This window comes from Amborella trichopoda, chromosome 2 (assembly GCF_054954075.1).
Source record: "Amborella trichopoda isolate Santa Cruz 75 chromosome 2, AtrichopodaSantaCruz75HAP2 v2.0, whole genome shotgun sequence".
In the NCBI taxonomy this organism is placed as follows: Eukaryota; Viridiplantae; Streptophyta; class Magnoliopsida; order Amborellales; family Amborellaceae; genus Amborella; species Amborella trichopoda.
Genome location: NC_142337.1, coordinates 18,853,261 through 18,997,439, shown reverse-complemented (window position 1 = coordinate 18,997,439; position 144,179 = coordinate 18,853,261). Strand labels below are relative to the sequence as shown.

The window sequence follows — 144,179 nt, the reverse complement described above, 5'->3', positions numbered from 1 at the left end:
CCTGAAGCCAATTCAAATGATGAGGGCCGATCCCCACAATATGGCCAGCCGACAAGCTTATTAGCAACATTAGGCAGATGCTACGAGTTAACGTTGTCACAGGCTGGAGGCGGAGATCAACCCAAAGATATTTGCATGTTGAGCACTATGCGTAGAGAGGCAAGATGAGGTTGTCTTACCACGAACCGATTCGTCTCGCTGCTCAGAACCACGAGAGGTGAGCCTTTCATTGTATGGACGTCATTTCCACCGAAGATGCATGAACCAACAATTAGATCTCATTGTGATTCTAGCTTGTTTGAATGATCATGTCTTGCTCATAAGCTGGCAGTTATGACTCATTGCAACCCAACTCACTCGGTTCACCATTTTCTTCAGATAAGCTAGTAGTTAGGGCTCATTGCTACCCTAACTCGCTTAGTTCATCACTCGTTGCTTGTAAGCCGGTGGTTAGGACTCTTTGTGATCCTAACTTGCTCGGTTCGTCATTTTCTTCCCATAAGCCAGCGGTTATGACTCATTGCATCCCTAACACGCTTGGTTCACCATTTTCTGCCCATAAGCCGGTGGTTAGGACTCATTGCGATCTAACTCGCTTGGTTCATCACCAGTTGCTCGTAAGACGACAATTAGAATTCATTACGACCCTAACTCACTCATCTTGGCACCTTTTGCTCATAAGTATGCAGTTAGACCTCATTGCAAGTCTAACTTGTTCAGACCTTCACTTTATGTCAATAAGCAAGTAGTTAGGGCTCATTGCGACCCTAACTCGCTCAATTCGCCATATTTTTCCTATAAGCCAATGATTAGGGTTCATTGTAACCCTAATCTCCTCGGTGTTTGCCCAATAGATACTTATAAAAAACCATATCCCTCGTACTTTGACAAGATACCCTTTCCCTTGTGATATCAATGACCAAAGTTTCCCAAATTTGACGGGCATGGTTCTTCCCATCAGCACTTGGCTCATTTTGTATCAATCTGCGTGGACACCACCAATAGTGAATGCCTCCTGATGTGGCAGGTCATCCAATCATTGTCAGGACCGACATTTACATGGTACTCACAATTATCTCCAGGGTCAATGCTCACCTTGAGACAAATGCAAGAATCATTCGTAGCACGCTTTCACAACACTAAAAGGGATGTCTACTTATTCGAGCTTCTAAATATCAAGTAAAAGGACCACAAACCGGTGCAGCAATACATTGCCTGTTGGCAGAATTTTAGCTTGGGACAAGCCACTCCACTGCTTGAGTTACAAGAGGTGCATATATGCATCAAGAATATGAGGAATGAAATTGCAATGCATCTCCAAGCCTCCAATCCTATAACTTTTAGTCACTTGGTTTTCAGTATCGTAACTATTAGAAGAGATCCTGATAAAGGAAAATTCAAAGCTGGTCAAACTAAGACCTCCATGAGTACCTCAATAGTTTCCCAAGGTGGGAGAGGAAGGAATTAACCTCCTCCCAAGGATTATGACACCTCGCAAACATCAGTACGAGGACAATGAGGGAAAGTGGGAGACAACAAACTTTTTGTGAGCCTCTCGAAAGGAAGTACTCATTTGATAGAGAAGATGTGCCTGAAATACTAGAAACTTTACTTGCAGCTGGGACAATCACGCTCCCTCTGCCGAAGTACCTCGATCAAGTAGGGTAAACTAATCAACTCGACAATTGCGTATATTATCAGATGTTGGGACATGTGGTCAAAGATTGTTCCCCTTGAAAGATATCATTGAGAGTCTCTTCAAGGAGAGAGAGAGAGAGAGAGCCATGTATATTAAAACAAAAGTCTGCACTGTAACAATGCACAAATCGGATGATCTTTACAACAAATTTCTAATTAGTGCACTAATCGACTGATTTGTGCCAATAAGTACAACAAATCAGTCGATTAGTGCATTGAAGAAAAATTTAGAATACATGACCATCGGAATCGGGACAAGTCAAGATCAGCCAGTCACTGATCTCGATTTAGTTGGTCGATTTTTTTAAAATCGGCCGATCTTTTAAACAATGATCAACACCTAGTACCTTAAAACTCTCTCTGCTCTATAATCTTCATAAAAAATCTTCTCTTATAAAAAACAACTATCACCATTATGAAGCATAATATTATCTTCTCAACAATTATCACACTTCTCAAAACCACAATTAAAAAAATAAAATAACTTATTGTTTCATTTAATTAAAACAAAACAAAAGGCAAACTATGAAAGAAAAAGAAAGAGAGAAACTATTATAGGAAAATATTGAAAAAGTTGCTAACCCCAATAATTAATCTATGGCCTAAAATATATAACTCAATTATAAATGCATGGACATTTCCCCAAGTCTATCTTTTCATAAGTTTAATCTCTACATGGGTATTCTTCTCTCTCTACACTTAAGTATTCCTTTAGAATAGATTACCATAAAGGAAGATGTCATTTTTATCTAAAATTAGAAGGAATTTATATGTTTAAGCAAGATAAATATTCAGCTATCTCTCTATTTAATTTCTCTCCATCTCATTCTCTCATATACTCATCACTCTCTTTCTCACATAAATATGGATATCTATTTCTTCTTTCTCTTCATCTTTCTCTCACATACTTATCACTCTCTTTCTCCCCTAAATATGGATACCTATTTCTTCTTTCTCTCATAATTATCTCTCCACATACTCTCTTTCTCTCGCGTCTCTTTCCTTCTCTCTCATGTCTCGTTTTGTCCCCGTACATATGCTCTAGAGATAAGGTCCCTCTTTATTCATGTGGGCGTAATAATGTAGTATAAATAGTATGTTAATATAAATAAATATCTATCTAGAAGAATAACATGCCAAAATATTTCGAGCTAAAAACCCAATCTAGAAGTTTTTTAAGACCCTAAACATTGGGGATGTAAAGTCATTAACCCAAGGGGTGACCTCAATAAAATAAATTTCCATATGAAATTCTTTATATCCTACAAAAAAAAATAATGTATCTAGATTGAATAGAGACCATTTATTTTTTCGAGGGTGAGATCTAAGGTTCATCTAGTGATACTTAGATCAAAATTCCGATAAAAAAATCCTCCAAAGTCTTTTTTGCATAAAAGATAATGTAAGAAAAAAATCCACCGAAGTCTTTCGCATGAAAGAGTAAATGTATGGAATGCTCCTGCGGGAGCATATCATGAACCTTCAAAAAAATTAACATAATATAGTCTAACTTGAATGGCAATTCGATCATGTTATGGAAACCATATATATTTATTTGTGATCCCACATGGCCATGTACATTGATAAAAGCAACAATTATGGGTCCCTTGGAGGTTAGGGAATCCTCTTAGCTCTTCCGTGTGAACCTGGTGAAACATGAATCAAAGTTCAACATTAATAGGGATTTGTATACGTCTATTAATTCAACTAATCCCTTAACCTTAATCATTCCTCACTCTCAAACCCTAAATATTTTATTTCAATTCCTCCTGTATTCCTTATTTATTCCCCCAACCCTCCTTGTTTTGTGAGGCGATCTGATTCCTCGTGTTTTCCTTATTTATTCCCACAACCCTTCGGGCGATCTGCCAAAAATTCCCTTCGCATTCCATCCCCAACTGGTACTCTCTCTCTCTCTCTAGAATTTCTAACGATTTCTCTCTCTTCTCTAGAATTTGTAACGATTTTTTAAGAGTCGATCTGAATGATGTTTATGTTTTCTTATGGTGGGGTGCGCGAATGGCAGATCAACTGAGAGACGTCCCATGGCGAAGAGCTCGTTCAAGCTGGAGCATCCTCTCGGTGGGCGTGAAGTCTCTAACTCTTTTCTCACATTCTGTTCTTTTTTATTTTTCAAATTGGTTTTTTCTTTTTTTGGTTGAGATGGGCTCTGGTTTTATGGTTTGATATTCAATGTTTGTGGAGTTTTTGATGCGTTTGAGTGTTTCCTTTGATTGAGGGCTTTTTTAGGAATTCTTAAATTGGGTCCCTTTTCTCTTTCTTGATTTTCCTGTTCGCTAGATCGTTGCTTTGTGTTCCTGATTTTCATGAATTAATTCTGTGTGTGTGTGTGGGCTCGCGCTTGTGCGTGTGCATGTGTGTGTTTGTGCACGCGGGTGTTGCATGCGTGCGTGCGTGTGTTCCTGGTCAGAATTGTTTATCTACTTGGTACCATTATCGTGGTTAGGTTTTGCTAATAGATAGTCTATGGGGGTGGATTTCAGGGAGATCTTGAGGAGTTTTGATTTAGCGTATTTGAAAATTAAGTAATATTGTAATTGAGTGTATCGTATACTCATTATCAAAGACACATATTCTCCCCACTTCTGATCCTTTTTCTATTTTATTGGGCTGGCCTCTTTGCTCCTCCTTATATGGCTGGCTTTCCAGTTTACTATTTAGAGGCGATATAATTGTGAAAATTGTTGCATTGTTGTTATTTAGTGAGATATTTCCATTAAGACAAGAGTTGAAGACTACTGAGAAAGGTGTTCACAGTTTCATTGGGGAGCCTTATCATACTTTACCTTGTCCATGGTTTTAATACCTGTATTTTTGGACTGGTCTATTTTCAGTCCTAGAAGGTACCTAAGAGGTTGGAACACTAGGCCCAGTTTGGGTGGGCCTAGTAAGTGTCTCTTTGATCACTTTTACTCATGAACTAAAGGAAAACAGGTTTCGTCTAGTGTCTTTAGTTTTGCATTGTTGTTTTGTGGCTTTTCAAATAGACAGGGTTTGGAAATGGAGTGGATCAAACTTCTCGGTGAAATGTTCAGTGACTAGTCATTAGTGTGCAATTTAAAACTGCAGTCATAGAGATGCAATGTATGTAATTCACTTCCTCCACCTTGTGTCATTTGAGAGGGTCATTGATTGCTCTTTACTCTTTAGGTTTCTCATCGATACCTAAATGAGACTAACCAACATTTTGAAAAGCAGCCCACCTCGGCAGCTCTTTCAGGCAGGTTGATGCCCTACATGCCTGGCCTAGGCTGGGTAGGGTGCATAGGGCGTTGCCTAGGCGGGGGTGCCTAGTGTCTTGTTCAAGATTGGCTGCCTTGACCTCAGCATGTGTTGCTGCTGGTGGTGGTGCCTATGCATGCATCTGTGTGAGGGACAGAAAGCGAGAAAGAGGCCAGGGCATTAGGGACAGACATAGTGAGATGCTAAGATGCTGTACTTTTAAATCCTCAACCCTAAAATGGATAAAAGCCATGGAATTGGAGTCTAAACATTTCATCTAGCATTGGAGGTTTTTTGGTCTTTTGTCTCATTAGAACTTGGATGTATCTCTCGCATACACATGCAAATTCATGCCTTATCTCTCTCTTTCTCTCTTGATATGTGTGCCTGGGCACGGATGTGTGTGCGTGCAATCTCTCTCTCTCTTTGTGCATGCGTGCGTGTGATGCTTTCATCTAAATCACTCGGACGTGCAGTTTTACTAACCTTTCTCTTTGATTAAAAAGGTCAGGGTTTCTTAACTAAATTTCTGATAGTGAAAAGAGAAGCTCCTTTTTAATCATTTAAAAAAATTCATTTGTTAGAAACAAAATCACTTATCCAAGAAAACAGACGAATCTTTGCAGCAAAATATCTATTGTTTTGAGGAACTGTTTTATTCTTTCTTATTTATCCAAAATGAATAGATGACTTTTGAATGATAAATTTTTTCTTGAGTAATTTAATTTGGCACAATCAGTTTGCTTCAGTTTCTGAGACTAATCTATTCCACTTTTATATATGGGTGTGGTTTGTATAGAGCCGAGGCTCTAAACAATCAAAGTAAAGCGCACCTTCAAATAGTGTCGAGAAATATGATTTGAATACTGGAAATATTTGTGATAGCCTTAAAATATATTTCCATCTTTAATTATAAAATTTAAAACTTCAGAAATAGTGTAGATTGAGCAGATCTATGAAAACTTGAAAATCTTGAAAATTGACTGTCCAAAAATACGTTACAAGATGCACTATTTCCAAAACTTGAAATAGATTTTTTTCTCATGTCCATGCATCTTGATATCGAGATGATCAATTTAAGGATATTTGGGCATCAAAACAACCTCTTCCAGTGAAATTTATGAGGTGGGCTCTAATTTGATTATTTAGAGCCTTTGCTCTATATATAAACTTGTAAATTGTCAAATTGGTTTTACATTTCTTGAGTTCAAATTTAAGGGGCTTTACATTGTTCAATAGTTCTAAATTTGGAAGTTCAACTTTTTATGTGGCCAGAGAAAAGACATGCAGAAGCAGCCCGTATCAGGGAGAAGTACCCTGATAGAATTCCAGTTAGTATTTCTTCCGATATTTTTGAAGCTTTACTTTTCTGTTCTTATCATTAGCAAATCCTTTCATATACTTATACTCATCTGTTTATTTGCACCCTTAGGTGATTGTGGAGAAGGCTGAAAGAAGTGATATACCAGATATTGATAAGAAGAAGTTCGTTCCTTTCCATAATTACTTTTTATGAACTTGGTTATTTCTCTATCAGATATTATTATGTTATTTTGATGTTTATATGTAATAACGTATATATGGGGAACCTATTGCATTTTGTATTTGTTTTATTTATATAACATTGTAAACAAGAGGCGGAGATCCTTTGAAGACCTCTCGTGATATAATCCGTAGCTGAGTTTTAGGGCATCCAGTGTCTTAACTGTTGTGCAGTTGTAGGCAAGTTGCAATGTTAGGATTCCACTCTCTAAGGTCTATAGTAGGAAACAATCAATTGTAAGTTGAAAGTTGAAGGTTGTTCCCAAGGTAATCTGGAAATGGCAAGCATAGGTTGAGTCACAAGGGATGACATGGGAGCAATTTTGATATCATAAGTAGGATGTACAGGGGTGTCACCCTACCATAGCTGAGACAAAAGCAACACTTCTTGAGGGAGCTAAAATTAGTGATAAATCATTCATGGGTGTCTTTGGTAGTCAAAGACGATTGTTGGATTGCAATTTGATGGGCATGCGGAGTGACACGCCTGCCTGTTTCTTCACTCTACCACAGCTGAGACAAAAGCAACACTTCTTGAGGGAGCTAAAAGTAGTGATAAATCATTCGTAGGTATCTTTGATAGTCAAAGGTGATTGTTGGATTGCAATTTGATGGGCACGCGGAGGGACACACATGGCTGGAGATTAAGCTATTTCTTCCAGAGGTTATGATTTGTGTGCTAGTTGAACTAGTGTCCATGTCCCTTGCAGTGCCTATGAGGTGATCACTGCATTGGCTGGGAGGTGGTGGGACATCCCTCTTTCTCTATTTATCTTTTTGTTGTTTGGTTATCAAATGCCATTGTAGCATATCTCGCAACAGATGTATTTGTTATTTTCTCGAAGTAATAAAATAATTGTTACCTTCACTAACCACAAAAGAAAAAAGAAGAGAATAGATTGTTGAACATATTCAAAATCTCAGTATTAAGTATGTGTATTATAGTCTATGAGAAGTAGGTTTTTCTTCACTTTGCTGTCATTTTTTTTTTTGTTTAAATGAAATCTTTGTCAGCCAGGCTAGTCTTTTCCCATGTTTTTCAATATATAAGGATATGTCGATTCGAGCTAGGGTTTCGGGCATATCTTTCTGCAGGTTTTGTTTTAGAAAATATGATCGAAATCATGTTATAAAGACAAAAAGTGGGATGGTTGGAAAGTTCTGAATCTTTAATTGAGACCTGCTTTTCCAATGTGGCCTGATTAACTGATAATGAAATGTATGCAGCCCAGAGTGAGTGCACTTTCTTAATTAACATGCAATGTACTTTCACAGTAGTCTGATCCCATTGTCATCTTCGTGTCACTCACAAATTTGACAATATTCAATTTGTAATATTTGAACTTGGGCATGGTATTCTTGGAATCTATAATTTGCACTGGTGTTGAACTGCTTAAAGATATTTGTTTTGTATTGTTCATGTTGCAATAAATCAAGGGAGCATCTTCTATTTGTTCTTCATCTGATGTGGGTACTTATTTTATGGATAGCACAGAAATTATTTGGGGATGTTCTTGTGATATGATTTTAGATGTGGTATATGAGATACTTTGGCCCTTAAATAACAACGGGGATTCTATGTATGCCAATATGCATGCCAATACAATTGGATAAGTTAGGAATGTGGACTGTGATCTACAAAAAAGTCCATACTTGAAATGGTCATCTCCTTATTTGTTAAATCAAATGGACTTATGTTCTGTAATTTTCCCAAATAAATAAATAGCAGTCAAGATATGAAGGATTCCTCCATTTGCTTTTATTGTCTTAGTGAACTCATGTCAACCATGTGTTGGTTTTTTGCTTTTTGGAGCAATTCCATATATGCTAGGTTCATTTCAATGTTTTGATTCATCTTACCTCTCAAAAAGGATTTTATTTTTCTCCCTGATAAATGCCCATAAAAGATTTAGACTTTATCTACGAGGAAATCCTGTGTCTACAAATCCCATCACCTTTTCTGAAATCCAGACATAAAGTCTAGTATATCGAAATCTTTGGCAAAGTTAGGCACCCTAAAATTGACGTCATCTTAGCCATAGGACTTTCTCTAATCTTTGGCAGTCAAGTTAGGTGCCCTTTGGTGAAAATCAGTTTTGTCTCTCTGCTTGAGAGAAATAAAAAACTTGAGAAAATCACCAGTGTAACCTTTTTCTTGGTGTTTAGTGGAATTGGCCATCTTCTACATGAACGTAGCTTGACATAGCTTCTTTCTTGGAAGTAGCGAACCATGTTAATCTGGTCGTTCTTTTTGATGTAGGAGAAAGAGAATGAAAACAGAACTCCAAAGACATAGGTAAATAGAGATTACTCCCTCTCTCTAGGTCTGGTATGGAATCCACCCCAAAGTTTGAGAGTAATCTTTTATCTTTGGGGGTGGACTCCCTCTCTTTAGGCCTGCAATGGAGACCACCCTAAAAATGATCTTTTCGCGCTGCCCCAAAAAATCTCAATTCAACTTCCATATTTTTAGAAAACACAATATATTATACACTTACAAGAAAAATCTCTAACAGCTAACTTGAATCTTAGTCACTATTCAATCCTAGCCCTTCATCTTGCACAACATTAGCTATGAAAAAGATACCCCTATAATTTCGACAAAAAATAGTAAAGACATTAAATTTGGACTTCAAGAAACCAGAAAGTAAAACCCTAACTACATCATTCTCCTGGTGTTAGGGGAAGCCTGACCTCGTTATTGTTGAGTACAATGCACCCTTCAGTGGCTTGTCAGTAGTTAGTGATGGAGATCTGTTGTTTTTCATGGCAGTTTCTCCTCTTCAATCAATGAATTGACAAAACAGTTAATATCGAACTTGCAGTGGAACTCTGGGGTTTCAAGCATAATCTAATTTCTCTTTCTTGCTGAACCACGTTTTCTCCATACTATACAATTGGATCAGGTATTGGAATATTTTGTGGTTTTTCATTCATGCTTGGATTAGATGTTGGATGTTCCTCATCTTCATGGCATTCTTCTTGAATGTACTTCTTGAATATGTTGAGTATTTATGTGGTGCAATCATTGGTTATACTTCCAGCTTCCAAAGCAAAGTATATGTGGCCACAACGGTGTTGAACAAGTTATATGCTTTAAGAGGGTCTTGTGAGTGAACTTGGGAGGACTTGGGATAATGTGCCATATGTTTAGACTAAGTTTACAATACAAGACTCAGCATATAGTTGTCAATTGGCATTTCATTCATGATAATTTGTTGAAAAAGGTATTGTTGGTTGTGAAGATTGATGCCAAAAAGAATATTGCGGACTTGCTGACCAAGTCTCTCAGTGGAGAAGTTCAAACCACACTTCACATACTAATATCTTATGGGTTCTTTATACCTTTTCTCAACTCACCACCAAAATATATATATTAAAAATTATTGAATTTGCTAGGCTTTAAATATATTGGTTTAAAAATCAGATTTATGGTGTTGTCAACTACCTGTATCTTGTTCGTGTTCCGAATATCGTCTAGGCAATATTGTTGTTTTCTACTAAGCATTCTTGTTTGAATGAATTGAAAAAAACTGTCCGTATGGCAACCTCTGACCACAATTGGCACAAGTGGCTTGCTTTGAAGGGAGTTTTGAAATTAATTCGATATCAAAAGGCAAAGTTTAAATTATACATTTCTCAGGGGCTGTCTGTTTGATAGCCTTAATTGGTGATTGGTGCAATTGTTCTTTAACAAATCTGATTTGTCTTTCTGTGGTTTGATACTTTCTACTGATTTTATATTGTGTTTCCTCTTATATTTTCTCAAATAGTAGGGTCTGTTTGTCTCATAAGTTTGTTTAAGCCATAAGGTATTTGTATTTGTCAATTATGAAATGAAAGAAATTTATTATTTGGGTCAAAGTTTTGGTTTCAAATGTGGTCTCTCCATGGTGATATGCTTAATCCTCTTGCCTATAGCTTAATCCCCCAACCTCTCTCTCTTTTGGACGGTCATGATGGTGCACAGGTCGCCAATAGTGCGACTCTATGTGCAGCGCCCAATTAAACAGGGTTTTTGGTGTGGGGCCGATAAGCAACATTGTATCAGCTTTTACCTGTATGGTGAACACTCTTTTTAGGTATAAGAACAAAGCTATATAAAATTGCTATTTGATGTGATAGTGTTAGTACATAATCTCTGGGAATGTTGCGAAACTTGTTAATAGTGTTTTGCACCCAATATATCTGACCACGTTCATAAGATTAGAAATAACCTGCTGAGATGGTAATGTGACATATTGACTGCCTGTAACGCTATTGTTGGGTCTCCCATAATCTATATTTAGTTTGCATTGAGCTTTCTGAATTCTATTCAAGTTTCTCTCTTTTTTATTTCCTTAGTAGGGTGGCTGTGCGCTGTAGGCTTGAATCCATTCCTTTCAATATGCAATATTCTTTTTCCACTTGGTTAAACTTTCTTTTAATCATGCACATTGGTCCTGGTTTCAAATACCATTCATGTCAGGTCAAGTGATTACTGAGGTGGTAGTTAAAACTGTCTTTCTTTCTGCCTTTTTGGTAATGTTTGTGTTTCCCTTAGAATTGTGTTTTGGAATCTATAATAAACGGGGAGCAAATTATTTTTTGAACAAATGCAGGTATCTGGTTCCTGCAGATCTAACAGTGGGGCAGTTTGTGTATGTTGTGAGGAAACGTATAAAATTAAGTGCTGAGAAAGCCATATTCATCTTTGTGAAGAATGTATTGCCTCCCACAGGTGAATCATGAGCTGCAATGGAATATTCACTTGTGTAACCTATGTGTGCGTTTTTTGGATTTACGTTTTTCTTTCGATGTTTGCAGCTGCTATGATGTCAGCCATTTACGAGGAGCACAAGGATGAAGATGGTTTCCTGTACATGACATACAGTGGCGAGAACACGTTTGGAGCCCTCTAGATGGAGAATCCTCTCTCTTTCTCTTGCATGTGCACTCTCTCTCTCTCTCTCTGGCACTGTAGATAAAAAATGTATATCCTCTAAGGACGATCCATCGTTCTTCATGGTTTCATACTTTAAACTTGCACTTTATCTGCTGATGAATTACTCTTAAACATGGAAATACTTGGATTGTTGGATGATGAACAAGTGATTTAACATCTCATTTGTGATGCATGGTGGCTTATTTGTTGCATCAGTGGTTCTATGCTTTCTATTACTGCTGTGATTTGTAGATGTAGATTGCAGAAACCCTTTTTCTACAGCCCTCATCTACTACATGGTTGCATTTATTACCTGTCATGGTTGCATTCCTTTACATGGCATTCAACTGATTGCCTAAATAAATAGACATGCATGCTCTCGGTGTGTATTCATCGTACAAATATGGATGTCACATGTAATCTCTATGATCTTAGCATGGATTTGTTGCATAAATTGTGCTTTTCTATATTTTTCCATATTGTTATGCAAATCATTATTCAATCGAGCATATCTTTTGAGACTTGTGAGATGCTACTTCCTTTAACAAGGGCTCCCAATCTCTACACAGATAATTTGAACAGAGTGAATTTTAAGAACAATGAAAACATAGAAGAAGCTACAGTTCCACAATCACAGAAAACCAAAAATAAGGTGGATGTTGACTTTTGTGTTTACTTTGAAGTCATTTTCATGTGATACTGTGTTCTCACCCACTAGGCTGAGAGTCCATCCCTTCACCTTCGGAGTTGTCTTCGTTTCTTGCTCCATGCTTCTAGATGCAGCAGCCTTTGGTTTGGCCCCCATCTACTTCTTACACTGCTTTTCCTCCTTTCCTGTCGGTAACTTTTTCTTGTCTCTGTTTCCTGTGGCATTTGACCAGCTGTTGTCTCTGTTTCCTGTGGCATTGGATCAGTTTGTTTTGTTTGATGCTGCCATTCCTGTGTGTCAATGAAATGTCACCGTATTGTACTAGATATAGCGAACTTTAGCCAGGTTCTTTTTGCCTGTGGCATTTGACCAGCTGTTGTCTCTGTTTCCTGTGGCATTGGATCAGTTTGTTTTGTTTGATGCTGCCGTTCCTGTGTGTCAATGAAATGTCTCCAGAAATCAGATGCCAAAAAGAACCTGGCTAAAGTTCGCTATATCTAGTAGAATACGGTGAATCTGGGTATGTGACTTGCATGCAGTGGATGCTATCCAAACCCAAGACGACCTAAGACAAGATTATTTTAAAATCTTAATTCATTTCTTCAAGCAACCATACCTTACAGGAAAGTACGGTTAGAAGGAAGAAAAAGTGAAAAAAAAGGCAGATTTTAGTCTCTTTTGTTTGGAAATTCCCAAACGACAGGCTGACTTAACCAAAAAAAACCGTCTGATTTTATCTCCCAAACAACTTCATCCTCCAAATTTCTAGGGATGAATACCTATTTTAACATATCCATCAAAGCAAGGTAACTTGAGTAAATGTTATCATTAATTCTATTATAGAGGAACTAAATATTCAACACGCTATCATTCCCCGAAATTCAACAACTTCATAAATCTTTGCATTAGGGTGCAACATTTTTTCAAAAACCTCAGGAAAAACCACTCCTATCAGTGCCGAAAGGAGACCTGGTAGCCATCACCAATAGACCACCGAATATTTATATGAAGTAGCGGTTTACAAAGAAAGATAGCCCTCCAAAAAACAGAATGATTGACAACCTCTACCACCGCGAATCCACCAGCCATGTCTATTATTTCTTTATTTCTGGTAAAACACTTGACACCACAATTGATATTTAAAGTTAAAGACTTCGCCACAGCTACTTACATAGCAAAGCTTGGTTGGCCAGCCCTACCTTTCTAATACCCAAACTACCTTTATTCTTAAGGGTACAAACTCTATACCAACAGAGGAGATGGTATTTCCTAGCCTCACCATACGATCCTCATAAAAAATCTCTCATCATTTTTCTATTTTGTTGATAATAGAAGATGGCATTTTTATTACTGACATTTGACAGATGGGTGGATTGGCCAAGCAAGAACTTAAAAGAGTGATTTTGCCCCAAGAAAAAGGTATTTTGGTTTCCAAACGTCTAACTTCCGTTGAACCCGTTGCAGCACTTTGTCCCAAAGCGAAATGGGTTTCCTCTCGATAGAAATCAGAAGCCCCAAATAGGCAAAAGGAAAGGATCCTACTGAACAGCTTATAGCCTTAGCTAAATCCTTTACCAATAGCTCACTGCAATTTATACCAAAGAGAGAAGTCTTGTCAAAGTTAACTTTTAGCCCCACAACTACCTCACAACAACTCAAGAAATGAGCAATATTAGAGACTTGAACAATATTTGCCTGGCAAAAAATAATGTTATCATCATATTGGAGATGAAACACACTAAGATTGTTATCCCGTACAGGAAAGCCAACAAAATTGTCTGCACTCTCCACATTCTTAATCAACAGACTAAAGCATTCAACATAGATAGTAAAGAGAAAAGGCGACAAAGTATCACCTTGACGTAATCCCCTTGAAGCCTTAAAAAAACCCTTGGGGCTACTATTGATATGAATTGAAAAATGAGCACACTCGAAGATCCAGCTCCTCCATCTTTCACCAAAGCCGATTTTTCAATATTTCCAACAAAATACCTCATTCTACTCTATCATAAGACTTCTCTACATCCAGTTTAATTACTACCCCTGGTAGTTGACTTATCAATCTCGAATGAATATACTCTTGTGCCACCAACACACTATCTGTAATAATTCGATATTGGACAAAAGTTGATTGAGGACCAGAAATAATCAAAGGGAGAACCCTTTTAAGCCTCTCAGCCAAAATTTTGGCAACAATTTTATACAAACCCGTGAGAAGGCTTATGGGTTTAATATCAGACATAACCAAAATCGAGGACTTCTTTGGAATAAGAGCAATGAAAGTTGAGTTTACACCTTTGAAAAGTTCTCCCTCAGCATAAATCCACGGATCATTTCCAAGAGTTCCACTTTCATGAAAAAAGAATAGAAGGAAGCCATATGGCCCAGGAGCTTTATTACTCGTGAGTGAGAAAACTGTATTTTTAAATTCTTCCATGGATACCACAGCTTCCACATGGGTAGTATCACTCGATGGAAGAACTTTAAAGGGACTCTATCAAGTTTAGGGGTAAATTTCACTGCTGAAGAAATTCCTTTTTAAAATGAGCAATGATCTCATTATGCCTACCATCACAATCATCTTCATTTATACCGTGTAAGGATAGGTCAGAAATATCATTTTGATGTCTCCTAACACTAGTAATGGCATGGAAATAATTCATATTGAAGTCACCCTCCTTAAGCCATTTGGTCCTACACCTCTTCCTCCAATAGATTTCCTCCATTCTAAGAAGGTCATTAAGGTCTTTGATTTTAACATCTCTATCATTCATCATATCCTCTGTAAATATTTCATTTATTTGAGAATAAACATCAATCGATTCTATACCTTAGAGTACCTCTTCAATTTTGGCCCTAACATTAAATCTATTTTTTTTCTTCCATAGAATCAATTTCTGTTTAATATTTAATCAGTTTCTTATGCAATTGGAAGTCTATAGAACCATAGGTGATAGTGTTCACCCAAGTAGCCTTAAGAATCCAAAGAGGAGGACGACCCACTGCTCACATCGATCAGTGAGTCTTCAGCAGAATTAGTTGGTCTGACTTGAGCTCCTCCAATTGAAACTACCTCACGCAACAATTCTAGCTGAAGACCATATAGGTTTCAAAGAAACTTTAACTTTCATCTTCCCGACATTGTTAACGGGGTCTTATGTGACCCAGAGTCACTAACTGGAGCCTTTGCCTTAGACTCCTCGGCCAAATTCCAGGCTTTTTTGGCACTTCAAAATATATCCCCATGTCATTTAACATTTTCGCTACCTTACTTTCCTCCTCTTCTTCTTCCATCCCATTTCGATTTGCGTCATCCCCAAGAGACAAGAGCAAAAGAAGATCCACCTCCAGCTGAATGTTGAGAGGGACTTAGTCATCAACCTTCACAAGTGCACCCTGAGCATCAAATTAGTCTTCCTGCTCCATCTCATCCGTCAGTAAAAGATTTGTGGCCAAATCCTCAAGGGGCATCACATAAGAATCAACTTGGTCCTCTAATTGCTCCATGTTAGCATCAAAGACGGGGATGATAGCAAAGGATGAACCTCCAGGGGATCAAACATCGGCTTGGGAGTGGCTGGAGGCCCCGTTCTCATTGCCCGTCTAAACGGCAGAAGTTTAATCCTCTCCCTAAGAAGAAGAAGAAACAACAACCAGAGAACTTTTAGGTATTCTTTGTGGCTTAGGAGATCCAACTTAGTAAGAAGTAAAACTTCTCCCAACAAGCAACCTTTAAGCAAAGAGGGGTCTTCAATCTCCCGATCCTCTTTCCTTGATGAGAGAAGCACAACTTTCAAGGAGAGCTCCACCTGGTTGATAGGGAAGGCAACTTCCAAACACAGTGGTGCACTTTCCAAAAAAATATCCTTTCTTTCTCAAGATTTCACATGAGTGCCATCTGTGTTATCTACACCGCCACGCCCAATACACAAAGAGTTTTGAGGCAAGATCTCGAAGAGGTAGACCATAGGAGAACACTCAGGAAGCCTTAGATCACTCCCATCCATCCCAACTCTGCAATCTGAGGTTGAAGGACCATTCATCCTCCTATTCAAAATAACCGCCGATCCCCCATTAGTAGGCACAATCTTCTCACAAATCGAAACAGCTCCCCCCGTAGAAGAAGAGGGAATATCAGTCAACCCAGATTTTCAAACTGAAGCTTCCATATTTAAAGGACAAAAATCAGCAGTAAAATCTGGCAACCTCCTCACTAGAGCCGAATGTTTTTTCAAATTTGAAATAGGAAATTTTAAAAATTGACCATTTTTTCTTTTCTGATGATGACGCTGATTCCGGCAATGGCCACTGGAATTCCCAGTTTCTATCGAATTGAGCGCAACTCCAAGTTGCCTTTTTTAGGCTCTTTTCGATTCGCTCGCCCACATTCCATCACATGCTCATTGCCATAGCATCTCCCATTGGGATGACTGTCCCATCATCCTCTGAAACCAGTGGTTTAAGAAACAAATTGATGCCCCGGATCGAGCATCCCAAAAACCCATCTTGATCGGGGAATCAGCGATCCAGATCGTGAATCGGCCGAATCAGTTTAATTAAACCTTAAAAAAATCCAAAAAAATTATTAAAATTCATTATAAATATTATTTTTTAGGAATCCAATAAAAAATGAAAGTACTCCATTAAAAACTTTCATTTTTTTACATCAATATGCTAATATTGAGATTTTTTTCCCTGTATGAACTACTGTTAATTATTATATTATAGCAAACATGATTAAAAAAGTATCAAAAAATATTTCCTTATCATATGATTAAAAATAAAAATAAACCCCCAATAAATTCTATTGTTATGATATTAAAATATTTAAAAAATCTTTATCCAAAAAAATGAAAATAGAGATCAAAATTCAAAAAAAAAAAAAAGAAAAAAAGAAAAAAACAACCTATCGACAACATGCACAATAGTTACAAAAATAAAAAATAAAAAAATCACATATGGAAATAAAATATATCAAAAAAACCATTTTAATAATAAATAGCAAAAACTTTTACATGAAAGTTTTTTAATTTGGCACTCTAAGTAAGTCATTTAATTAGAGAAATATGTTGATGAGGCTCATTGAGTATGACAAGCTAATTTGAAAACGTGATATGTTAATATTTATAAATTAATTGACACATTCATTAATATTATTAAACTAATTAACATGCTCATTAATTCATTTTTTAATTCATTTTTTAAAACATGATTAAAAAAACTAAAACCGTTTATAAATTTTAATATTATGACCCTGAAAATTAGAAAATAAAGATATTAAAATTCAAAAAATAAAAAATGCCATGTTCATTTCCCTATACTCAATTTATTGTTTTAAAAAAAAAAGAAAAAAAAAAGTGGCATGGAGTAGAAAAACAAACTAAAAAGAGGAAACTATTTTGTAGAAATGTAGTTATAGAACATCGAAATAAGCAGCATACTAAATTTTTGAATAGTTTTGAGATCCAAGAATTGTCCCACATCTAAAAATGGGAGGGCAAAATGACCATATAAAACCCATGATTTTCCTCGCGTGATTGGTGAGTTATAGAAAGCACAGGGAGGCTCCTGCTGTTCTTAGCGTTAGTGGTTAGTGGAGTAAGGCGTGTCGTGTATGGTTGTAGGTAAAACGATGTAAGTAATTGAGGCGTGTCGTGTATGGTTGTAGGTAAAACGATGTAAGCAATGATGTACGAATGATGGGAGTGCGACTTCCAATTCGGGCGAGTGCAACTCAACTTGGCGGCCGACTTTTGTGTTGGTGCGTACAATTGTGTCCACTCGTGAATCGTTGAAAACCGATGCATAAAATTGTGTCCGCTCGTGTATCGTTGAGAACCGGCACTCGTCCGATTCATTTTAACGAATCGTTGAAAACCGGTAATTTTTCTTTTGACATGCTCAATTTTTGATATTTCATAAGAACCGGCACTCGTCCGATTCATTTTAAGGCATCTCGTCCGATTTATTTTAACGAATCTTTGAAAACCGGTAATTTTTCTTTTGACATGCTCAATTTTTGATATTTCATAAGAACCGGCACTCGTCCGATTCATTTTAAGGCACTCGTCCGATTTATTTTAACGAATCTTTGAAAACCGGTAATTTTTCTTTTGACATGCTCAATTTTTGATATTTCATAAGAATCGGCACGGGGTGGCCGATTCGTGAATCGTTGAAAACCGGTGCATAAAATTGTGTCCACTCGTGTATCGTTGAGAACCGGCACTCGTCCGATTCATTTTAACGAATCGTTGAAAACCGGTAATTTTTCTTTTGACATGCTCAATTTTTGATATTTCATAAGAATCGGCACGGGGTGGCCGATTCTTGTGTCAATCCAAGCGATTATGGGTCGACTCGCTGTTTTTTAAACCCTTGACTGAATCTATGATAATAAAGTCATTCTTGGCCACTCGGACATGAACTTTTGTAGGAGAACCACACCTTTCGTAATCCAAATCTTAACTTTGATTGAACATCGGTTAGAGCCAATGAACGACATCCAATCCAGATCGTAGTACTCACCATAGCTATTAGCAATGCATTTGATAACTGATAAATTTCAAGCATGAAAAGAAAAGCCCCACAACCTGACCCAAGAACAAATTTTTTAAGAAAAGGGCAAATGGTCAAATGGCTTCCACAAATCCAAAGAAAGTATCTTACCTCGGACCCTGGGAAATCTGGATTGCAAAGCATGACGAACCTCCAAGTCAGTACTAATAACAAAAACCTCTTTATTCACCTCGATAACCTTGACATCAGGTACATACTTCAGATTCCACCCTCTCCTAGGCCAATCTCCTATAACAAAAGTATCATTCGAAGATGGTGAAAAAAAGCCAACAACACAAGTTTTAATCTGTCGTAAAGCTTTCTCCACCAGTTTATCGTCTATCAAGATCAAAGGCAATGCGGGTGCAGCCTGCATCTCGACCATAACATCACCAACGATCTACCCCTACCACCTCAACCCACAAGCAGAAGATTTGCTTATGAATCCTAAACCTAGAAGGTGACGCTAGATATTATTTACCTCTCTCTCCCTAATTAGCAAAAGGAATCCTAATTCCATAACTCTGGTATCTGTATCTCAAAATTTTACTCCTAATTGGATTCCTAATGCCCTATATTGATACTCTCTATGTGCCCTTTTTAGCAAAAGGAGTCTTAATACCATGCCTCAACTAACTTTCTCCTCAGCATCAGACTTCTAAATACTCTCTCTCTATAGCGTTCCAAGAGATCCTATAAACATTAATTCAGGGTATCTCTGTCTTTCTCTCTCTTTCTCTTTTTGAGAGGCGTCTGTCTTTCTCTCTAACAACAATGTTTAGGGTCCTAGAACTAACCATACAGTCATGTTTGTTCTCTCTCTCTCTCTGTCACATTCCTTTTAATAGTCTGGAGGGACACCTAATTGTCCATGTACTCTGAACAGAACCTAATTCTCTGTATACTCTTTGACAACTAAAATTCTCAAGATGCTTTCATTTTTAGGAGTTAGTACTCTCTCTCTCTCTCTTTGTCTCGGATGTGCGCACTTTCTAACTGGATTTGGGTCCTTTCGATGTAGAAAGATGACCATGGTGCGATGAAAGGGAATGAAGACGAACTGGATAGTATGTATGCAAGTGGGAACATCGATGGAAGGGTGTCGGAAGAGCATCAGGAGGGCGAGCAGTTGCAGCAGAACCCCAAGAGAAAACATTATCACAGGCACAATGCAAGGCACATTCAAGAGATGGAAGTGCATGTCTAATAATAAGTATTTTTCTATTGCTTCCTCAAGTGAAGAGGAGAGCTAGGTGGTTCTGTCAATTAACTTTCACTTGTTAAAATGTCTTGGTTACATATGTCCCAAGGAATTAGGCATGTAATTTACAAGTGTTTAATGACCTTATGACACGTGTCTCCATTTGGAACCAATTACCAAATGGTGTGGTTTGTATAAGTCCGAGGATCTAAATAATCAAAGTATGCCGTACTGTCAAATAGTGTCCAAATATATTGTTTCAATTTCAAAAAATTTTATGATGGCCTGAAAAATTTATTTTCATATTTAATTATAAATTTTTAAATTAAAAAATAATGTAGATCAAACATACCTATAAACACTTAAAAATCTTGAAAATTGATGCACTATGTAATACATTACAAGATGCACTATTTTCAATACTTGAAATTTTTTTTTGCTCATGTCCATACTTCTTGAGATAGAGATTATGGAATTAATGGTTTTTTAGCATGAAAACAATCTTTTCTAATGAATTTTTGAGGTAAACTTTAATTTGATTGTTTAAGGCATCAACTTTATATAAACTTTATTCATTACCAAAATGTCATTTCAATTTCAACAAATTTCATAACAAGGAAAGTAAACCAATTTGTCAAAATACCCATTGCAATCTAAGATTATTTCAAAGGAAAGTGACATAGAGAAGAGAGAGGATGATGATGTCATCTTATGGGACCTTCTAATGGCTGGGGAGTGGGCGCCTAAGTACGCCCAACTGTGCGCCCCATGGGCCCATGTGAGTCCCAATGGATGTTTGTGCCTTGTATGTTGTGTCATTTTCAATCAGCACTCAAATTGTTTATTTTCTCTCATTTTCCTTGGAATGAAATTTTATAAAAGTCCCAAAAAATTCGAAAATCATTTTCAAATATCTTGATCAAAAGAAAGTGGTTTGGGCTTATTTAAAAGAGGGAATTTAATAAAAAAAATTACAAAGAAGATCGTTTACTGTAGCAATTTTTTTGTCCCACAATGCCCCTCGGTCTGAGGATATCATCCCCGGACCGGTTTTAATTTTTTTATTTCTTATTTAGTTTTCTTCGACTGTCTGGGCTGTGTCATATGCTTCTGGATAATTGACAACTGGTTCGAGGTCCTCATCCTCAAACCACCCAGATTGTGGTGTTATATCACATTACAAGTAGTCTGAGTTCCCCATCCTCGGACTGCCCAAATTATCGTGTTAGATCATATTACAGGTGGTTCGAGGTCTCCATTCTTGTACAGATTAGCATGTGGTCGAACACCACAATACAGACAGTCCGAGGATGGGGACCTCAAATCACTAACTGGATTGCGCTTAAGCGAGAGGTCTGAGATTTCCATCCTTGGCTTGTTAATAATGTGATGTCAAACCACAATCTGGGCACTCTTGAGGATGGGGGCTTTAGATCGATCACCAACTGTACTAAAACGTGGGATACAACCCAAACTATTGAAGATAACTAAAAATAAATAAAATAAAAAATCAGTTTGGGGATGGTATCTTCGACCAAGGGGCATTGTGGGAATTTTTTTAAAATCCTCCAATAAACGACATTCATTATAATTTTTGAGTAAATTCAATCCTTTTTGTATTTTTCCTGCTTTTTTTTGAGTCACTATATAATTCCCTCTATTTAAAAATAAATAATGGGGAATAGGTGCCTAGAGATAGAAAATCAATCCAAGGAATTCTACGCAAACTAAACTATCAACTCCTAACAAAACATATATCCTACAATTGTACATGTAGAGTTCATGTTTGGTTGATCAAAGCAAGCCAATAGGTTGCGTGATTGCAAGGATACCATTGTCGATTATAGGTGCTCCCCTTGAGGACAAGATGAAGTCATGTTTGGGCTTGTGCACATGGAGGGGACTTCTCTTCAGCACATCCTCTTTGAATCCTCCGTGATAAGGTGGCTTCTAATGCTGCAGCCATCATATGCACATCTCGTAGGTGATAGTGTGGAAATTTTTTTATCGCTTACCTCACAAGTCACTGACCCCAATGTAAGAGTCTATCTTCCTCCCAACATCAAATGGGCATGTCTCTGACCCCAATTATGGATGACCCAAAACCATCATTGTAAAAGAGCCAATTATGGATGACCCAAAACCATCATTGTAAAAGAGCCTTCTCGACACTAATCCCATTGGTCATTCGCTTTTGTGACTCTAGACAACTTTTTGGGACCTAGACCGTAAAGGCCCAGTGTGTCACAACAGTTGAGTCTTACTCTTTAGGCTCTGATGGGCCTAAGACTCATCCTCAATCCCATTGAGATCATATACTTCCCCAGGAACAAAAAATCCACTATTCAAAATAGGTTTGAGTACAAATATGTCTAGGCCTTAGAAAGCCACACAAATCCAACAGAAGGTTTAAAACTAGGCTTTAACCTACAGCCCACAATATGATACATGGATTTGAATGTCAAAGAGTTAGGTTGGGATATTGAAATCAAGTGGGTTCTCCAAGGGCTTCATGACAAAGAAAAGAGGAAGAAATGAGTTCACTGAAATCAAGTAATGGAGGAGAGTCGGGAGCTCTCTTTATAGGTTGCACTTGAAGTTTCTGGAGGAGGTAAATTAGGACGAAGACATAGGCTCTTGCAACAAAGGATTGTGACGAAGAAACTTCGTTATCCATTGTTGGATAAAGCAATATGCAATGGAGATTGAGAGAAAGATGTGCATCAGCATGGAACAAAGATGTTGATATTCATGGGCCTACTCATGTACTCAAGGAAGATCTCTTCACGACATCCATGAGATGGGAAAAGATAGTTTCCATATTGGTCATTTCAAAGAAGATATCAATGGTGGTTTCTTTGAAATTCATCCACAAAGTGAGAGGATTCTCTATGGAGGTAGAGAAACGTATTTGCAACAAGCTATTCTAGGCTACGGCATGCGTACGAAATAGATAAGAATTCTCTATGGGCTAAAGATGATTCTCATAGGAAATTGAATGTGTAAAGACGATTGAAGAACCCCAACGAATAGGAGAAGATCAAGATTTTCAAAGGGATGATGGTGTATGAGAAGGAAAAGACGCTGGAAGACAGAGAAACCCTAGTGAACAATAGAAACCCTAAACCGAGATACAATTGGATCGTTCTTCTTCATGGTCGCAACTTAAGGTTTTGAAATGTTTGTGGTTCCTTGAAAGGAATATGATAAAGAAATTTTGTTGATGTCATAGTGTGTGTTGGGTTTATGTGGCCTTTAAAGGCCTTACAAGTGCTTGTAAAATGAAATGATATAGTAGAACACGAACTTAGTGGGAGTATGGTCCCTCGATGACCATACTAAGCAAATGATGGTTTGCTGATAGCGATCTGTACTTAACGATCTAGGCCAGTCGGTTGGGAAAAACCCATGTTACCTGGACATGAAAAACAAACAGATGAGAGTTTATGGGTTAGCCCTTGATGAGGTCGGAGAACATGCCTGGATGAGTGAGCCGAGGGACTGTGTGACCCTTGTGTGTGATGGTGGCCTATAGAGACAGGGGGCAAAACCTCATCCATATACCATCACATGGCATGCATATCGATAGATCGTTCGGGAAAGCTAGAAATCCACCTTTTAGGGTGAAGCGTATGCATGCGCGAGAAATACCCCTATGCGCCATAAAGATGTGGTCAAATTAGGTCTTGGTGACATTAACTTGTCTCTAGGGGAAGACCTGTAATCCACTGACTGTGATTGCAATACCTTAGCTCATCCGCCAGACTTTGGTGACCCGTTAATGAGCTCCTGCTTAGATTGTGGGTCATAAGAAACACTGGATCGGTCTAATAAAGCAGGTGTGGTATGTAGTCCACAATTGAAGGTGGAGTGCCCCAAGATTGTTGATTCCTAAACCATATGGATCATTTTCCCGTCAAATTAATTTAATTGTGTTTGTTTTATGACGAAAATTATTTTAAGATTATTATTTGAATTTTTACGAACCCCTGGATATTTTATTTTTTGGATTTATGAAATTAAAGATATTGATTTTACAATTGTTTAAATCAATGGTTTAAAAAGCGGATCGGGCATCTAAAAAACCGATCCGGATCGGCTAATTGGCGATCCGGATCGAGAATCGGCTGAATCGGTCGGATTAAAGCTTCAAAAAAATCCGAAAAAATTATTAAAATTCATTATAAATATTTTTTTTTAGGAATCCAATAAGAAATGAAGGTACTACATTATTAACTTTCATTTTTTTCATCAATTTGTGAATATTGAGATGCTCTTTCCCTGTATAAATTTATGTTAACCATTAAATTTGCATCACATAAAAGAAAAATCATAGATAAAATATATAATTATACATGGACCATTATAAAGAGTAGACAAATCAATGAAAGAATGGCCATTAAAATCTCGTTTTGGTGAAAAACCATAATCCGCTAAAAAAATCGAAATTATTACAGCCTAACTACTTATAATCCAAAATTATTAAAACCTAACTAATTATAATATTATATACTGAAATTATAATTATTAGTTTATATTTTATAATTATTAGTTTATATTTTATAATTATTTTATTAGACAAATAATAACAAATTAAAAATATTTTATAATATTATCTAATTTAAAATGTATTATTGACAACTGTAAGAAAAATAGTACATTACATGATTTATAATGTAAAAATTAATAAATAAAATAAAATATTTGGTTATCAATGTAAAAATTAATAAAATGCGTACGAATTTTGAAAATAACACTTCAATTTTTCAAAAAATTATTTTTTTAGGTTTCTATAATAAATTTAGTGAAAGAGATTGTTAGTAGAAAGATGGAGATTTCAAATAGAATAAATTTTTTTTGTTTTACTTTTTTATGCCTTTCATATTATTTAAAAAAATAATTATAACGCTCATGGGGGGACTCGACCTTGAGAGGTCACATGAAGAAGCAAAGGTCTTAACCACCACGCCACCTCACTATATGTGGCTATAACTTGATGATTAATAGAATATATTTAAATTCTCATTTCATTTAATGATGTTTGGGAATTATCTCACATCAAAAGATGAGTATTCCACTTTGGTATATAAATACCTATGTAATATAAATTAAAATGTTTGTGTAGAAATAGTGGGGTAACCCAATGGTTTAAAAAAAGGATCGGTGACCCAGATCGGGCTTCCAAAAAACCGATCCTGATCGGCGAATCGGCGATTCGGATCCGGAATCGGGTGAATCGGTCAGAATAAAGCTTAAAAAAAATCCGAAAAATTTATTAAATTTCGTTATAAATATTGTTTTTTAGGAATTCAATAAGAAATGAGGGTACTTCATTAAGAATTTTCATGTTTTTGAATGAATATGCGAATATTGATATGTTCTTTCCCTGCATGAACCGCCATTCAGCATTTAATTTACATCACACAAAAGGATAAACATATAATTATCATGGAATAAGTATATCAACATACATGGACTACAATAAAGTATAAAATTAGTAACATATGATCTAAAAATAAAATGATAAATGACGTTATTGTTCTTCTTGGTCACGCTGGTGCCATTGATTGAATTCGTTTAACAATTCATTGATTCGATCTAAAAACGAATCATCGATATTAGCAGGCGTCTGACTATTCCCAAATCCTTGAGTGTTAGTGTTTTGTTGTGTTCCTAATCTAAAATCCCCGAAGATTGTCCATCCTTCATGCTCACCTGCACTGTCTTGCTCATCCCTACACTTTTGCTGTTGGGACTCGATATGTGAATAATATGGCTAGGATAGGGTGGCCTTAGAATCATCATCTCTCTCATTTTCTCTTTGAATAATATGGATTAAAAAAAAAAAAAACAAATTTTCAAAAAAATCGATCATGGATTAAAAAAAAAAAATCACAAATTTTCAAAAAATTCGATCATAGATTAAAAAAAAAAAATCACAAATTTTCAAAAAATTCAATCATGGATTACAAAAAATTCGATCATGGATTACATAAAATTCGATCATGGATTACATAAAATTCAATCGTGGATTACAAAAAAAAACAAACAAACAAAAAACAAAAAATTCAATCGTGGATTACAAAAAAAGAAAAAAACAATTCGATCATGGATTATAAAAAATTCAATCATGGATTACAAAAAACTCTATCATGGGTTACAAAAAAAGCAAAAAACAAAAAATTCGATCATGGATTACAAAAAAAAAAACAAACATTTCGATCATGGATTACAAAAAAAAAACAAACATTTCGATCATGTATTACAAAACATTCGATCATGGATTACAAAAAATTCTATCATGGGTTACAAAAAAAAAACAAAAAATTCGATCATGGATTACAAGAAAAAAAACAAAAAATTCGATCATGGATTACAAGAAAAAAAAACAAAAATTTCATTCATGGATTACGAAAAATTCGATCATGGATTACAAAAAATTCTATCATGGGTTACAAAAAAAAAAAAAAACACAAAAAATTTGATCATGGATTACAAAAAAAAAAAAACAATTCAATCATGGATTACAAAAAAATCGATCAAGTATTACAAAAGAATCAATCATGGATTACAAAAAAATAAAAAATAAAAAAAAAATAAATAAATAAAAATAAATAAAAAAAATTTCGTACAGAACGCGCCGATTCACTGTACGGACTCGCCGATTCTGTACAGTAAAATCGGCGAGTCACTTTACAGAATCGTCCGGTTCTCTCTAGAACCGGACGATTCCCATTTTTTTCTCCGATTCGATCCGTCTATGACGATTTTCGAGTCGAACCGGGTGAGTCCGGTTCGAGTCGACGTTTTTTTAAACACTGTGGTAACCTCACACGTGTCGCACGCGTGCACGTGCGTGTCGTACGCGTGCAGGGAGGGAACTGGGCTGAACCGGGTAGAACCGGACAAAACCGGATTGGAACCGAAGGTTCTTCTCTAGAACCGGGCGGTTCCCGATTTTGTATCGAAACTAGCACGGGCTGTGCCGGTTCCCGAGTCAAACCGGGACTTGCCGATTTTTAAAAAACTTGTTTAAATATTCAAATAATATTCTAAAATTATTTTATTAATTTTAAATATATAATAAATATTATGGGGGCCCATTGTGCACATGGGCCTGCCATATTTTTAGAAGATGGGGCCCATGAGTGGCACTCCCCACCCTTATTCTCTTTCTTATTTTTTAGTGATATAGCATGTGGCTATATGGTTGGAAGATATTGACTAACTATTGACTTGATATATCTTTGAAAGACTTTGTGGAAAGATTGAGTAGACATGTGCTATTTTATAGTATGCACAATATTTTGATTAAATTTAATTTATTTAATTTTTATTGATGAGAAAATGGTTTAGGAAAGGGGGTAATGGTTCATGCACCTTCCATAATATTGATGACCCATCTATGGAATGGATGACTCAGATCTCTCACCCCACAAGTTACTCTTGACCGACAGTCTATGTTCATTCTCACAAGAAGAAGCAAGCCAAAGAAAACCATAAGAAACCATAATCCTATTCAAAGCATATAAAAAGAAATTGCCTGTACCAAAAAAATCTCTACACCTTATCTTTCTATCTCTCTCCTAAGAAAGTTTATCTCTCTCATGTTTGATCTCTATCTCCCACATTGTGAAAGAACTTAAGGGTTTAGGTTATAGAATTCTACTCTCTTCTATATCACAAATATGGATTTATGGCTAAGGGTTTTAGGGTTTACCAAATAGATAATCCATTTCTCTCAAACTAGGTTGCTAGGAGAATTCACCTAGGGCTTGAATTTGTGATCAAAGGGGTTCATGTTCCATTGATGTGGCTTGGCCAAAATTTGCTTTCCTAGTTTGAGATTGAAGTTAGACCGTTGATCCCGCGATATTGGATGGTGGTGACTCGGTGTGGGGCGCAATAAACTCGGTTGAGGTAATCTCCGACATTATTCTTTTTGTTTCTTGCAATCTTATCTTTTATTCTTAAGCATAGTGCATAGTTGTTTCAATGATGTAAAGTTGTTAAGATCTTGGTTTTATTGTGATATTAATTTTATTTTGAAATTTATCTTATTATAAGAAAGACCAAATGTAAGTGATCTTTTGCCAAAAGAAAGGGGTGAAAAAAAAAAAACAAAAAAAAACACATAGGTCTTTCTTTCAAGAAAAAGCTCACAAGGTAACCTTCTCAAAAAAACTACTTGTTAGTGGTTATCAGAGCTATTGATACTTGATATCATTCGTTGTCTTTTCTCTTCATTGAGATTGGATCAAGCTTGAGAATGAGATAAAAGAAAGCTACTGACCTTTGTGGTCAAGAAATACACCCACGGTTAAGAATTATTGAAAAATGCCAACACCGAAAAGGCACTCTACATAATGAGTATTCTGGGCTATTTTAGAGTAGTGATATGAAAAATATAATGAGGTATTTTTCTATTACATACTGCAGTAATATTTTGTTTCTTTAAGAGTAAGATTTACCTGCAAAATTTCAGTGGGAGATCCTATAGGAATTGAGAGTTATGGACTCAACAATAAAGGGTGTCAGTTCTGACCATGCAAAATTCAAGAACTGTCTATTAAGTTCCATGATTTTTCTCACCAATCATATGATTTTTTTTCTTGCTGAAATTGGACTGAGCCTCATAAAATTGAGTCTACTTTTAAACAAACAATGTTTCATGAAGAAAGTCCTTGTGGTTTGAAAGATATGATCAGTTTATTGAAGGATACGCAAGTATTGTTTTCTGCAACGAAAATTATTTTCATGACTGGGAAGTTAAGATTTAATTCCTATTATTAACAAAATGTTTCATAGTTCACACTAAGTTTTTAAACTTCCATTCTGAGTCTAATTTGTAATAAAATTTATTTGAGAGATAAATATCTATGGGAAGAGAGGAATAAAAATTTTGGATTGAAGAGAGGTCATCCTGAATTTTTTGTAATTTGGTATGTCCTTCATTGAAGACATGAATAGCTATATTTATCAAGCATACTTAATATAATGATATAAGGCTTGTGAAAATTTATGTGTTACTATTATGTGTCTAATTTCAAACAAAATTTGTTTGAAAGGAAAACTCCATGATGGTAGAGAGAAAAGACAATTTTTACTAGATAGTGTTTATCCTGTAATTCTGTCGTATAATTTATTTTGTGACGTAAATGTTACTTATTTATTTCTCTGAAGGAAGGTACTATTTGGGATTCAAACTAGGATGTTATGATTTGGTTTTTAGTCTAGTTTTCAACACAAAAGATTTCAAGAAGAAATTCTTTGAGGATTGAGAGAAACAAATGTTTTTATTAAGAGGTGCTCAACCTGATTTTCAAGTGAAAAACTTTCATTGTGACGTAAATGTCACTAAAATGAATATTAACTAAATGATATGATTTAGGGATGGAAGTGAGCAGTATTTTATATTTTTTTTTAGTCTATTTCAATACTCAACAGGATTCGAAGATTAACTCTTTATGAGTTGAAAGATATCATTTTTTTATCATGGGATATTCAAGTTCTATTCTGCAGTAAATTAAAAAGATGTGGCATGTTAAGACACATCTTTAGATTTCTAACTATGAAAGTCTTTTTGTTAGGACTCATTTAAAAAGGTTTTATAGTGTGCTATAAGTATGGTTTATTATAATTAAACTTCAGAGAGAGGTAATAAAAAGTTGACAAGATATGACACTCTATGTAAAGAGTATTCGATCTGAGAATAACAGAAAGAAGAAGAAACATAATACCTATAAAAACATCTTGGTTTCTTCGAAATGAAGGCATATATAGAGAGACTTGGTGATAGCATAGAAACGTTAAAGATCAGTAGGAGAATCGAAATTGTGATATTTGAAATAATGGGATGAAGAAGATATTTTCTTCACGGTATAAGATAGGAGAATCCAAGTGCCGAAGAGATTGACACTTCATAACATGTTAAACCAATAACCAATATATTCTCCAACAGTTGCGTGCACTTCCAAGATCACAAAAGCTTGTCAAACAATTAAAAGCGACAAATCAAGAAAACTCAGGTACCACACTACATGGTTTTGACGTATGAAATCTATCTCATATTATATGGTAAGGTCATATAGTGTAAGAGGATTCAATAACTTTGTTTAATGTGCTTTGGTTATATTTTGGTTAATTGTTTTACGAATATGTATGGAGCGTATGGACATTAAGTGATAAGTGCTAACAAATTTGAAAGTGCCGATTTTGAATACCTTGTATTTTTGTGCCTCCTTATGCTTGAGTATGAACTACTTAAGGTAGTGATGCACATGGAAATGTGATTTGATCAAGGGCTTTGAGCCTTAAGGATAAAACACAAGAGATGGGTGTGGCTCATTCAAATATGTAAACACAAAAGGAGTGTTCTGATGGAACTTTGTCTTGGTGACCATCCTCTCAATAATGTTTATAATATGATGTGTTGCATGTGATGACGATCTCTTGATAAACTCTCCATAATTGCAAAAAAAGAAGTATTTTGTCAAGGCTTTAATAGACACGTGCTTTATTTTGGATAAAATTATAAGATGGTATATATGATTTGTTCTTTGTGGCCATGAACTTGACTTGGTAGGAAATTAAAGGTGAATGCGGTAAAATGATTTATGACGGCTAAGCATGTATTTTATAATCAAATTGCATGATTTGAGAAAAACCTAAGTCTATGAATATGGTTTTGAGAAAACCACATAGTCTTGCAAGATCCATTAAGTCTTTATGAAAATCATTTTAAACTGTCATACTATTATGTAAGTATTGCTTGTGAATGCATATATATATACCAAGTCAATTTTTTTTTTATTAAAAAGAAAAACATTATGTCTTGAAGGTATTTATAAAAGTGGGAGAAAAACTATCATGCACTTCTTTTTTTTAATACCTATATGCCTTGACCCATGTTTCTAGTTATTTAGAATCCTCGATTACCTAAGACTTTGAACCATAGGGAATGTTGTAGGAATGCCATCATGTTGGGCTGCCCTAACACATGTTGTGTTGATTAGATAACTTGGTTTGTATGAATTTACTATCAATATGTCTAATATGGTTGAACATTTGTGGTTCATTAAGGTTTTTACATATTATAAAACCAATAGGTATTGAATTACATATTGCATGAGACTTGATATGCTACCTCATGATATATGCATAAGAATGTTGAGAATGTATATGTTGTATGTCCAATAATTGAGTGGGAGCTACTACAGTCCCACGTTTTTTTAGTTGCTTGGATATTCAGATATATAGGTACAAGCTATCTCACAGATCCAAATGATGCGAAGTCTACATCTGGATATGTGTTCATACTTGGAGGAAGTGCAGTTTCTTGGAAATCAAAAAAACAGGATGCGATAAAATAGTCCACCATGAAGGCAGAGTACATGGCGTGCTGTTTGGTAATCGAGGAGGTCGTATGGATTAAGAAATTTTTTAATCGACTTGACTTTCATCTCGTGCGTTGTGAGGCAGTAAGAATTTTGTGCAACAGCACAGTGACGATATGCGTGTCAAAGGAGCCACGATTCCATAAGAACTCCAAGCATATAAAACCATGTTTTTATCATTTGAGGAATGATGTGAGATTGAGAAAGATCGAGATCTAGATAAACTAAATATTCTAGTGGAAGCACCTGCTAGTATTTGACATGCCAAATGGAACAACAGACTATAATGTTGTTCACTCATGGAACCAAATGTTTGGTGTTGGTTGTATTGCTACAAAAGGGACCAGCTTATTTGAAAAACTCTTTTGAGCTCATGAACATATGACCCCATGCGATGAAGGTACGTAATGGTTTTTTGCGACAATAGGTTTATGATTCACGATGCGATGTAAAAGATGAGCTACGACCATTTTGGGGATGAGATTTGAGCAGTAAAGAACAATGTGTTGCCTCTATAAATCCTTTTTGTGAAATGATTGATAACGAAAGCTATAATTAACGCATTAAGAGAATAAGTAAAAATGCTTGAGAGAGATTGTAATTGGGAGAGATAGATGTGACTAAGAGAAAGTGAGAAAGAGAGAATGTAAGACATTAAAAAGCCAAGTGAGAGATGTTGGGTTTATGTGGCCTTATGAATGCTTGTAAAATGAAATGATATAGTAGAACATGAACTCAGTGGGAGTTTGGTCCCTCGTGGACCATATTAAGCAAACGATAGTTTGCTGATACCGATCTGCCCTTAACAATCTAGGCCAGTCGGTTGAAAAAAACCTATATTACCTGGGAATGAAAAACAAACTGGTGAGGTTTATGAGTTAGCCCTTGATGAGTTCGGAGAACATACCTGGATGAGTGAGCCGATGGACTTTATGACCCTTGTACGTGATGGTGGCTTACAAAGACAGGGGCCAAAACCTCATCCATGTACCATCACACGACATGCATATCGATAGATCATTCGGAAAAGCCATAAATCCACCTTTTAGGGTGAAGCGTATGCATGTGCGAGAGATACCCTTATGCGCCATAGAGTTGTGATCACATAAGGTCTTGGTGACCTTGACTTGTCTCTAGGGGAGGACCTGTAATCCACGGACTGAGATTGCGATACCTTGGCTCATCCGTCAGACTTTGGTGACCCGCTAATGAGCCCCTGCTTGGACTGTGGGTCATGAGAAACACTGGGTTGGTCTGATAAAGCAAGTGTGGTCTGTAGTCCATAATTGACGATGGAGTGCCCTATGATTGTTGATTCCTAAACCATATGGATCATTTTCCTATCAAATTAATTTAATTGTATTTGTTTTATGATGAAAATTATTTTAAGATTATTATTTGAATTTTTATGAACCCCTGGATAATTTATTTATAATTTTTGGATTTATAAAATTAAAGATATTGATTTTACAATTGTTTAAATATTCAAATAATATTCTAAAATCCTTTTATTAATTTTAAATATATACAAAATATTATGGGGGCCCATTGTGCACATGGGACTGCTATATTTTTAGAAGATGGGGCCCATGAGTGCCTCCCTTGGGTGGCACACCTCACTTTTATTCTCTTTCCTATTTTTTGGTGATATGGCATGTAGCTATATGGTTGGAAGATATTGATTAAATATTAAATTGATATATCTTTGAAAGATTTTGTGGAAATATTAAGTAGACTTGTGCTATTTTATAGTATGCACAATATTTTGATTAAATTTAATTTATTTAATTTCTATTGATGGGAAAATGGTTTAAGAAAGGGGGATAATGGTTCATGCACCTTCCATAATGTTGATGGCCTATTTATGGAATGGATAACTCAGATCTCTCACCCCACAAGTCACTCTTGACCGACAGTCTATGTTCATTCTCACAAAAAGAAGCAAGCTAAAGAAAACCATAAGAAACCATATTCCTATTCAAAGCGTATAAAAAGAGATTGTCTCTACCAAAAAAATCTCTACACCTTATCTTTCTATCTCTCTCTTAAGAAAGTTTATCTCTTTCATGTTTGATCTCTCTCTCCCACATTGTGAAAGAACCTAAGGGTTTAGGTTATAGAATTCTTCTCTCTTCTATATCTCAAATATGGATTTATGGCTAAGGGTTTTAGGGTTTACCAAAAAGATAATCCATTTCTCTCAAACTAGGTTGCTAGAAGAATTCACCTAGGGCTTGAATTTGTGATCAAATGGGTTCATGTTTCATTGGTGTGGCTCGGCCGAAATTTGCTTTCTTAGTTTGAGGTTGAAGTTAAACCGTTGATCCCACGATATTGGATGGTGGTGACTCAGTGTGGCGTGTAATAAGCCTGGTTGAGGTTCTCCGGCACTCTTCATTTTGTTTCTTGCAATCTTATCTTTTATTCTTAAGCATAGTGCATAGTTGTTTCAATGATATCAAGTTGTTAAGATCTTGGTTTTATTGTTATGTTGATTTTATTTTGAAATTTATCTTATTATAATAAAGATCACATGTAAGTGATCTTTTGCGAAAAAAAAAAGAGGTAAAAAAAAAAAAAAAATTTCTTTGGTAAAAGATCACATAAGTCTTTCTTTCAGTGTGCCATCAGTTATAGAAGATCCAGTGTAAGGTGTACAAAGTTCCAAAACGTAATCCCAGACAACTCTCATGACACGTGCCTTGGTATTTTCATTTTATTTTGTTCTTGATTTTGTGGATACGTCATATGAACACGGCATAACTAGGTCTCACGCATCATCTTTACTTTTTTCTTAAAGCGTATTGTATTGTAATGCTCTATGAGTGCATGGAGGGCTTGTATTGGCAAAACGAGTACAAGTGGTGGTCTATGTAACGTATAGCACACATGCATATTGCGTTTTACACGTGTCAACACACCAATGATACCATTTATTACAGTTTTGGAAAGCTTGTCACTTGTTCTTAGCGTTGTTTTTTAAATCCAATTATAAAAATATTAAGTATCACTGTATTAGAAGGTTAATTTTGACATTGATATTTCTAATACTCGTATCAAAAATCACTATACTTATCCACAAATATGTAACATAAATTGTGTAAGGGTTGATAGGTTTGAAATCATCGATTAAGAGCTTGTTGGACGTGCATACAATATACCTGATTGTTTGAGGTCTATTAGGGTCAATAAAGTATTTGTTTGGTTGCCTATAGAAAGGGGATCGTTGGTGAGTAGAGGATGCCTAGTTGACAAAGGTATGAAATAACAAATTACGAAAATTACAAACAACCCTTAGGATTATACTTTTTATGTAGTTTATCCTCAACTTAGCTTTTTTTCATTTTTTTCTCCAAAACAAATTTTCTATGCAAATACCCCTCAAAGTTATTTTTTTTTTAAAAAAATGACTATTTCGTACGTAAAAATCATTTTGGCCAGATTTGACCTTGACTTTTAGGCTCCAGTAGCACATTGTCGGAGCGCACAAGAGCCAGGCCACCCTAAGACAACTATCGGACCGAACTGAGTACTGTCGGACCACCTTTTACATAGTGCTAGAGCATTGGAATCTAATAACATCTACTGTCAGACCGCCATTTGAAACTGCCGAAGTGCTTGAGCCTTGGAATCTAATAACATCTACTGTCAGACCGCCCTTTGAAATGCCGAATAGCACTTTGTACAGTGACGGAGCCCTATTGCCAAAACGCACTTTACACAGTGCCGGAGCCCTACTACCATACCGCACTTTACATAGTGTTAGAGCCCTAGTGCCGGATTGCACTTTACATAGTGCCAGAGCCCCCACTGCCGGACTGCACTTTACACAGTGCTGGAGCCCTATTATCGGACCGCATTTACACAGTGTCGGAGCCCCTATTTTGGTAGGACAAATGAGAGAGAGGCATGGGTAAGATAAAAGTAAAAGAGGGTAGTTTAGGTATTTATTTATTTATTTTTTTTGATTGGGGGTATTTGCATAAAAAGTGTATTTTGGAAAAAAAAAAGTGAGAAAAAATTAGTTTGAAGGTAAATTGAATAGAAAGTATAATCTTGTAATTTTCCTTGGCAAATTTGAATGAGTACGGTTCTCTCAAGATTTGTTGGGCCTTGAGTACCTAGTAATAGGGTCTACTAAGGATCAAGGTTTGTCCAAAAAGGGTTCGATTTGCTGCACAAGGCAGGGTGGCGCATTGGACAACATTGTTATGGGTTTATGCATCAATAGGGACACCTTCTTCAGGCAAAGTTTAAGTGACAGAAGGTTGACTCCAAAATTGTTGACATTAAATGCCCATACAAATATAAAAAACAAATTTAACAATGGTTTACTTAAAAATTTTGATAATGATATTTTTATAGTTTTAATTTATTTGTAAAGTCTAATCATCATCCAAAAAGTCAAATTAATCTTTTAGACTTTGAAATTGGTTTTGAAGGGATTTTAAAAAGATCAAAATACTCTTTCTAAAATACATAAAATATTTATGGTAAAAAGATATTTTTTATCATATAAGGGTATTTTATGATAAACAATTTTGAAGTACTAAATTCTAGATTCACCGTTAGTATGGTGTATTGTAGAACAACCCTATATATCTATAGTTATTTATTTATTTATTGTTAACACCTCATAAAATCTTAAGCATTATATTTAAAAAAGGAAGTGAACTATTAAAATTACCATAGATCCCTTTTTAATTATTTAATATTTATAAAATGAACACGGCATTTCTATAATTAAAAAGGCCATGGTTGATATTTTCACTAAAACATAAAAGTAATTATAGGCTAAAGTTGTAGGAATTTTATTAGTATAATGCCATTGTCTTTTAGTGAATATTTACCTTTACTCATTTGTTTTTGGGTAATTCCTTTACTCACTGTATAGTAATAGAATAAGGTAGGGGGGCTAACTATAATAATTTTGGCAGTTCATACCCTTTTCTATATGTAATCTATAGGATTTTATCGGGTGCTAACTTTAGAAAAACCCTATATATGAAGTGCGAGTATGTATGTGTGCGCGCACATGTGTGTGTATGTGTGCATATGCATCATCATTATCTGAGCTCTATCCCAAGGTCCGTTATATGAATCATGTTGAATCATTAAGGACTCTTGAAAAGATGTGGCAAAGTTTTATACTGGTTGCCCTGCCTTACACAACCCTCCTCCTTTATATGAGCTTGGGATCGGCATGAGCGGCTTGGAACCCGCAATTGTGGAGTATATATATGTGGGAGTGATTCATGCAATAGTTGCATATTAATATAATGAAACAATTTCCAAAAGTCAAGTTAGGGCCTTGACGCAATGATTAAATATATTATATTTTAATTACAATGAACAATTTAAAAAAAAAACAGAAGCAAAAATTGAAAATACAATCTAGAAAGTGTTTTTTTTATCCCAATTAATATAACTTGTTTATTTTAGAGAGATATTTACATCTAGGTGTTAAAAATGATTTTTTTCTTTTTTCAAATTTCTTAGATAGCTTTACTATCATTAGATGAACAATGTAGAAAAAGAAAAAATGATTTTGAGTTTGTCAATTCATCAATGTCTAGATCTTGAAACTCACTAAATGAATGGTCTAGATTCATTATTAGAGGGGACTCATTTTGAACATATCTATGGTGTAAATTGAAATATATATTTTTTAGGGATTGATTATTGGGATAACGTTTTTTAGGTCATACAAATGCCACAAACAAAGCTTTTCTAGAAGAGGGGCTGTTTGTATAGAGTCGAGGCGCTAAACAATTAAAGTAAAACACACCTTTAAATAATCTCGAGAAATGTGGTTTCAATATTAGAAATCTTTGTGATAGTCTTAAAATATATTTTCATATTTAATTCTAAAATTTAAAGCGTCAAAAATAGCGTAGATAAAGCAGATCTATAAAAAATTGAAAATTGACGGTCCAAAATTACGTTCTATATAAGATGCACTATTTTCAAAACCCAAATCCATTTTTTTCTCGTGTCCATGCATCTTGATGTCGAGATGACCAATTTGATGATATTCATCAAAATAACCTCTTCTAGTAAAATTTTTGAAGAGGACTTTAATTTAAGTATTTAGAGCCTTAGCTATATATAAACTTTTTGTTTCTAGAAATGTGGTTTGATTATATTACAACAGTAATATAAAATCACTACCATATATATATATATATATATATATATATATATATATGGGTGCGGTTTTTATAATGTTGCAACCTTAAACAATCCAATTAAGGCACGCCTCCAAATTTTATCAATACATGTTATTTTATTGTAAAAGTTTTTTAGGATTATCTTAAAACTATTTTCATACCTAATTAGAAAATTGTAAACTAAAAAAATAGGTAAAATCAAGTAGATCTATAAACATAGGAAAATCTTGAAAATGGACGGTCCAAAATGCACTATTTTTTGGACTCAAAAACATTTTTTTATTTTAATATCCATACATCTCGATGTCGAGATGATCAATTATAAGGTTTTTCAACATTAAAACAACCATTCCGATATAATTTTTTTAGGTACATCTGTGATTCTACATTTCAACGTTGCAACCTCATATAACCTTTTCCCTATATATATATAATGATCCTATAGGACCTTCCCCCACCATGTGTGTAGAACCTCAAAGGATCACCATTAAAGTTGATACGGATCTCTAGAAACGTTATCACATAAGTGTAGGATTTGACTTTTGTATAGATCCGTACCAAATTGAATGGTGATCATTTGGGGTCATACACACATGGGTGGCGGAGGGTCCTATAGGATCATTTCTCTCTCTCTCTATATTTATTTATTTATTTATTTTGACCATATCTAGAGTGGAAATTGAATTTTATTTTTTTAGGATTGATTATTAGGATAAAAATAATGAGTACAAAATTTGAAGTCATATAAGTGCAACAAACATAGTTTTCTCGAAATATGGTTTCATTATATTAACATGAAATCATTTCTCTACTATTTGAAGGAAAACAAAATGATTTTTCACAACTATTTGAAGGAAAACACAATGTTTGGAAATAGTCTAGAATCCAACTTTACTAATAAAGGACTCGTCTTGCCCAATGGCACAAGACACAGATTGAAAGCCACAGTAGAATAATGTCAAGTGATGGTTCATATCTGACATGATGGTATGAGAAAATATTGATTCATCAAAAAAAAAAAAAATTTGATATGAGAAAATATTTGGTAATATGATTGGATTTGGTTAGATCTATATGATGTATAGGGGATCTATATGGTCATATGGGAAGGGTAAGTGAAAACTAAGTGCAATTCAAGCATTAAAAATGTGGTAAAGAGAAACTAATTGGTCATTCAGATCCCTGACTTGTTGGGTGGCCTCACCGCCTGGGGTTATATGGCCCAGGATGTGGCGATGACCCTAAGACGGTAGCATGAAACAGAGACATTCATTCAATCGATTTAATAAGCCATAAAATGGGCATCTAGGTATAAGGATTAGCATGAAAGATATGAAATTGTAGTTTCATATACTTAATGCACTCCATAAGTAATAAATTTAGAAATTTTATATTAAATAGAAAAATTAAGCAAACACAAATAAGAAATCCTTAGAGCTCTGGCTTTTTTAGAATGGATAAAAATTTACACATGAAATTTAAATTCATTTTGTGTATCTCATAAATCTTTTTTTGCCAACTTCAATGTTTTTGCTATGTCCAAATACGAAACCCTAGTAGAAAACACTAGAAATTGAAGGCCAATGAAAAAAGGCAACGTCCAAATAGATAGGAGGGCAAGAGACAGTGAATTGAGAGGAGATGCCGGGAGAGAGATAAGAAGATAGAGAGAGTAGAGAGAGAAAAAGAGTGAAGAGAGAGAGGGTGCAAGGAGAGATTGAGCGGATTCAAAATTCCCACTAAACGCTATTTTTGTACAATAAAAAAAAGTGTTCACTAAAAAAAGAAAAAAAAAAAGAAATACTCTATTGGTCTGATTTTTGAAACATCGAGCAACTTCGAAATATGAAATGAGACCGGAAGTAAATTTGGCAAAAAAAATTATGGGAGCCCTTCGTTTCGAGTAGTAACAACCTATTTTGAAGCCTTTCGTTATATAACGGTTTTAAAGTTCGATACAGACATAAATTTCCCCCCCAAAAAAAAAAAAAAAAAGTCCATTACCCATTATTTGATGGAAAATGTGGTTTTGTGTGTTTCAATATCCAAACGACTTGTTAAAAGGATTTAGAAATGCCAATATCCAGACGACCTATTAAAAGGATTTAGGGGACTAGTCCATTTGTGTCGATGCTGATGAGAGTCTAACTATGGCTAATTGAAGGCTCTTTGGAATTTGGAAATTCACGCTACAGTTGAAGGCTCAAGAATTAGGGACTCGAAGAGGCTAGAGGAAAATAGCAGACCATTTGCACTCTTCAAGAAGGGCACTTTTTAGTTTGTCGTCAGAATTTCAGGAGCAATCATGATTTCTTTATCAAAATCTGTCAAATCATGTACAAACCGACATGAAACATTTCTAGAAACTTCTCAAATACATTCAAGGAGATAGATAAAACAATTTGATACAAAGTTTGTGAGCGAGTACTTCCATTTATTCGGCAGACCAGCAGGCTAAAGTTTATATAGTGAGATTCTAAACAATCAAATTAAAACCCACCTCAAAAAATTTTTCTTTTGATGTACGAATATTTTCAAATTGATCATCTCCACATCAAGATGCATAGACATAGAAAAAAATGGATTTCAAGTTTTAGAAATAGTGCATCTTATATATAATGTAGTTTTAGACCGTCAATTTTCAAGATTTTTATAGATCTTATCGGTCTACACTATTTTTGAAGCTTTAAATTTTATAATTATAAATGAAAATATATTTTAAGGCTACCAAAAATATTTCCAATATGGATACCACATTTCTCGATATTATTTGAAGATACGCTTTGCAAACCACACCTTTTTTTTAATTGCATATTCCTTTCTTTTTTTTTCTAGGTTTCAGGGTTCCTATAGTGATTATTAGTTTTAGACCCTACGGTGTATGCTGTACTTTAAAATTGAAAAAAAAAACTTAATACATTGGTACTTTTGTAAATTTTTTAATGTGATGCCATATCTTACAAAATTATGAATATTATGAAGTCGAAATTTTCTATATTTTTTGGCTGTTCAAACTTTTATTGATATATTCATTTGATAAGGGAGTGATTTGCTTTGTGTCGGTTTAGGGCCAAAAGCCAAAGGCTTCAGCTGGTTTGGGGAAGTAGAAAAGAATCAGACAACATTGAAGATATTCACTTTGCTTCATTGAAGAGGATAGAGTCTTTGGCTTTTACACCCAAACTGAACCGAATCCAATATTGAAATATTTGCTTCGGGTTACTTGGGCTTCTTCTGATTCAGGTCACATTTACCTTCGGCTTCGTTTGACCAAATGTCACAAGTTGATCTTTTATAATTTATTCAGGGCAACTTCAATGAAAAATAAAAAGGGAAAGAATTGCCCCAACATAGCTAAAAAATTATTAAAATAAACCATTGTTTGTTAAAAGGCCAAAAAAAAAAAAATTGGAAAAAAAAATATTCGCTTTGAGAAATACCATTTAACCTCTGCTTCCCCCTAACCATTTGTGGAGATCATCCCTGCGGGGGTGGGACTCTCTCACTCCCTCTCATAGGCTCTCTCTCTCTCTCGAAGGAGTTCTTGGTTGGTTCTTAGAGGTTTTTCTCAAGGTGATTCATGAGCCAAAATCTGGTTTTTCATTGCAATCCTTCTACCTTACTGCGAATTGGGCTTTTCGACGTATGGCAAATTTTACGTTGTGCATTTTTTTAAAAGTTTTTTATATTTCTATACTTTTGTATATTTTTAATTATTAAAGTACAAATGATCTGTGAACTTCCTGTGAATTGGCTGAAGCACTTCCACAACTACACCAAATAGCTTCTAAAAAGATTCTAGTAACATTGATTTGGCACAGCAAACCATAATTATAACAAACAGTATGCTGAAAATTTATTGCCTTCTGGAGGCAGTGTGCCACTTCCCATTTACAACAGAGGTTATTTGATATGGTAAAACTCATTCGTAAGCCACTCCCTCACCACTAACTTTTCCTAGTATAAATCCAGTGAAATAGGAAGTAATTCACAAGTGAACACCAAGGAGTACATCTTTGAGACGGCAATTAATTCAAACAATCAGCATAGCAATCTGGGCACAAGGACAATGCTTGCATAAAGTTCTTGCAAATGAAGTAAAAATGAAAAAGGAACATCAGTTGTTCACATTCTTATTCGTCATTCTTAATAACCGTAGGACATTTTCATAGACAACAAATGTAATAGAAGCAGCAGGGATGTTCTTCAGTAGATTGGATGTTATGCCCCTGTAGAAACCATTAATCCCCTCAAACCTGCCAGAAGAATTTGGAAATAAGAACGAGAGAGAATAAAAGGTATCTTCAAGTAACAGAGTCATACCTCGCAGTCTCTTTCAAGACATGCCAAGCATCTCTGTATCTTGGCAATGTGTGTGTACTTGGTCTTTGCTGCAACACACCACCAATGCCATCAGAATTCTCGTGGAGAGAGAGAGAGAGAGAGAGAGAGAGAGAGAAACAATCAACACCTGAAGACGTGAACGAATGACCTGAAAACAATGAAATATGAAAGTCAACATTGTTTCATTAACATGGGCTCCATTTAAAAGTGAATGCAGGAACAACTACTGTGGCACAGAAAAAGAGGGGCTTACCTGAAAGGGATATGTCAGCAGAATAGCGACAATTTTGGAGGAGGCCCCCAGCACAGCATAATCAACAGAGTTCTACAAAAATGAGCATTTCCATGACTATTATGAAGACTGCATGTTGTTATATATCACCACAGGTACAAAAGTACTATTATCATTTCCTTGGGGGGATATAGTTCATGAAGTACTCTCATGATTAGAGAGAGATGGTTATGATGAAGGCCATGTCTCCAAGCATTATCAGAAGCCATAGTCCATCTTCCATGTTAGTGGGAGATACAACCTAAACTTTGTTTGATGAATCAACTTGAGGATTCATGCGCTTTCTTTCCCCAATCACCTTTCATGGAATCATTCATATGAATAATCAGATGTCGCAATAAGCCTCCAAAGTACTTTCTTAATGAAGATTTGGATAGTACAGATGGTGACAGAGAAATATCTCGTTAAATGGCTTTCAGAAACAATCTCCAAAATAAGCTAAATTTCTTCTAGCATTTATGGTGTGTGAAAAATTTTAGTTTCCAATACAATGAAAAGTTGCTTTCTGAACCAAGAAATTTCAATGACGAAAAATTCTAGCACCCAAGATCTTTAATAGGGAAGTGCTCATGAAGCTACATCATCAAATAACGGATACAACAAGACATTTGAAATGATGTTATCAACACACACTGAGAATGGCAATGCCCAGGATCGATATTCGAATTCCTAAAGATGGGCATCTGACACATGCTTGGGAAATTTGCTCAAACTAGGATTAACGGGTTTCCTTGAAGACCTAAAAAAAAAAAAGTCGGTTTCCTTGAATAGGACACCTATCCACTTCAAGATACCACATAGGAACATTCTGGTATCTGGACTTCAACCATCCATATGACACAATAGAATCGAGTGCCATATATCCCTTGGTAATTAGAACCATGGTCACATGCCATATGGTACTCAAGAGAAAATAACCCTTTGTTACACTATTTATGTATATATACATCAATTGTTTCATTTGATTTTCTTTATTTTTTGGATCTAATCATATCCTATCATGAAATTTTCTAGAGTAAATTAGCCACCATCATGGTTGCAATGAAGAGCTAGATCAACATGCTGATTCTTTAAATAGTAAACTTTGGCTTTATGATTGAAGTAAATTTATGAAATATGCAAAATAATGATAGTATACATTCAGTAACATACACGTTTCCGAGAGATTGCACGTGTATACAAATGCATGTTTATGTTTTGAGGGTACATTTGTTGTCATATTACACACGGTATTATAATCTAATGTTGATTTAAGAAATATGCGCATCTTAGGTATGTCTTTCTCAACTATTTTACAGTTCTTAAAGTGTATTTTGAGTTGCGACAAGTTGTAACCAAAAAAAGAAAAAATTATAATTTCCCCAAGTCAATTGTATTTAAGACCTAAGGACCTCAATTTTTGTCCATATTCGTATGGAGTTGCCAGGGCCTTGCATGACTAGAAATACTTGATTAGAGAATAAGCCAGGTGGCTCTGTAAAACTAATATCCAGCCAATTATGGAGAGAGGACATGAGTGTTCTTAATTACTTGCCTATGCAGGGAAAGGATCTGAGAGTCCTAAGCACCCTAGGTCACCTACGTGGGTGTCCTAGTACACATCCAAATAGGGACCCTCCTAGGGCCCATTCGATTCGTGTAGCTCCTTGGCCTGCCTAGGTAGCCAGGAGGATGAATTTTAATTACCTAGTGCAAATCCATTAAAAACACACCTTTTTCCCTAAATCAGTGAATGGATCTGAAAGACAGGCCACCTGTCCCTTGGTTGAGACATGGAAGGACACGTCTCTTGGTTGAGACATGGGAGTATACATCTCTCCTAATTGAGTTATGGGAGGAGACGGCACATCTCTCCTAGCTGAGACATGGGACAACACACGTCTCTTGGATGAGACCTAAAAGGCACATGCCTTTATACATGGAATCAGATGGGACAAGTGCCCCACGGATTCAAGGATGGATAGGGACTTCTTAGAAGTATGAATAGTGTTTTGGTGAACCTACACTTTTAGCCTTTGGAATCAAATCTAGGAGGGTTGTATCTTGGGGTCTACTCATAAAGACCGGGTTCACCATATTCGGTTATCACTGGGAAGCGAAGTATACCTTAAGTCACAATAGGTGTAGAAAACCCTTCCGAATTTATTTTTGAATTCTAAAATCTTGGAGCAAACCAAACCAGTACAACGTAGGACACACAGAACCATAGTCCAGCTTAAAATATTCTTTAGATATTCCAAATACCCTAAATATCCCATTTCAAGAAACTAAATAATCCTAAAATATCTTTAGAATTCAGACTTGAGAAACCAAATCACCCAAAATAGGCAAGCTCCAACATAGTTTAGTTAAAAAAGGGAAAGGTTTCTATACTTCCCCTACAGCATAGAAGATCTATGCTTCCCTACCATCCAGCCATCCAATTTTGATCAAGAGAGCCACTCACCGTTTGATCTTAGATCCGACGTCTCAAAGTATTTTATTTTTAGCTTTTTTTATACAAATTGTATGAATATGAAATTTTATCTTCTCATTGGGGTGCACCTATAAAAATATTAAAAATAAATTTTCGATACAATGTAATGACCAAAATACCCCTTGAAACTTTCAAGGGTATTTTGGTCATTTTATTTTATTGAAAATATTTTTTTATATTTTTCGCTAGTGCGAGTTTAATAGAGGATTGAACGTCCAAAATATGATGTCAAAATAGTTTATAAAAAAAATTAAAAATAAAATAGTGTAAAGACAAGACATTGTGATTGGGGCAATCTTAGCCCTCCATTCAGAATGGACGGTTGGATAAGGGGAAGTATATAAGTTTTATGCTGTAGGGGAAACATAGAAAGCTTGCCCATTAGAAAATACTTAAAGATCTGTCAAATCAAATATTTTTTATCATAAATGTCAAGAAACTATCTCCAGAATCGAAATCTCGAGAAAATCTGCGTAAGCTAGATCTATTTGGCTGTCAACGTCGAAGACTGCGGCAGATGAAAGAGTAATCCAGTACTGTGGTGCATGCTGCCATTTGTTGGCCTCCAATTTGTTCGGGAACGTCACGTTGTTTTATATGATTTTTCTCCATAATTGTAGCCTTTTCCAGCTGATTTTTGGGCTATTCATAGTATGAAACCCTACCTCCTAGATCCAAAGCCCAATTGTAATCCATAAAACCCTTAACCCTAGCTATAGTTCATTTAAACCCTAGTTCTAGGACCCTGCTCTAGCCAACTTCAGACATTAAAACTACCTATTTTCAATCAATTAAAGGCCCCAAATGTAAAATTCCTGGGCATCCTCTTTCCCTAGAGTTCAATTCATTCAATTGGATCTGTAATCTTGAAGATCAAGTAGTAAGGACTTCATCTTGGCCATTTGATCTGGGCCCAACTCTGTGTGCTGGGCCTAAGGGCCCGGCCTTCCAGGTTGTCTTTCTTTTCTATTTTATTTTCTTTATCATTTGCTTCTCTTTATTATTTGTCTTTATTTCCATTATTGTTCGTCTTGACTTCTTTAATAGATCTCCATCGCTTATTTCCTCTTTATTTTTGCTCCTCTTGTTTTCATTTGTTTTCATATTTCCTGCTATCTAAGCCAGCTCAGCCACAGATTTGCGAGGAATGAGTCTTTTCCAACTAATTTCTTTGTAGATCTGAATTTGACAGGACCCACCTCTTTCCACTCTTAATTATTAAGTTTGGATACTATCTCAAATGGATTGGACTTTGATTAGTTTGGTCAGTCTCATAATCGCGTGTAAACAATAGGCTATGCCTCAAACCTTCCTCTGTGTGGATCTGAATCCCTAGGAAGTAACTCAGGATTGTTAGGTGGCATTCAAGCCATTTTCTCTTCCTGAACTTGAAGTCGATTTTTACTGCTACAGGGAATTGCAGATTATGAAAAAAATGACAGTCCTTGAGCAATCTGTTTGGGGACTAAGGAACTTCAAATTTCAGCGATTGTTGGCTCCCTCGAAGACTTCTAAGTATAGTTTATGCTTAACCAAATTTCAGCGTAAAAACATGTAATTTGAAGGACATACCTGTTTCTGTGTTTGCTGCACATTCCAATCTGCAACTATTAAAAACATCTTCCGTTCACTCTTGAATAACCAAGTCTAGCATATTCAAGGATGAGAATTCCTTTCCAGTTTATTCAAAGCATGGATCTGGTATTAGAACCCTTTGAAGACAATTTTGTATTTGGTACACAATGGACTTCGAGGAATTTGAGTTTCCTTTCTCTGTTCGCTCTGTGAAAGATTAACTATTCGATATTTCTCTGCAATTTCACTGAACAAATTTCATATCTATTTGCTAATTCAACTAATATTCCACATGGGCTAATATAAAGGTAATAAATTCTTTTCCTTTTTTTATTTTAGTGAAGTTGCATATCAAACAATACTTCAGCTTGGAAAAAGGCGGATTTAAAGATAGGATTCACAGATACAGCTCTACACACGTTTGTATTTTGAAATATGTTTCTGAGGTATCCAAGACCAACACCATTTTGAATCATCAATATATCTAAGGATTTAGTATTTCAAAGTTTACTAAGAGAAAACATTACTTGGTGTGGAGATAGAGACCATTTCCCATGCATGAAAAGTAAAACATGCCAAACATAGTGGGAATAGGCTTTTACACTACTGTATGCATACACATCTGCAAAATCTTCAAGAAAAAAATATCATAACAAAGAAATTGTTTTTTCTCCTTTTTGGGGGAAATGATATTCTTTGTGTTTTAAAAATTGCCAATCTAGATCAAGGATTGCCAATCCCAATCAGAATCACCGGGTATCTGTGTAAATTCCCTTACGCATTGGGAATCAGCATGATCCACTCATTTCTAAATCATTTGCAGGCCAGAATCTTCATTTTTGAACCCTCTACAAGATTTGCAAGAGCATTTATTTGGTTAAAACCCCAATGATAGAGAAGATTATATCAACACTTGGCCCAACTATACAACTAGAAACAATATATGGTTCATTTCTTCCTCATTTTTTAACCACATTAAATCAAACAAATTCCTCCTCTTAGATAAATCTATAATAGCCCAAGATATTTGGCTGAAATAAACAGATCATTCATTTAAAATTTGATCTATTGCAGGAAACTAGGGTTCGGGGCTTTGATATATGATTTTTACTTGAATAACTTTGTTTTCATTCAAATTTCAAAAACAAATTTCGGATTGATTGGAATTGTTTTTGAATCAATCTGTTTTTTATTTGAATCAATCTGTTTTTTTTTTTAATCTCCCTCTCTCTCTCAATCTTAGGAGTGTACTCATTGGTACCCGTTTACACTCAGAATTATACTGAGAAGGGGGCGTTTAACACTTCGAAAAAAGAGAGAGTATCTTGTGCCTCCCCCCTGATTTTGGTCCCAGTTACATCATTTAAGATGGCAACAGAGGTTCCAATTTCTTAAAAAATTGAAAAGTGTGTAATGTAAAGACCAACGGTGTCTGCCCACTAGCCATGTATTTGTTGATTTTATGGTTGATCTGGTCACGCGCAGATTTTCTGCAGGCTTTGAAAGAAGCAAAGGCCTTACCCTTAAGTGGCTGATGAATATAGTTTGTTATTATCTCCGATGACAGTGTAGTAGGGGGTGGACTGAAGTGTCACAAGACATGTTTTCAAAATTTAAGCTTGTTTTGGGACCTATAGGGATGGTGGGGAAGACATTGTCCTATAAAAGGACTACCCCATCTCTGCCAAGGTAATTGGCAAGGGACATTCGAATTAAAATTCACATCCGGTGAGGTCCTTGTTTTTTAAATTTGTCTTATGCCCATGAAATTCGGAGATATTTTGTAAGTCTTGGATTTATGCCTCAGTAGGCATGTTTTGTATGAGATTTATGGTTACCCTTTGTTGTGGGTACCCTTTGTTGTGGGTCAACTGGATAGATAAACCAGTAACCCAGGTTAAGAGCATTGGGATGCGGTCTGTAAGGTCCTAAGATATTTGTAAGGAACTATAGACCATGACCTACATAATGATTTCTGGATTCTAATGAATTTATCACTTTCAGATGTATCCACTTGTGGTGGGGGTGTATTTTTGGGATTCCAAGAGGTAGACTTGTATCTCCAAATGATTGGAGAAAATTGCCTTGGAACCCATAATGAGGAGGGTAAGAGGCTAAGACTTGATGGTAGATGTACCACTTGCTCAAAGCCCATGCTTGCAGTCTCATTCAGTGTGACGGTGAAGGATATATATACCAAGCGAATGGTTAGGAATTTATTTCGACAAATCGAATTATACTTGCTTGAGGCACAGTCAGTTGAGACTTTTGCTTAAGGATGCAGTCACAGTAGTACTCCATATCAGTTCTGCCCAGGACTCGATAGAATATTAATAAAAGACCTTGCATGTCTGGAAGAAAGCCAGAGGAATGGGATTGAGCCCATATGTATTATGCCACAAGGCGATAGGAACCCTACCTAGGTTAAGGAGATCCCAAGTCCAAGGTTCAAAGGGAAAAACAAGTCGCTCGTCTGATGTCTGATGGATGTGGATACCACAAAATTCTATATTATGAAAATTTATAAAACTTTTGCCCCATCCCTGGCTATGTGGTACAATTTACTACAATGAATCGAGAGGTTGAGCTTTGCTCTTAATGGTTCCATTTGCCTTGATGATGTAAGGCCTAGGCTGCGCACTGTAGGACATCTTCCATGGATGGGACATTCCCTAGAGCTCTCATAAAAAAAGGATTGGCGTAGGGCCTTTAATGCGCAAGCCTCTTAGAAAACCATAGTTATTTTTAAAGAGAATGTATGGTATGTGGAAGGCTTATCAATACGGGACATAGTTCAAGGTGTGTCCACTCATTGTCTTTGTAAGCGTTCCCAATAACACTATGTGGAGGTTCAAGTCTATAAGATATTTTCACTTATGCAATCGTCTTTCCTGATATGTTTGGAGATAGAGGCCTTGTTATTTTGAAACATGTGGGGGATTGTTAGCTTTTTGCTAAAATATGTTTCAAAAATTCTTAGGTAGTCCATTTTTATAGGATGGACCCTTTGGACCAGCATCTTTTGACCTCCTCTCTTTTACACTTTAACTCCCACACCATTAATGAACATTTTATGTTGCTTACCTCATGCTTACATCACACACCTCTTCCCTCTCCTTGTTGTTGCCACGTACCCAGCAACATGGCATTTCACTCCCCACGTGCTTCTCTTGCTCTCGCTCATCTTGTCACTTCTCAAATGTGCTATTAAGATAATGTTTACCCCATTTAAAAGGGCTTTGGTTGAGAGAGAGAAGGGGGTGAGATGTACGAAAGAATGGATGAGGCTTTAAGCTTTTAATGAAACCAATGAGGTACAAAAAATAGAAAGCGTTTACTCTCTCTCTCTCAAGTAAGAGAGACACCAGTGAGGTCTCTACTCTGTACTCTGTCCCTTGTGAAAATTTCTTGTGTGCTTCGTATTAAACTAAATAACAGAAGTTTGAAGAGAGAAATAAAATGTTTTGAAGCTTTGTTCTCACACTTTTCAGGTAATAATTACTGTTATAGAAGTCTTTTATTTTACTGTGTGCGATATATCTATGCTTCTATTTTCCAATCAATGTTAAAGTGTCGTTATATTACCGATTGGAAGACTAGTTCTTTGGAGAGAGAGATGTTCCCAATCAATGTTTCATTGTAGTATACGGATTGGATGATAAATTTTGTAGTAAGAGAGTAGTACGAGAGAGAGAAGTATGTTTCCAATTAATGTTTGTAGTATCATACTGATTGGAAAGATAAATCAGTATTTTTGAGACTGTGGTTTTGTATGGGTCTCATGAGTGTGCAACTCAAGAACTTAGGAATTACATTCCGATCTGGCTGTATCCTGGGAGTGTACTTGTCGGGACCCGTTTAACACTGTGAAGAAAACGAGAGTATCTCGTGCCTCCAGATCCCCTAATTTTGGTCGCAATTATTTGGGAGTTTATGTCCACCGGATGTATCGACATCGGCGAGACCAGACATACACTGTCACTCTATATTCCCTCTGAAACCTGCTTCGATTCCTATAGGAGTCCAACTGGTACTAAGAAATTTTTTTATTCTTGGATATAACCTCTGAAACCTGCTCCGATTCCTATGGGAGTCCGACTTGTATTAAGAGTGTTCCGGTATTAGTCTTCTGACACTATCCCAAATAAGGGGAGGTGTTGTCGAACTTTCAGGAATAGGGTGATAGTGAAAACTGTATAAACACCAACAATTGAAATTTGTTCCCCATTCCTTTTTAGCCTTTTTAATTTTTTTTCTTCCTTCGTTTCGGATAAACCAGATTTAAATCATTAAACCGGCAGAAACATGTTTTAAATCATTTTAATAATATGACTTTCAATTGTATAAACCAAATTTAATGGATTCAAAATCATTTTAAACAGATTAAACCAGATTCAGATAATTTTTTCCTTCATTTTCCGTTTTTCATATTTTTCCTTTTACCATTTTTTATTTTCATTTGTATTGCCAATTTAGCCAATCCTGATTGGTCCAATGAAAGATCAATTCAGCAGTTTCCAATTTTTAAAACCCTGAGTTAAATGTTAATGTCAACAGTTTCATTCCATTATGCACAAGGGTTAGCCCAAGTTTGGAGCAAACAGATCCTTCCTTCGATGGGTGAAATCTAGATTATATGTCATCTACCCTGTATATCAAACGAAATAGAAACTTATCCAAGGCACACTTGTGTCATGAATTCAACAGCGAGAAAAGCTAATAGTTTCATCACACCTTAAATAATAAGTCCTCGAAACTCATGATTAAAAGGAAATGAAACATCTTAATAAAGAACCATTTGTGAACATCATAAAAAGAAGCATATTTTGGACCATTTATGACTGCTTGTTCCTTAAGTATGCCATAGTTGTAATGGATTTGGGATGTGATGATCAGTCAATAAAACAAAGATGACTTGTTTGCAACAAAGATAAAGACAATCTTATTTATAACTGATAGGTGACTGGGCTGTTTCAAATATATCAAGGACATTACAATTATTCCTCGAAATATTTGGGTGGTTCACGTCCTGAAATTGTCACATGTATGAAACAAGATGAAAGGAAGGGGCAGAAGTTATTTCTTTGTAATGGGGTCGATGGGAATGGTGGGAGAGGGGTCGAGTTCAGTGGTATGTTCTTCAAAGATAAAGCAAAAACTCATGCTTTTCTCTACTCATGCTTCTCTGTACTCATGCTTCTCTCTGACAATTCAGTAAATGAAGATTGGATAAAAGGACTTGTCATTTCTGGATCTAGAATAAGGCTGTTCTGGAGATGTAGATCTCATTCCTGTCACACACTTTTTACATTCTGCTGCACTGACACAAGTACACACAAGTACATTGACTGCAGAATTGTTCATGACTCGTAAAAACACATTTAGCAAGATGAAGTACCAATACAGTTACTTAAAAGTAAATACTTATGCTACTGTTTTTGTACCAAGCAGAAAACGAGTTTTCAGTTCAGATGAAGTGATGCCTAAACAAAAACATTCTTGGCTAAAATACGAGAACAATCCAGCACTTCAAATATCATTATAATACAAAAATGATAAAGTACAGTGAGAGAAACCATACCAATAACCTGTCATCATTGGAGTGATCATGCTTCTCCCTGGTACTTTTAATTTTGATCAAAATTTTGCAAGCTTCTTCATAAGCAGTAAACTGAATAGCTCCATGGGAGACCTGAAGCATAATATGCATATGTAAATGGACTACACTAATCAAGCAACCTGGATAATTGTCAGAAGTATCTACCAAGGAAGCGCCTGAAAAAGATTTGAAAAAATCATGTAGAAGATCATAAAACAAGAAAAAAAATCAAGTTAAAAAAACCTCACTAGCATTAGAGAGGAGAAACCACTCTTGTTTCATATGTGGTCCATGCATGAGCAGAACATGGTTAAGAGAGTGGCACATTCGTATTAAGGGCAAGTGTGTAGTGTGTCCCACCATGGCAGTTTGTCAGTATATCAGTTTTTAGTCATCATTAAACCATAAAATGTTATTTATTTGTGCAGCATGGTTTGAAGGTTAGGAACGTAAAATTGCTCCAGCCATTTTCCTAATTAGTTATGTGCCTGTTGCTGAGACCTTTAAGAAAAGTTAATTCTTGATAACATATCTTGAGGTTGCTACTCTCTCATCTTTTATTAAATAAGAACACTGGGAAGAGGGGGACGAAGGTTGGATCTCCATGGTTGAGAGTCCACCACAAAGTGATTTGGATCAAGTTTGTCCATCAACCATGCGCATCCATAAAAGAAATGCCATGACCAAGGGAGAGGATTAAGATTTCTATAATGATTTTTCTATTGAAAAAAGTCTCGGGTTCCATGTTGCTTACAGAGAAAGACCCAAGTAACATGGACACCATGCCCATATTCTTGAGGCAAGGGGGGTCACAGTCTATAGTCATGAATGCTGAGTCCCATAGCCTGCATGGCCATGTACCACGAGGCCAAAGGAGCCATGGCTTACAATGATGGATCCCATCAGTCTTTTTTCTTTTTGTTTTAATCATATGAAGCCATGGCTTAGAATGATGGATCCCATCTTTTCTTTAATCATACGGATCCCAACTCCTGCAAGGTTGTCCCAGGAGACAGTTTGACTAACCAACATGGGCTCGTGGTCATGGACATCTGTATAAAGACATGGAGGAGAAGGGCTGAAAGTAATGGGTGTCCAAGAACTAGATTGTGGAACTTAAAAACTGAGAAAATAGACTTATTTAGGGATACATAAGTTGAAGAAGGAAAATAGAACTCTGAACATGATGTTAATCTAATATGGAATGAGATGGCTGGATGTATCAAGAAAGTGGCACAAGAAGTTGTAGGAGAATCTAGAGGGAAAAGAAACTTTGATACAGAAACTTCATGGTGGAATGATGAGGTTCAGAAGGCCATTAGCGAAAAATGATTATGTTATAAACTTGGCAGTGTAAAAGAAACGCTCAAAACTTAGAAGAATATAAAAATGCTAAGAAAAATGCTAAATAAATAGTCAATAAAGCTAAACTTAAGGTATATGATAATCTATACAATAAATTGGGAACATGAGAAGATGAAAAGGATATCTTCAAATTAGCAAAAATAAGAGCGAAAAGTATAGGAATCTAAATTATATTACTGCATTAAGAGTGAAGATCAAAGGGTCTCGATGAAGGATGACGAGGTCAACGAAAGGTGGAGAGTCTATTTTAAAAAATTATTAAATGACAAACACAATGGGAACATAGTGGTAGAAGGAACAGTTGGTACATGCAACAGCGGAAGTCATAGATACATTCATAGGATTAGGATGTCGAAAGTGAAAGAAGCTATGAAAAAGATGAAGATAGGAAAGGTTTTAGGACCACATGGTATCGCGATAGAGGTTCGGAAGTGCATGGGGGAAATTGGCATCGACTGGCTGATGAAATTGTTCAACAAGGTGTTGAGAATTAAGAAAATGCAACGAATAGAAGAAAAGTATTGTAGTACCAATTTACAAAAACAAAAGTGACATAAAGAATTGTGAAAACTATTGCGGGATCAAGCTTATGAGCCATACTACGAAGCTCTGGGAGAGAGTCATTGAGCAACGACTAAGGCATGAAACGAGTGTATATGAAAACCAATTTGGTTTTATGTCAGGAAGGTCAACAACAGAGGCTATTTTCCTACTTAGGCAACTGATTGAGAAGGTTTTGAGTGAAGGGAAAAGACCTCCACATGGTCTTTATTGATCTAGAGAAAGCTTATTATAGAGTATTTCGAGATTTGATTTAGTGGATGTTGAAAAAGAAAGACGTCGCTAAACATTACACCGACTTGGTGAGAGATATGTATGATAGAACTAGTATACGAACAACTAGTGGAGAGACGAGTGAGTTTTCAGTGACAATAGATCTCCAGAAACCAAAGGTTTTAAAATTAGTCGGACTAAAACAAAGTCTATGGAGTGCAAGTTTAGCAATAATAGGAGTAAAGACGATGAAGTAGTCAAGATTAACGGCAGGAAATAGAAAAGGGAAGAGTTTATATAGAGCCGAGGCTCTAAACAATCAAATTTGAGCCTACCTCAAAACTTTCACTAGAAGATGTTGTTTTGATGCCCAAATATCCTCAAATTGATCATCTTGACATCAAGATGCATGGACATGAGAAAAAAATGGATTTCAAGTTTTCAAAATAGTGTATTTTGTAACGCATTTTTGGATCGTCAATTTTTTCAAGATTTTCAAGTTTTCATAGATCTGTCGATCTACACTATTTTTGAAGCTTTAAAATTTATACATAAAGATGAAAATATATTTTAAGGCTGTCACAAATACTTCCAGTATTGAAACTGCATTTCTCGACACTGTTTGAAGGTGGGCTCTAATTTGAATGTTCAGAACCTAGGCTCTATACAAGCCGCACCCAATAGAAAAAAAGACCACACTCTTGATATCTTGGGTTAAGTGGAGATAATCCAAGAAAAATGAGAGATCAAGGAAGATGTTGCACACATAATTAGAGCAAGGTGGGCGAAGTGGAAATGTGCAACTGGAATTTTATGTGATCGTCGCATACCAATGAGGCTGAAGGGTAAGTTCTATAGGACAACGGTGAGACCAGCTTTCCTCTATGGGGTGGAATGTTGAGAGGACAAAAACAATATACCCATAAAATGAGTGTAGCGGAGATGAGGATGCTGAGATGGATGAGTGGCAAGACAAGAAGGAAATAAATTCGAAATGAATCTATTAGAGAGAATTTAGGCGTGGCACCAATAGGTGATACAATGAGAGAGAGTAGACTTAGGTGGGTTGGCCATGTACAGCACCGACCAAGTACAACACCTGTTAGGAGGTGCGAGATAGTTTGAATGGAAAGGCTGAAAAGGGCTAGGGATAGGCCCAAAAGGACGTGGTTGGAAGTAGTCCGAAAAGATATGGGGACCTATGGCCTCACTAAGCATATGGCCTTTAACAGAGCAGAATGAAGAACCAAGATTCATGTAGCCGACCCAAATTAATTGGAAAAAGGCTAAAATAATGATGATGTAGCCAATATTAGGCATGATACACTTTATAGAGTTCGTATCCACCACAATTAGACACAAAATAGTGGAAACCAGATTGCAGGTTCCTCCACTAGGTTCAAAAAGTGCACCACGTTTTTCAGAGATTTCTACCCTTTATGGTCCTCTTGAACTTTCAGGGGACTCTTTCTCTAGGTTTAAAGAGTTTACCTAGAGATTTCTTAAAAAAAATCTTTGGTTAATGGTTAACCAAAGCTTTTAGGGGCTGTGACCCTCGCCTAGTAAATCAACCTAGCAGACCTACATGTTATCAAGTTATGTTGGTTTTCTTTCTTGAGCTCCTGCCTAGAGTTTTACTTTAGGGCAACTTCTGACCACTATCTAATGTGGTAGTCTGACAACACCTCTGTCTATCCATAGCTATTGGATCAGAACCGCTGCCTTGTTCATCATGATGAATAGATATTGGAGCCTCAAATGAGATGATCTCTCGTTGAACACTTACTTTGCATCAGGTAGACCGATTATGCGCTTTATGGACCTAGTCTATAATTAGGGATCGTCATTATTCTTTTTGGTTTTATTTTAGGCACCTACGCTATTAACTATTTAACATTTTACCCATATGTTCTGATTATATTTCAATATACTCGTCAAAATAAATGATTTTGAGTTGGGATGGTAGATAAAGGGTAAAATGTTTAATAATTGAAAATTATCTATTTGTGACAAATTTCTTTTATTTTATCGCATACGTTGTTAGTTTCACAGGAAGTGCACGGCAGTTACCAAGTAGGATTCCGACCACCCATGTTGTAGTGGTGTAGTGCACATTGTGTCATGGTGGAAGTTAGAGGAGTTATTTACGTACTTCTTGTAACTCCCTTAATAGGACTATAAAAGGCATAACCTAGAAGAGGCTTTTGTTAATTAAATTCTACTTAATTTTCAGTAGTTTTTGTAGGGGTTTGTGGCCTTTAAAGCCTGTGAGAGCATGTAAATACAATAAATGTACTGAATTGTACACTTCAGTAGGAGTGTATCATTGGTTGACTGAGGGTTATTAGGCAGTCTATGGCCTGAGTCACATCCAACCCTTTCCTTTGGGTATAGGCACTACCGTTGAGGGTTTCTAGAGGGTCATCCCTTGTTGAAGTCGGAGACATGTACAAGGATAATTTATAGGCCAAAAGAACTTCGTGGTCTCTCATGTGCAGTTGTAGGCTTATGAGAGCGAGGGTCATAAATCTTCAATAAACTTCCGTACAACATGTACATACGACAAAGCAACCCTGTAGAGGGACACATGTACATGTGCATATACAGGATCCCCTTTGCAATACAATGATATGTGCATCTGACTTGCTCTAGAGGGAGAACCTATAATCCAAATATTGGAATCATGGTTCCATTATTTATTGGCCAGCTTTGATGGGCCAAACATGAGCCCTAGCGCATGACTATGGGTAATGGGTCCCGTTGGGTTAGTTTGAAAAGATAATTAATGATCACAGTTTCTAGCTTGGGCAAAGTGCCTGGAAAGGTACTTTTCTTAACCCATTCTATCGATCCACTCCTAGATGTATTTTTGAGATTTTTTTAGAATTTGTGAAAAAAAAGCCTCAGGGATATTATTTTTTGTCAACTTTAGTTATGATTATATATTTTTTAAAGGAAATTTTTAGAATTGTTAAAAAAAATTAATGTAACTACTTAAAAAAAGAAAGGCAAAATTGATATTTTACAATTTAATAGGGGCCTAATTTTAAGTGGGATCCACAAGAACAAAGGGGTGGTAACAACTCCCACACATGGGTAGGGTACATAGGGATGGTACATGAGGCCCACAAGGGCCACACATTCCACACACAAAGTGAGATGCCCCATTTCAAAATTAAAATATTATTGAAATATTACTTGTTTTAAGGAGTCCTGTTTGTATTGGGATTCCTACTTGGACTAGGACTCCTACATTTGCTACTTGGACTAGGAGTCCTACATAGATTAGAATTCATATTAAAATGTTATTTTTTTAAAAGAATTCAAATTAAAATGGAAATCTGACCAATAGTGGATATGGGTTAAAGACTCAGGAGATGAGGTTCCTAAAATTCATCCCTAAACCATGATGGCTGATTTTTGGGATGGATGGGTCAAATTTATTTCCTTCTCTCCCCTCATAAATTACCAAGAATCCCATTGGTCAAATTGAAATCGAATTAAGACAGGTATGCCCTAAGCCTCTTGAAAATTATAAATAGGGGGGTCACCCCTTATTTCATTGATTCAATTTTCTTGCTTCTCTCTCACTCTCTTCTTCACGCCTCATCTCTATCTCTCTAAAAATCCTCCTTTTTAACCGCAAAACAACCCTAATGTGAAAAATTACCAAAAAGGACAAAAGAACCCTAAAAACCATGTACTTGTGAGGGGAAAAAAGGATTTTTTGTTTTTCTTTTTCTTTTCTTTTTTCTTTTTTGCACCATCATATATGATCGGTTCGGCACTGGATCATTCAGTCTAGGGGGTAGACTAGACAGGACAAGCCATCGATTCGCCGGTTTCCGTTTTAAACTGACCAGCCCGCTCCAGTCTTGACGACATTAGTTTTTTACACCATCAAATCTGGTCGGTTTGGCACTGAATCATTCGGTCTAGGGGGTAGACTAGACATGACAAGTCATCGATTTGCCTGTTTCCGTTTCAAATTGGCCAGCCCGCTTCATTCTTAATGACATTAGTTTTACTCATGATCCGCACCTCGTATTGGCCACTAATTTTACAGTACGTTAGTTCGCAAGGTGTGTTATAATTCCTACAATCATGCAATTTGTCAGTGCATTTATTTGTCTAGCATCCAGGATTTTTGCACACATACCAAACAGTCGGATCCCACCTTACATGCTCCGCTTTCTTATAGCAAACTTCTTGTGGTGACTGCACTTATTGCATGCTCATGAGAACATTGGTATGTTCTAACTCGTCTTCTCCATGCACCTCCCTTGTTTCTTCGCTCAGGAATGTATGTGATGAACCCAGACATAGTCACATGATCTAGTTGACGCACTAGGATGACTTATAGTAGTGATATATCAAAAACAACTCGTAGGACAAGTATTGTGCCATCCGTGACAACCATGATACATTTAAATGCCATACGAAGGGTTGGAAGATTCTAACTGCCCAACTTCCACCTCACTCCACTTGGTCCTTTTAGGTCTTGGGAGAGCTACCATCCTTCACAGGCGATGAGCAAGTCCTGTTTAACAAAGAATGCAACATTTTTGGACCCAAACATGTGAATCATTGGCAGATGCTTCCAGTTGACACAAACTCATATGATCTGCTTTGTGATACCTAGATGGTATGCTAAATGAAAGGGAGCAGACATGATTTGGAGCAAATGAAGAAAAATTTAATCCCACTACTGCATGAATGTCACTTCGTAGAAGAAAGATTTCCTTAATTTTGCTATTTCTTCCCCAGAGAGGAAGGATAAAGAAAGGACTAAGTTTGTGTGATCCATGACTGACGTCAACGAAATTCCGGGTCTTGAGTTTGAGGAGCCCCTAAGCTGGGTTAGTTCGGTTGATGACTTGAGTTGCATAGCGTGATACATGGAGGGAACACCAAGAGAATCTGAAACCTTCCGCACAAAAAAACCAACATAAACACCACATTAAATCCAATGCAACTTCCCTAATTTAAAAAAAGAAAAAAGAAAAAAAAGACATGTTTTAACATGACCTAATGCCCAAAACAGTCTCCCAAATATCATAACAAGCACAAAACCGACCCATAACCTCAGAGTTCCCTATTTTCTAAAAAAGGAAAAGCATAAAAATGACAACATTAAACTCACTATAATATCTAATGATTAAACTACAAAACGATTTCCCCAAAATAACAACATAATAACCTTTTTTTGTAACCCTTTAGACTACCTTTTTTTATTTCTTTAAAGAATTTAAATTACAAGAATGAAAAAACAAAACTAATGAGCTTACTAGCTTGTTGGGATAGCTTGAGAAGCTTGCGTGATTGAGGGCCAACTTCTTGGAAAATCCATGCAAAGGAGGGAACTTAGGTGTTGGTCGAGAGAGAGGAGGTAGAAAAACCCCTCTCTTATATTAAGGTTTTAAGTTCAAGGGCCTATAGAAATATGATTAATGATCCAAAGGCATAGTTGCTTGGATCTCCCAACCCAGGTGGCGATCCCGTTCCAGAATCTCGCTCCCGCATTTTTGGAAAGGGAGCTTCAAAGGATCTTGATTTTTAAAATTTGGGATCCCCACCCCCCTGTTAGGGAACCTGATTCCCACCTTAAAGACGAAGATAATGACCAAAACGATGATTTTCAAGCGTGCTAGCATTGCAACTATAATTTAAAAATATTTGTATCACTTGTTGGCTATAAACAAAGAGATCCCTATTTTAAGGAGTCCATATAATTCTAACTATATATTCTTTAAGGTTAGGAGCAAAATCCCCAAAAGGTTGGGATCGAGATCTCAAAAAGATGGGATCAAGAAACCAAACATTAAGGGATCTCGATCCTAACATATGCATTGTACGGAACAAAGTGCGACGACTTAACAATGATCCACATAGTCACAACCCAAGTCACTTTCTGGGCCACAAATCACAAAGCCTCAAAGGCATCTCGGCTTCAACCTTCCTCCAAAATTGGAAAGAAATCCTCCACAACCATTCACCTCGGATCACGAGAGCTAACAACTATTCTACTCCATCAGAAGGCCTCATAAAACTCAACTTCAATGGGTGTTCCCTTGGAAACCCTGGACCTGCAAGAGTAGGTGGGATCTTCAGAGACCATCACGACAGTATTCTGGCGTCGTTCTCCCAGCACATTGGCCACGCCGACTCCCAGGTAGCTGAGTCTACAACACTTTTCTCTGGACTTAAAAGGTTTGACCCCGCATGGGAACAACCTCTGATTGTGGAAGGAGATGCCCAAAATATTATTACTTGGGCTGCTGGACATGGCCCCCCTCTCCTTGGTACCTTACTTCGGTTTATGACGAGATTATGCATGTTTGCAAGGATACAACCGTCTTATGGAAGCATATTTGAATCAAACACCCTAGCGGACCAACTGGCTAAAGATGGAATGGCTGCAAGCATCTTGAATTCACAAGATTATTGCTCTTTCTCAATCCTGAGTCTCTTATTTTTTGTACGCTTTTGTAATGGGCGACTATTATAAACCCCACCTCCTGAGTTTCCATTTTTTGTACACTTTTGTAATGGGCAACTGTTATAAGCCCCACCCATTTTTTGTATAAGGATAGCCTATTTTTGGCCGAGAGGCCCGGTCTGTGGGCACTCTCAACGATACACTATAATCCTTTACTTTTTTAATACAACAGTTAAGAGCATAAAATATATATATATATATATATATAGATATATGCATTGTAACCATAGGGATCTTTTAACCTTTCAGGTCCCCCGCTCCTGATCCCGATCCCAACAACTATGTCCAAAAGACCCAAACAATAACTAAAAACCAACCTTCCAGCCATGTTAGTTGGAAGAATAATACCAGAAAAAACAAAAAAAGAAACAAAAAATCAATATCAAGAATAGTTGGATCAACCTGGACTGGTCGAACTAGCTAGTCCAATGGATCAATCTCTAGTTTGATTAGGTTACACTAATCCTAGTCCAGCAGGTCAGACCGGTTGGTCCAGTTTGGCTTTGATACGACTAGCAAGCCTTAGAGCCTCAGATCCATAATCTGAACCTCTTTTTTGCCAAAAGCCTATTTCTAAAAACCCCTAAGCTAGCAAAGCAGCAATACGGCATTCCTAGCCTCAACTGTTTGGACATTAAATACAATGAATACAGAAAATTACAATACCAATATCACCTGGGGATCGCAAACAGCTTTCCAAGCCTCAAACCATCTAGCTATTCTGCTAGATGCCAACCTAATTGATGGAGGGCCAAGACCTTTCCTTTTTAAATTCATATGGTTGGGAAACAAAAGCCTCCCAAGCCTCATCAGAGATAGATGGATTTCTTTCAAGGTGTATGATTTGAGTCTGCAAAATGTCCAATGTTAAAGACAACCCACAAGTTTTGGAATAAAGGGTGTTTTGGGCAAAATGGAACCAAAAAACAAAAAACTTGGCAGAAATGAATATATCATGATCGAGGAACGAAGAAAGTGCGGAAGCAAGGGCAGCCACTCAAGCATGCCTGCGCTGGAAGAAATTATATGGCATTGGACATCAAGAATCAAATAGCTTAAAGAGAAGGCCATCATAAGTATGGGGTTCTTGCACAAGGAAGTAATAGGAGGAACAATAGTTCCTAAGTAATCAAATCTAAATAAAGATTCACATGTGCCAAAAACATACAGAGGCAATAACCAAATATTTCTACAGGTTGTTCATCACATGGGCATCCCTAGATGAAGTTCCCTATACAAGATTATCCTTGGAGTGTGAGAGATAGGTGGAGAGACTGTTCGCGATGGTGAAGCAAGTGGTCCTCAACCTAGCAAAGAAGCGCAACCCAGGCACTGATGGGTACCCATTAGCCTCTCTGCGTTTGCTAGGAGTTCTGGAGACATGTTGAAGATGATCTTTTGCAAATATTTCAGGAGTTTCATGAAAGAGGAACAATCCACGTGTATGAATGCAACTTTCACAGGTTTGATCCCCAAAAACGAAGCTAAAGTTATTAGAGATTCCCAGCCCATAAGTCTGATTAGCAGTGTCCATAAGATGATGCCAAAGTAATGGCATCTAGACTAAAAGAGGTATTAAACCAAGGAAATTATTTAATAATAACCCTACTAGAAACCAAGATGTTTCAAAAGTGTGAAGGAAATTAGTTTATCTAGAATAGAGGATCGTTGAATACCATGCATGAAACAGGTTCTCACTTGCATCAATTATTTGCATATGATTGTATGCACATCATTCACCACTTGCTACTTAAATTCTGTTCATTATGCAGCTTTTTATACACTTACGACTTCAGTATCCTCTTGATTTTCCTCGTCAAATAATTTACATCTAGATCTAAATGAAACTTTGGCATGAAGAGTATAGTTTGAATATAAAAAGGAGCAAGAATATGTAACTTACAAGTAAAAGACCTGGACCAATCCCTTTATAAAGTGTACGCCAACCTTCCTCCTTAAGAATTGTTCTTATAGCATCTAGCTCAGCGAAGAAAAATAAGACAAACTAATTTACGAAGTTATAGACAAAATGAAACTGCTAAATGTGAATTACGAAAAAAAAAAAATGAAAGACAGAAGAATGAATGATGAGATACTATTGTTTCTCTTTTTTAATGGACATGCTTATGAATCAAATGTCCAAAACATCATAACATCATATAGCAAATACATTTAATCACTAATCACTTCTTAACCAATATAGAGTTAACAATTATGTGGAAAAATTGGAGTCCTTCCAAAAACGTAGAACAAAAATGCAAAATTTTGACCAAACCAGCCTCCACTAATGCCTGATTCTACCCCCATAGCTTAGTCGTTCAAACCTTGAAGTTCTTGCAGTCTAACACTGGCATCATAAGTTTCACTTTAAATCTGTACTTATCGATAAAAATTTGACCTTAAGCAGGCTCTTCATTGCAGTCCACGATAAAAAAGAAGTATTACATCTGGCCAAATTCCTAGAATTAGAAGTAATAGTTCTTATTGGATCCTCATAAGTTGAGAGAAGAACACCTTCATATCAGATCATGGTAACCACATGAACTCATTTACAATTCTCGAAACCCTCCAATTATCAGACAGACCTACCAAAATATGCACTCATATGGGCAATCTAAGTAAAGCCACATCCAAAAAGGAATGGCAGCTCCGGTCTGCACTTGATGTGCATGTAACTACAAGAAATAAATGTAGCCCAACCAAGGTAGGTTTCCCTTTCCACAGCACTCAGTGATATGGACCACAATGTGAAAGCTTTTCCCACAGGTAGAACCCATTGGTCTTTCCTCATATGCTGTCCCTCAGCCTATGGAGGTTCTGCCATGAACAGTTAATCACTTTGGCGATGTTAGTGGAGACGTGACTATTCATGATTTTTTGGGGAGAAATATTCAAACCAGTGTCTGCCTACTCAGGCAAGTCAACTCAGACTCATGCTAACCACTCAAGCTCAGTAGGTTGTGGAGCCCAGAACATCCCACAACTTGGGTAGTAAATTGAATTGCTTTATAATTGATTTATTCGTCGATCAAATCAATTATAATTGATCTATAATTAGTTTTGTATATACTTCTTATGATTTTATGATCAATATTTTCTGAATTTTATATTTCTATTTTTTGAGAAAATGATCATTAACAAGATTTCTAATTTTCTTTTTTACCTTTTTACTCATCTTTTATATACTTTTTGTGTTTGTTTAACAATTTTCCCCAGATTTTTACCAACTTGGGGCAACTTTGGGCAACTTGGCATGGACTCGGGTGAGTCAACTCGAACTCGCCTAAGTTACTCAGACCACCTAAGTCCTGAGTTCCACACCAAGCCATGCTTTCGAACACTGACAGAAACTATTTCCAATGGATTACTATCAATCGAAGAGGGCGGATTACTATCAATCGAAGAGGGCCTCTCAAGATTACCAAACAAACCAAAATGTGACAGTTCAATACAAATTTATTTTCTCTTTGGTGAAGCTCACTAGTAAAAGTATGTACAGTAATATTCAAACATAACGACTAACTAGAAACAGCTATGCCAGGATTCACTTCAGTTAATAAAGGTTCAAAGGTGAACCCCATGAAAGGACAAGTTTCATTCATCAGGTTCAAAGGTGAACCCCATGAAAGGACAAGTTTCATTCATCAGGTCCAAAGTTCAAGTGACTTTGTTACAGTATCATTAAATTACAACATGAATGAAAACGATACCATCATATATTCTCTTCAGATGCTTATGTAAGTGGGATCAACTTGATGGATGCATCTTCACATTAATCAAATACATTAGGTATCAAAATACCAGCTAATGCGTCACATTTCTAGAATATGGAAGAAAAAACGTTCAACGAAGTGGGAATAAATTTGTCTCAGAAAACTCCCTTTAAGCAAAGCTCTAGATCTATGTGTCATTTATGAATGTTTTGTTAAAGAAGGCAGTGAGCTATGAAGAGCAAGAACATAATGCAGCATGCTCTCCTTGGTCAATTATTCCTCTAGAATAGAGTATAGTCATTACAAAATTCTTGGTATGAGCACAGAAGACTAGAGTAGATATCAAAGATATCACACAGTTGTTGTCACTAAATAATTCAAAAGAAAGCGAAAATTTCTTGAAAAGAAAAGGCACAGCGAATAGTGATAGTCAAGCCCAAACAGAAAAAATAACTAGGGGGTGACCTTCTACCAGTTCTGGAGGTGCCCTTATAACCTGCCTCAACACTAGAATAAGAATAGGTCAATCCAAGAAATGGACCTAGAATCTAGTAGTTCACTGGCAATCATGCGTGAATCAACCCATTCAGCAACAGTGTAAACATAAACTGAAAAAGTAGTGGTAAAACGAAAGATTCTGCCTCCCTCCCTCCCTCACAGAATTTGAGCTTTCTTAAAGATAAGGAAGATGCACATTGATGAAAGAGAGAGAGAGCTACTGCCTCTTTCTGCAGAGGAATCCTCCCCATTGTTGTTTGGAGACGTCAATAAAATGGAATTCAGGTATTTGGAGTTCACTAAATAGAGAGAGAGAGAGAGAAAACGACACACACACACACAAGCACGCACGTGCACACACACACACACACACACACACCGTAACAATAGTGAACTTAGAATTTCATACTCCAAACTTTTTGACAATAAAATGCCCTCACAAATATAGATAAATTATTAACAATAGCTTGTTTAAAAATTTCGAGAAGGGCATATTTATGATTTAATTTAAAGATCCACTCGTCATTCAACAGTCAATGGAATCTTTTTAAGTTTGAAATCGAGTTTTGGAGGGATTTTAAAAAGTCAAAAATACCCTTCCTAAACTACATGAACTATTTATAGTCAAAGCCATTTTCGAATACGTAAGGGCAACTTATGGTCAAAAGTTTTCAAGCAGTTACCATTAGTGTGGTATATTCTAAAATATTCTAAAATAAACCTATGTATGTATGAATGTATGCACATATGTATGCATGCATGCATGCATTCATGTGTGCATATATATGTATATATACTTATGTATGTATATATGTGTTAGTCCAGATGCAAACCAGAGCATTTTCTAGTGCATGTCCATGGATGTGCCATGGAACTTAGATGTTTCAGTGATCCAAAACAGAACACAAACAACATGAAATTCTTATATATTCCATAAATGTAAAGAATTCCTACATAAACTTTGTCTTGCAGATAAAATGCAGAGATGTGCATATCATTGGTTCAATTTTACAAAGTGCATAAAATCATGAGTTTACATTTGTTAAGCTTAAGAATATAGACAACACAGTGAATATTAGTTATGAAACAGACCAGAAAATCCAGAATATGGTGGAGATTGACTCAATGGTGTCTGAAGCTGCAACCTTGTTTTGACTAGCCAAACAGGATTTGTGAAAAGACATGCCTAAGAATGCCAAAATCAAATGGTCATTTCACTTGAATCCCAATATGCAGAACCTGGAAAACAACATTGTCAAAAGAACACATAGCAACTACAAAGACACAAACATGGTATAAAATTAAAATATCTTGACTAGTAGTTATCTTAAAGATAGAAGGCAACCGGAAATATAACCTCTGGATGAATATATAAATGTTGTCAAAGATTAACAACTGTTTTCCATCAAAAGAATGAACATGAAAATAACATGATAAAAAGACCAAAATGAAAACAAAATAAGAAAGCATTTGAAAGTTAAAAGAGTTCACCATCAATGATTGCACCTATTTTTTTCAAACAAAGGCTACAATCACAAGTGACGCAGCTTACCGGCATACACAGGGTGCCGTGAGCAAGTTGTACTCTTAGAACCACGAGTCTAGGCAACTTTATGTAGCGGTAGGATAGTTGAGGATTCCTTCTGCACCGTCCCACGGGCATGCTGGGTACCTTCAAAGAGTTCTATAGCACAAGGATCGCGTCTTTGTAGAATTACCTAATCCAGATCCAGATTTCAGGTCAAATCTGGCTTTGCATGTTAAAGTTAGCAAGTTTCATCAGAATGTTTAAGTAATTCTAAGGATTCAGATCTGAATCTTGTTTTCAAAGGCTCAACTATTTTTTGATTGATTCACAAATCAGCACAAGCCAATATGTTTTTATTTCTTTATCAAATTTTCATTTTGAATGTTTTCGTTAAATCAGCACAAACCAATATGTTTCGAATTCTTTATCAACTTTTCATTTTGAATTTTTTCATTCAAATATTAACTTCAATTTTTTTTTAAAGAAATCTTTTCATTTACTGGGTTTAAAGAATGGTTGTACAAGTACGAGGAGTCATAAAGTTGAGTCTTTACAAAAATGACTCTGTTTGTCATAAATGAACTACGAAAAAGGATGGGTTTTGAACACCTGCCCTTACTAAGAACAATCTCATTGATCTCCACAAGTGTGTGAAACAGAATCAGAAATTGTGAGTCCCCTCAAAAATTTCATTGAGTGTATTGTGAAAACACCATTAATGTTCTATATCCCTTGTAGCTGATGCTATGATATTGGCTGTGTCTGCTTCAAAAATAATCGAAGTCCATGTTAGGGCTAGAATTCTTAAACCAGATAGCAACGTCCTGGTCTCTGCTTCATTAGCATCGTGAGCTAACAAGGGACCAGAGAATAGTTTAAGGTTTCCCTTCCGTGGTAGTTCCTTACGACATTCCCTACCCTTGCTACACCGGATCCCATACAAACATCCATCAAATGTTAGCGAATCCACTGGTGGTGGCTCCCATTTTGGCACACTTATGTGCTCAGTATTTACCTTTAAGAAACTCTAGCCATTGACTCTCAAAGTCAGCTTTGAAGAAACACAATTCCTTTTTATCCTCACACAAACAATAACTATGGCACCAATACTGTCTTTGCAGTGCGGCAGTACCAAAAGAGAACTCCACAGCACCACTAATGCTTCTATCATACTCAGTTCCTCCAATTCTAGACCCAACAGACCCGACAGAAAGGCACAAATCTTACCTGCTGTTTTGCAGTGCCAAAAGAGAAGTAACACTGATACCGTGTCCTGTTAACCGATTAAGCATATATCCGTCAAGGCTACCCTCTTCAACCCACTTCATCAGAAGAAGAAATTCTGTAATTCTGGAAGCCACTCTAACAAAGCTACTATCTTGTCATCCTTGAGCGTTCCTCAGAGATTGGGGCTCCATACTGCCTGAGTACCTGAGCCCTCTACTGCATCCCCAACTGTTGCCTGCTGGTTAGTAGCCAATTTGTAGAGTGCTTTTTCTTTATTATTACCCAAAGAAGTTATCATGAGTCATGTGATCTATAATATCAGCAACACAATTAATCACAAAATCTTCCTGACATTTGTACTCCCAATGAATTACAAGTTCTAATAGTGTAGCATCTCAAGTAAGCATACAACTGATCAGAACACAACATTTGCCTAATATAGTCAATCCTTGTTTGATTTATTGGCTTCTAAATGTTTTAAGATTCAGAAAAAAACATGCATCAGAGAATTTGTAAGTTAATTTGGGGTTTGTAAGCTGCCCTATAGTTAACAATGCTTATTCCTTCTGGAAAAAATTACTTTGAGGCTGTCCTTACATATGTAGATCTAAAATTTTTGCACCACTGCTCATGAAAGTAAAAAGACATGACGTAGTTAACTTCCTTCCATGACAATTGGATTTTACAGCATTATGTACAATATTGGACATGTCAACGAGTTTACATTGACAGCCAAGAAGATGCAAAACACAAAAATAACAAAACACTTTGTCAAAAACAGTTATTGATGATGGGATGCTCCTAGGATATCATCTAGAAAATTTTGCAACAAAGCCGTCCATAAACCACAGACAAGTTTGAAAATAAGCCACATATGTATGGGCAGGCCTCATAATTCCTCTTTCTTTTGTTCATACAAAATAATAATAATTAACCAAAAAATTAGCTATTGCACCTGATCCCCCTGCAAATCTTAAAAACTAACACAAATAACATGACATCAAAGAAACATACAGGCGAAGACATTATTGGAAATATCACTGAAATTTAGTGAACAAATGTCAGATTGGTGCATGCAAGAGGATTTCTGGGCGTGTACCAAAACTCGAACTTTGGTTGCTTTCAACATTGTCCCGTATCAAATGCTCCATAAATCAGTGTCGGATGTGTGAGTATCAAAATTGTTGGTGTCCCCTTGATGTACATACCATTGACATCCTATGTAAAAGCCAGACTAGGAAACAGATGCATGCATCTTTGTCCAACTCCCTAAGAGGGCTGCCCCACACCTGCATTACTACAACGTAGTAAGTGCTGCTATGGATGAGGTTCCATCTAGGAGTACAGAACATGAAACTAGGGGTGGGGAGTCAGTGATAGTTGTGGGATAATAAATCAAAATACGAAGGGACAAGTTGAAAGCATGTCTTATGAGCTGGCTTGAACCTCTGATAGTGGAAATTTACAGCACAAGATGATGGGCCATGAAAACTTTGAGTACCATCTTCCACATTCACGTCAGATGCGGGGGTATCAGCATGCTTCGATTTCTGCAGTGCCGCACTCAGAATAAGGAATCCAAAGATTCCTAAGCAAAAGAAAGATGGTAGAAACAGAACTACAACTCCATGTCAAAAGTGTCCATCAAATGGTTTGCCTTTGAGGGATTTTGCTCATCTGTCAGGCTGAGGTTACCTTGGTTACAACGAAGTTCACTTTTAAGGAAGGTGAGAGAAATTGAAGACGTCTGGTGAGACCAGAACCCAAATCTCAGTTGACATTCAGCATGCTATTTCCTGTCCACAAGAAACAACTTTGAAAGTTTAAGGTCCATATATCTTTATCCTCTCCTTCGAAGAGCACAAGATGCAGAAGCACCATTAGCACTGGGTATAATGAGGCATGTTCCCATGAGATTTGCTCAGATAGATAAAGTCTGTCCTGCAGCCAAAAATGCTCAAAAGCACATGCCTTTGATCTAGTAAACTTTTGGATCTGCCTTGATTGAAGCTAAAACTTTCCAATTGACAGACCATAAACATGCGTACTTTAGGCGCTTATTTGGGGAAGGCAACAGATGAGTTTATACAAGGAGCCACTTTCTAGATGTTTTCCCAGTGCACTATAGAACAATGACCAATGTGTTGAGAATCTCAGATAAATCTCTACCAATAATGATGCAGAAGATTGAAAATTATTTGCTGATGACCTTTGGAAACAAATTGAAGAAGTAAAAGGAGAAATATCCTTATAACAACAAGAACTGTAACTTCACAATGTATATGTTTCTAAGTAGGGCTGTGACTCCCATGTTGCCCTGCTATGGCACTTCATTAGGGGTCACTGGTTGCCCTGCTATGGCACTTCATTAGGGGTCACTGGTTGCCCTGCTATGGCACTTCATTAGGGGTCACTGAGGCAACATGGGAGTCACTGGTTACCTCAGTACCTCCTGTTAAGGGATATAGAGGAGGTTACTAGAGATTCTTCCGAGTTAGTAGAATTGCAGATCAGCTCCAGAGCATTAACAGCAAAACATTCTTAAGATATTCAGAGCCCTGGATTGTAAGGCAAAAGCTCAAAGCAAATACATCCAGAAAAGGCAGCACTTACTTGGGCAGAGACATAAGGGAATTCAAGAACCTCATTAGCAAAATACCCTGGACCCCGTAGCTGGAGATGCTGGATGGGGAAAACACGGCTAAATCATGACATTTAAGTTGAAAGGCAATTAGGGAGTTCTCAGACAAATATCAGCTGACCTACTTATGTTCCAGTAGGCATATGATCCAATCGTCCAAGTTGGAAAATGTGGATCACACTTGTTAAATCTATATGGGGCTCTAGTAGATGCAGTTTGATCTATTTAGCATTTACCCCCATGAGGAACTACAAGGGGAGGATGGGTATTTTTTTTATTTCCATTTGTAAAGTATTTTCTTGGTTTATTTATTTTCTCATCTTTCCATAAATTTATAAATTTTGCTTATTAAAAGAGATATATTTTACTGAAGCAGTCAAAGCACCATAGTGTTCATGCCCTAAGCAAGCAAAGGAGGCTTCCAAATTGAAACTAGAGTCAGAATAATCAACCACGTACGCAAAACCAATGGATTTAGTAGAATGGGGGCTTCAAATATAAACATGTATGGAATTTGTGTCGTACAATGGAAGCTGTCACAGGTCTTCAATAAATTAACAGAGAGAAGTAACCAATAATTTCATACTTGCAAGGTCAAACCATACAATTCAGAATCTGGTAATGCCAATGTAGCAAGTTGAAATTGTATGATCAATAATAATAGTTTAAGAAACAACTGATATTCTCCATTGATATTATAAACCAGCCAATGTACTTAAATGATAACAAAGAAGTCATCTTTTCAAGAGAACTCTAGGCTACATTTACTAATCAAAAGCTGATCAGCAAGTTACTCACTAGCGTGCCTGCTTCTGCAGCAGAAAGAAGATGGAGGCTGGGACCAAGTTCATCTCTGACTTTGAGATACCTATTTTTTGCTCTGTTATAGCTGCAAACCAAAGGCTTCCAAGTTGGTTTATTTATTTTTTAAATAAATAAATAAAGAAAAGAAAAAAAATCTGAACAAACTGCTGGGTAACAAACATTCACAAGCCTCCATTTAAGGGAGACCTCAGGTTTTCCCCCAAAGATATCCTCAAAAATGCCACCTAGTTTGCAATTTTTAAAATTCCAACCTGACTTTAAATTATATTTCATCAATGCCACAATTTTTAATCTTTTTACCATTTAGTTCCAAAAATGTTTTTCTTTACCCATATGGTCCAAGCATTCTCCCTCTCTGGCCAATAAACCAAAAACCCCAGACCTCTCTCTTTCTACCGATCAGCTGACTCTTTCTACCCAAAATTTCTCTGTCTAAATCAGAAAAACCGGGTGTGCTCTCTATACCCAAACAATGTCTCTATATAAATTCAAATGTCCTTCCAGTTCCTGAGTGAAATCCTAGCCCAAAAGCTGTAGGACTCTCCCTCCGGTTCCTTTCCATCCCCATCTCTCTCCACCGAAAAGCAAAAACAGATAGGCCTCTCTCACTGTATCTCTATCCAACTACAGAACCGTCAAGAGCTCTCTCTCTCTCCACAACCAAATCTTGTGGCTCACTCTCTCTCTCATTTGTTGCATAGGCAAGATGGCAGCCCAAGATGCATAGGTGTTTCTATCTCCACTTCCTTGACAGTGGCTCTCTATCTCCCTCACAACCTAAAAATTCACAGGCAACCATCTCTACAATTCCCTGTCATAGACAAATTGCAGCTGACAAAAAACTGGAGGCTTCTCTCTCTCCACCTCTTTTCCAGGGGCGAGGGTAACCAATGTAAGCCTCTCTCTCTATAACTCCTTTTCATGAGCAGCTATCCCAAGACCAATTTCACTTTATTGCTTGCATCGGCAAGCCCAATTTACAGGTACTGCCATACAGTTTCATACATCTTTACAATATCGAGAAACAAAAAGAGCTAAAGACAACGCCCTGAGATTTTGCTACAATCTTTTCACCAACACCTGTACAAAACCAAACAAAACAACAAAGAAAACATACCAAAGAGAGTTGCGCTCACAAATTGATATCACAGCAACTATGGTGTAGTCTTCCACCATTGCTGTAGTCTTCCACTCAAACTCAAAACCAAATGTGACTCGTGAGGTTTCGCGACTCTAGGATTTCTCTTCAACCTCTAGGTTTTCTCTTCCTTATGCATATGCAAAACGTCATAGAACTCCGTTTTCTTTCACTCGTGCATCTCTATGAAGTATCAGACCTTCTCTAACATAGCAGCCCTTGAAGATCATCTTCTCTCGATGTTTGACTCATAGAGGATGCCTTCCTCTATCACACAAGCACTTCAACTCAAAGAGGAAAATTTCTCCCTTCACATACCATGAATAACTATAGAGAACACCTTTCTCTAACCTGATTTTGAAGCAACAATAGGGAAACATATTCCCCCTTACATGCACGTGGAAGGACCTCTGATAAGGCCCAATATGTATTTTTGTAGGCACCCCATTTTGAAAACCTGCAAATTCAATAGTTTTTTAAAGCCTAAACAGCCTTAGGACCACACTATCCTAGTAAAACCCCAGACCATAGACCACCATAGTACATATTATCTGCCACAATCCTTACACACGCACTGCTTTTGGAATAAATCAAATGAAAATAGCAAAATCACGTATTTTTACTTGATTTTTGGCAGGCGTATTATATAAGCCCGTAGATCACCCCAGAATCGGAATTTATCGATTCTGAGCAGATTTGGTCGGGACAACACACCGAGTGTCACCTAGCCCAGACTGGCCAAAATCACGAGATTTTTGGCAGGTGATATATCAAAATCCTTTGGATCACCCCAAAATCTAGAAGATTTGGTCTAGGCGACACACCTAGTATCGCCCAAACCAGACTGACCAAAATCATGAGATTTTTGGCAGGTGATATATCAAAAGCCTTCTGGAACACCCTGGCCAAGTATTTTTCTTACTCTCTATTTCTTTATTTTCATTCTTTTATTCAATTTTAGGCCCTTTTATCTGTTTAATATTAGTATTTCGTGCTCCATAGATAAAAACTGGCCCATCCACTGATTTAAGAACATATCTGCTCACTTTGAACAGATTTGTACTTAACTTAGAATTTGATTGACCCACTCTCTATCATTTTTTAAAAACAAATTTGTTGTTCATATCTGGTCGATCTTCATCTTGAGATCGTCCTGATCTGCATCGTGAACAATTTGGCGCCTACCGTGGGGCATGCCAAACTGTAGACACCCCATTTTTAAAATTTGACAAATTTCATGATTTTCCTAACCTTAGACAAGCCTTAGGATCCTATTATTCCATTAAATCCCTGAACCATAGAACACCACAGTCTGTGGTCCCCATTTAAGTCTATGAAAAGACATTTTTGTGCCTCTTTTAGGAAGAGACCATCTTAAGCTAAGAGAGAGCAGGAAACCCTAGATTTGTAGAAACACTGAGCATTGGAGAGACCAGAGAGAAAACTGTGAGCAAATCCTAGATCAGCAAGCCTTAGCAAACCTAGGTCATTAAACATGAAACCTTCAAACCTTAGATCCAAGATAACTATTCAACCAAGGCAAGGCTTGGTCGATATTGACGAGAGGCACGGAGGACGTATGGCGTAAACCATAGCCGCAGTCGTGATACTGGCAGGGCCTCAAAGCCTCGGGTTTGCCGGGATAACTGACCTGGCCGGGTATTTTTCTTATCCTCTTTTCCTCTTATTTTTCAGTTATTTTGTTAGAGTCAGGATTTTATTTGCTTTTCATTCAATCTTTCGTGTTTTTGGATCAATGCTTGCTCTTCTAATGATATGAGAGCATAGTAACTCAATTTTTACTAGATCTGACCTCATATTAGAATTCGATTGATCTCACTCTCTATCAAATTCTTAAATAACAAGTATGTGGTTCAGATCCTAGCGATCTCCATTCTGAGATCGTTCTGTTCTGCATCCTTAACAGCATTGCTCGAAATGCGCCACGGTGCTCTCAGATCAGTAGCAGAGCCAACGTTGATCCAAAAGCACAAAATATTGAATGAAAAGCAAATAAAATCCTGAATCTAACAAAAATAACTAAAAAATAAGAGGAACAGAGAATAAGAAATATACCTAGCCTGGCCAGTTCGTCAGACAAACCTGAGTCTTTGAGGCCTCGCCTGTATCAGGACCGCGGCTATGGTTCACACCGTACGTCCTTTGTGTCTGTCTTCAATATTAATCAAGCCTTGGCTTGGTTGAAGAGTTATCATGGATCTAAAGTTTGAAGGTTGTTTAATGGCCTAAGTTTGCTAAGGATTGCTTAGAGCTAGGGTCTACTCACAATGTCTCTCTGATCTCTCCAAGGCTTAGGGTTTCTACAGATTTAGGGTTTCCAGCTCTCTCTCAGCTTAAGATGGTCTCTCTATAAAAGAGGCACGAAAATGTCTATTTGTATACTAAAATGGGGATCACGGACTACGGTGTTATATGGTTCAAGGAATTTATGAAATAGTATGATCTTAAAGTTGTCTAAGGTTAGGAAAACTATGGAATTTGTCAGTTTTTAAAAATGGGGAGTCTACAATTCGGAATACCCCACGATGGGCGCTAAACTGCTCATGATGCAGATCGGGACGATCTCAAGATGAAGATCGACTAGATCCGAACCACAACCTTGTTTTTAAAAATGATAGAGAGTGAGGTCAATCAAATTCTAATTTAAGGACAAATCTAGTCAAAATGAGCAGAATTGTTGTTAGATCAGTGGCAGAGCCAGCTTTCATCTAGGGAGCATGAAATACTAAACTAAAACAAATGAAAGGGCCCGAAATCGAATAAAAGACTGAAAACAAAGAAATGGACAGTAAAAAAATACCTGATCGGGCAAATCGACACGGCAAACCCGAGGCTTCGAGGCCTCGCCCGTATCAAGCCCGCGACTATAATTTCCGTCGTGGATCCTCTGTGTCTCTCTTCAACACTAACCAAACCTTGGCTTGGTTGAATGGTTTTCTTAGTCTAGAAGTTCCAGGTCTAATGGCCTAAGCCTTGCTAAGGGTTTCTTAGATTAGGGTTTGCTCAGGGTCTTCTCTAAACTCTCAGAGTCTCAGGTTTCCTGGCATTCAAGTTTTTCAGAGTCTTAACTCCAAAATGGGTCACGAAAATGAGTTTTTAAAGGAGAAAATTGACTGGAACGAGTAACAACCCGTAACAAAGAGATCTCCCAACCTGGACTGCCGTTTTGGTGGTCAAAGGCTTGGCCAACACTGCCAGTGTCACCAAGGCCATAATGGTTCAGGTTCAATGAACCTGGCCAAAACTGATCCAGGGGATACGTTGGGGTCAAAGATACGCGATTTTGGACAGTTTTGGTTAGGCGACACTAAATCTTCCTAGAATCAGCAAATCCCGATTTTGGGGTGTTCCAGAGATATCACCTGCCAAAAATCTCGTGATTTGGGCCAGTCTGGACTATCAAATCTATCTAGAATTGAAAAATTTCGATTCCGGTGTGATTTAAAGGCTTTTGATATATCACGTACAAACAATCTCATGATTTGGGCCAGTCTCGACAGGGCGACACTAGGTGTGTAGCCATGACCAAATCTGCCCAGAATCAGCAAATTCTGATTTCGGGATGATCCAAAGGCTTTTGATATATCACCTGCCAAAAATCTCGTGATTTGGGCCAGTCTGAGCTGGCAACACTAGGTGTGTCGCCCACACGAAATCTGCCCAGAATCGGTAGATTCTGATCCTGGGGTGATCTATGGGCTTATATGACATTGCCTGCCAAAAATCAGGTAAAAATATGCGATTTTGCTATTTTTACTTGATTTATTCTAAAAACAGTGAGTCTGCAGGATTCTGGCAAACAGTATAGACTATGATGGTCTATGCTCCGGGGGTTTATTCAGATACTGTGGTCCGAAGGTTATCTAAAGTTTAAAACCATTGAATTTGCCGGTTTTCAAAATAGGGTGCCTATTGCCCCTCTTGGGCGCTACATGTCCTTCGAGGGACAGGTGAGTGTCAAAGAAGTAGACACTGCCGGCATTTTAAATTATCTGATGTCACATGGTCAGAGGGTACACCAACTTTCCCTCCAAGACATTGAGCTCCTCGCTCACCCACCTAAGGAATTTTTATCCTAGGGTTTTCTACGTGAGATGTTCCTATGATTTATGAAAGCTTGGAACTCGAGTTGGTTTTCTGGCCATGTCACCTAACTTTAGGGGTTTTTACTATTTAATTCCTGAACCTGACATTTTCTTTAATTCCCTTGGGGTTTCCTAAGGTTTTAAAGGTTTTACTAGATTCGAAAAAGGTTTGCCCAGTCAATTATGAAGAGAAAGATGCGGCGGCAACTCGGTAGATTCATGTAATGGTGTCCAAGGTCTTTCGTTTTTTTTAAATCTCTTTAGAAATTTTGAAAACAAGGGGTGATTTGAAATAAAACTTGGAGCTTGGACACGTCACGATTTTAACCAAGAAGTTAAAGTTTTTGAAAACACAAAACACTTAGGGGAAATTTTGAAATGAGAAAGATATTTTGAAAACCGAATTTTCGTTAGCAGTTTTAGCTCTTGCAACCATGAAGCCTTCTAAGCAATTTTGTGTCATGCAGTGATGGACAACTACACTCGACCCTTTACGTCATACAGGGCTAGACGGATACACCCAACCTTTTACGTCGTACGGGGTTAGACAGATATACCCGACCTCTTATGTCATATAGGCCTAAACATTTTCTGAATATACCCGACCTTTAAAAGTCATACAAGGTTAGACAGATACACCCGGCCTTTTACGTCATATGGGGCTAAACGTTTTTTGGATACACCCGACCTTTTATGTCATACGAGGCTAGACGTTTTCTGAACTAGATTTTGGATGGCAGTTTAGACTCGTGCCACCAAGGAGCAATTTGTTTTAACTTTATTTTGAAATGAAAGATTTTTCATTTGAAATTGGTTGGCAGTTTAGGTTCAGGCCACGAAGGAGCAATTTTTTTTAACTTTTCTGAAATGAAAGATTTTTCTTTTCAAATTAATTGGCACTTTAGGCTCACGCCAACAAGAAATCTTTCGAGTGTTCAACCCGGTTGCCTTTTTTCATCCCAACAGATTTCTTTTTTATTTATTTTTTCATCGCCCCGGGGTCTCTTTCGGGTGTTCAACCCGATTACATTTTTTCCAACAATAGAGGTTCCTTTTGGATTTTCAGCCCAGCTGAACATTTTTTTTTTGAAGAAGAAAAAGTAGAAGATGACGAAGGAAGAGGAGAAAGCAAAGAAGAAGAGTCAATGGTGCCCTCTTTTTTTCTTTTTTTCTTTTTTTTTGTTTTTGGCAATTCGCCTGAGATCATGTAGGAATTCAATCATCTTTCCCTTCTCCAAGTGGCAAGGAGGTTCTAATAGCGGTTATCCTCTTATTTCTCTAGCCCCAAGTTGGCATCCAATATCTCTTTGACAATGGTTGCTGATTTTTAGTTGAACTTTTCCTTTGAACTGCACCACTTGAACCTTGATTTTTAAACAAAGAATTACTCTCAGTCTCTTAATCCCTCAATCTTTTGCTTGGACGGATCAGTTCATCAGGTTTTCCCCATTAATGAGATAACTTATGTTATCCATTAGGCGTTAATGCCTTTTGAAGTATGGGGCACAAATGCCCCATTTGGTCACTGCAAGGGGCGAATGAGTAATCACCCCACTCCTTTTCGATTGTCTTTTTTATTTCATCTTCAGGAGTTAATTCCGTAGTCCTTCTCAGTGCTTAAGCTCGGGTGAGACTCTCACACAAGAAGAGTGACTGAGTTAACATTGGAAGGCCTTACGGCATGTTGAGAGTTAACAAATAGGGGCTCAATCTCATTAACTGCCCTTGTTATATTTCCAATATCTAATGTGGGTGCCCCCATTGAGTGATTTGATGGGACTGCCTCTGCAAAGTCTTTTCAATCAACAATTGCTTGTTCATCATTAAGTGAGGTCTCTTGATCTTGAGGTGCCCCCATAACCGGGATCGTGCTCATGTCATTAACGACTTCTAGAGAGTCTGCTTCTTGAGGAGGTAACATGGTTAGATTTTTAATATCCAGCTCTTCATCCCAGATTGGTGGATGATTCAAGAAATCTTGAGAAGGTGGTTCGGGAGGTCCCCTTAAGACTTTTAGAAGGTCAAATTTCCTTAGTGGTTTTGGTTCTCGAGGTGATAAGTTATCTTCAAAAATTTGTTCTTTTATTTCCTCTTGATTAACTATCCTCGAACTAGTCTTGTCTCTTTGATTCCAGGAATCACTAGTTTTGGAGCCTTAACCTAGCTTATGCTCGAGCTCATCTTGGATCCCTTGAGAGTTTAATTTACCATCCCATATGTGTGGGTCATCTTATCGCATTCACTTGGAATAACAAGTTAAAAGGATTGTCAATGGGAGTGAATTCCCTTGGCATGGAAGTCTGCATCCTCTTTGTGGCTGGTTTGCAGAAGGGTCGCTTTTCTCAATCAAGTTCACCTTGATCAAGTTCACATCTCCTTCTTAAGAGGGTTCCTCACCAGTCGAGTCCTCATTCCCTTCTCCTTCTTGTGGAGAGTTGACTAGCATTAGGTTATGAAAGACTCTAGCCTCATCGTCCTTGGGTCACTCATATTGCGATACTCTTTCAAGCATAGCGTCAAACGAGTACGGGATCGCCCCCTTGCTAAAGAATGCGACATATTCAAGGGTCATGTTCTCTAATGCCATGCCTACCTTCGCAGATTCAGGGAGTGGAGTTTCAGCGACTCGCATAACAGCCTCTTTGAATCTTGTTATAAAGTCAGAAGGAGACTCGCTCGACTTTTGTTTGGTGGATGTTAACTCACCAAGGGTGACGGCCTTGGCCTTCCCCCATGATAGTAGGAGGAAAATTGCTTGAACATTTCGTCAGGAGTTGCTTGAGAGTTATCCTTCATAAATATCTGGAGCCCCATCAAGGGCTCTTTTGATAAGCTATGCGAGAACATGACCATAAGTTAGTTGGGTAGGTCTCGCAGTGTATGGACCATTAACAGGTAGGCGTTGATGTGTGCCTCAAGATCCTCTTTACCATAAAATTTGTTTCTGAATTGTGGCATCAAAAACTCTATTGGTAGATCTTTGAGATGTCCTAGAGTTTCTTGTACATAGGCTTTAGGAGCAGAGAAATCTGTTATTCCCATCCTCTCTAAAGAGCATGGAGGCATTTCATGTTGAATTGGGTCGTTGGTATAACGGTGACCTGGCTTGGTTGCATGGTTTGCTAAACCTAAGTTTGCAGTATATGGCTTGCATAGACTGGCTGTTGAGCTCATGTAGCAGATTGCCCTAAGGGCTGAGCTTGGAGAGTGTGTTGAACTTGGTGTATCAGTTGTCGACCTATAAACTCACCCAGGTTAAATTGGGCCTGAGTTGACCTTGCATTCAGAGTTTGCACCACATGGCCGTGCAAGAAGGCCTGCAGGAAAGAATCACCACTTGACTGAGATGGACGACCCGTGCTTCTATGATGACTAGACCTCCGACCTTGGGCAGTGAGGTCTGCATGTCCCAGACATTGACTGGATGATCCAACCCTAGGCTTAGGATATTCTCTTGCCCCAATACAGGGATGGAAGAGTGAAGGAAGGCCATAACTACTGCTAGATGGAGTCTGCCCTCTAGGTAATCCTGGACTCGAGTGATGACTTTAGTTAAACCCTGGCCCTTGGTTGGATTGGCAGGATAGCATCCCTAGGGTTAGCCTAGTTTGTGCCAACAGGTTGGAGGTGGCATGTAGCTTGAACTTTTGACTTAACCTGCCTGGATTGACTACATTGGATGTTGTACCCTCGGTTTAGCAGGTCTTGAAAGAATGCCTGCACTCTTGGGTTATCTTGAAACTGGGTTAGGTCAAAACGCTGACCTTTCCTAGTGTTGGATTGTTTGGGTAGACTTTCCTTTGCTGTGTGTGAACCCACTTTCCCCCTAACTGGCTGATTGCTGAGACTGGAATGCTGGGCTGCTAATTAAACATCAAGGTTAACCCGGCTGGGATTGGTTGACTTGAAGTCGAAACCTGGTTTGGCTGATTGCTAAGACTTTCCTTTGGACTTATGGACAGACTTGAAGTCGAAACCTGGTTTGGACCTGATTCAAGAGTCAGGCTTAACCAAGCATTAGCCGTGTCCTAGACCTAGAAAGACTTGGGTCTTGACTTGATGGACTTAGGTTTGAACCCTAAACTAAGGTGAACCTAGTCTAGGTCAAGGGACAACTTTGAATCTAGACCTAAGCTAGGACCAAACTGGATGGATCTTGCTAGACTCAATGGGTTTCGGTTTCACCCCTGAGCTAAGACGATCCTAGTCTAGTTCTAGAGGCAACTCTATACTTAGACCTAGAGTAGAACCTAGACGAGTCCTGGTTGGAACCGAGAGGGGGCCCAGGTTCGGACCTGGCCGTGAACCTGGTTCAGACCTAAGCTAGGCTGGGCACAAGCCTAAGCTTGGACTTCAAAGGAGAGGATATAAGACTGGGTGTTGACCCAGACTGGATCAAGGTTGGGTTAGGCACCAGCCTTGGCTTGGACCAAAATGGGGCCTAGGTTTGGACCTAGGTGAGAACCTGGTTCGAACCTGGGCTAGGCTGAGCACTCAGACCCAAAAGATTCAAATTTAGGTCAGGTGTGAACCCGGACTGAGATCTAAGATTGATCAACCTAGAGTAAGCAAGCAATGCACTCAAAAACTTTGTCCTAGACTATGGGTAGGCTAGGTCGGAGTGGGCTCTTAACTATTGAAATGCGGCTAGGCCAAGTAGGTCCCCACATAGGTCTTGGTCACCTGCTAAAGGGATCAACCAGGTCCTATTATGTGTGGAGTTGAGGCTAAGGATTACAGAGGGGCGCTCACAGTTAAAGTTACGTGAATCCCAACTGCCTAAGCTCTCAAGACTAGGTTCCCCTTCCAACGCTGGAATTTGGGGGTTTTCAAAAATATTTGTTGGTTTTCCAGGCTTCCTAGTCTGTTGTGTGCAAGTAGTGTGTAAAAGAGCACGCAAGTTCAATGGATGCAAGATGTGATGAAATCAAATCAAGCAAAAAAACAAAATACGAGAAATGTGATTACTTGGCACGTTCGTTCCAAATAATGTGTCCTTTTAAATCTAACTCAATCGATCGAAAGCACAGTTCAGCAGCAAGGGCAAGCAACCCCTAAAAAGGTATGTGGTTAAGAGAGTGCCAACAAGGCACAATCCGTGCCTATAGTGTGCCACGGGTCGAAGATGACTCGATCAGCACACAGTTAGAGAGAGGGTGTAGGTGACCCTTGAAAATTTCTCATACATTTTCCTTTTATTTTTAGCCCCTTTTTTTTAATGAACACGGAAAGAAATGGCAAATGCTGAATTTCAAGAAAAGAAAAGAAAATAGATTTTTTTAAAAAAACATAGGAAAATGCCTTAAAGGTGATTTTTGTTTTTGTGAAGATTCCCTTCTTTTTCTTTTCTTTCTTTCTTTTTTTTTTGGACAAATGAAGTGGCTTTTAAGTAGAAAATTTTCACCAAAGTGATTTTTTGAAAAAAAAAAAAAACCAAATAAGCCTCAAAAGTATTTTTTTTTTGGTTTTTTTTATTGCAAAGCAAATTTTCTGTTTGAGAAGGTGAAAGGCCTTAAAATAAATTTTAAGCAAGATGGCTTTAAAATATTTTCTTTTCCTTTTTTTTAAAGAAAGATGGCCTTAAAATATTTTAAGGCCTTAAGAGGACCTTTGAAAAATATTTGAAGGCCACTGAAAAATATTTTAAGGCCTTAAGATGGCTTTAAAATATTTTAAGCAAGATGGCGTTAAAATAAATTTTAAGCAAGGTGAAAGGCCTTAAAATTTTAAGCAATAAAAGTATTTTCTGTTTTTTTTTAAGCAAGATGACCTTAAAATAAATTTTATTTTTTAGAAAACTGATTTTTAGGATTTGTTTTTTTTTGGGAAAAGATGGACATTGAAAAATATTAATTTTTCTTAAAAGAAAGTGTATGATTTTTTTTGAAAACTTAGAAGAGTTGAAATGCAGTTTTTATTATCAATAGAGGGTACAAGATTTCTTTTTTTTTTTTTCCTTTTTTTTTTGAGGAATGATCCTTCTCATCTTCTTTTTTTTTAACACAAAGAGGCCTAAAAAAGTCCTTTTTTTTTTAGGAAGGTGATTTTTTGTTTTTTAATGAAAATGGCTAATGGCTTTTTGCTCTTTTTTTTAAAAAAAATTTATTTTAAGATAAAAATGCTTTTAAAAAGAAAATAGAATCAAGAAAGTTCTAAACTATGAAGATAAGATTTAAAACAAAAGATAATATCAAATCCAAACTAAAACGATAAGAGAAGATAAAACCGAGTCTAATGTGCAAGATAGGATCAAGTTTCAAAAAACGCTAGGTGGCCAGCATGACGCCCAGCGCCTAGGTGGGCGCCCAGAACCTCGGGCACCCTGTAGTGCACATTCTTAGCATTTTTTCATATATTTTCTATCCAAATGCATATATATGCATATATTTGTGTCAATTTTGTAATTTACTCCATTTGAAAATTTTGCAAGTTCGCAATATACGTTTTTATATAGAAACATATCATATATCTCAGGTTGAGAAAAAACTTGCTCAAAATTTCAAACCATACAAAACATTTAAAAGTCTAATAGGCTATTGTAAGGTCTCCAACTCTGATATTATTCCATATCCATAAATAAACCATAATAACATCCAAGTCTCCAAGTCTTCAATTAACTGACTTCCAAAACTATAAAACACCATACAACAAAATAGTCCAAAAAGGCAAAAAAAGTATAAACCACATAACAAAATAGTGCAAATGTCTAAAGCCCAAACCAAGATGGTGCAATAAAGTTACCACAAAAGAATAGAGAAGACATCAATAAGAATTAGAATCATCATCTTGCATCTGCATCAAAATTGAGGCCTTCATCATCAGAATCATCACCCTCTCCAACATATTCATCTTCTTCCAAAGATTCTTCTGAATATACCTCCTCTTCCTTTATCTCCCTTCGTGAGTGTGAAGTTCCAATAGAAATTGTCGCTCGAGTGGCCATCCTAAGATCAGAAGCATGCCCCTAACCCTCCTCGACCATTTCCCATGTCAAACCCTCCCCAGGGAAGATATCCTCAGTACCAGGGTCACCAACTAGCCAATCTGAAACATTCTCCATGTCTTTCGAAGAGATGGGATCCTTCTTGGGCTAGTTTTTCTTGTCATTGAGCCTTTCATTCTCTCTAACAAGAACCAAGTCATTGAGCTTCTTTTGCTCAAGCCTATTGCTTCTCTTTGTATGCACCTATAAGGAAAAATGTATAAGTAACCACTATGAGTCTATGATCTTCTTACCTCCTATAAATCTATATTAGAAAAATGAACTTGTAAACAAGAAAAGCATATAAAATTGTACAATAGTAAAATACCATCTTAAACGAACTCCAATTGCACTCACAACCAAAAGACGTAGTCATCAAACTCAAGATTCATATAGCCATCTTCTGGAGGTTTGGGGCGCTACTCTCATGTTGTCTCCACCACTGAACTACAATATGTGGGCAACCTTTATAATTAATTTAGGTATTTAACATTATCACACATAATTTTAGAAACTTGAAACTTAAAAGAAAATTATAATTTATAAAACAAAAGTAAAATGTATATTTTAACTTGTTTGTCTTAATGCCATATCTTTCCCAAATGACATCAAAGAACACTTGTACAAAATAAGCTCTTCAGTTGATATCGCATCTTGGATATGTGGATCGGGAACTAATTTTTCAAGGTAGTCATTAAAACCTTCCATAATTATCACTTTTGAGTCAATATGTTCATCTGCATAAAAGAATTTGAGGTTCAAGTAGTACCCTGCTGCATGCAATGTTCTATGGAGCTGCCTATCCCATTTGTCATCTATACTCGCCCAAATTGGGTCGTACTTGGCTGCATCATTACATAAATTCTCTACAATCTCACTCTTACCCCTTTCCATTGCATCATATATAAAGCCTGTGGAGGGCTTATCACCATCAACCAAGTGCAAGACCTTCACCAAAGAAGAAATACTAATATCGCACCTACTCCACTCCTCTGAAACAGAAATAGACCTTAATGCAATCCTCCTCCTATACATTCTTTTCTTTACAAGCTCTGGGACTTCTTACAATGAGCAACATCACCTCTAATACCAGCAAGATGTTTCTTAAATCTATTTATGCCAGCTTTAGAAACATGTCCACAGAAATTGCACATAATTTTATTCTTATCATTCTTATCCGGGTTAACACAATATTTCCATCCCGGATCTCCACCCCTAGTAGACCCCGCAGAAGACATCTCAAAGTGGAAAAATAAAACTCAACTAAAGATTGCAAACTGACCATTTTTGCCCAATCTCTGATCTTCGATGTTGATTACCTCAATCGAGCTATTAATCAACTCAAAAGTCTTCTAATGCCACCAATAGCACCCTAAAAATAATTTCAGCGAGAAAAGAAAACTTTTTCAACCCACAAAAAAAACTTTCGATTCTCATAAATTACTTTAGATTGTCATAAATAAGGTTAGCATAGAGATTGAGGGTTTGGTTTTTTTTTTCACTTTGGGGGTTAAAAATAAATCCCAAAATGTTTTTATACAATCTTGGGGATCAAAATGACCCCTTTGGCCCTTTTGGGAGATTTTAAAAAATGAAAAAGGCCATACGGCCCTAGGCACCCTTTTAGGCGCCTCCCTGGACACCTGCCCAAGTACATCAGCCCGTGTAGGACCACTTGCATTTAGGCATGCGGTTTTTTAGTCCAGGCCGCCTAGGCACCGGGCGGACCTTTTTTTAAAACATTATTAGGGATACAACAAAAAATAAGGAATTAAAAACCTAATTTACCTCAGGAAAGGATAAAACAAGAGAATAAAGAATTTAAAATCTAATCTATTTATGGATAAAGAGAAAACAAGAGATAAGGAATTTGACAACCTAATATACTTTTAGTTATCTTATTTTATTGTGAAAAACAAAGTGGCACAAAAAAATAAAAAATAAAAAAAAACTAGCAAAAAGGTTTTTCTTTTTCTTTTTCAATCCTTAGGGAAGTGGTAAATTACAAGAGAAGAAAATAAACTTTTTCTTTGTCAAAAAAAAAAGAACAAAGGATGCCACGAAAAATTAAATAAATAAAAACTAAAAATAAAGATAATCTACACAAAAGAAACTAAGCAAAATAACTCAAAAAAACAAAGAAAAAACAACAGTGGCCGCAAAAACTTGCGGAGTGATCCTCGTCAAAAAGTGATTCTCACAGCCCGGCCCTAGGAAAATTCGTTATGCATCTACTCTCTAATTGTTGTTAACCAAGAGCGAGGTTAACAAATCAGATAAAACCTTTCTTTGCGATTGTTGGATTTTTTTTGGGGAAAACTTTTTTAAACTCTGAAGAGCGTTCATCCTTAAACTGTCGTGTTTCGCTTTGTTTACCCAACTGGTTCAATTTTTCTCTTTGAATCCTCTCATCTTTCAACAGTAGGTTACATCTTTTACTTGGTTAAGGACAAAAACCTTACGCGTTTAAAACCAAACCGTTTAAAGTTTTTACTTCATTAAGCTAAAGGTGTTGCTCGTTTAAAACCAAACAAGAGTGAGGAACCTTCTTTGATGCTTGTTATTTGAATTTTTAAGAAGCCAAGAGAAGGAGGACCAAAAAAAAAAGAAACAGTTTGAAATAAGAATCTACAAAACTAGGTGCAACTTTTCCTCTCGTTTTCTTTTTTCATAAAATTCAAGGGTCATGGGTTTGCAACTTAGTTCTAAAAACATAATTCGAAAAAACAAAAGACATTTTTTTTGTCACTAAACGTGCTCAGGAAAAGGAGATCTCGAGCTTTTTTTCTTTCTTTTTCGTGCACGGATCTAGGTCAAAATGCCTCACGGTAGGCGCCACACTGTTCACGATGCAGATTGGGACGATCTCATAATGAAGATCGCTCGGATCGAAACCACAAACTTGTTATTTAAGAATTTGATAGAAAGTGGGGTCAATCGAATTCTAATATGAGGTCAGATCTACTAAAAAATGAGAAGATTTGCTTTTAGATCAATGGCAAAGCCAACGTTGATCCAAAAGCACAAAATATTGAATGAGAAGCGAATAAAATCCTGAATATAACAAAAATAATTGAAAAATAAGAGGAAACGAAGATGTGAAAAATACATGGCCGGGCTAATTGGCCTAGCAAACCAAAGGCTTCGAGGCCTCGCTTGTATCAAGACCGCGGCTATGGTTTAAATCGTACGTCCTCCGTGTCTCTCTCGCCTAGACCAAATCTGCCAAGAATCAATAGATTTTGATTCTCCGGTGATCTATGGGCTTATATGATACTGCCTGCCAAAAATCAGGTAAAAATACGAGGTTTTGCTACTTTTACTTGATTTATTCCAAAAACTGTGAATCTGCAGGATTCTGGCAGACAGTATGGACTATGGTGGTCTATGGTCTAGGGGTTTACTGGGATTGTGTGGTCTTAAGGTTGTCTATGGTTTAAAAAACCATTGAATTTGCCAGTTTTTAAAATGGGGGGTCTACAATTCTCAAATCACAGATAAGATGGAGTCACATTACCCTGATTGTTGATGCACTGTGGTGACTCCCTTGGTGTGCCACATGCAAGCCCATAGACAGCACCACTTCCTCCACCTTGAATTTCATGGTTGCTCTTCCTCTATCGGTTTTTGTTGATTCTTGTTGCAAGTGTAACAGACTTTTCTTCTCCACATGATTGTCTTGGACGAGGTTTCCAAATGGCTCCCAATGTACCTGCCATGGAGGTCAACTTTTGCCATGAAATTGCAGCCCACGAAGGATACTTCTCTTCTTCTTTCGCGCTAATGATTACCATCTTTGAGTCTTCCACACTGTGCTTCCTCTTGCTGCAATTGCAGATGACGTTCTATTGATCTTGCAATGGCTTTGAAGATGTCAACTTGTGGTTTTCAAACATGCCAACTATAGACACATTGGAACTCCAATGTGCAACCCAAGGAATATTATCCCCCAAGTTCTCTACTACAGCCAACCATGGAGAATTCTCTTCTCCCTTCTTGGTAACCATATGAAACGCTTGGAAGATCAATCTACCCTCAGCATTCCCAGCCATCAAAGACTTATTACGCAAGTATCTCACATGCATCTCTTGATAGAGGTGGGTCAGTCCTTTATATAGACCTTCTTGAGTTGTATACTTGAATTTGAACTTATGCATTCAATAAGAGATCTGTGGGGTGAGAGAGGCCTATAACTCTTAGCGATCCACCCAAGAATTAGCCATCATGAATCAAGGACAAACGATCATATCTTTATCCCCACCTGCTTTATCCCACATTCTATCAAACTTCAAATGCACACAAGATTCCAATCTTTCCCAATTCTACTTGGATACAAGGTATCTTTTCAAATTTCCAGTCCTCCTTTTAAACGAGCAATTACATTTAAAAAGGAATTCAAGTCACCTTCTCAAAATTTTCAGGAATCTTGGAAAGTTTTTGGAACTATATTTGTATCAAGGAAAATAAAGAAAATGAAGGCCAATCTTGAAATCCATAACACATATTCTAACCTAAATCAAACCAGTTTCCAAAACTTCCACTAAGCTTCTAGATCAGCCGAGAATAAACTCCTATCAATTTGGATATTAAAACTAAGCGATTCGATAGTTCATTGCAAGCACCCGTTCAAAGTATAGGGCTCACGTTGAACTTTTAGAAAGCGTATCAAAACACATTCAATCACCGACCAACATGCTCAGCAAGCTGCATAAGATTTTGTGGACATTAGGGGCCACTTTTATGCTTCACCTAAAGCTCACAGCTAAGCTACATGTGGGTGAAATTTCAAAACTTGATCAAAGCTCATCCATTTTCAATAAAATTTTACCAGCATGTACAGCCACATCCACCAAGTCTCCGCTTACATGGACATCATTTAGGCCCAAATCAGAGGTTCACTGTGAGACCTCCTTATCCATAAAGTAAACTCACAGTGAACTCTGTAACACCCGTGAATCTTCATCCAAATTTTATGGATTTTTGTGAAAGCCATTAAATGCCTTCGTCAAGCATCCCTCCAAGTTTGCGATCATTTGGCCACCATATTGACCACTTTTGAGAAGTTCACAACAAGCCTCTATACGCATAGGGATGGCTGATGGCAAACTTTGGAAACCCAATATGTACTCTAAAACTTTATGATGTATGGAGACAAGACCTATCCATTTCAAGAGTATCCAAGGTCCTGCTCATTCAAAAGTCAATACCATGACCTATAACACCATTTCAGACTATATAGCCATTTCCTAATCTATTATTCTGTCAAGGATTTGTTACACCTAAACAGTGTTCCACTAGGATCTTAAGTGGCCACATGTGTGTCAACTATGTGGCTCACACAGCCACATGTGTCCACAAACTCATAGTTTCTAGATTTCTTCCATTTCCTCATACAACAATCTATCATTTCCAATTTAGTCCATGAAAAAACATTATTAATATCCTTCTTCCTTTTAATAAAACAAAAGCATATATTTAGGGTGACACTTTTGAGAAAATATAATTTTTCTATTCAAAAAGGCTATTTTAAGACATTGGCAATATCGCTGAAAGAGTGGGCATGCTGTCAGATAATATCCACTTATAAGTGGGCACTCCATGCTAGATGACCCTGCAATCACTCTTTACCCCTCAAACTAACGCATTAGATCTATCTCTTTGCAGGAAATCATGATTGGCCTATCCAAGGCATAGATGAATGACACAGTTTGCTTGTGGACTACTGGTGCACCCTAAAGAACAAATCATGTCCATCCCGGATACGTGCACCATCCCAATGCAGGTGTCCTCCCAACACATGCACAAAAAGGCCGATCCAAGGTCCCACAAACGTGGACATCACACATACATGCCATAAGGGTGGAGTATTCAGGCTTTTGCCCTTGCCTCCACAAGCCTCCAACACTAACACAGGAGACCTATATGGGGCCCACCAAGGTACAAAACTCACATGGTGCACGTGTTTCTCTCGTGCTACTAACCTACAATCGAGCTCTCTGTGGACCTCGACAAGGAATAACCAGAAACCCGCTTCCCCCAGTGCATCAGGCACAACGCCAATGTTAAGCCTAGCTTCCAGGTTTTTCGACTCAATTGAACTAAGGCATAGCTGCAAACCCAGATGAGAATCCGTCGAACTCATGCCAGGTGCTCTAATGGCCTCTTTCATCCATAGAGCCGCTCTAATGAGAACCAATAGGTCCCCATGAATGGATCTGCATTCCCACTAAAAAATGGGGTGTGCATCTTTATTACAAAAATAACATAAGAGTTCTACATGAGGAAACCAAGAGCTAAGGCCTTTAAAGTCCACAAAACCAACAAATGTTTAGGGGTGTGCATGTATGTATATGCATACATAAAATCATATGTATATGTATGTGTGATATATCTATCTATGTATGGGTGTGTGTGTATATATATATAGAGAGAGAGAGAGGGAGACCTAACATTCTTTTAGCATATTGAGTAGAGAGAGATTTGGCTTGAGAAAGGCAAATTATTAGGGTTTCAAATGGGAAAAGGAAAATTTTTTAAACTAAATTTGGAAAAACTTAAGAAAGTGGCGCAAATGATAGATAATTGACAGTTGGTTAGCAGTTTTGGAAAATGAAAAATAAAGGTGGTATTTTTTAAGCTTTGAATAACTATGGTGGCCAAACCGAGGCTTCCCCTATATTTAAAAGAAGCAATTAATTAAGAACGTAAGTAGAAACAACTGAATTGGAGCAATATCCAAGAAAAAAACAGCATGCTCATTCTCGTCCCTGAGCATGCAAGGACATAAAAGATAAAATGAAAACAAACAGCCATGTCTGGGCCTTTTAAAGATGCAACTAACTAAATGAATATCCACCTTCAAGCCAAGGAAATTTATTTTCAATATGCATACCAAGATGTCGTTCTAAGAAAACCAGCATATTGTCCTTTGAAGCCCTTCCTAAAAGGACAGAGATACTGAGATGCCTGGTTTGTAGGTAATTTTGGCCTTCAAAAGCTTTTGTTTATTCCTTTGCCAAGATATTAGTCATGTGAAAGTTTTTGCTAGTGGTCAATGGCATTCTCTTTCATGGCTCCCCATGTGTTTTGAGCATGTAAATTCTCCTCTCCTCATGTTACATATGAGTCATTTACCACATTCGGGATAGCTGCCATTAGGCTGAATGTAGTTACCATGATAAGCTGCAGGAATTGAGATGTCTACACTCAGAACTGGTACACTATGTCAGTTCATCAGTATCATGGTTGTCTTCTTCAACAACTTACCTCAAATCCGATTTGGCTCCTACCATGAGCCAATGGGTGGCAGGCATTGGTGACTCCATCACCATGAGTCTGAGATTGCATAAGCCTATGTATTCACTAGGGGAAGTGGGAGGGAGATCACTCCATTTGAAATGCTTGTTGCAAGCATATCAGGCATATGTCATCCTGAGCACTATGATAACCAGATGTCATTTTTGCAATTTTTTAGGATTTTAGATCTGGAAATTGTTCGAAAATAATGAACTATTGCTTTGAATCGGTGTGTAAGATGTGATGACCTAAAGGGAACTCCTCGCTATTTTTGGCTCACAAAGAGTTAGAAATGTGTAGTACGTTGGAATATGACTAGAGTAGCTAATAGTTCCACCTGCTCAGAGAGACAAGCGTTTATGTTCCTATGAGCCCACAGTATTGTTTCAACTAATCATCAAACACTTATTTAAATATTTTTGGCATTGTTCTCAGAAATGCCTGGTAAGAGTTAAAATTGATTACCATCTTTACAGAAAGTCTAAATCTGTTTAGTATTGTATTTTTCGCTATGGGAATTTTGATAACATCAAACCATCACCAATATGTCCCAATCTTGTAAATATATTTCTGGAAAAATGTTACTGATTTTAGATGAGCTTTATTAAAGGCCCCCGCTACTAAATCCTTTTGGTAGAACAATTTTAGACCATTGCGAGCAGCTTATCAATTTTCCAGCTGCTAATTTTTTTTTCTGTTAATAATATTCTCCTATAGAATAAACTTTGTGATTGTCTTGATAGCAAGAAAACCCTCATATGCTTCAGTCCATTCGTCATGAGGAAATTCTCTGATTCCCTTTCACCTCATAAACTTTCAGAAATATCTGAATCCTATCCTCCCCTCTCAACTAGTCTATATGTAGCTAACGATAGTGAATTGTGGGATAACACTTCAAAATATAGTGAACAAGAGAGTCAAAGAAGACAACTGAAGAAGGAAAAGTTTTATTTCTTTCTGGGATTCTTCCATTTCTTCCATCAAGTCAGGAGGCTCACGTTGTTCAATTGAATAAAAGCCTAGATTGACTATGTTGCTAAGCTTCATCAAGGAACACAACAAAAACCTCTTAAGGTCCATACACAGCAAAATCCCTTGAATAAAACAACAGTTGAAGGAGCATTGACTAGCTCAGAAGTTAAATAATTGTTTCCTCAAACCCTCTATGCAATTTAGGGTTTTGACCCAATCAAATCAGGACTATTTTTCTAGGAGTGGTTGTTGCCAGTTGCAGCCATAAATCATAAGGTTTCAGAGAAATCAAAGAAATCTGGACCACATTATTTAAATGGTTAGGGGGAGATTTGATCAACGAAATGTTAATCAAGTTTCCCAAGTAATTCTGTTACAATGCTGACTCCCAAATAATTCTGTTACAATGCTGATACAAGAAGTACCTAAAAAAAAAAAATTCCACAAGCATATATTTTTTGGTTCTCAGTGAATATGCAAGGGAAAATATCCCACAAGCTGTCAACATTTAAGGTTACAAAAAGGAAAATGAATGAGAAATCAATGATCAATATTTTTTTTTTGTCATAGGTGAGCCACAAGTTCTTGGTGAAGTATGTAACATGAAGCGATGTAACATGGAATCATGTCTATGACTTATGACTTGTGTTGACACACCAAGGAGAAGACACTCATGTCCAACACTTCGAGACTAGGACACTTCTTGTTAACCTTTCTTATTGAAATCTCATAATCTCACCATGAAATACTTTAGAGTCACCTAAAAGCCCTCCTCCCCTTGTATCTAAGCGATGCATTATCTAAGAGATGCATGGATGTGTTGTGTTTGAAAATCCAATTTCGGGATTGGCATTTCTAACACATCAAAGGCTGACTCACATATCCGTGTCTCTGTCACAGTTTGTAAGTTCGACTAATCATATGATCATGAGGCACAAAAAAGCAAGCATTTGTACCATCTTTTAGGGTGCCGCAATTCCTAGAAGGCTCTACTTCTGGATCGTCTATACAATGTTCTCAAGTTAAAGCATCTCTATGCATGGGTGTTTCCTGCAACTAAGTTCAAGAATACATGTGGATTTATATCGACCCCACCACTCATAAATAATACTGATAATAAAAATTGTAGGCAAGCGTCGTAGCCAAAAGAAATCCTTCTTTATACAGCCAATACTCAGAAAACTAGCCAAAAAACACTCATGACTGTAACAAATGCATGGAAAAAATATTGTAAAAATGAATAATAAAAAAAAACATTGTAACAAACGCATGAAAAAAGAAATAACCACTACGAGGCATACAAATACATATTAGTTGCATGTATTATTTATGTCTTTATTTAGACTAGATAAATGGTCTAAGAAGGGTGACGACCTTAAACTTTCCCTTAACCCGTCCCATGCCTGGGTAAAGGAGCTGGGTTGTGTGTTAGGTAGGCAGCCAACGTAAAACTTTGCCAAAACTTATCATAAATCCTGAACCTAAAATATCGCGCACTTTCGATATATTGGGTCGATAATACAAGAAATAGAGAGATTGAAGAAGATTTTGCACATAAAATTAGAGCTGGATGGGCGAAACGGAGATGTGCAACTGGAATTTTATGTGATCACCGCATACCAATGAAGCTGAAGGGGTTCTATAGGACAGCTGTGAGACTAGCTTTACTCTATGGGGCGGAATGTTGCACTGTCAAAAAACAATATACCTATAGAAAGAGTGTGGCGGAGAGAAGGATGTTGAGATGGTTGAGTGGCAAGACAATAAGGGATAAAATATGAAATGAATACATTTGGAAAAATTTAGGTGTGGCACCAATAGGTGATAAGATGAGAGAGAGTAGACTTAGGTGGGTTGGCCATGTGTGGCGCAGATCCAATATAGCACCAGTTAGGAGGTGCAAGTTAGTTCAAGTGAAAGGCTCTAAAAGGACAAGGGATAGGCTCAAAAGGACATGGTTGGAAGTAGTGAGAAAAGATATGAGAACTAAAGCCCTCACTGAGGTTCTAACCCTTAATAGAGCGGAATGGCGGACCAGGATTCATGTAGCCGACCCCAATTAGTTGGGAAAAGGCTTTGACAATGACGATGATGATTTAGACTAGATAAAAAGAAACAAAATAGTTAGGCATGCAAGGACGATTTGCATGCTAGTGTTGTCTATTATAGAGGGTGTCCTTCAATCACAAGCAACTCCATAGTTTCATTAGGTTAGATTGAACCTTGTACAACGTGAATGAGCAAATGATGATTAAAAATCATCAGTCTCGTAACCCACATCAAAGAATCGGTAATATGGTTCATCTTATTTTTACTCAAAAAAATAAAGGAATCAAATATGGATTACAACGAAAACCATATGTATCTTCCTTCAAATTCTAAGATTATCCACAACAAACCCAACTGGTTTGAGTGTTGTCTTCCCAATTACCTCCATTTTCATGCTACAGAGGCTAATTGTCAAGAACAAACTGAGACACTGCAGGAAAAAGAAGTCCTACAGTCCCAACGATTTGTTTGTTTTTTTATTTTATATAACAAGTGGGGGTGCACTATGAATGCATCCCAAGAAGTCACACATATAACAACATCACGACCAACATCACAAACAAAAATATAAAATAATAGCCTCATTATAACATAGTAGAATAGAACGAGTAAAGCTTCTAGCAATTGAATGACTTAATAAGGAGAAGAAAGGAACTAACAGCGCACTTACAAGAAGAAGTATAAACCCCAAGAAAGAGTTGAACCGATAACTGCTGGAGAAAAACCGGCATAGATTCCTCTCAAACCCTACAGGGCAATGCCACCCAGAATTATGCACTCAGAATACATCAACAACACAATTCATTGTTCCTAAACAAATTACAGGGATGTTCCTAGGACAAATGACAAACATGGAAGGAGTTGCATCCATGACACTTGGTTATGCAAAATACAATACAACTCAAGAAAGTAGATATACACATTAAGATTTGATGTATGGGTCTTAATATCTTGAAATAATATTTAGATTTTGGCAAGAGAAACTAGTACGCTCTTGTTGTATGAAAGAAACGTACAATGAAACAAATCATACGTATGAAAACTGTTAGTAAATTTCCATGGTCATATCTCAAACAATCAAATCCAATTTATAGTGAAAAACAAAAGAACAGGAATCATTTGGGATGAAAGAAAATAGGAGCGATCACAGCAAAGTGAATATACATGCAAATCCAACGTTTTCGCAAGCTACTGAATAGAGAGTAGTACAATGAAAAACCACTATGTAACTAATCTGATGGTGCCAAGTTGAAGTCAAGCGGATGAGAAAATGGAAACCATCAAGAACTATGCAAAAATATACAACCAATGGGGAATAAAATTAAAGAGAACACGATAAAAAATTAAGAGAGCATCCCTTCCCATTTAAGCCCCCAAAAAGATGGGTGGGATTTGAATAAGGCGACAAGCTTAAACAATCCTAGTAAGGCATGCCAAAATATGCTAAAAGATGTAGTTTTGGTTCTGCAGAACTTTGTGATGACCTAAAAATATTTTCTCCCTAATTGTGAAATTCAATGATGCAGATCAAGAAGATCTATAGCCACTAGAAAATCTTGAAAATGGACGGTCTAGATAATACTCTACAAGATGCACTATTTTAAAAACTTCAAATCAATTTTTTTTCATGTCCATTCATCTTGAGATCAAGATGATCAATTGGAGGGTTGTGCAGTGTCAACATAATCTGTTTTGGTGGCTTTTTGAGGTGCGCCTTCTATAGTTTGACACGTTACATAAACTTATAACTTTTTCCCAAATAGATTGGAGAGCGTAAAGTACCTTAAGAACCATTCCCTACTCCAAAATATTATGGCCCAAAAAAAAACTAAATGAATGTGAGGAAAACTCACAGAGTTTATTCAACTGAGCAAGGCTTCTTTACACACTCTGGCCAAAGTAACTCCACTTCAGCTGAAGAGTTCAAAGTAGGCAACAAAATTGGCCAGGACGTTTCACTGCTCTCACTTTATCTCTACAAAATATTGACCCTTCAGCTGGAGTGATGTGAATTTAAATATACATTCACATCCAGAAATCACACTTTCAACCGCTACATCACATTTAGGAAATGTATGCTTCAACTGCTACTCATGCTAGAGTGTTGCCTGTAAGTGACATGTTGTACCGTCACTGAGGTGTCGTGATAAGTGAGCAAGGGTTAGCTAGGGCATTCCAAGGAAGCGACGTGCCACAACAACACCCAGTTGTTGTGACAAGTAGGCAAGGGTTCCATGACATTTTGGACAAGCGCAAGAAGCTAGTCCAAGATAATGGGATTCGTCTAACCACATGTAATGTAGGAAGTCTAACAGGTAAAGTATGGAAGTGGTGGATAAATGAGCAAAAGAGAGTTAGCATAGCATGCTTACAGGGAACCAAGTGGAAAGGGGCAAAAGCTAAGGAAATTGATGGATATAAATTTTAGTATATAGGAAAAGATAATAAAGGAAATAGTGTAGGCATAACGGTAGACGGAGATTTAAAGGATACAATGGTAGATCCTAAGGGAGTAGGTGATAGGCTCCTATTGTTAAACTTGTGTTAGAGGACTAGATAATTAATATAACTAGTTCTTGTGCGCCATAAGTGGGACTCAAGCATACAATTAAAAGACAATTCTGAGAGGAAATGGATGGATGAGTCCAAGGAATACCAAATGGATAGAGGACATTTCTAGGAGGGGCCTTAAATGGTTCTATTGGAAAAGATAGTAGAGGATATGCAAGGGTACATGAACGATATAGATTTGGGAAGAGAAAAGAGATGGCTGATGCCATTATTGATTTACAATGGCTTACGAACTAGCAACAGTAAACACCCACTTTAAAAAATGAGATGAACATTTAATAACTTATAATAAAAGCCAGATAGGCTTCTTTCTAGTTAAAAAGGAAGATCAACCACCATGTAAAAACCATAAGGTTATCCCTAGAGAGAGTTTGATCACGCAACATAGGTTCATGAGAATAGGTATCCAAGAACTAGATGGTGGAATTTAAAAAGGGAGAAAAGACTTATTCAATAATCAATTGATAAAATAAGTAAAATAGAATTATGAGGATGGAGTTATATTATATGGAATAAGATGGCTGATTGTATTAAGAAAATGGCAAAACTAATATTTAGGGAATCCAGCGAGAAAAAAAATTCAGAAAAGGAAACTTTGTGGTGAAGTTTCAAAAGGCTATTAGTGAAAAAACGATCATGTTACAAAGCTTGGAATGAAATAAAAATGATCAAACCTTAGAAGAATATAGAAATGTCCAAAACAAATGCTAAAAAAATAGTAAGGCTAAGCTTAAGGCATATGATGATCTATATAATAAATTGGGGACAAGAGAAGGTGAAAAAGCCTTCAAACTAGCAAAAATGAAAAGGAGGAAATGTAGGGGTACAGATCATGTTAAATATGTTATCAGTGAGGATCAAAGGGTTTTGATGAAGGATGACGAGGTCAATGAAAGGCCAAGAATTTATTTTTCAAAATTGCTAATGACCACTATAGGAGCAAAGGGTTTTGATGAAGGATGACAAGGCCAATGAAAGGTCAAGAATTTATTTTCCAAAATTGCTAATGACCACTATAGGAGCACAGTGTTAGGTCAAACCATTGACATAAATGAGGCACTAAGGTGAAAGGTCATAGATACATTCTTAGGATTAGGAAAGGCTTTACGTCAGATAGCATCCCAATAGAGGTTCGGAAGTGCATAGGAGAGATTGGTATATTTTGGTTGACTAAACTGTCTCAACAAGATTTTGAGAACAAAGAAAATGTTAGACGAATGGAGAAAATGTAGTGTGATACATATTACCAAAACAAATGAGACGCACAGAATTGTACAAACTATCATAGGTTAAACTTATGAGCTCCACTATGAAGTTGTGAGGGAGAGTGATTGAGCAACGGCTAAGACATTAAATGACTGTATTAAAATTCAATTCGGTTTTATGCCAGGGAGTTCAACAGTTGTGGCAATTTCCCAATTAGACAATTGATTGAGAAGTTTAGGGAGAAAAGAAAAAGAGAATCCACATGGTCTTTATTGATTTAGTGAAATCATACAATATGGTACCAAGAGAGTTATTTGATGGGTGTTGGAAAAGAAATGAGCCTTTAGAGGATATACTGACATGGTGAGAGATATGTACGAGGGAGCACTAAATAGTATGAGGACAACTTGTGGAGAGACAAGTGTGTTTTTAGTGATATTAAGCCTATATCAAGGTACAGCACTAAGCCAATATCTCTTTATTGTTTTGTGAATGAATAACTAGGCATCTACAAGATGAGGAACCATTGCGCATTTTTTTGCGGGTGACATATTCTTGATTGATGAGACTAGAGATGGCATCAATGGAAAGTTAGTACTTTGGAGGGATGCTCTAGAATCGGAAAGTTTTAAATTATCTAGACTAAGAATATATGAAATGCAAGTTTAGCAATAATAGGAGAAGAAATGAGGAAGTAGTTAATATTGATGGCCAAGAAGTACTTAGAAGAAATTATTTTCGATATTTTGGATTGATAATCTATGAGAATGGCGAGATTACAGAAGATGTGCATAGAATTAGAGTTGGGTAGACGAAGTAGATATGCGCTTCTGAAGTTCCATGGATCATCACATATACCAATGAAACCGAATGGGAAGTTCTATATGACGGCTGTAAGACCAGTCATGCTTTATGGAACGGAACATTGGATGATTAAAAAACCAACATATCTATATAATGGGTGTAGCTGAGATGAGAATGTTGAGATGGATGAGTAACAACACAAGAAAGGACAAAATTTGGAATGAATACATCCGAGGGAGCTTAAGGGTAGCTCCAATAGGCGATAAGATGAGAAAAAATAGACTTAGGTGGGCTAGTTATGTGCAATGTCGATCTAAACCAACATTGGTTAAGAGGGGCGATTTGGTTAAAGTGAAAGGCTCTAAAAGGGTAGGGGAAGGCCTAAAAAGATATGGGTGGAAGTAGTGAGAAAAGATATGTGACTTATGGTCTAACTAAGGGGACGGCCCTTGATAGAGCGAAACAAAGAAATAGGAATCCTGTAGCTGAACCCAAATAGTTTGGATAGGTCTCGGTTGATGATAATGATGAGGATGCTTCCACACTCGGTAGAGAGTGAAAGTCACAAAGAGAGGGGAAAGAATGTGTTAGGGAAGGATACTGGCTATGCAAGATTCGAGTAGGTCATAAAATGAAGTGGTGCAACTTCACAGTATAAACTACAAGCCAATTGTGTATGGATCCAAGCAATAAATTAGGTATAAGCCACATAACACTTATAAGCATCAGCACTCTCATTAAATTAGACATTTGAAAACCATCATCCATCACTTTGCCAGAATTCATGAAACCCATCTCATTCCACTACTTTGTCTATGAGAAAGGAGGAGCTCAAATTACTCGCATTTTAATGGATTCTTCTAACAAGGACCCTAGCAAATTATTAAAAAATAGGAATTCCGCAAGGAAATAACTTCACAGTGAGGGGAAAAGGCTCAAAACCCTGAGAAGGAAACCTATCAAATCCAATAAGCACAAAGGGAAATGGCCTATATAATCTAAGTATTGTTATAAACAATTCAATCAGCAAAGAGTCAGATACAGTGATAAATTTTCTATTTGTATGCCATCAAATTATAAATAGGAGAACCTCATATAGGAGTGTGAACGCACTTTTAAGGGACTGCTACGTTAGGAATTATGTCATAAACGTTCACCAGAAAACACAAGTGCGATACATCAGGAAATCTGCCATCTAAGTTCAAAAAAACTGGCTCCATAAACTCAGAAAGAATGTCGGAAAGACATCAAGGAAACAGAAATCCACCACTTCACACCACACACAAAAAAACTAACCAACCTCTGAGCGTGCTATAGTAAAGAGTGCATGTGCAGTGTTCTTGTAAGAAGGCACCGTTGAGCAGCGTCCATCGTTAACTGCATCATGAGAGAGAGAGAGTGGTAGGAAGAATGAGAAATGGGAGGAACTAGAAGAATTAGAAAGAAGGAAGGGGAGAAATGATTACCTTGAAACCTGGTGCGGACAACATCAAGAGGATGGAGGGCAGCAACAGTGGCAAATCCAGCAATGGCCCCTGCCGTCGCATTCTCCCACCCCCACGCTGATTGCCCTGCCTTGTCCTCGTCCTCCTCCTCCTCCTCCTCCTTCCTACTCCCCTTTCTCTCCACCGCCACCATCTCGCTCTGTTGTATCGTTTGCCTCGGAGCTAAAATATATCAAACGCAGAGGAGGAAGAGTCCGGGTGTGAGAGGGAAACGGCCATTCTTGCGTACAGTCCAGAATCCCTGCGACTCTCAAATTGGAAATGGGCAAAGTCCGGAAATGAATACGATGACACCATTTACTTCTGATACATGGAGGTCGCGATTATCATTAACCCTTAAAGATTTGAAATCTGGATCCAAAATAAAATTTCTTTCACATATTTTCAATCTTTTGGATATCACATCTGTTAGCTAAAAATGATGATGACATCTTTCTACCAAATAAATAAATAGTCTATAATATCATATACCAAAAGTTTATATTAGGAGTAAATTTTATAGCATTGAACCACTTAAAACAACTTGTTACAAAATGTTTTTGGGATGGTATACAACCAGACCATTTATCTTTATACAAGAAGATTGCAAGTACTTATAACCATCGGATGTGAATATGTTAGCCTAAGTATGTCACAAAGTTCATAAAGAAAAAATTTTAAGTTTAAGCTTGGTCAATAGAAGAAATGCATCCATCCAATTTCCAACCTAATGGTCAAAATTAGTTGCGACTACCTTGTACCAAAGGTAAGTAGTCTCATTGTGTATTTTTCTCATTTTTTTTATGTTGAAAGTATTTAAATTGATCGTCATCACCTCGAGATGCATGGATATAAAAAGAAAATATTTTCAATAATGAAAATAGCATATCTTGTAACACATTATTAAGACTATTTATTTTCAAAATTTGTAAGTTTTTGTACATCTACTTGATCTACACTATTTTTGGAGCTTTTAATTTTATAATTGAAGGTGACAATAGATTTTCATGCTATTGCCATCTTTTCGATACCAAAATTGCATCTTTCAACATATATTTAAAGTGTCTTACTTTGATTATTTAAGGTTGATGACTTATAAAAACCTCATACCATTGGAAATTAGTGGCTTTAGTGTTGTTTTTCTATTTTTAATCAATATTAAGTTTTTATATTTTTATATTATTTTCAATTTAAAATAATTTCTTTATATTTTATTTTTCAAAATTCAAGGAATTAAAGTTGTTGATGTTCTCATTTTCTTCTTAATTTGAGTTATAGTCTTTATATTGCAATAATAATATATCTTGCATGAAATTTTTTTCCATGATTTTCGATTTTTTATCAAGGAAAAAGTATATAAATGGTTATACTGTATAAGAAAGGTGCACCTCAAAAATCCAATAGAAAACATTGTTTTGAAGTTGGAAAACCTTCTAATTAAGGATCTTGATTTTACCGTTCAAAAAAAAAAAGCATCTTGATTTTGAGATGTAAGGATATCAAGAAAAAATATTAAAATCCTAAAAACAGTGCATCGTGCAACAAGTTATCTAGACCGTCCACTTAAAAAAAAATCAAGTATTTTTAGATCTTCTCGATCTACATCATTTTCGAAATTTTGAATTTCATAATTAACGTCGAACATGGATTTTTTGGTTTTCGTGAGGTTTTCGACACTGAGATTACATCTTCTGACAAAATTCAGATATTTGCCTCTACTAGTATGGTATAGGTGGCACGTCATACAAACCTCACCCTTTTATTAATGTATTGTGATTTTTTTGAATTGACAACAATTAGAAAAAATAAAACAAAGGGAGAGGAAAAATGTTACAGACAAATAGAGGTAGACCATGATCTGAGACCAGGGAGATGAAAAAAGTTACAGACAAATATATGAGACCTTGTGCTGCTTCTTCCCAGTCCTAAAACTTCTCTCACGATTCTTATGAGACCTTGTGCTGCTTCTTCCCACTCTTAAACGTCTCTCACGATTCTTATTCTTTGTAGTTGTAAATGCACTAAAAGTTGTAGAGAGAGTATGTGAATAATGAAGTGATTGCAAAAGTACCAATAAATTGATAGTGGGACTGGTTGAAGAAGGAATTGCTTATCATAAAGAGCCTTTGTGAAAGGGAAGTGTAGAAATGTGAGTGAGTTTTAATATGGATAAAAGTTGTAAATAATAAGGGCTGAATCATGATGATTATGTTTGGATGAAAGGTTGTAAATGATAGGTAGTTAGTGAAGAGTTGATTCTCTTTGGATAAAAGGTTGTTAACCTAAAAGGGTGTACAGACTTTTCTTACCTATGCCCTAGTTTATATAGTCATGAGGTGTTTTCATGTAAACCCTGACTAGGGGAGACCCACAAACCTCTTGATTTAGTTAGGGCCCTCTATTTAAACCTCATGACTTGGGGTTTAGGGGCTTTCTGGATCCCAATTCGCCAAGAACTAATAAGTTCATTACTCTTGTTCACTCCCACTATGACCAAGAATTGTAGTAGAGCAATGGAATCAAGACCTTGAAAGGTCATAATTCCAACATTAACCTGCTCTTTCAAAGTTTTCAAAAATTGATCTCGAAAAAGGATTCAATTCATCATTGCATGAGGATAAACAACTTAGTCGATCGAGCCTCATGTTCCCTCTCTAGGGATATGAGGTCAACCTCTTTAGCTTATTATGAGGTAAAAATGTAGTTGTTCACTCCATAGTTGCAAAGAGTATAAACTGCTAACTACCTCTCGTTACGAGTGAGTGGACCCCGCCAATGACAATAAATAATAAGTGTGGGAGTTCTCCCTCACACACCCAGATTCCTGAGGAAAATGAGATGAACTCATTACAATGTGTGTGTTGTCCCACTCTAACGGTTTAACAGTAGAAATAAAAGGGACTAACCCATAAGGAGGACAAAACTCTTGAAATCGCTCTAAGATATATGTGTGCACAAGTGTTCCTCACAATGAATAAATACAAATATGCATACACAATAAGACATACCCTTTAGGGGAATGAAAATTAAAGTTAATCATATATAAGTAGCAAAATAAATGTGTATACATGATAAGGTACTTTAAATGTCACGGTAAAAAAAATAAAATAAAATACAAAATGCACCCAAAATAGTTATGGGAACCACAAAATCACTCCTCCCTTGATTTGGGAGCCTCTGAAGCTAGAGCAAAGTTACTTAAGCCCTTCTGGCCCTCAATCCTCTGCATGGTTCACCTCAAAGTCGTTGCCACAGTCTGAGAAGGGATGATACTCCTCAATGGAGCAAGAGTCGGCGGCTCTATGAACTATGGAACTCAATCTGCCTCCCTAGGGTCACCTCCTCTTGCCACTAGCAATGCGCTCAAAGATGTAATCAAATGTTGTGACCATGATATGGTGGCCGCATCCCGACGAGCACGCTCCTTGAGCACATCCTGCGAGACAACAAGAAGAAATCATAAGTTAAGTACTATCTAGAAAACACAAAACAAACAATCATAACGAATACCCTCTGTCTCTGTAGAGATGGTCTGTGTCCCCACGCAAACAGTTTAGCTCATGCTGCAACCGATCAGAGGATTCCCCTAGAGCTATTGTGGCTAATCGTGAAGAAGAGGGACCTAATCACATACTATCAAACTCGGCCCTCAATCTACCCACCTCGGCATAAACCTCATCTTTCTCTATCTCGGTTGTCCTACTCAGAGCTAGCTCTTGCAGTTGAGCCTCTAGGCAAACAAGCTCCTTTGGGGTCACCTGGACAACACCATCACCTGCTCTTGCCTCTCTCAGAAGATTCGGTATCAAACCTCATATACAAACTGGAGCACCTCTGAGATCTATCAGCCTACTCAGCAACCCATCTAGCCATCTCAATGTAGACCTCGTGGCTACAGATCCGAATACAAGTAGACTCCCATAAATTTGTGTAGACAAAATATGGATGCAGCCCTGCGAAGCTGTTAGAGCACCCTCTCTAGCTGGTGCATGTCAACTACATACAAATCAGGGAAATGGTACCATGAATGCCCCTGAAAAATCTATATATATTCTAAGAAGGACTTAAGTCAATTTTCTACCTGTTTAAGTAAGCCTAAAGCTAGATATGAAACTGCAAGAAAGAGATAAGTACGTCTTGCTCCAGTACGGTGTCTAGGAAAAGAGAGTAGAAGAAGCGGGAGAGAGTCTCATCAATCTCTCAAATGCCACATGCCCACTTATGAATGTGGGAAAACCGAAGCACCAATGAAGAGGATGTCAAGCAAGGATTGGCTGTGTGCTCCCCAAACCACACTTGATAAAGAAAAAACAAACAACCTCTAACTCAGTACTAGACCTTAAGGGTTGAAGACTTGGCGACACACTAAAAATCAAAGGGTTTAATGAATGATTACCTGTAAGAAGATAGAACAACCTCAAAGAGTGTAGACCGGTACCAGAGTGATCTTCCACAAGTTGTGAAATAGGAGTCCAAAATGGTAGGTCCCCATGCCACCCTCTCCAAGTTTGCCAGGTCTTGAATAGTCTGTACTACCTTATGCGTGGTCTACCCTCTCAGTATATTGGCAAACAAGAACAACATAAACAAGTAGATTAATAATGATCATAAGGAGTGGGTCTCCTTGTAAACACCTTATTTATAGAATTGACATTTTCCTTGGAGTTTTGAATATCAAAGCATAGGAAATGAACCCTTAAATGCATATTAGGAGCATTAGATAAGCCTTTGAAGCCCTGAGGACCGCATTAGCTTAATACACCATATGACACACTAAACCATAGTCATATCTAGACCATTGTCCGTCCCATAAATCCCATAAAATCCCTAAGAATCCCCATTTTAGAAGATCTTAAATAAAAAATAGCAGGTTTATAAGTAATAGGGAATGGTAATATGTTAATATTGCCAAACCATGTGAACTATGATACAATATAGTCTTCAATCATCAAAATCACAATCCCCGAGAAATCTACACCAGCCCGAGTAGGTTGTGTGTCTCATCAAAACTTATGGCGTGTCATAGATCATATTTGCCATGCAAGTTGTGGTGTGAATAACTGTCAGCTTTTGATTGATGCAGACCACCGCCTCACGCACTTTTAGGTCACATTTGCCTATAAAAACTCTCATTTTCAACCTCCTTAAGGGAGAGAGCCTCACGTTCTCCAGAAACCGTAATTTCCTCTCTCTAGCCAAACCCTAACCTTAGTTTTTGGTAGCCTAAACCTATAGCCCCTGCAACCTTAGCCATGACCATCGATTTCAAAGACAGAGAACTTCATTCCTTGATCACCTAAGGCATCAACCTTTAAGATTCTGAATCCCTCTTCAAACTATCTTATTCAAAGATCAAAGTCAATCATTTATTTTATCAAAAGAAATTCATCTAGTCAATCTAAGTTCTTATCAAGTCATTTACTCTGAGTGACAGGCCGTGAGGCCCCAGCCAGTTCGTAAGTTCTATTCTTTTGCTTTTATTTTGATTTTCAGTATCATTTTGTCATTTCATTTAGTCTTATTTCATTTTTCTCATTTTTTGGAATCTTTTATTTTATCTTGCTTATTTTGATGTGATTAACAAGTTGGTCCTATCGACGATCCAAAGAAGGTTGGATCTCTAGTGTGAGATCAGATCCCTTTTGGGTTAGAATTCGGCTAGACCCCGATCTACCTAATTTCAAATAACTAGTCAAGAACCGAATTTGTTGTTGGTCTAGTTTGAGATCAGACTATTGGCACCCACTGTAGGGAAAATTGAGTTCTAAACCGCATCAAAGTCATCTATGAAAAGTTTCTGATCCTGTGATACAAATTGTAAGTATTTGGGGCCCAAATTTCCTTGATTATGTCGAACATATTTCTACAAAATTCTTGAGAATTTCATTTGTTGAAAAGTTCTACTAAGGTTAGTCCATATGATTGATAACCTCCCATAAGATGATGTGAAATTTACCGAGATCCTGATGCGAGCCTATTCATTCCATAGTATGCAAATAAGTTAGTAGTTGTAAACCAGGCATAAAGAGCTTGAACTTTGGTTTCCCATGATCATGATCTTTTAAGCAATGGAGAATCAATGTGTTTGTACGTGGAGATTTCGTTTCATGGGGTGTATATAATTTGGAATTGATATATAATCTGACATTGTATTTGTATAGTGTTGAATTTTAGAGCACTTAAATTTTATATTGAGTATATTCAATCTCGTTGTATAGTTTTGAATGAACTTTCTTAAAAGACCTATATAATCCTTGAATTTTAAAGTGTATGGATGTTCATAGAGTGTTTTAATTGAGATTCATTTGTGAAGTACATTGTAAGTGAAAATTTAAGTCTTGTAACTTTGACTCAGTTCCATATGCTATCATTTAATTGGTGAAAGGATCCAATTTGTGGAAACTTCATCACCCTTTAAGAGCCACCCTGATAAAACCTATGTCCATTGTTCGAGTTGCAAGTTTCACTCGAAAGCTCCATCATAGTGGACTAAAAATCTCACTTTCTCCCTAGCCATTATTGATGGAATAAATAGTAACAATACTAAACTCAATATGACATGAAAAGACGACTTACTTTGTAAATTTTAAATGCCATTTAAAATGTCTAGTAAATATTGGATTTACTCTATAAACAATTGAATTGCAGAGAAATATTGATTTACCATATAAAAACTAGACACGAAGTTTGATTTATGGTGTAAATTTGTAAATGGTCAATGTGAAAAATCATTCTAAGCTAGATTAGTCTATAAGTCTAGAGGTTTATGTTAAACTCAGCAAAATCCAAGTTTGAAAAAAAATTACTAGAGACAATAAGATAAATAAAATTAATATCGCAAGAAAACCTAAAATGACATTTGAAAAGTAACACCCAAAATGCATAAAAATAAAGGCATCGTTCTCACTCAACTTAACAATTATCACACGTGATGAGATGCAAGCAAGCTCGTCAAACTTAAAAACTGCACAAAAACAATAAAAAGATATTCAAGAAAGAGAACCATGAAAAACTCACCCCATGAAAAGGGCACCCTTGGAGAGGGATCCTTCGAGCTTGAACTCAAATAAGGTTTCTAGTTAAGGGTTTTAAGATTGGACAAAGTTTTTATGAGTCGGCCCACTTATCTATTTGTATGAGCTTTTCCCCCAGAATTCAGAAGTTTTCTGAGGGTGACAATCTATACTATGGTTAAAATGAATAAGACAGATTAATTTTAAAAATAAAATTATTTTTGGATGTATTTTTTTGACCTTTGATTTTTGGGTTTTTGTGCGACCACCATCATTTTACATCTATTTCGAAGTGGATGTCAGTTGCCTCAAGGGATGCAAATTCAATAAAAAACTAGTTTCGGAACATGGTATTTTGGAGAAAACAAAATTCAATAAAAAATAACTTCATGCGTCTCATTCTGCCTTTGTATCTGAATATTCATATGGTAGAGCCCATTTTATGGGTTTTCTAAATCTGAAAGAGGCTTCTCTCTCCTCCTTTGATTTATATGGATTTGTTATGTGATTTTTATTTTTTTTCCTATAATTATTCTGAGTTTCTTGTGTTTTTGGTTGTTCATCCAGTTTTGAGTGGTTCAATGTATAAATCTTGCTTTATTTTGTAAATTATCTTTTTTGGTTTTTGTCTAAGCATATTTATTTTCTATTAAATGTATTTTTTGCTGGTTTTTTCTCCTTTTCCCTATTTTTCGAAGCAATGTCCTCTAAGCCACTAATGCCTAAATCCATCAATGTATGGCATAATGTGATTGGTTAAGTATTGATTTTGTATTAAAGCTAAGAGATTTATATGAAGGGTGCAGTTGGCATACGGGTGCATCCATAAGTGTAGAGGTCAGGTGCACCTTCAAATTTTATCATGGTATATAATTTTGATGTAAAGTGTTCTTAGGATTATCTCAAATCTATTATAAATTTTAAATTTAAAAAATAGTTAAAATCAAGTAGATCTATAATATGAAAATATTGAAAATAGACGGTGTAGATAATATGTTGTAAAATGTACAATTTTTTAGACTTAAAATCTTTTTATTTTTCATGGTCATGCATCTTGATGTCGAGATAATTAATCAAAGGGTTTTTCAACATTAAAACTACATTTTCTGATAGATTTTTTAGGGCATCCGTAGTTCTACATTATAAGGTAGCATCCTTATATAAATCTTCATCATTATAATGGGAATTTGTAGCTTTTGGATTGAGGTAAGAAAATAACCGAATGTTGTTGAGTTCAAAATTCTGAAATATTTGGGTGTATTCCGCTCTTAAATTACATAAGTAATATATAAATACAAGAACACATTTAAAACTCAACAATCTATTATGTAAGAATTGCATTCGATGATTTATTGCAAGAAAATATTATTTAAGAAATATTTTTTGCCCACCAAATCAATGAAATACATAATGAATGGTTAAGACAGTTAGTTTCCAGCTTTTCTAATACCAAACAGGTGAAAATATCAGCACCACAATCTATCAAAAAGGGTTCCCAACTTTCAGGCTACCAATTTTCACTTTCCTCCCAGATTTCTGAAAAGTTAGTAGTACTAGGGAAACTGTAGAAAAAATTATCAAATGCACCCTTAATAGGTGTCATGTATATCTGTTAATTTTGAAAACTTCTATACCTCCTTTTATCCTCCAATGTTCCTAATAACATTTCATTCACTTATCCTCCAATGTTAGTAGCAAAACTTGTCCCACTAATCGTATAATATTTTCCCTCAAGCGAGTTTTCACTCACAATTCGCATGAACCAAACATTTATAATTGCATATTTCATATGAAAACAACTTTTTCTTTTTATTTTTATTTTTTTAAAAAGGGGTTAACAATGAATTTTCATTGATGAAATGAAAATGATTAATACGAAAAACAACCAAAAACCAAAAGCAAGTACGTAGTAAAAAATGAGGAAAAGAACATAAATAGGAAGAACAAGGAAGAGAATGGAGGAGGCAATGAAAGAGTAGCACAACTCATGTCACCACCCCATTGGTTAGGCCTCGATCTCGATGACCCGGATCTGATTCGACCCGGGTTCGGGGACTGCTCCCTCAGAAAATCGCATGATGTGGTGCGAGTGGATAGGTGACCAATGGTGAGGGAGATTTTGTACGACGAGGGATTCAGGTGCCTACCTCACCGTGATTTAGATTCGTAGACACGCTTGAGCTCATGGGAGGCCCCTTAGATCAGAAAACGAAAGCCCGCCTACTCCTCGACTCTGTCCGATGTTGATTCCCTGGACTCATGATGTGCCTTATTAAACACACACATTTGTAAGATGGAAATGGTGGTTCATTAACTCCAGCCTATCCTCGAAGCGTGGACTTGATGGGTATGGAAGGAGGGTTGGGAGTGGTAGTAATGATTGGTTGAGAGAGAGAGAGATAGAGAGAGGGATTAAGAAAGACATATGAAAGAAGAGAGAGAGTTAGAAAGAGAGAAGAGATAAAACAAAATAAAAAAAAGAAGGGGAGTTGTGAAGAAGGTGAAAACGGGGTCATCGGGCAATTCAACAGCCCCCCGGGGCCACCTCAACTCGGAGGCGTATATAGTGACCTTGGGAGGGCATCGAAGTGAAGTTCATGTGCCCCAGAGGATGCTTTGACGATCGAATACTGTGGTGCAAGCCCAAGCAGGATGACCCTCAGCAGAATCCCCTAATAATTAGACGCATGCAAGAGAAGAGTAATAAGAAGAAGAAGTAGAAGGAAGGAGAACTCTCCCAAAAGCCCCTCTTTTGGTGACTACCCCGAAGGGACCTTAACCAAGAGCAACCCTCACGAGAAATGACAAAATGGAAGAGGAAAAGAAAAGAAGAGAAGAAAACTCCTCGGAGAGCATCTCTTTTGGTGATTACCCTGAAGGGACCTTAACCAAGAGTGATCCCCATAAGAAGTAATGAAATAGAAAAGGGGAAGAAAAAAAGAGAAGAAAACAGAAAGAGGGAGGAAAGTAAAGAGGGTTTAAGAATTGAGAGGGAGAGTTGAGAGTTTAAGAGAGGATTTAAGATTCGAGAGATTGAAGAGAGGGTAGAGAAAGAGAGAGTTTAAAGAGTTTAAAAGCTTTTGAGAGTTTGATTTTAAAAAGTTAAGGAATTTGACAGAGAGAGAGATACGGTTGTTTAGAGGAATTTGGGGTATTAGAGAGCTTGAGGCTTCAAGAGAGCTTAGAAAGTTTAATGAGTTAAGAGAATTTAAAAGAGCTTGAAAGAGAAAGGAGGATTTGAGAGTAAGAAAGTTTGAGAGAGAGAGAGAGAATAGAATTTTCAAGTGAGGAATTTTTGAGAGATTGGAGGGTTGAGAATGAAAGCGATTTTGAGTGCTTAGAGATATTTAAAAATTTGAGAGTAAAGTTTCAAGTATTCCAAAGTTTTAGAGGATTAAATTGTAGAGGGAGTTTGAAGGGATTTAAGAGTGTTGAGAGATTTTCGATAGCTTAGAGAATTTAGAGTTTTAAAGAATTTAGGAAGTTGAAGATTTAAAAGAGATTGGAGAGAGTTTGAGAGTGTTGAGAGTTTTGAAGGTTAAAAAAAAAGGGGTTCGAGAGAGTTCAAGGGAGTTTTGGGGTTTAGGAGTAAGAGTGCTCGTAAAGAGGGTTTGAAAGTGTCGAGGGAATTGAGAGAGGACTAGACCTGGGCCGGCGGCCTAGGTCCATAACATTTAGGGAGAGAGGGAGAGAGAGGATGGGAAAGGGAGAGACGGACCAGCGGTTACTGCCGGTCTGGATGAGAGAGGAAAAGGAGGACCGATAGAGAGAGAAGAGACATACCGGCAGTAACTATCGGTCTAGATGAGGTGGCGAAAGGGGAACTAGAGAGAGAGAGACAAGAGACGGACCGACGGTTACTCCGATCCAGATGCGAAGGAGGAGAACGAGAGAGAGAGAGAGAGAGAGAGAGAGAGAAGAGATGGACCAATAGTGACTTCCGATCCATACGAGAAGGAGGGGAAAGAGAGAGAGAGAGTGAAAAGAGGTAGACTGTCAGTTGTTGTCGGTCTAGATGAGAAGAAGGAGATGAAAGAGAGAGAGAGAGAGAAGAGAGTGATGGACTGGCAGTGACTGCCGGTCTAGAGGAGAGAAGGAGAGAAGAGGGGAAGAAGAAGGAAGATAAAGAGAGAGAAGAGATGGGCCAACAGTGAATGCCGGTCCAAACAAGGAGGGGAACGCAAGAGATAAAGAGAAGAGACAAACCGACGGTTGTTGCCTGTCTAGACGAGAAGAAGGAGGTGAACTAGAGAGAGAAGAAAGTGACAGACTAGCAGTGATTGTGGGTCCAGAAGAGAAAAGAGGGGAAGAATAAGTCAGAGATGTAAAAAAAAGAAAGGGATTGTTTACCTAACCGTAGACCGGGCCACTTCAAGTCCTTCTCTCACGAGCCTAGACCTTGAGGTTAGGGAATGGTGCAAATGGGCTAAGGGATTATGGACCTAGGTTGCGGATGGAGGGTTAGGAGAGGGACCTAGCGTTCGAAGTGGGCTATGGACTAGGGTGGTTGCACAAGGAAAACAAGCTCAATAAACTCTTTTTTAATAACATGTGAGCTTAAGGTTAAAAATGAGCATAAGGTTAAAAATGAGCATACATGTTTATATATCATGCCTTTGAAACATTGGTGGATGTTCAAAAGAAGGCAAAATTGTTGAAAAATCCAAATAAAGTGATTTAATGAATAAATCCCATTTTTGGGAAAAAATACCAAATTGCCCTTAGCCACAAACATGGAAATGGTAAAACCATCCCTCAAAGAGGGGCCTGTTGCCATGGCCATGCTTTGGGCTTCCTTTTGGTGTCTTTTGAGAATCTTTCGATCAACCAAATGCCATAAGAATGTTGAGCTTGCCAAGGGGATCGTTTTGATACCCATTAGCAAGCTTGAGACAAATTGTTGGCCATGATTTGGAATTCCTGCCAAAACCCATAAACTTGATTTCTCTTTGCTTCGACCATGCTTGTTTTGCCTTTTTTTTGTCATTCTTTTTATTACAAATCATTGGGGAGGTCATCATGATCATTTTGCAATAAAAACCCCACGATTTGGTGTTCATTTGATCACTTTAGTGATTTTGGAGGTTGCCGGAAAGTGGAATTCCGGTGCCGAAAAATATGTCTTCTTTCTATACTTGATATGATGCTTTTCGAGTTTCCATTACGGGTCTATGAGTACTCAAAACGAACCCCTTCGAATTACAGTCGCAACTGAACTATTCTTAAAGTCATTGATGCCCAAAATCTCCTCTTGAGTGAGCATGCATTTTGCTGGAAATTGCTGCCTTTTCTTAGCATTTTCTTGTTGTTTTCTTGCATTGATTTCTTCGTGTTCAGGCCACCTTACAGTGTGTTCCACAAACCAAAACATAGGTCTAAGTGAGGGGAATGACTTATCCGAATTTGGGGACCATTAGTTTCAAGATGAGGAAGTCATGAGAATTACAAAATCCATCCTGCTCTTGGAAAGCACAGTAATTATAAATAGTAACTGGCTCAAGTGTTCATACGTAAATAGTAAAAATCATTGCCTTTTGTAGAAAGTACGACCTAGGAAGGGGGGATTGAGCTGAAATTTTGTGTGGCAATTATTTTCGGCCTTTCAAGTCCAATAATGGTGGTCCCACAGTCATTGGAGGTCCTAGAGTAGGTTTCCCGAAATGTGGTGTACCGTTAGTCACTAGAAACCTCAGTTTTGGGTAGTAGGAACCAAGAGGGTCGAATTGTGCCTAAATTTGGCTTGGTGACTATCTTTAACCACCCGAGTCAACTAGCAGTGGTCCCACTGTCATTGGAGGTCTCTAGAGTGGAGTATTGGCTATGGTGAACCGTAGACATGTTAAGAATGTGGGCTGAAAACTGATTTCTACATGCTTTCTTTAATTTGCACTGGAATTGAACGAAACTTGAAATGCAGCCCTGTATTGTCACGGATAACTCATGTGATTAATTTAGGGCCGATCCGGCATCACTATCATGGCTTTCGAGAAATGAGGTTTATTTAGTCAAGATTTATGTAGTTCAAAGGCATTTTCGTTACCTGTGGGCTTAAGTTGTCATTGGCTTCTCTTTTATTTGTATCGGGAATGCAAGTGAGTCAAAAATACCATCAAACATCTTGCTCCACCAAATTTTACTTGTCAACAGAAGCTGGAAGTGTAACATTTAGAACAAAACTGGTCTCTCAATTGTCATTTTCTTCTTGATCACCGACACCTACATGACCTTTGAGAGGAAATCATTCGAAGATGCTTTCCTGGGGGATGACCGAGGTGCACTAACGACTGGGGGCCTTATTTAAGGGCTTATAGGCTCAGTACCGTAAGGACTTTTTGGGTGGAGAAGAGACTCGATACTGCTTACGGGGGCCTTGCTTAAGGGCTTTCTTCCCACCTTAGTGGTTGTTTTTGTTCCAACAACTGGGGACTTACTTAAGGGCTTGTGACCCATTTGAGGAGACATTTTACTTTTTGAAAGACAATTGAGGACCTCTTTGTGGACATACAAACTGCTACACCACGGTGAGGAACTTTGATTGTTGGAGGCTTCTTTAGGGCATGTCCCCACTTTGCTAGGGCTTAGTCGGGGCTAATGGGAGCTTCCTCCCCCAAAGTCGAGGTGCGGTTACCCAAGCTACCAAAGTGTTGACCTGGCTTGATGGTCGATAGGCCTATTTGGGATGAGATCCATTATGTTCTCTTGATTTGCTATTTTTGTTGACTTCATAGTTGGGAAGTCCTTCAGTATGGGCCCCTTTGGAGGCTGTCTTGAGTTGTTGAAGCATTTTCTTAAGTTGTTTTTTGTTCCGATAGTAGGGTACCCTTGTGAGGGGCATTGAGTCCCATAACATCGAACTTTTTCATGAAGAGCTGGGTGGAGCCGCCTATGGAGGCGAGCACTGTATCATTCTGCTTATTGGTTCAAGCGTCCTTTTGGGTTTCACCTGAACTCGGTGGAAGTGGGACCGCAGAGTGGTTTTCATCAACTCCCTTTTTATTGGGCTCTTTTACTTGAGACTTCGTAGTCACGTCCGTCCCTCCATTTTTACTCATGGTGCTCCTTCAGGTTTTCACCATGCCTGATTTTTATTTCTTTTCAGCATTTTTACCCATGGATTCAAGGTCATGTTCGCCCATATTTTTTTGATGTGATGGATTGGGTAATGGGAAGGTCCCCTTATTGGTGGTGATGAAGGAAAAGTGGTTTGAAGGCTCACTGGGGTGGCAGGCACCTTAGGTGAGACTCATGGGGTATGTAGGGGATGATTTAAGGTGGCTCAATGGGCCCGAAGATAGGTTTGGGCGGGCCCGAAATGGCTAGGTGGGCTAAAAAATGGGTTTAGTATGATCAACAAGCACGGTCTTAAGAATGTTAACTGGCCTGGCGGGTCAAATGGGATTATCGAGCCCCAAAATGGGTTAAACTGGCTTAATGGGCCTAATATGGGTTAAATGGACCCAAAAGCAGTTAAAAGTGGGATTTCTGGGTCGAGGTTAGTTTGACGAATTCATGGATCCAATGGGTTATAGGTTTCATATTTAAGTGGGTTTGATGGGACTTTTGGGTTTTTGGGCTTTGAGTTTAAAGGGTTTTGTGTGTGTGAACTTTAACAGATTCCTAAATGGGCTCCAAGGTGGCATGGGTTTAAGCGTCCCATCGGTTTCATGGGCCAAAAGGGTTGAGTGTGTGCGAGTGGCATGCTCAAAGTAATGTGTGTGTGTGAGAGAGAGATGAGTAGACAGCGAGATGAGAAATGATGGGGAAGTGTAGTGGCTTGGGCTGGCAGGGAGAGACGGAGAAGGGAGAGAGATGCTCATGCCTGAGGTGGGGGTTTGGACCAGCAGGGAGGAGAGGAGAAGAAACAAAGAAGCGAGAGAGATGCTCGGGCCGGCGGTGGGGGTCTAAACTAGCAAGAAGAAGAAGTGAAGAGCCAGAGAAGAGAGTGACATGCCCGGGTTAGTAGTGAGGGTCCAGACCGACAGGGAGAAAATGTGAAGAGACAGAGAAGAGAGAGAGAGAAATGCAAGGGCCGACAAAGAGAAAAGGTGAAAAAGGGAGAGAGATGCTCGGGCTGGCAGTGAGGGTCCAGACTGGCAGGGAGAAAAGGTGAATAGATGAAGAGGGAGAGAGTCGGGACCGTAGGAACGGTCTTTTTGCCCCTTCCTTTTACCACAGGGTCCCCACTCTTTTAAACAAGGACACTTCGTCCCTTGAGGCCCTCGTTGGAATTCGAGACTTGTGGGGGCACTTGGTGGGACAGGGTTTTACCACAGTTATAAAAGGGGGAAATGGTTTTACTTTTCCCCATTTGAATTCAGTTCCAAGCTTTTAGAGAGGGAAAGTGGGACAACAATTGCAAGGGAGTGGGGCAACAAGTGAGAAGGTTGGCCATTATCAGGGTGTCCGAGGCTCAAAAAAAAAAAAGGAAGGAGAAGAGGTTGGAGGTTGTTAGATGGCGAAGTGTTTATATTCGAAATTGAGGATAGGGGACTACACCCCCGCCTTGATTTAGGGTGCAAACAAATCGACGAGTTGGTAGAGTATGAGTCTCGTTAATTGCGTTCTGATGGATAATCGGGTCCTAAGACCTTATCGCTCTCCCATCTCCCACAACGCCTTGGAACTCAACCATGAAGATTTTGGAAATGGTTTGGAGATAAGAGGAAGACTTTAGGAAAATAGATGTAAAAAAAGAACGAAAGAAGAAAACCACAAATAAGCCACTAAACTAGGAAGATGAAAATAAACAGGAGTAAGGAATCTAACTACTAGATGCAGAAAGAACAAGAAATTAAAAAGCATGGAAGCAAAAGAAAGAGACTAACCTAAGCATGCATGGCATAAGATGAAGAAGAAAGATAATTAGTTAGGTGCTTCGATCTCGCCCTCCGGATCTAGAGGATTCGGGGGAACCCGAGACTTTGAGATTGCTCTCTTGGGAACCTCGCTCAGAAGAGAGGGCAAGTAGACCAACCGATGAGAGAGGAATTTAAGGTGGGTTCGAGACTTACTGGGGCTGGCTCGTGTGGGCGCCCTCTTAGATCATGAAGAAAACCCCCAGTCATAGAACAAGTTTGGAATCGCCTCCCTTGGCTTGTATTCTCCTGTTCTGTAATCACACACACATGGTTAATTTTACAAGACAAGTGGGCCGAAAGAGACCCCACCTTGTCTTTGAGCGAATGTACACGAATGTGCGCATCCAAAAAGAAGAGAGGGAAAGAGGATAAGTGAAAGAAGAAGAAAGGGGTAAATCAGAGGAATTTTGACTAGGTGGCGAGACTAACACACAGTAGCTAGATCAGCAAGTGAATGGCTCGGTGTGGTAGCAAGACGGGCATGGTAACTAGACCGGCACAACAAAAATACTACTAGACGTCAGAATGATCATTGGCTAGCTGAGCACAATGGCTAGCCTATTGTGGCAATAAGGCGGACTCGGTAACTAAGACCAGCTTAGCGACAATACTGCTAGACGACAAGACTACCATGGAAATGTTTGTCTCAGCCTCTCTCTGTCAAATGAGAGAGAGAGAATGAAGAAGAGAGAGAAAGAGAGCAAGGGAACATGGGTGGCGATGAGAGAAAAGATAGGAAAGAACATGGATTGTGATTAGCTCCCGCCGTCCATGACGGAAGGGTAAGAAGAGAGAGAAAACACAGGCGACAATGAGCCTCTGTCGTCCATGACAAAAGAGTGAGAGAGGAGAGAGGAGACATAGGCAGTGATGTGCTTCCATCGTCAGTAATAAAAGAATGAGAGAAGAGAGAGAATACATGCGTAGCAATGTGCTTTCGCCATCCATGACAAAATATTAAGAGGAAAGAAAAAACATGGGCGGTGATGTGCTTCCGCCGTCCACAGCAGAGAATAGGAGGAGAGAGAAAATATAGGGTTCGATGTACTTTCGCCGTCCATGACAGACAATTAAGAAGAAAGAGAAAATATAGACGGCGATGTGCTTCTGTTGTCCATGACATACGATTAGGAGGAAAGAGAAAATATGGGCAGCAATGTGCTTTTGTCGTCCATGACAGAGACTGGGAGGAGAGAGAAAACATGGGCAGTGGTGTGCTTCTGCCGTCCATGACAAACAATTAAGAAGAGAGAGAACATGGACGGTGATGTGCTTCCGCCGTCCATGAAAGAAGGGAAGACAAGGAGACTTTGACAAAGGCCCCGCCCGCCACTTGGGTTAAGGCTCGGCTCAATGTTCGTGTCTCTGAAGCAAGAAGACATCATGCTAGGCAATAGACTTCACCATGTATGAACAGAGAAGAAGGAGAGAGAATAGAAGGACAATTGGAAAAAGAAGAGATAGAAAGTAAAGGTAAAAAAAAAGAAGGAAAGTCGATAAAGAAGATCATAGAGGAAATAGGAGAGAAATATGGATAAGAGGAGAGAGAAAAAGAGATAGAGAGGAGAGAGAAAGAGAGATGAGAGGAGGAGAGAGAAAATTACCTTCACCAAAAGGTATCAGACCCTTTCTTCTCTCTTCTCTCTCTCTCTCTCTCCAAGACGTGCCCACAATTTAAACGTGAAAACTTTCAAATTTTATTGATGAGTATTGAAAATCGAGGGTCTCTTAACAATTGTGTTTGACATGTACTTATAAAATTGGGCCCAAACATGTGTGGATGCCCAAAAACTACCTAAATTGATGATAATTACAATTTAATTAAATTAAAAGAAATTCTAAAATTGGGTACAAAAGGATTGTTTTGCCCCTGCTCAATAATATGTGAAATTTCAAAACAGTCTCTCCTGTTGCCCTAAAACTTGTGTGAACTTTCGTGGATGATCCGTGTTGCTCTGGTGCCCGTTTGACCAAAAGAAGATTGTTTTCTTATAGGTATCGGCATGGCGATCAATTCAGTACCAACTTTGAGCCGGGGATCCTATTTTTAGGCCACGATCATGCGACTCGATATTTGGATGAATCTTGCAAACGTCGGATCGATAGTGTGCTTGTTTCTTGATGTTTTTCCATGATTTCTTCATTGTATTTCATTGAGCATGCCGTCATGATCGTGTGGTAACAAACGTAGCTCGATTTCGTGCCCGAACAAAGATTTTGTCGACTTGGATTTTTGGCTAGAATTTATGGCAGCTTCGATGCCTCCGTGTGTGAAATCCAACCGTTCATAGTACACGGGGTTCGGACAAGAGATAGCCTCGAACCTTATGCACATAATATAATTGGTTCGCATCGAATAGGTATGCGAGCATCGTGATTTGGCCACTTGAGCGAGACGAGCTGCTGTTGAATTTTCTGTAACTATCTGCACGAATCATCAACTTCTCTCTTGTGTTTCTCCCTGATCAGGTATCGTCATGGTTCATGCCACATATCAAAACGCTCATCTTGATGAAATGAACATGCTCACCAAATTTGAGAGTGATCTGACTCAGAACAAGTGAGATACGGGCCTTTGAAGTTGATGTTGTACACATCAGCCTTCTTTAATGGAGATTGGTGTAGGGAGGCCGCACGGGAATAGCGTGCGACCTACCCCTTTTTGGTCTTTTACCCATAACTTTGTTCTGGAATGCCGAAACTTGACTCATAGGGGTTTTCGACTATGCTGGATCCAATGGCAATGGTCCCACAGCTGTTTGACGTACCAAGAATATCGCTCTAGTTACGGAGTCTGTTTCAAGGTGCTAGAGGTTGATTTTTCCAAAATTGTTTCTTTATCTGCGCTGCCTTAGACATCTCAAATTAAGACAAAACTTAACAAGTGGACTTTTGGAGTGCTTCGAAAGATTTTGACCCATTTTGGGGCAATTATGAGACTGTTGGGAATTTCACTAAGGCTTTATTGACTGGCTGCCTCTTTATTCCGTATCAGAGACCAAACTGTTGAAAAAGGTCTTCAAACAGCTTGCCCCGCCGAATGTTTGTGCTTCGAGAGAAGCGAGAAGGACGACATTCGAAAAATTTCCTTCGGCTTTATTACTTTTTTTTTCCTAGCTATGGGCCCCGTAAACGTCGAGGAGATTCACACAACGCTGCAACTAGGATGCTTAAACATTTGGATGCAATGTACAGGTCCATCAGTGGAGACTTTAGGGGGAGAAGAGACTTTTTTGAGGGATCTTGTCGAAGTCCTCACCCTCAAGGGGCTAATTGTGATTCGAACAGGTGGAGATTTTGTATGGACCTTATTAGTTAGAATCAGGCCCATCTGGCAGTCGAGTGTCGTGCTGAAGGCTATTTTTCCCATTTAGTCTAGGTTTTTGTATCCTTTGGCGTTGATCCACGTTTCAAGGATTTTGTTTTGTTTGTTCTAGTTGGTCTGCTAAAGGGCCTTCTATCGGTGTCGTTTGCGTTGTGCACCAAATATTCCTTGACGGGCAGGGTACCTCAGTTTATCTAGGTGACCGGCTTTGCGTAAAACCCCTACCCACTGCCTTGCAGTTTCAACAATTAAGATACCTCTCTTCTTTGTTCAAGGCAACCACTAGGGATTCAATCCTAATTGTTGTATAATAGGTCCAAAGTCATGGCTGACATATCCTTCCTTAGGAACCCTGTAGCATTTTGAAGTGTGTTTGCGACCTTGTGGGAATAATGCTATTCTTCATGAGACTTGTATTGCCTTTTTAGCGAGTTTTCTATCCTTCGAGTCCTTTTTGTGAATGGATTCAGGTTGTCGGAATCTTTTCCTTGAAACTCGTATTTTTGAAGTCATGGTATTGTGATACCAAGGATCTTTTCTCTTTGAGTGTGGGCTGAAGCCGCCTCTTAAGGCGAATGTTGCATCAACCTATGTATTGGTCCAAGCGTCATTTGCGAATTTTCACTTGAACTTGGGAAGCGGCTCCGTAGAGTCGGTTTTCACCAACTTCCTTTTATTTGGGGCTCTTTTAACCATAATCTTTTGGTCATGTCTTCCCTTATTTTCCCATTTTTACTCACGGTGCCCTTTCGGGGTTTTCATCGTGCTCGGGTTTTTATTTACGGAACTCTGTTATTCATGGTTTCGTGACCATGCTCAACTGTCATTTTTACTCATGGCATTCCCTTGTCAGGTATACACCATGCCCGTTATTTTTTTTTTCTTTCCTTTTTTTGTGAAGGAGTGTTTAAGATCATGCCTTCGGGACTTGTGCGAAGCCTTTTAACGTCATGCGGGCAGGGCATGCACTACAATTTAAGGTCAAATAGCTGGACCACGATGTAGATGAATTGCAGTCTGTAGAGGCCTTAGAGTGAGTACGGTGGTGATTTGACTCACTTTTAGGGAGATGGCACAAGGCTACCTATGAAAGATGGATGATGTATGTGTGAAAGGTGAAAAGTGGTGACCCACTAACTGACAACGAGTATGGAAGGCGGGATGGTTCGCCATTATGTGAGCATGGGTAAAACTCACCTGGGAATGATCGATGATAGTGAAGGGATTCACTGGGGAGGTAATAAAGGTGCTCCGCGCACGAACGGGTCGGTTAGGGAAGGCATGCATGAAGATGCACTGTAATAATCCTAAAATTTCAAAAAATAAAAATAAATAGAATAATAATAAATAAATAAAAATAAAAATAAAAATATTTATTAAGAAATTAATAATAATCATAATATTAATGGTGTTAACAGAAATAAATACAAAATAAATAAATAAAATGATAATTATATATCAGTAATGATAATAATGTTAATAATAATTTTATACCGTTAAGATATTGCTATTTTTTTTATATATTAACAATATATAAAACGATATTATTGTTAATCTACTTTAGGGTTTAATTTTATTTGGGTGAACCTTAGGTCCACCGTCTCAAAGACTTTATGTTAAACTCCTTAAAACAACACCTTGCATTGAGGTGCCTTTTTTTTATTCGACATTCTCTCTCTCTTAAAACTAAAACCCATCAATGGGTTTCTCTTTCTCTCTCTTAAAATTAAAACCCATTACTGGGTTTCTCTCTCTCTCTCTTAAAGCTGAAACACCATCATCAACAGGCTTTTCTTTTTCCCTCTCAAACAAAAACCCCATCAACGGGTTTCTCTCTTTCTCTCTAGCATGGTTAGGGTTTATGTTTAAGTAATGATACTTATGTGCTTTCTTTCACTGGAAAAGATTCTTCATTCACATCGAGTCTCTGAAGAAAGTACCGATGTTTTTGTGTCGGATGGAACTGATGCTCCCCCAATTTCGGAGTTAATGTAAGTGACATCATCTTCCTGAAAAATAGTCTGTTTTTAATAAATAGTGATATTTCCGTCCAGGATCTTTATTTTATAAGTTTTGTGTGTAAGTGACCTCATTATCTTGAAAAATAATATTTTTAATAACAATTGTGATATTTTATCTATGTTAGAAATTTTGAATGCTGTAAATTATGAAAAATAAATTTATTTATTTTTCTTATCTATTGTTAGAAATAAATGTTATATTTCTGCTTTTAGTAAAATTGTGATATTTCTTTCTACTGTTTTGAATATTTAGACATTGTAAAATTCATGTGCAAATGACTGCCTTATCATTTAAAAAATTGACATTGCAATTGATTATAGTATTGTTGTGAAATGTTTATTTGTGGATTGATATCCCATAAATTGTGATAATTCAGTATTCTTGAATTTCTATAAGAGTTTTTCTATACATATTAAATTGGCAATTATGCTAGAATGCCTTTACAAACTGCTACCTTTCTAAATTTGAGCCCAAAATATTTGATTGGTTATTTTTGAAATGTGATAGAGAGTGACTGTTATTAATGGTTTAAGTGAAATTCATATTAATGATTTCAGTGATATGTTGAGTACATGATATTGCTGCTTTCGAATGTTTAAAGAGATTTAGAAATAATTTAAGTATGCAAGTGGACTCATCCGGTTCGCTGGTGAGGTATAAATGAACCTATCTGGAACGCCGGTAGGGATTAAGTGGACTCATCCGGTACGCTGGTGAGGTATAATTGGACCTGCAGGGATTAAGTGGACCTATCTGGGACGCCAATAGTGATTAAGTGGACCCATCAGGACGCTGATGGGGTATATAGGTGACCTACTTGGGACGCCAGTAGGGTATTTTGTGAAATCCTTTGAATAATGCACTGCCGTTAAAAGTGTTATAAGCATTTCAATTACTCGGATTATACTTAATTATGCATTTATTGAAAGTGAAACTGTTGATGCATTTCTGTTAATAGATCTCATTTTGGAAAATATTGATATCTTTCAATCATGATTATTTTTAGGATTATGATGATCACTTACTGAGTAGCCAAACTCATCAAACTATGGTAAACATTTTTTTTCAGGATAACTGCAGATTCATTTTGAGTGCTAGTCAAGATCAACCTTGGAAGATATTGTTGTTGTGCTAGCTTTCTTTTGTTACTTTGTAAGACCTCACCACTGTAAATTTGTCCTATCAATAGATGTATATATTTTTTGTCTGTCACATCTCAGGAATAACAGTTTTGTAAATTCTTGGGGTGTGACATGCACGTAAAGGGCATGTGCGCATATTGTGGGGGCAAGTTTATGGTCATGCCTCTGGGACATGTGCAGAGCAGTTTAACGTCATGCGGCCAACATGTACACTATGGTTTAAGGTCATATAGCTTGGACAGTGGTTATGTAGTTTAAATTCATGCAATTAGGACCATGCAATTTAAGGTCGTGCAACTAGACCTCCACTGCAGTTTAAAGGTCATATAGTTTGGACCATGGTGCTAAGCCTTTTAATGTCATGGCACTAGGACGTGAACTATGGTTTAAGGTTATATAATTTGGACTGTGGCTATGCAGTTTAAAGTCATGCAATTAGGACCATGCAGTTTAAGGTCATACAACTAGACCTCTGCTACAGTTTAAAGGTCATATAGTTTGGACCATGGATTTTAAGGACGTGCATCTAGACCAAAGCTATACAGTTTAAAGTCATGCAACTAGGACGATGGTGTGGGTCGCCATGTAGGTGAAGCTCCATGGGGAATATGTCTATGGATAGTAATTTGACTCCCTAGGGGTAAAATGATAGCAGGGATGTTTAGATGGGAAGTGGACTTTACTGAGGATTAGGGGACAAGTATGACTTCCCTAGTGGTGAAAGATGGAACTCCATAGGGGATAGGCTCATGAGAAGTAACCAAACTCCTGGGGATAGGATAGCTTGATGTGTTACGGACCCACAGGGGATTAAAGGGAAAGCACGACCCTAACTCTACTGGGGATCAATGGGCTGCAGTACAGGTGTAATTCCTACTGGGGATGAGGGGAGTGACCTGCCCTAACTCCATTGGGTATGGTGGCAATGGCATGCTCATAACTCCACTGGGGATAGTGGTGAGACATGCATAGTGGTGACCAGGGTTTAGCATGCATGGTGCTAGAACATGTGTGGTGTTAGCGTGAAGAGTGTAACACACACGACAATAAACTCGAGAAAACAGGCAGCGCTGGTCAAAGAAGAACATCGTCGGTGCTGGGTTATTAAGGGCACAGCCGGTGCTAGATCATTTAAAACACAACTAACTAGTTCTTTAAGAACCCAGTCGGCATTGGTATTTAAGAGCAAAGCCGGTGTTCGATACAGGCTAGTGTTCGGTCCTTCAGCCCAAGCCTGGCTTGATCTTGGTCTTGAGTTTTCATGGTCGGTGGTAGACTTTCATTCGGGCCTCGGGTCTAAGCCCAACCCAATCCAGCCCACCGTTGTTCGGCCTTCAAGGACGTGACTGGCATTCCTGGATTGTGGGGACACTTCAGGGAAACTTTGCTTATATAAAGGGGTAAATCCTCATTCTTACCGTTTCACTAAGGGTAAAAACAACTAAGTCCTTTTTTTAGCAATGAGGGTGAGATAATTCCCAGCGAGAACTCCGGCAGTAAGATTTTGAAGGGAGTCTTCAGGAATTTACCGGCAAGCAGATTCCAGCTGAGGGGGCAGAACACTGGCAAGGGAATGCAGGGACCTTTGTGAGGGTTATTGTCACCGGAGTTAGGAAGCAAGGAGTTTTGCCAGAATTTGGGCATTGGTATTTGGGGTACTAGGGAAGGCGAGAGAGGGTGGAATTTGCAGCAAAGGGCTACCTGAGAACTTCCTGGTTTTTTAGTGATTTTTCGATGAGTGCGGGAAGGGGAAAGGTTTCCCAGTGATTTTTTCGGTGGGAAAAGGGGAGTTTCCGACGAGAATACGAGAGGTCACGAGGAGGTGAACGCTTACTCAGAGTGAAGGGTCGCGAAAGGTGAGCAATCACCAGAGACGAAGGGACATTAAGAAGAAAACGAGGGGCCTCGTGAAGGTGCACAATCACTGGGGAGGTGAAGGGGCTTAGGCAAGAAAATGAGAGGCCTCAGGAACCAAGGAAGCGCGGCGAAAACGAAGAGTCACCAGGAGGTGAACAGTTGCAGTGGTGAGGGGCCTTAAAATTTCGACGGCGCTGACACAATTAGCACTAGTTCTCAGGAACACAGTCGGCACTAGCGCATGATACACAGCCGAGGCTAGTCCTCAGGAACACAGTCGGCGCTAATCTCACTTGGCACTAATCAATGCCTTTGGTTGCACGTGGCTAATGACATGATGCGTCGGGCTTTAGTCTTGCGCAGCTATTGCTTGCTTGATCCTCTGATGAATGGCGGTGAGTCGTGTTCTACTGTGATCATGCATGGCGATGATTGGGGTTGGCAAAGGGTGATGACCAATGGTGAGGCATGTCTTGTGATGCCTGTTGGAAGCCAAGTCCTCCAGCACAACATTGAAGTTCATGTTGATTTGTGGATGGGTAACTACTGTGAACAGGATGGTGTGCTCTTCATCATGGCCAGTTCCTTACCAGAGAAGTCTGCTTTGTATGTTTGATATACTCATCAGATGAATTGAAGTTGACTAAGAAATGGTTGGCTTCTTCTTTTGTCCTGTAACCATCCTCTTGGAGAACACCCAGCAGAGCTGACTTCCAAGTGGTTTTGCTTCTTATTCATGATAAGGGCATTTCTTTTTGGCCTATAATCGTCCTTTTATCCTCAAATGCAAGAGTGGTACTGCGGGTTTTGGTTTGTAATCGTCTTCTTATCCTCAGATGCAAGAGTAACACTTTGGTGTCAATTGTTCTCTTTTCCTCAAATGCAAGAGATTTGTAACCTCCCTAATAATGGGCTTTTTGGCTTCTAACTCCTCTTAATGAAATAAAATGAGTTAGACCTTGTTCAAACTTTCTTGCTTGTTTTTCTTTTTACCATCCTTTTAACTCTTTGTTGTTGTGTGTCGAGTCTTTTTTAATATACATCATGGGTAGTATTTCTTTAAGTATCGCCCATTGATAGGGGGCATTGCCTCCTCTCCATCAGGATGTGCAAGTATGTAAGCTCCATTTGGCGGGACCTTTTTTACTATAAAGGGACCCTCCCACTTTCAAACTTACCTTTGCGTCTCCCATGCATAATAATTGGCCTCTTGACCACTAGAACCAGATCCCCACGGGCGAATGAGCGGACTTTGATTGACTTGTCAAAAGCCCTCTTCATTCTCCCCTTGAGTTCAAGGTTCTGGTGAGCCTCTGACCTCTTTTCATCGAGTTCATCCAATTCTTGATATCGAAGTTTGACTTTCTCATCTTCAGTTAGTCCTTGATGTATAGCGACCCGTAGTGAAGGGATTTGAATTTCTAGAGGTAAAACTACTTCACCCCCATATACTAGGGAGTAAGGAGTGGAATCGGTGGCATTTCGTGTGGTGGTGTGATAGGCCCACAAGGCATCGGGAAGCTTCTCGTGCCAGTTCTTTTTCGTTTTTGATACCGATTTCCTTAAAACGTTGCACAAGGTCTTATTGAAAGCCTCGGATAATCCGTTGGCTCGAGGGTGGTACGTAGTTGAGTACCACTCGAAACCAAACTGGTTAACCAAGCGATCAATGTAATGATTTCTGAACTAGGGGCCATTGTCAGATATAATCTCGTCAGGCACTCCGAACCGATATATGATGTGATGTCGCACAAAGGTAGCCACCGTGGTCCCAGGAACTTGCTTGAGTGGGACCGCCTCAGCCCACTTGGAGAAGCAATATGTTGCAGCTAGAATAAAGACATGACCCATTGCCAAAGGAGGGTCAATAGGCCCTACAATGTTCATACCCCATTGTGAGAAAGGCCATGATGCTATTGTAGGGTGTAAGGGCTCTGGGGACTGATGGACAAGGCTCGAGTGTATTTGACAAACTTGGCACTTCTTGGCATGGTTTAAGAAATCAGCAATCATTGAAGGCTAATGGTACCCCAATCTGCATATCTGTTCATAGAGCTTAGGACTGAACTGGTGCAATCCACAGATGCCCGAGTGTACTTCTTCGAGGACCTTATTTGCTTCTTATGCGTCCGCACATCTAAGAAGAATACCGTCAAATGATCATCTAAAGAGAGCTTCTCCTTCCAAGAGGGTATACTTGGTAGACATTCGACGTACACTATTATTGTCGACACGATCCTCCAGGAGTCTACCATATCTTAGAAAATTAGTGATGGGCTCTCGCCAATCTTCTTCTTGCTCGATTTTCGCACGTATTGTTGAAGAACTCCGGTTCTTGATTTTGAACCTTAGCTCCCTGTTCTCGTGCCATTTCGTGTTTAGTCTTGATAACTTCTTTAGCTGATAGAAGTGCTCCGAATGGGTAAGGAGGGCCCTCGGGGAAGAGATTTCTCTCATCATCTACGTCTACCTCAGTTCTTAGTTCAATATGTCTCCATTCTACCACCCAGACAGGCATGAGTCTTGATGAGGATAATTGAATTGTAGCTCCGAGTTTTACGAGTACATTGGCCTGCGAGTTTAGCCTCTTGGGGATGTGGCTCAAGGATACATCCTCAAGCTGAGCCATATACAATTTTGCAGTGTCGTGATAGGGCTGAGAGTGTCCTTTCTTACATCACAGATCCCTTTAAGCTGGCGAATGACCAACTCAGAGTCGCCATAGATCATGAGCTGCTCCAAGTCTAGATCAAAGGCTATCTCCAATCCAATTATAAGGGCCTAATATTATGCTTCGTTATGGGAACCGGCTTCGGTGAGAGAGAATGAAAGAGGCAATACTCCTCCGTTCGGAGTCAAGAATACCACTCCGACGCCCCCTCGATCAGATTGGTAGGCCCCGTTGATATACATCTCCACGCATGAGCAAGTTTGGCACATAATACTTCTTCATCAGGGAGGTCACTTGATACGGGAGATTTCGCTGGTACAGGGTGTGCTGCAAGAAAATCAGCCAAAGCTTGGCACTTGATGGCCTTTTGTGCGACATACATGATGTCAAGCTCCATCAGCAATAATGCCCACTTAGCAAGACCTCCTGATAGGCATGGACGTATCATGAGAAACTTTACTGGATCTGCTTTTTATATAAGTCTTACTTCATGACCGAGCAAGTAGTGGCAGAGATTTTGTACTGTGAAAATTAGAGTCAAGCACATCTTCTGAATAGGGGGATAACTCTTCTCAACCCCTTGCATCTTGCGTCTGAGATAAATACAACGGGGTTTCTTTCGCTTCGTCATTGTTTTGCACCAACAATGCCCCGAGTGACTCGTCAAGAGCGGTCACGTACAAGATGAGGGGTTTTCCTAACACCGGTGTAGAGAGCACTCGAGAATTAAGTAAATAAGGCTTGATGTCATCAAGGGCTGCCTGACCTACTTCACCCCAGATAAATGGAGTATCCTTCTTTAACAGGTGTGTAAAAGGTTTACAGTGACTTGAGAGGTTTGAGATGAACCTGCAGATATAAGCCACCTGTCCTTGGAGTGATTGCAGTTCTTACAACGTAGTTGGTGGTGGCATTTCCTGAATCGCCTTGATCTTGACTGGCTCAACCTCCAATCCTCAGTGTCTAATAATGAACCCCAAGAACTTTCCTAAACATATGCTAAAAGCGCATTTCAGGGGGTTCATTACTCGGGCTGGCTTACATGGGCGCCCTCTTAGATCACGAAGAAAGCCCTCTTAGCGTAGAACTGGTTCGGAATCACCTCCCTTGGCTTGTATTCTCCTATTTCTGCAATCACACACACATGATTAATTTTACAAGACATGTGGGCCGAAAGAGACCCCACCTTATCTTTAAGCGAATGTACATGGACGTGCACATCCAAAAAGAAGAGAGGGTAAGAGGATAAGTGAAAGAAGAAGAAAGGGGTAAATCAGAGGAATTTTGACTAGGTGGCGAGATTAACACGACAGGTAGATCAGCAAGTGATTGACTCGACGTGGTAGCAAGAAGGGCACAGTAACTAGACCAAAACAACATAAACACTACTAGACTCCAGAACGATCATCAGTCAACTGGGCACAATAGCTAGCTTATCGTGGCAGTAAGGCGAACTCGGTAACTAAGACCGGCTCAGCGACAATACTGATAAACGACAACACTACCATGACAATGTTTGTCTCAACCTCTCTTGGTCAAATGAGAGAGAGAGAAGAAAGAAGAGAGAGAAGAGAGCAAGGGAACATGGGCGGCGCTGAGAGAAAAGATAAGAAAGAACATGGACGGCGATGAGCTCCCGCTGTTCATGACGAAAGGGTAAGAAGAGAGAGAAAACACGGGCGGCAATGAGCCTTTGTCGTCTTAAGAGTGAGAGAACAGAGAGAAGACATGGGTGATGATGTGCTTCCACCGTCCATTACAGAAGAATGAGAGAAGAGAGAGAATACATGGACGATGATGTGCTTCTGTCGTCCATGACAAAAGATTAAGAGGAAAGAGAAAACATGGGGGACAATGTGCTTTTGCTATCCTTGATAGAGAATAGGAGGAGAGAGAAAATATGGGCGACGATTTGCTTCTACCATCCATGACAGACGATTAAGAAAAAAGAGAAAACATGGGCGGCAATGTACTTCCATAGTCCATGATAGAGACTAGGAGCAGAGAGAAAATATGGGCAACGATGTGCTTCTGCCATCCATGACAAACGATTAAGAAGAGAGAGAACATGGATGGCGATGTGTTTCTGTCGTTCATGATAGAAGGGAAGACAAGGAGACTTTGATCGAGGCTCGGCCCGCTACTCGAGTTAAGGCTTGGCTTGCTGTTCGTGTCTCTGAAGCAAGAAGGCATCATGCTAAAAAATAGACTTTGCCATACATGAACAGAGAAGAAGGAGAGAGAACAGAGGGACAGTAGGAAAGAGAAGAGAGAGAATGAAAGGTAAAGAAAAAGAAGGAAAGTGGATAAAGAAGATCAGAGAGGAAATAAGAAAGAAAGATGGACAAGATGGGAGAGAAAGAGAGAGATAGAGTCGAGGGGAGAGAAAGAGAGATATGAGAGGAGAGAGAAAATTACCTTCATCAAAGGGTACCAGACCTTTTCTTCTCTCTCCTTTTTCTCTCTCTCTCTCTCTCCAAGACGTGGCCACAATTTGAACATGAAAACTCTCAAATTTTATTGATAACTATTGAAAATCGAGGGTCTCTTAACAATTGTGTTTAACATGTACTTATAGAATTGAGCCCAAACAAGGGTGGATGCCAAAAAACTACCTAAATTTTTGATAACTACAATTTAATTGAATTAAAAGAAATTCTAAAATTGGGTGTAAAAGGACTATTTTACCCCTGCCCAACAATGTGTGAAATTTCAAAACACTCCCTATTGTTGCCCTAGAACTTGCGTGATCTTCCGTGAATGATTCGAGGTTGCTCTGGTGTCCGTTTGATTGAAAGATGATTGTTTTCTTATAGGACTTGGTATGGCGATTGATTTGATACAAACTTCGAGCTGTGGATCGTGTTTTTAAGCCATGATCATGTGACTTAAAATTTGGATGAAGCTTTCGAACTTTGGATCAATAGTGTACTTGTTTTTTGATTTTTTTTTTTGTGATTTCTTCGTTGTATTGCATTGAGCATGCCATCACGATTGTGTTGCAACAAACACTGCTCGATTTCGTGCCCAGAAGAAGATTTTGTTGACTTGTATTTTTTGCCGAAATTTGGAAATTCGACGACTAGAATTTATAGCATCTTCAATGCCTCCGTGTGTGAAATTCAATCGTTCATCGTAAGCAGGGTTTGGACTAGAGATAGCCTCGAACCTTAGGCACATAATGCAATTGGCTTCGTGTGGATCGGGTACACGAGAGTCGTGATTTGGCCTCTTCAGTGAGGCATGCTGCTACTGAATTTTCTGCAACTATCTTCACAAATTATTAATTTCTCTCTAGTTTTTCTCCCTGCTCAGGTAGCTTCATGGGTTGTACCACATATCAAAATGCTTGTCTTGATGAGATGAACGCGCTCACCAAATTTGAGAGCGATCCGACTCAAAACGAGTGAGATATAGGCCTTTGAAGTTGCTACTCTGGACTGTGCACATCAGCCTCCTTTAATGGAGATTGGTGTAGGGAGGCCGCACGGGAATAGCGTGTGGCCTACCCATTTTTGGTCTTTATCCATAGCGTTTTCCTGGAATGCTCGATTAAGCCGAAACTTGATCCATAGGGGTTTTCGACCGTGTCGGATCTAATGACGATGGTCCCATAGCTGTTTGATGTATCGAGAATATAGCTCTAGTTATGGGGTCAGTTTCAGGGTGCTAGAGGCTGATTTTTTCGAAATGGTTTCTTTGTATGCGATGCCTTAAACATGTCAGATTGAGACAAAACTTGGTAGGTGGCTTTTTGGAGTGATTTGAAAGATTTTGACCAATTCTGGGGCAATTCTGAGACTATTGGGAATTTCACGGTATGTTAAGGCTTTATTGACTGGCTTCCTCTTTGTTCTGTATCAGGGACCAAGGTGTTGAAAAATGTCTTCAAACAATAATAACATAGTGATGCAGGCGTGGTTGCGAGGAAGCAAGAGAATGAGATCCTCATCGATGAGGCATATAGATATGAGTATGAGATGCGAATAAAGATAATAATCTAACTTATAAAAGAGTAAAATAGAAGAGACAAGAGTAGGAGATATGCAATACTAATAAACAATATGCAACAAAAGTAACAAGAATAAATAAAAGAGAGAAATGAAAGGAAAGAGCATAAGAAATAGAGTTAGGGTGAAAGAGATAGAGAGAAGCAGATAATGATGCACAAATGAGGGGGAGTGGGGAATGGATAAATACAAATTTGTAATGGAAGATAGTGAAGATTAAGAAAAATAAAAAATAACAAGAAGAGAAGAAGAGGGACTAAGATATTGAACAAAATATGAGAGAGAAAGATAAAATTAATATAAAAGAGGGTGAGAATGAGGGGGAACAAAAAGATGACATTCAAATCATAAGATAAAGGGGAAGAAGAGGGATTAGAGCCAAATTTCTCTAACTAGGATGGAAAAGCAAAGTAAATGAAGGCTAACAAACCCTAGAATAAAACACATGAGAAATGGACGAAATCTACAATTTACATGGATTAAGAAAGGGGCAAGGAGAATACACACATTCAATCAAAGAAATAGATGAAAGAAGGCATGCAAATACTATCATCAAATAGAGGAGATGAGAGATCAAAATGAAGAAGAGAAATTTAGGCCATCAAGAAGAAGGAAACAAAGAAGAGGCATAAATGTAACAAACCAAAAAGAATATTTATTATGAAGGGAGAAGAAATGATTAGTTAGTAAAGAAAAAAAAGAGGGAGAGAGAGAGAGAGAAAGAGATCTACATCATTATACTAATAAGAGGGTGAAAGAAGAGTAAATACAAACCATCAAAGAAACAGCTGACGCAATGCATGAAAATACTATTAACAAATAGAAAATATGAAAGATCAAATTGATGCTAGAGAATCTATACTAACAAGAGAGAGAGAGAGAACAAGAAGGGACATCCATATAACCAACCAAGGAGAATACATGATATAAAAGGAAAAGGGATCACTACTTAATGAAGAAGAGAATGGGGGAGATAGATCTACCCCATCATTATTAATAATAAAGAGAGGAAGAGGAATAAATACAAAGGAATAAGTATTACTTAACGAGGAGAGTGAGTGATAAAGAGATTTGCTGTGAAAAGAGAATCCACACCACCAAAGGAATGAGGAGAGGTAATGAATGACAAAAGTAAAAGAAATAAATACAAACTAACAAAAAGGAAGAAAGGGAATAAATACAACTAACCTAGTACCATAGATACTACATTAAATAAAGGAGCATAAAAGTAAAAAATGAGGGACAATGGAGGAGAACAAACAAATCTAGCAAAAGGAAATAAATACAAAGTTCATTAAGAGCAAAGGAAAAGAGTATATTAGGAAATAAAGAAGATGAAAGAAATCATATATGTAAAGGATGTATAGAAATAAATCTTAGAAAAACAAATAAAAGAGAGAAAAGAGTGGGAAAACGGCATGTAGGCCGGGCCCTCAGGCCCTACGACAGAGTTGACGCCGATTCAGATAGTAAAGTTGCACACCCAACCTAAACTTTCTTGGATCTTAATGGAAAATAGGAAGAAGGAGGCCCAGAAGGTCTGATTATCTAGACTGTCTTCGATTTGAAGTGTAGCTTGATGGAGTTGTGTTTGTAGCTTTGGATTGAGGGTTTTGGTAGAATGGGAGTTGCTCAAAGGGGGTCTTCTCTCAAGCCCAAGTTTATGCTTACGATTAAGAGATATTTGGGCATAGTCTAGGCACAAAAATTACTAAAATCTTGGACCTTTTTCTTAAGGTGAAGGGGGCTTTTTATAAGCGAAAATGTACCAATGACATCCTATATCTAGTTTGTACAAATTTTGGTATCATTAGAGCTTTGGCGCCATTTAGAATGGTGTTGCCGCTGGTTGGAATGGCGTCATGTCATTAATATTGTAATAATGACGGTCCATAAAAATTAATTGCTCATTAATGTGGGACTTGTACGACCTTTCAGATTCTGACACCATTGGTAATGGCGCCAACGGCATTCCGACTGCCGCCCAGCATTATTCAGGACACGTAACGTGCTTTGATTGCTCTGATTTTGCCAATCGCAGTTTGAAGCAGTTTCGACTAGCACCAACGACATTTCAAATGTTGCCGGGTACCAGCTGTCCAACCATCTTGGTTGTACTTGCATCTAAACATCAATCAATAGAAAATAGATAAACTCATTCCGTATTGACAGTTGACATGTCAATACAAGTATGTCACGGTGGTGGGTACGGACAGACATGTCATCTCATCACATCAATCACTTTGGCCAGGTTGTGTCTCGGCTGTTGAAAAGCTCGAGACCTTGCGCTAATGGAAATGGCGTTGCCGGCTTTGGCTCTACCACAAAGCATCTTGATCCTGCTCTTGCTTGAAAATGGATCATGTTGTGGCTTGGTCATGGGGGCCCAGGACTTGGCGCCACTAGGAATGGTTTTGGCACCATTGGGAATGCCTCACCTTGTTCAGCCTCTTGGCGCTTGAGACATTTTAACCTATCAATAACCTTTTCAGTTGAGATCGTCTACACAAAGATGAACGAGAAGGACACTGGTTCCATGAGTGGTGGTAAGCTGAAACTCCTACCCCTCCTCCCGCTCATAGACATGCCCCAATGCAGTCAGACTTTCTTCTTTCTTCCTCTACTCCTCTTTTTTTTGCTTAAAAAGGGAGTTTTTCATCCCCTCCCTTCTGCATTGTGAGGTTGAGAGAGAATAGTGAAAAGAAATAAAGTTGGAGAGGAGTGCGGACTGAGAATGGCTGATTTGACGAGGGGAAGAGGAAGAGGCATGAGAGAGGAGATGAATGGATCGATAGTAGCTGCCGATCTAGGAAAGGAGGAGTGGGGTGTGAGAGAGAGATAGGAAAACAAATGGGGTGGGCCGACAGTAGCTATCGGTCCGGGAGTAGTGAGAGAGATAAGAGAGATGGCAGAGAACAAGGGTTTTGGACCGACAGTGACTGTTGGTCCAGAAGGAGTGAGAGAGATAAGAGGGAGCTGGGAGAGAACAAGGGTCTTGGACCAACAATGAAGAGAGAGAAAGATTAGAGAGATATAGGGGAAATAAAGGGGTCGTGCTGACAGTAGCTGCCTTTTCGGGAAAAGTGAGAGAGATAAGAGAGAGAGAGTGCGCGATTGGATCGATGGTGGCTGTCGGTCCAAGAAAGATTGAGAGGGACAGAGTGAGATGGGGAAGTGAGGGCTTGGACCGACAATGGCTGCCCATCCAGGAAAGGGTGAAAGCGACAGAGTGAGATGGGGGCAGTGAGGGTATGGACTGGCAATTGCTGCTGGTTCAGGAAAGGGTGAAAGAGGTGAGGTGAGGTGATATGGGGAAACAAAGGGGGTCGGACCGACAGTGGTCGTCGGCCTAGAAAAGAGAGAGAGAGAGAGAGAGAGAGAGAGAGGGGGGGGGGGGGGGGGAGAATGAAGGTTTGGACCGGCGGTGAGTGCTAGTCCATGGAAGAGAGAAAGATTAGAGAGTTGGGAGAGAACAAGGGTTCAGATTGGTGGTGCCTGGTAGTTCAGGAGAGAGAGAAAGATACGAGTGAATGGGGTTGGGAAGGCAGTGGTTGCTGGTCTAGAGAAGAGTGAGTGAAATGGGGGGGGCAGTGGCCGTTAAGCATAACTGGTCTTTTTGCGCTAGGATAGGGGGCTCTTCTAGGTCACATCCTAACTAGGCTTGACCCACAATACCTGTGACTGCATGAATCCCCCAGAGTGACTTGGGCTAGCCAAGCATTTTTTGGTTGGTCCTACACTTCGGGGAGATGCTGACTCATTTTATTTTGATCATGTTAAACTCCTGGCCCTTTTTTGGGGACATTCTTAACATGGTATTTCCCTTATTTCTTTGTTTTGCAGCAAAGGAGCTTGAGATCAAGATCATTAGGGATAAGAAGTTCCCTAAGGCACATGAAATTGGTATTGAAGTCTACACTGAGGTTTCCCTAGCCATATGGGAACCTCTTCGAGATATAAACCCTTCTTGCAGTTTAAGATCACCCTTGAACATCACCTTCATGGGTGAAGATGCGTGATTCCAAGTCAGCTCAGATGAAGAAGGGAGGCAGATGACTGAGAGTGATGGAATCTCCATGTTTCATTTCCTTCACCAGGATTACGATTTAGATTTGAATCTCCCCACACTGGGCAAGAGGATGTTGAAAGATGAGAAGTTGTACTGGTCCCCTAGGGGGTTGCGGTTCCAAGGTGAGCACCAATATTAGAAAGGCTGCGTATCTTGGACCCTAGACGTATTAGAAAGCTTTGAAGAAGATCTCAACAAGGCATCCCTTCTGATAACCATGCAATGGTCAGTAGGGTATTAAGACCGCTATTTGAACACGATGAGGGCCTTCTTAGAAACTTGGAGCTACAAGAGTAACTCATGGCTCCTTGGTCACGGAGAGGCTTGATACTCGCTTCTTGACCTCCACTTCACTAGGGGTTTGTCGATGCTCGGTTGATGTATGATGAGTTTGTTCCTGAGAACAACATCATCTTTGGGGAGCAGTCTATCTGCAGTAGGCCCTATCCCTTGGGCCTTCGAGAGATCTTTTAAATTTATCCGTTTTTGTGCTCGAAGGTGAACAACGAGCATGTGTCTTTTTCTATGTGGCCACACTTCTTTTGCAGTGACCAGACAAGTGTCAATTGACCTGGGTACGACACTGTTGGGGGAAAGGGAAAAGAGACCGCCGAAGATGATGTATCCTCCTCGTCCTTCCATTGTAAGAAGGATCATGTATAGCTAGTGGCTTATCTTGCACTCTTTTTGTGTAAGTTTGTTCTCCTGGGGTCAACTGATGACCTCATTCGTCCAATACACTTTTTTGCCGCTTGTAAGTTAGCCGCGGGCCGTGAGTATGCATTAGCTCAACTGGTATTATGCAGCATCTATCATGGCTTGGGGGCCATAGCCTGTGGTAAGCTGAAGAAGGATAAGCATGAGCGATAACTGGGTGGCAAGGCCCTCCCCGAGAGCTTCAAGACTGCGTTCCCTGTTCATTATGTGTCTGGGTGGGTGTCGGCTTACTTCCTGGAGACTTACGAGGTGAACCCAGCCTTGTCGAATTACAAATGCCCCCACCTTTTAAGGATTGCCGGAATGCAGGCAATCTTCTGTACCCTTGGCGCAACTCGTGGTCTCTTTGGAGGGGGTTCTTTCTTTGCTTGTCTGATCCCCTTCCCAATCGGTGGCCCTAGTGAAAGGGCTTTCTTAGACGAGTTCGTGAAAGCGCTCGACGGTGCTACGACAGATACCCGAGAGCTTAAGTATTTATTGAGTGTGAGGGGAGGCATTCTAGCCCTTTGAGCATTATGGGGGAAGCAGCTCGAGCCATATTATCCCCATAGATTTGCGCACCAACATGGGCTTGACCAGGGATGCTCGTACCCTATCTTGTTTGAGCAGTGGTACAACAAGATAGTGTCGAAGAAAGATAAGGATGCCCTCTGGTCAAGACCATGTACGACGAGTTGTTTTCCATCATGCATCCGGAGGGGTGCATCACACATTCATGGAGAAGGTTGCTCATGCTGCTGAGGAACTTTTTACTGAGGGCCTTTGCACGGTGGCGGGCTCTGCTCACATTGCTAAGGCAACTGCTGCCACGCCCCATGGTCATTTGTGTTGACGGGACTGAGGTCAATGCAAGGAGCGAGGGCATGAAAGCTCTCTTGAGGAGCGATGAGATGCCAGCCCTATCACCTATCCGTGCTTCGTTTGGTTTTTCACGTGGTGCAAGCACTGACGACATCACCCCGAGGGGTGATGATACCCACAATGAGGAGACAATTGCGAACGAGCACTTGACCTATTTAACTTGGATATGGAGGTTGCATCAAGTGTGGAGGTCGAGACGGCCGCTGTGACCCCCGTGTCGAGGTTGGTTACATAGACACTTATGGAGGCTGAGGCCACTGCTGTGATCTCCAAGGTGGCTCTGCGCGCGGACGAGGTCATGGGGGCCGAGCTCACGATTGTGACCTCTGAGGAAAGCTCCAGGGGTAGAGGCAGCCATGGAGGTGGAATCCGTGATTGTGACTTCCGAGGCAGCTCCAGGTATCAAAGCAGTCGAGGAGGGTGAGCTCGCTGTCGTGGCTTCAGAAGCGGCTCCCAATACCGAAGCAGTAGAGGGGGTTGAGCTCATTGTCGTGGGGTGGTTTCAAGTATGAAGGGCCTATCATTGCAGATATTTCTCTTGTTTTGAGGTCTTTGGCGAAACCCTTGGAATCAAATGGCCCCCTCCCCCTCATTGGATGCTCCTCATGCTTTGGACGGGAGTTCAGGGATTGAGTGCGTATTCACTGTTGGAGCTTGGGGGAAAGATAGCTGAGCTAAAGAAATTTACCTGAGGTTTGTTGAAGCCTTGAAGAGCCTGTGTTTGAGAAATTTTGAGGTCTACTAAATGACCTAGAAAGGAAAAGGGGCAAAGCCTTGGAGAGCGCCTTTGTGACTCAGGAGCTGGTCGGGGCCAGATTGAAGGCCATAAATGAGTCAGCCACCCGTTACCAGAAGGAGATTGATATTATACTTCAGGAGAGAGCTGTTATAGTTGGTGAGTTCCTCGATCTCAAGGCTTGTGATGATGCTTTGGTGGACGAGCTAAATGCCAAGAAGCAAGATATTCTCTGAATGAGTGAGGAGGTACAACAGGGGAAGGTGGTACTACTGGGGTGGAAGGAAGAGGGCATGACCATGAGTGCGAGTGTGCAGGAACTTGACGAGCAGCTAACATATAAGGGTCGCTTTCGAAGGAGACCACCATGATTGCGAGAAGTGCCCAAGAGGAGGCCAAAACGGCCTCCAAGCACTTAAAGACATTGGCAGAGCAAATTTACGTAGCCATTTCCAACTATTGAGGGTGTTCGTCTTCGCTCTCTCTCTCTCTATTTAATTGTAATTTCAGGGTTGCTTCGTGACTCGTATTCCCATTTTGTTATGGAATGAAAAGTTTGGTCTTCTTCGTTCAATTTTGCTTCCTTCTTTTGCTTATGGCTTTGCATGGTTTGCCTTTGCATAGGGGACATTGGGGTCGCTCCTTATTGGCATACCATCAATTTCCACTTTTCTTTGACTTAAATGCCCGTTCGGGTTTTCGCTCAAGTCTTTAGGGTATATGCCATTGCTGGTTTTCACAAACAGCCCATCAATTGTTTCTTTTTTTTTTGACATCTTTTACTCACGATAGCTGATAATGCTATCCTGACCCATTGTCTTTTTCTTTTGACCTTCTTACCCCCATGCCCTTCAGGGCTTTAGTCGTGTCCGTCCTCTTAAGGGGGCACATTTTAAGGTCATGCCGTTGGGACCGTAATGTTAGTGTGTTTTAAGGTCATACACGAAGACTTGAGGCATGCTTAAGGTCGTGCCTCCGAGACCAGGTGTCATGCAGCTGAATTTCGTGCTACAATGACATAGGCTATAGTTTGGGGTTGTGTAGCTTGGATCGACGATCACGGATATTGCTACTTCAAGTGTCATCCATTGATCGGTGGCATGGCTTCGTCCCCGTTAGGATGAGCCAGTATATATGCCCCATTGGGGAAGGCCCTCTTGATCACATACGTCCTTCCCATTTTAGCTCGACCTTCCCCTTGGGCCAACCATGGGTTCTGATGGGCCGTCTCATTGCTAGTACTAATTCTCCAAATGGGAATGTACGGACCTTGACAACTTTGTTGAAGGCTCGTTACATTCGACCCTGATAGACTTCAAGACTTTGTTGGGCTTTGAACCTCTTCTCATCTAGGGAATTCAGTTCTTGATAGTGAAGAGTGGTTTGTTGCACTTCCGACATATCATGGTGAACGGCTACTCGAAGTGAGGGTAGCTGGACTTCCAGTGGCAGGACTTCATTTCCATAGACCAAGGACTAGGGAGTCGCTTCAATCAGGATGCATACCGTGGTCTAATAGGCCCATAAGACTTCGGGCAGCTTCTCATGCCAATTCCTCTTTGTTGTGAAACCGATTTCTGCAGGCCACTATAGAGGGAACTGTTGAAAGCTTCGGCTAGGCCATTGGCTCGAGGGTGGTACATGGTCGATTACTTCCACTCAAAGCCGAATTGGTTGGCCAAGCGGTCTATATGATGGCTTCCGAATTGGGGATCATTATCTGAGGTGATTCGATTTGGGACACCGAACCGATAGATAATGTCGTGGCGAATGAAGTTGGCCACGATAGTTCCCACTACTTGCTTAAGAGGGACAACTTCAGCCCATTTGGAGAAGTGGTAAGTGGCAGCGAGAATGAAGACGTGTCCTAAGGGCAAAAGGTGGATCAATGAGCCCTACAATGTCCATGTTTCATAGGGTCAGGATGCCACTGTGGGGTTAAGAGGTTCGGATGCTTGGTGAATGAAACTTGCATGAATTTGACAAATTTGACATATCTTAGCATATGCAAGCGAATCCGCAATCATGGACGGCCAGTAATAACCTAACCCTCATATCTGGTCATAAAGAGTGGAACCGGATTAGTGTAACCCACAGATATTGACATGAACTTCTTCTAGAACTTGGCGCGCTTCTTTCAAGTCAACATGTATGAGAAGAATGTTGTCGAAAGAGTGTCGAAACAGGAGATCATCATCGAGCAAAACATACTTAGTGGAGATCCTTCGTATGTTGTTGCGTTGTACCCGATCTTCGGGAAGCCGCCTGTGCTTAAGGAAATCAAAGATGGGCTCTCGCCAATCCCCGATTTGTTCTACTCAGCACACAATGGGTCTTGGCATTCTAGTCTTTTTCATCAATTTCATCGATGGGAGGTCGTTCGGCATCCTTCGTGGCCTTGATGACATCTTTTACTGCGTGGAGTGCCTCGAACGGGTAAGGCGAACATTCTAGGAACAAATGTCGTTCATCTTCATCATCGATCCCATCCATTCACTCGATGTGTCTCCATTTGGCAACCCAAATTGGTGTAAGGCCTCTCAATGGTATTCGGATTGTATCACCTCGTTTGGCAAGGGCATCGACTTGTGAGCTGAGCCTCCTTGGGACATGCTCGAGGGAGACTTCTTTAAGTTCTGTCATGAGAGTCATGGCGGTGTTATAGTAGACCTTGAGGTTGTCTTTTCTTACATCATACACCCCTTGAGTTGTTGTATTATCAACTCGGAGTCGCCAAAGTTGGCCATGCGCTCCAAGTGTATCTGGGAGGAAATCTCAAGACCTATGATAAGGGCTTGATATTTGGCCTCGTTGTGAGAACTTACTTCCATGAGAGAGAGGGATAGCGGAACAATGCCATTTTGAGGGATAAACAACACTACGCTGGCTCCGCCCCTTTCAAATTGAAAGGCCCCATCGAAGTATATCTTCCAATCATACAGGTGCTTGATGTAGAACACTTCTTCATCTAGTAGCTCATCGGACAGGGGAGAGCCTGCAGGGAGATGGTGTGCAGCTAGAAAATCGGCTAGAGCTTTGCCCTTGACTGCTTTTTGTGCCACATATGTGATGTCGAACTCCATGATGAGTAACGACCACTTTGCAAGACTGCTTGAGAGACAAGGGCATGTCATGAGAAACTTAATAAGATCAGCTTGCGAGATGAGCTGAATCTCATGGGCTAACAAATATTGTCTTAGCTTCTGAATGACGAAGATGAGGGCCAAACACATCTTCTCAATCGGGCTAGGCACCTTGCATCCTTCGACTGAGGTAATACAAGGCTATCTCTTTCCTGCCTTCATTGCTATGTGCGAGTAAAGCGCACAGTGAGTCATCTAGGGTAGTGACATAGAGAATGAGAGGCTTCCCTGGGATGGGGCCTGAGAGTACAGGGGGTTTCAACAAATAGGCCTTGATATCTTCGAAGGCTAGATGATATGCTTCATCCCACTCGAAAGGTACGTCTTTCTTCATCAAACGGGTAAAAGGATTAAACTGTCTTAATAGATTAGAGATGAATCTCCGAATGTAGGCAAGCTTGCTTTTGAGCGATCTAAGCTCTCAGAGATTTCTTGGTGGTGGCATCTCTTGAATGGCTTTGATTTTGACTAGCTCAATTTTCAAGCCCTATATCTGATAATAAACCCCAAGAACTTTCTTGATTGCACACAAAATACGCACTTTAAGGGATTCATCTTGAGTTGATGGAGCCTGAGATGTTCAAAGACCTACTTAAGGCCTTTGTTATGGCTACTCCTCTCTCCTGATTTCACTATCAAATCATCTATGTAACATTCCACCTCCACATGAAGCATGTCTTTGAAGACAGTGGTCATGGCACATTGCTATGTAGCTCTCGCAATATTTAACCCGAATGGCATCACATTGTAACAATAGACCCCTTTGGGAGTTAGGAATGTCGTGGCTTCTTCATCTTCGGATGCCATCCTCATTTGGTTATACCCCAAGTAGCCATCCATGGAGGAGAAGTCTTGACAATTAGCCATTGAATCAATGAGCATCTCAGTGAAGGGGAGAGGAAGTCATCTTTTGGGTAGGCCGCATTCAAATCTCGAAATTCAATATCATATTTGATTTGTCCATTCTTCTTCTTGACTAGCACCACATTGGCCAACCATCTCGGGTATTTGACTTCTTTGATGAAGCCGGTCTCTCTAAGCTTGGTCACCTTGGCATCGATCTGAACTTCAAGGTCGGTCTGAAACCTCCTTGATTTTTGTTGTATGAGCTTAAATGAGGAGTCGATACCAAGCCGATGCACTGTGACTCGAGGGTCTAGGCCGAGCATCTCATGGTAGTGCCAAGCAAAGACGTCTCGATTTGCTAGGAGAAAGATGGTGTGTTCCTCTTTCTCTTCAGACGACATGATAGCTAAGATAGAGATTAGTCTAGGTCAGTTTCGTCACCCAGGTTTACTTCTTCTAAGTCGTTAGTTATAGCTTGTCCACCTTCCTCCCACACCTCGGGTGCCTCCTCCACCTCTTCTTCATTAATTTATAGAGTTTCCTTTCTTGGATTAAGTTCGGACAATCCCTCATTAATTTCTAGAGTTTCCTTTCTTGAATTAAGGCCAGCCAATTCCTCTTCCATTTCAAGTATCCCCAAGGACTTAGTGCAAAGAAGGCATCTGCCTCTTGTGTGGTATATTTCAAGAAAAGGGTCTAAAAGGGGAAGTTGGCAAATCTTGGGGAGGGAGAGTGGCTTGTGTAAGATTTGTCTTAAAGGGAAGGGGTTGAGAGGGTGAGGATAACAGATCATGGGAACTCGGGTGACTTGCACCAGGTTGAGCAAGACCTTCCTCGGGTAAGGGGGGAGGTCATAGAATGTTACCACATTAAATGTTTCATTAACCATATGTGGTAGTGAGGAGGGTTCAAAAGCTCCCATATACCCAAGCCCCTTCTTGTTGGCATGTTGGATGGCCACAGATTCCAAGACTACAAAAGGTGTTATTGTTCGTTTCCCATCCGTCAATCCTTGGTTGGTCGTGGGCTCATAGTCCATGTTTCTCATAATCTGATGAGCTTGAGGACTATAGAGGTCCCACCTTAGTGGGCTGGTCATGCTCGCGTGAGCTGGTCCTTGTGAACATTCAGACTTGCTAACCTTTTGAGTCTCATAGACAAACCCGAGCAAAGGCTCGGAAGGGACGAGCGGGTGTGGAGTCTCCTTCACTTTAGCTTTCCCTTTCCTCATGGTTTCCACTTGCTCTAATATACCATGAATTTGCTTTTATATTTCCAGGATTGTGGCTTCCCTAAAATCTTGGGACTGAAGAGGAGGTCAGGAAGCAGTTCTGTTGGTGAAGAGCTTGGGTCCTTAGCCGATGGTGAGGAACAAGTCGTCACCGTTTGGTAAGTTGCGTTTACTCTTGACAAGAAAGCTAGTATCTATAAGACTTTATAAACATGAGTGTATCCGGGTGCGAGATAAGCATCATCCTCCTCCCTCTTGAGGACTGGGATGTGCAAAACCTTGGGGATACGTAAAACCTTAAGTTTCGTTTCTCTGGCAGCAACGGCTCATCGCTTCACCTCTGCCTCTAACAGTGCGATTGGGATATGCAAGACCTTTCGGTTGTCAGAGGTATAAGTGACCTTCAGGGCGAGGGTCTCGACATCCATGACCTCTTCCTGTCTTGTGGGTTGCTCTTTTTGAGGCTCGCTTAGGTGAGACTCTTGGGGAGGGGGAATAAAGGACGAGGTCTCCCCTTTGCAGAATTGAGATGACACTTCCGAAAGGGAGCAAGGGGAATTCAATAGGAGTACTCTTTTGCTTCGCTCCTCTTCCCTAAACATATTGGTGAGGGTTCTTACCACATCCTCAATATCCTCATGAGAGGAACCTTCGACTCTTCTTAAAGGTGTCACTGAGCTCAGCTTCTTCTGGTGGCATTGCCTCTTGAGGTCGCACTGGAGTAGTAAAGTAGTTCTTTGCATCAGCATAATGCGACTTGGTCGTGGGGAACAATCTCTTGTTAACATAGAGTTTATACTGCCTCATGTCCTGGCTATAATTGAAACACTGATGGAGGGTAGATGGAACCACTTCGTGGTCATGGAGCCAAGGACGGCCAAGCAGTATGTTATAGGAAGTGTCCTTATCTATCACATGGACCTGGGCATTGTCATTCAGGTTGCCAATTTTGAGATGGAGACGAATAGTACCAGTCGTCGTCTCTCCCGATTGATTGAAGCCCTGAACTATGATGGTCGAAGGTTTGAGATCCTTATCCCCCAATTGTATGCGGTGAGAATTCTCCTTGAAATGAGATTTATTGTGGAACCCCCATCGAGCATTATTCGGTCAATTGGATGGGCATGCAGGTCATCGGTCACAAACAAGGGCCGTTATGAAACTTCTCGCCTAACTGAAGGTTGTCGTCTAAGAAGGTGACAACCATGCAGTTATCCAAAATTTCTAGATCCATCTCATTCTTTTCAACCTCAGTTTCGTATGCCTTGGGCCGGGAAAAAGTCTGAATCAGGACCAAACGAAAGTATCCTGACAGCATGAGGGTATCATAGAAACTCAAAAGTGCATGGAGTCTCCTTAGGTGCTCGACCACATCATATTTGCATCGGATTCACCACTGCCCTTCAGTGTGTAGGTGTTGTGGAGTAGGTCTAGGTAAGGGAAAGTTGGTAGTGGATATAAGAGGATTGAGGGCAGGCTGAGTAGACTGCGCAACCATAACGGGTGTAGGCATAATGGGGGAGGATGGGGCTTGAGGAGGCTAAGGTTCTCTAAAGAGGCGTAATAGGGGGTCCAGGCCATGAGTGAGAAGCGGACCCCAGTATTTTAGAGGGGGTGTAGGCTCGAGAGGTAGAGCCGGTGGATTTGGGTGTAAGCCTATCACACCCCAAGCAACATTCCTGAGGTGCGACATACTAATCTTAAGAACAAAATAGATTTGAGATTCACACTATATATATAAATTGGTCCAAAACAAATTTTTCCATTCATAGGATTTGTAAACTTGTACAAAGTTTATTTCACAGCTTACATGAAGATATATATATATATATATAAACATAACATTGATAGTACAAAAGTTACTAGAGTGAATTTATCCAGTACAAACTTCTTCAAAAGTTTTCCTGCTACTCCTGCTGAACAGAAAGGCTGCAATTGCTCTGAAAAGAGTTTACAATAGTTTGATGAGTTTAACTACTCAGTAAGTGATCATCATAGTCCTAAAAATAATCGTGGTTGGAGGATATCAACTTTTCAAAAATGGATGTCTATTAAAAACAATAAGAGGAAGAGAATTTATGGAGAACAATTTCAATTTCAAGAATACACAATTAAGCATAGTTCAAAAGATTGAAATGCATAAAGACAATTTAATAGACATGCAAATTTTAAAGGATTTCATGAAGTACCCTACTGACGTTTCAAGTAGGTCAACTATATACCCCACTGATTTTCTGATGGGTCCAGTTCATCCCTACTGGCGTCCTAGCTAGGTCCATTTAATCCTTGCAGGTTCACTCATACCTCATCAGTATATTAATGAGTCCACTTAA

The 144,179-nt window shown here is 38.5% G+C and overlaps 2 protein-coding genes and 1 long non-coding RNA gene across 13 annotated transcripts; 2 read left to right on the top strand and 1 right to left on the bottom strand.

Annotated features, from left to right (window-relative positions):
* The first annotated feature begins 3,507 nt into the window (after positions 1–3,507).
* Positions 3,508–11,619, top strand: LOC18445690 (autophagy-related protein 8C-like). Of its 2 annotated transcripts, none has more exons than XM_006855823.4 (6): positions 3,508–3,599; positions 3,725–3,780; positions 6,217–6,272; positions 6,374–6,426; positions 11,085–11,203; positions 11,290–11,619. In XM_006855823.4, exons 2-6 carry the CDS (start codon positions 3,744–3,746, stop codon positions 11,382–11,384), a joined length of 360 nt encoding a protein of 119 aa, XP_006855885.1. In that variant the 5' UTR covers positions 3,508–3,599; positions 3,725–3,743; the 3' UTR covers positions 11,385–11,619. The 2 variants fall into 2 exon arrangements, with proteins under 2 accessions (XP_006855885.1, XP_011627600.1); XM_011629298.3 differs by having other exon boundaries at positions 3,725–3,786.
* Positions 11,620–18,599: 6,980 nt separating this feature from the next.
* Positions 18,600–20,054, top strand: LOC148783146 (uncharacterized). Its single transcript, XR_016049326.1, has 2 exons — positions 18,600–18,824; positions 19,636–20,054. It is a non-coding gene; the product is annotated as an uncharacterized LOC148783146 (long non-coding RNA).
* Positions 20,055–41,376: 21,322 nt separating this feature from the next.
* On the bottom strand, positions 41,377–99,614 carry FOLT1 (folate transporter 1). 10 transcript variants are annotated; one of them, XM_088858238.1, is made up of 13 exons: positions 99,328–99,614; positions 99,162–99,238; positions 93,951–94,027; positions 83,292–83,410; positions 82,723–83,167; positions 70,711–70,801; positions 65,609–65,702; positions 62,209–62,282; positions 51,650–51,760; positions 41,979–42,050; positions 41,853–41,873; positions 41,705–41,772; positions 41,377–41,637 (listed from the first exon to the last, which is right to left on the bottom strand). In XM_088858238.1, exons 5-13 carry the CDS (start codon positions 82,764–82,766, stop codon positions 41,499–41,501), a joined length of 714 nt encoding a protein of 237 aa, XP_088714364.1. In that variant the 5' UTR covers positions 82,767–83,167; positions 83,292–83,410; positions 93,951–94,027; positions 99,162–99,238; positions 99,328–99,614; the 3' UTR covers positions 41,377–41,498. The 10 variants fall into 10 exon arrangements, with proteins under 10 accessions (XP_088714364.1, XP_088714367.1, XP_088714365.1 ...); XM_088858241.1 differs by lacking the exons at positions 82,723–83,167; positions 83,292–83,410 and adding exons at positions 66,069–66,234; positions 67,272–67,499; XM_088858239.1 differs by lacking the exon at positions 83,292–83,410.
* Positions 99,615–144,179: the final 44,565 nt, after the last annotated feature.

Excerpts from the sequence above, each read along its gene's own strand:
- FOLT1 (XM_006855825.4), bottom strand. The coding sequence starts at position 99,499 with ATGGTGGCGGTGGAGAGAAAGGGGAGTAGGAAGGAGGAGGAGGAGGAG. Across the intron at positions 70,802-93,950 it reads TGGGGTTTATACTTCTTCTT|CTATAACAGAGCAAAAAATA; the intron begins GTAAGTGCGCTG and ends TTTGGTTTGCAG. Across the intron at positions 42,051-51,649 it reads CCAATGATGACAGGTTATTG|AACTCTGTTGATTATGCTGT; the intron begins GTATGGTTTCTC and ends TCATTTTTGTAG.
- LOC18445690 (XM_011629298.3), top strand. The coding sequence starts at position 3,744 with ATGGCGAAGAGCTCGTTCAAGCTGGAGCATCCTCTCGGTGGGC. Across the intron at positions 3,787-6,216 it reads GGAGCATCCTCTCGGTGGGC|AGAAAAGACATGCAGAAGCA; the intron begins GTGAAGTCTCTA and ends TTATGTGGCCAG. Across the intron at positions 11,204-11,289 it reads GAATGTATTGCCTCCCACAG|CTGCTATGATGTCAGCCATT; the intron begins GTGAATCATGAG and ends CGATGTTTGCAG.